Genomic DNA, 120868 nt, shown 5'->3' with positions numbered 1-120868 from the left:
TTGAAAAATATTTTTGGGAACATACAACCCTTTTCACACGTATCATTTTGGAATCAAATAATCCTGAAAAAAGGGAAAGAGATGAGTGAAATTCATTAACACAGTCTGAGAAAAAAAACGTGGTGGAATTAAGTGAAGAAATGTATTATGAGGAAAATAACTTACAAATAAAAATTGTGCTAAAGATTGTTTTTATACTCCAGTCCAAACTGTAAAGGTGAATACACATTCATATTAGTTAGTCATTGTTGTTGGTGCAATATTTCTCTCAGTTTGGACAATATGGCCTGTATGTAAACAGATGGGAACATTTGTGCTTCATTAGTACACCGTTTGACTAATTCAGTCAATAAGTGTGATTAATAGTGTTCCTTGATTTCCTGTGATTCATATTTTAATTACTAAAACAATCTTAAATCATGTGTTGTGGTGATGACTAATCTGTTTATTTTTTATTTATTTAGATAATTGTTTATTTGTAGCCATACATTGTGTAGCAATGTTACTACATTTGTTCTTAAAACACGTTTTGTCTTTAATTTAATGCCCCAGTCTTATTTTTGCATGACTGTTTAGTTTCAAAGATTGAGCTGTTTTTTGAGTAGATGTGTGTGCATATATATATATATATATATATATATATATATATATATATATATATATATATATATGTGTGTGTGTGTGTGTGTGTGTGTGTGGATTTATTTAAACAAAACAAAAAAAGCAGTTTCAGTGATTGATATTGTTGTAACCGGCTATTGCACTAAAACCAAATGAGAAAACATTATTTAATTAAGTATGTTTTCACAGACAAATATTTGAATTATCGAGAATAAAGACAACGTTTCTTGTACTGTAAAAAAAAAATGAATTTATTGAAGGCGACCTGTCGTCAGCAACGATAACACTCTTTTCTTTTAATAAAGTTTTTATACATCAACAAACTATTTACATGGAAAAAAACCGACTTGAATTGAACGACACGCAACACGCGCGTGTTAAAACTAACTCTGAAACGCAGGCAATATATGAACGAAAGGTGGCACAGAAAAATACATACAACTCGATCTACATCGAAATGGCTTTTAAAATGAGAATGTTTTGTCATGAGGCTCGGTCATTTTGTGTCACAAGATATATATGTCTCTTCTTATCCTGGCAAAAAAATAATACATTTCATTCAGGAACTTAAATCGATCGTTTATGAAAAAGGCATTTTATATAGGCCTTATGTCACGCCCAGTGATATTACTGGTATGTGTCGCACCTCTTATGGACTCATTGAGGGCCTATTCCTGTAATATGTGACTATTTAGAAGCCAATAATTGATTGAATGATTTATATATTTGGTGGTGCTAATAATGTCTCACATATAGCGCTCTAATCCTGACGCAAAGTTGGCTTGTCTCATGTAGGTGTTGTTGTAGGAGTTCATGGGGCCGGAGAGGCCCAGCAGCTGCTCCGTGTGCTCGGCGCAGGAGCCCGGGCGCAGGGCCGGCAGGGACATCCGGTTGCCGGAGCAGTACACCTGAGAGCTCCCCGGAGAGAACCCGGACTGGGTCATGGCTGGCATGTGCGGAGGAGAGCCCGAGGAGGAGTACGGGTACCCGGCTGCCAGGTTGGATGGGAGATTCCCGCTGTTTCGACTCAGCATGTTCGCCGAGGGGTTGATAGTCTGCGTCTGGAAGCACGCAGACGGGTCGTTGCCGGTGACCGAGCAGCTGGAGGCCATGGCGCCCAGGTCACCTCCCCCGTGCAGCCCCAAACCTAGCCCCAGCCCCAGCGCCTGGGAGTTGAGGTCCCCCCCGGGGCCGCTCTGCACCACCGTCTGCTGGCTGATGATGTTGTCGATGCTGAACATGCTGCGCGGCTGCCCTTGGCCGACCCCGGCGGAGGTCTGGTAGTGATGCAGCATGGTCGGATGCGGGGATGTGGCGTTCAGCTGAGAGCCGTAACCAGAGCCCATCCCGGCGTACAGGGTGTTCGGGTACGAGGGCCTGCCCATCGGGGTCGGGGTGAACGCGCTGGAGCTCTGCATGTAGCCGGGGTAGGTGCTCACATCCGTGCGCTTGAATCTCTTCCTCCTCCTCAGGAAGCTCCCGTTGTCAAACATGTCCTCGGCGGCGGGGTCCAAGGTCCAGTAGTTGCCCTTACCCGGCCGGCCGGGCTCCCGGGGGATCTTCACGAAGCAGTCGTTGAGGGTGAGGTTGTGGCGGATGGAGTTTTGCCACTTCTTGGAGTTCTCCCTGTAGAAAGGGAAGCGCTCCATGATGAACTTATAAATGCCCCCCAGGGTGAGCTTCCTCTCGGGAGAGTTGGCGATGGCCATGGCGATGAGCGCGATGTAGCTGTAGGGAGGCTTCCCCCTCTGGACGGGCCTCTTCCGCCGGCGGCTCCCGGTGGGCAGGTGCTCGTCCGTCTGTCCCGCAGCGGCTCCATCCTCCGTGTTCGGACTGCTCCCCCGGGGCTCCGACTTGATCAGCACGTTGTCCTTCGACCGGGCCTGCAGCATCAGCGGCGGCGGAGAGTCCAGGCTCGCGCTTGGAGACATGACGACGGGACTCGCCTCGGCGGACGAGTGCTGCGTCTCGGCGGTCATGTTGCACATGCCAGAGAAGTAAGAATAATTTGCCAGATTCATAAAAGAAACAATGTGACGACCTCGTTCTTGTCAAAAAATAAAATAAAAATAAATAATCAGATAAGAGGGGGGTGGGTGGGGGGGCGGGGTTTGGGGAAGGAGGGGGGGGGGAAGGAGGGGAGAAAAGAAAATGCCCGTAAAAGAAAGAAGTTAGCGGACTGATCCCAAGCTCTGGCCAGAAATAGCCCCCCGTGCTGCTCTGGTGTTTGGGTGCTGAGTGTCAGTCCAGGTGAGAGAGAGAGAGGCGTTGACAGTTTTATAAAGCGAGGCAGGAATGACGCCACTGGCTCGCCTGTGACGATGGGGGCAGGAGGACCAAACCCCAAACAACGTTTTAATAACCCCCCCCCCCACCCCCTGACAGTATTTGACAGTAGAATCACATGAACTCACAGTCATGGAGTATTTGTCTATGTTCTGTCCTATATGACAGTTTTAAGCAAGAGTTTATTATTTAGTTTAATTTTTAAGAAGCCTTTTGCCATATCCAGGGGAAGACAGCTCAGGAAAAAAGTGTTGGGGAGCCCATTAACTGTATCTGTGGTGAGTCAAACGGCATCGGAGCATCATCAGATCCTTTCCTTTCATGATCAAGGCCCTGACAGAGATTTACCGCGACCCCCTTCCATCTCTCCTCTCTCCCTGCTTTCACTGACAGCTCTGTGTATATCCAGGGCAGAAACAACACTCGCAGAGCTGCTCCGTGCTCCTCCAAGCCCAACAGCCAATCCACCAATTGAAAAATAATAACAAGCCACTGAAAACAAGCAATTGAGCTATCAAAGCTTTTGGGGAGGAAAAGTAAATATCCCCTCATTTCATTCTCATTTTTCGGAGAGCGATAATCAAACAGTGGCCCCAGCCGGGCCGGAGAGAAGAGGTGTTATCTTACGGATCTTTTAAGTAAAAACACAGTTCTGCACACAAGTGGTATGGAGACAACACCCTGCAAACACAATCATGCGGTGGTGCTTTTAGTTGAGGATTTAGGCAAATAGAGGGTTGAAGTTAATTACAAAAGGTAAGATACACAGGGAGGTGACCTGATGCCGGCGGTGCTGTGGACTGTTGTGAGTGATACGAGGTCCGGGCTGAGCCCAGCAGGGCGCGTTGATAGTGGCACCACGCTTTATGTACTTTTACTAACCTGAGGATGTGCAATACATGAAAGGTGCACCTGAATGAAGGCGTGGCACAACAGGGTAAGGTGGTCACTGACTGGCATGAGGATAAGGATGTGAATTATATGCGACGGCCTTCAAAATCACCAGATGTCCTCTTCATCAAATACCTTTTGGGAACCAGATGGCGAGACTGTGTTTTCCACCATCATCAATGAAAAAACCCACAAATGAGGGAATATCTTTTGAAAGAATGTGGTAGAGTGTACGCCAAAGTGCACGGGGGCTCTATATTAGTCGCCTCGCTAACAAACTTTAAGTTCGTATTTTTCTTTTAGTTTGTCATCCATTTGTAGCGATGCGTTGGGAACGGATTAAGAGAACAAAAGACGAGACAAAGACGAGACAAAGAGAGACGACGTTCACGGTCAACTGTCCCTCTGACAGGCCTGATATGAACAAATATGGTGGCAATAATCCAACCAAAGTCACTACCCCGTCACCCTCACACCGCCAGCACAAAGTTGCTGGACCCCCACCCCCTCCTCCCCCCACAGATGATAGGACCCCTCCCGACCCAGCCGCAGCTCAGACAACACTAAGCCCAGCTAGCTACTCACAGCCAGTGGCTAACAGCTTCAGACAGGCGTGGGAGCGGGGCTGTATCCAAGCAGGATCTGCCCCCAGAGCTGCCAGGTCAGGCAGGACAAACAGGGGCTCAGGCCAGGAAACGGGCCCTCTGCCTCGGGGCCTGCGGCCTCTTGCTAATCCCCTCTCCTTCTAAACCCACCCCACTACCCCACCAGAGCCTCCCCATACCTCGCTGCACCTCTGCGCTCCCTTACACACCCGTGTCACAGATGCTGAGCATCCATGTGCCAACATGCACGTTTTGGTTTTTCGCACACAGTGAACCCCTTGCTCCAGTTATAACTCTGCATTACGATACAAAGTGTAATGATGTTGTCGCCCCCGCGCAACACCACGATGCTGCTGCTGACCTGCGACTACATTAGGGTCTACGCATTAAATGGAAAGGATTGAAAATGACATTTTTCTGCCATTTCACTGCTCAAATCTGAGCTCAACTGGGTATCCTCGTATTCAACAGCTAAAAGAGAGTCGTATGCACATTATTATTTTTAATGGTGGATAAAGGGCAGTGTGAGAAGGGGTTCCCTAAAGTTGAGCAACACAGGAGCTGAGGCCCTGCTGATTCAGGTTCATATTGATGAGACACAATTGTAGCTTTGGATATTGTGGTTCCATCTCATTGTGATGCGTAGCTTCACTTAATGAGGTATAATTTGCCTATCTTGGAGGCAGTGGTTCCTGTTGGCTAACTGTAGCCTGAATCACACCTGGATGTGCGACCACTTGACCACAGAATGTAGATTTTCTAAACAATTTGTAGATTAATTTTGTTCACGTTGTGCACCTAAACATGAATAATGAGAAATTCAACTAATTGTTTTATCGGCTAGAAACATCTTCCAGACAGTGCTTTTAATTACATTTTTATATCATGTTTCACTTTTTGACACGTTTTGTTTTTGGCTTACTTCATATATTTCATGTCTAGGTTTTTAAAAAGAAATGTAGTCAAACTACAAGCTTAATCTTTAGTAAGTTATAAAGGTGTTTTAAAGAATCTCCTTTGAAATGAACACAGCTTTTCTTTTGACTTCTATGAGAGATTTAAACACAGCAAAACCTCACACTTTGGTTAGATGTGTGTGTCCCTGGAGCATGAAAATAAGACCAAACAACTGTTTCTGGCAGAAGCTCATCACCAAATGTGAGTTTCAATGCAGAACGAGTTGAATACGGGTGTGTAGTCACAATGGCAGAGCTCTGCAACGCGTCCCCGAACATATTCCCCAGTGTTCAGTCAGATGAACGCCTAAAGTCTCCGGTGGTCTCTAATGGTCGTCGGTCTGCAGGTTCTCTTCCTCTCTTTTAGGGCTCTCCGCCACCAAATAAATTCTTAGTCGACTAAGACAGTTGATTTAATCAACAGATCTGTAAGATCAAAACGGGCAATTAGTCGAGAAGTCGACTTACACGGGAGCGGCCGTACTTTTGTTGATGAAATCCTGAGAAATATAGAGTTGCTGAGTAAACACTTGGTATCCATTCATTCGCACAGTGGCTCCAGGGGATGGGTGATGGGGTGCATGAGAAAAAGAGGGGGAATAAAAGAGTGAGAGACAGAGAGAGAGAGAGAGAGAGAGAGAGGGGAACACACGAGAGAGCGCAACCTTTTTCTTGCTCAAGCTCATCAAGTACGGGCCAGGGCTCCTGAAAACGCAGGGATTACCAGGGTACTGGGTCTGTACTGGTCTGGGCCGCCTCTGCTCACTCCTGCACTGCACGCTACACTGCCCTGCTTAAGAACCGCACATGGTTCACACACACACACACACACACACACACACACAACCAGTCATGCTTGCTGTATGGTGCTCATCGCTCATTCTCAAAAGTTCACATGGATGCTTCACACAAATACTCGTAGACACACTGTCTTTTCATGAATTAACGGGTCCTCTGTTGGTCTCTAAACATATCCTGAAGCCACATATTCAGTCATTCTTTGCCTCAGTTTAATGGAACGTTACATTCAGAGGAGCACGCAGGCTCCATTTGGGATACAAAATATTTCTCCTGCAATTGCAAATGTCTCAAGGATCGTGAACCTTTGACCCGTAAGGATGTGATTGAAGATACACTGCATGTCCGTCATGTTTCTGCCTGAATAAACACATTGCTGCCCTCAAGACTCATGTAGGAAATCCCCCAGCCTCCAGCACCGCAGCTCAGGGACGCTGCAGGGTTCATCCACAAGAGTGAACACCAAGCTGAGGTCACATCGGGGGAAGACAAGCACCGTAATTAAACAATTAGGAAGTGGGCGACACATGCATGAGGTGGAAAACCAGGCTTTGGGTCATTCAGCTTCTTCCCTGCCACAGTCAGACTGATGGCACAACAGAACTATACTGAGAAATGCGCACTCCTTGAAAGTGTGAAAAAATGTGCAATACCACAATCAGTGCAATACCCCCATACAACCTTCCACCAACATCTGAACATGTGTAATATCCCCATATCACTGTCCCCTTCCCCCTCTTTCTTTCTTTTTACAAGCTAGGTACAGCACTAGCCTACTTACCTACTTATTATCTCTGCACTCTCCTTTCCCTTCTTATGTTTATTTTTGATAACCTGTTCCTGGTCACATTGTCCTTCCTGTTGTCCGAACTGTTAATACTGTAAATACTGCATACACTTTACCACTATGTACAGTGTTTTTTTAAATAGATTTTTCATTTTTCATATTTCTATTATTATTACGGTTACTATTATTATTATTATAGTGTGTTTGTTTTGTACCTCTGTTGACTCAGAGAACCCTGCAAAAATAATTCCGATGTGTCTGGACTGCTGGTCTAGGCACAGATGGCAAATAAAAAACCTTGAACCTTGATTTGATGGAGCTTGCGACGTTGCTTTGAGACCACGCTGCTCGTCATTGCAAAACTGCAGGTCGCGGTGAAAGAAAAAGACCACTCGCTCAGCTTGAGTCCACCTTTTACGTATGCCCGTTATTTGTGAGGTCTGATCTAAATTACATTGACTGCAATGGTTGAACATTTTGGGAAACACACGTATACACTTTCTAACGGAGAAACAGATGAGAAGATTGACTGATGAAGACCTGAAGACCACTGATGTGTTTGTCCAGCCAGCTTCGACTGAGAGCGTGGGCATATGCTATTCGTCTCCTCCAGCTTCATATTGAATAATCAGACATGAAAGGTATCTGTCCATATAACTCACACACAAAGCAAATAGGCCTAATTCTCAAAAGAGAGTGTTGATAAGTGTTGATTTTCCGTGAGATTTTCACATCCAGCTTCTGTATCAGTAGGACATACCCAGTGTGATACGCCCTGAGTGTTTGGATTTGGATATTTCAAAGGGATAAAACAGCAGCAGAGCCGCCCAGATAGTCTGAAGGTAGGGAGTAAACAGTGTCCTAATGCTCCCATGCGTACCGTGGTTAGCCAACAGAGAGAAGCTTAACTGCTTAATACTGGGAGCCACTGGCTGACCGGTTGGGTCCTTCTTTAGCTTTCAAGACAAGAGCAAACAGTCAAAATGATACACCCATCTGCTCAGGAAAGCTGCGACACAAAGGTTCTTAAATTCAACTCTTGAATGCTGAAAAAAAAAAAAAGGTATACCCACAAGCAAAAGCACAACAATCAGATTTAGAGCAGTGTGAGTTAGTTCAGATACTCAACCAAATGTGGCAAATACTGTCGATTGGCTTTCTTTACTGTATGAGGACTGTGTGTTTGAGGCATTCCTGGAAGGCTATGTGGACCAGACTGGCAGACTGGGCCGTGATGAGTAACAGCTTACCGCAAAGGGAAGAAGGGCTGGTGTGTGGGTTGTGTGTGTGTGTGTGTGTGTGTGTGTGTGTGTGTGTGTGTGTGTGTGTGTGTGTGTGTGTGTGTGCGTGTGTGTGTGTGTGTGTGTGTGTGTGTGTCTGCGTGCGTGCGTGTGTTCGGAGAGCGGACAACAACCCCTTTTTCACTTTGTTCAGAATATAACTTCAAGAGGTTTCATCTTGCGTCTCTATCGCCCAACAAATGTGTTCAACAGGGGAAGCGGAGTATCAGTGAGGTCACAGTGACAGAGACGAATCCTTCGTTGGACGTCAGAGTTTCGGAGCAAAGAGAAAGGCAAGAGAAGAGAGGTGGGCTCAGAGAAGAGACAAGGACTTTCATTCAGCGTCCCTGCCGTGCTGTCTTTCAACGTGCACTTCTCACTCTTTCACTTCAGCTCCTCGGCCCGGGACTGGATCTGGTCCTTAACTCCAGAGAGAAGTAAAAAGGAAACCACCATAACGCTGAAACAATTATGTTATTTAATCACACGTTTTACTGATTGAATCCAAAAGAGTCCATACTGCACGTGTGTTTCCATCATCAACGGCACTGGTTTTCCACCTCAAAGGCAGCTATTGGTGCTGGCATTGCCTGGTGGTGAGAGATGGACAGCCAGCAGGCGGACACGCAGTCTCAAGGCTTTATTACACAGAGACAGAGAGAGAGGAGAGCAATGATAAGGCCCGGCCTTTATACTGACTGAGAGGACACACACACACACATCACATGCTTGGAACACACACACATACAAATACAGGCATGTAATTGTGAGATATTTGTTTTAATGCCAAGCCCAAATTGTTCAACCTTTATCATGAAAATTCATTAAAGCAGAAAGGTCACAATAAAACTACCTGGATGTCATCCAGCATGCACACCGTATTAACATATAATTGACTACTGTTTAAAAACAAATATATATATATATATATATATATATATATATATATATATATATAAAATATGATTATGCGAAACCGTATGATGCAAAGTGAAATTCCCATGTAAATATTAAACTCTGCAGAATTGCCTAAAGTTTTTCAAGCCCTCTTACAAGCCAACAGCGCTCTTTCTCTCTCTACCCCCGGTGGTTTATCCATCCATGTCTGTGGATGTGACTTAGGATTGAGGTCGCTGGTCAGTGTTTACCAGCGAGTCCCACACCCACTCTCCTCACATTGTCCTTCCTGTTGTCCGAGGTCAGCTCAGACAGGTGGGATCAGCACCCATTATGTTCTTTAAGACGTGTGCACACAAACAACCAGTGAACTGCAGGTAAGAGAACGTGTTGAGCAGACGAAGCAGAGCAGGCAGACGTAATCTTTAACGACAGACTGAAGGCCGATTGTAACTTGAGAGGATTGTAGACCCTTACACCCATCTAGTGGTAGAACAACTGTGGCTATTAATATCCCCTGCCGTCAATGTCAAAGCAGATGTTGCATTCTTTCTCCAACATATCATGTTGACTGTTGCACTTATGGTGTCTGGACACAAACATGTTACGAGGACCATAAATGTAAGAGTTATATTAAAATTCTGGATCAGGTCATCGTCTCAAAGTTAGAACGAAAAAAATCTCGCCCTAAAGCAGCTTTATCGGATTAGTTTGGATGGTAACTTCATCTGAATAGAAACAGCTGTCTCCATAAGCTGGAAATCATAACTTCAAGACTTTTTGTCTGACTATTAACACTAAATTAATCCGTGGGATCAAATTCTTCAGGTTTGAGGTATTATATGCAAATTGTTTTAGCAATGTAGAGAGTTACATGCAAGTAACATCACCATGGATGCTGCCATGTTACATTGTTCCATTTACTGTCTGTCATAAGAGATATTACGCAAAGAATTATGAGAGCTCAAATACCACAATACGGGGTGTTTAAGAATGAAGCTGGTTGCTGCATGATTATAACAGTTGTCTTTGCGGTTGCTTACACATTTAAACTGAATGCTTCGATAAAAGCATCAGAACCTGAACTTTTCTAACCATGCCTTAAACAAATGCAGTAACACATGTTCTGCTTTGCACTTTGTTTGCAACTCTTACATCAGCGCTTCTTAGACTGGACACCCACGTTTATAAATGAATTCTCTTTTAATTTGGGAAAATGTTTTTTTTTATCAAGATGCAAGACATACCTGGAATATGCAAATGAGGAAGCAATGAGAGGAAGGGTGAGAGAAGGAGAGAGAGCGAGAGAGAGACAATGAGCAAGAGAATAAAGAGTATAATACAGTTTCAATTATTTAAACCACTAACTAATATAGCCAATCCATTAACCTGGGAATACATGTAATGATTATATGATAATTGAGAATAAACAAATGTGTTTGTTTCACCATTGCACTTGTGTTCATAGTCTACATATACAGCATGCTACAAATTTAAATTAAATAATAGTGTGTTATGCTTCGTCACATCAGTGTGCAGTTGGCTGGTGGAAGGAGCTATTTATTTGTTTGTTTTTGTGTGAAAAGTTGTGCTACAAAAGAATAATTTTGAATGAAGTGTTTGTTCTAGCAAGAGATGTAAGATATTTATGTACGTGTTTTGTGTGTGTTGAGGGTCGAAGCTCCAGAAATCGTGTTTTAGGAATTGCAACAAAAGCCCTGTTCTACATTCACTACGTAGCAGATGTGAGCAAACACTTTTCAATGGGGCTTTGAATCCGCCACAAATACGCAAAGAAGAAGAGCAGGAACCAATGTGTCACATCTTGTTTCGACCGGTAAAAGAAAACGGGTGCACCGGCGGTTCGCTTCAAAAACATTATGGCGTCGAGAAGAACGTCAACAATGCCAACTAACGCTAGTTTGAAAAGTGCCCCCACTGACACTAAAAGGTACATTTGTTTCTTTTCTTTTTGTATCGAGCGTCGTGTAATTCGTAGATTAGTGGCCGGTTTAAATGTAGGACGACGTAACGTAACGTAACGTAACGTTAGAGAGCAGGTCAGGCTAAGCTATTTGAGTTATGCTGTTTTATTGAGCAGAATAAAATGTATTTATTTTGCCACTTCCGGACCAGACAAGTAACAGTTAGTTAGCCAATGAGTCGGCTGGAAAAGCAGATGCACGTACAAGCTGTTATGCTCTTGTAAATTGAAACAATAAAGTCACTTATCGGTAGATACTGTGAGCTAACGTGTTAGCAAAGCTTTCCGTTTAGCTCGTTTTCTAAAACAAAGTTGGTTAATTCCTCTCATTCTTACCTTCTTTGGTTTGTTTTCAGCACAAAAAGTGGGAGCAATGCGAGTAAACTCAACACCACTGTAACTGGGAAGAAAAGTGTTAAACGTAAGTATTGGTACATGTTCACGTAAGGTAATAAACGCTAATTACTAGTTTCAGTAAAGTGCTGTCACTTATCAGACATGACACATAACGTTAGTTAGCCTTATGCCAATACATTTCCATACAAATACCAACGTTTATCTCCAATTATCACCTTTTATAAATCTTGAGTTGTGTTGATTAGAGTATCACATTGATGAGAAGTTGTCACAGCAGAAGTGTTCCAGTTTCTGTAACCAAATCTTCTTCTCTGTCCTCAATATGTCCCACAACTGATATTATATACTCATTGTGCCGTCATCTCCAAAGCGTTATAATATTCAATATCACAAACCTTGTTTAAACTGGCTTATTTTCTCGAGCATGTTGGTATTCTTGAAGAAAGTTTGTTTTCCTTTTTTTGAGAAACAATGTGTGGCTGACATCATGTCAATGATATAAGTTATGTTAAGATAAGTTTAACTAAGCTTCAGCACTTTCTTCTTTTTCTTTTTTCTTTGTTGATGTCTTTTCTTTAATCTTTAGCAAGTGTAACTGTTGTCAAGTCTCGATACATGCAGTCTGCTGAGAAGGCATCTCTAGCAAAGGTAATACCACCTTTTTCCCCCATATAACATTATGTGTTTCACTCGTTGGTAATCCAACTCCGTTAGGATATAGACATGCCAATCCATTTTTTCTGTTATACATGTGTATCTCATTGCACCGTAATAACCATTTACAGAGTAATTCACTGACCAACGAGTCTATTGCTGTTCCGCTGAGACCTTCTTCACCAAAACCCGGTGGTGTCAAACCGAGGGTGGGTACTCCACCAAGACGCTCCATGGCCCCACAGGCCCCAGCAACATGTAAGTAATGCCTAGGGTGATGACCTGTGCATGTGTACTACTCTCATAGTAGTACATTTCTCATTTTGATAATGTGAATTGAAATCAAATGACTATTGTAGTTGTAGTTATTGTAGTGTGTTCTAGTACCAATGATGTTAACTTCCAATCACTTAAACTGCTTTAAAGAGTTTTTAGATTTAGATGTAAATGCTGTTGATACTTAGATTGTGAATTAGTCTAGTTTTGTCAAACCCGGCATTGCAAAGATCTTCTTCATAGCTTATTTCCACTGAACTCTTGATTGTCAAAATTAGACCTATGGATAACTTTTTTATATGTTCATGTTATTTTCCTTACAGCAATGAAGTCACAAGAAACTGAGCTTTCGTTTCTTGGGAAAAGTATTCTGCAATCCACTTTCTCAGATGGACCCGGCTTTCGACCGAATTTTGATATTTCAGTCATTAACGGTAAAGTGATTTTAACTCTTAATTCTGGAAGTTATTTAAAAATGAGTGTCCAATAACAAGGTTTTTTTTCTCTTTTAAGAAAAAACAATTTTTGAAAATGCAGTTGAGCCAGAGAGAAATCCAGAGATTAATAAGCGGATCATTGAGATGCAAACATTCCTACTGGCCTACCTCACAGCTAAGGTGAGTGAGTCTTAACATATATGTGGATCTGAAATGCTGAAAACTGCTTTTAATGCATCTGCAGTGTACCATAAAATATAATCTTAGTAGTTTTCAGTGGCTCGTCCACTGTGTTCTGTGGGGAATAAACAGTCAGAGTCCCATGTTGTGATTGATCTGGCTCTATCACTTTGCTGTAGATGGAGAGCAATACTGCAAAGGCTGAGGCTGAAGCAGAGGCCAGGATCATGGAGGAGATGGAGGAAGAAGAGGCGCTGCATAACGAGGTCCAGGAGAAGAAACGTCGGTACCTCCTCACGGAGAAGGACAGGCTAGCGAATGAGCTGCTGGATTTACAGGTAAGGAAATCGCTTCCTTTGTAATTACCTCTTTTTAAATGTGGTCTTTCTTTTAAAAAGATAATTACCAAAATGTTGAAATAGCCAAATAAAATAAGACTATGAAATTCATTTTTTTGGTAATGTAAATATTGCCTCCTTACCAAGCACCAACGATATATAGGTTTGAAATGTTTCTTACGTAATATATATTTAAAATGTCAATCTGTATGGTGGAGTATCATAACACAAAAACTGACATTTATCACTGGAGACACATTGCTGCTCTTGCATACTCGTACACCATTAAGGCTTAACGGGTCACATCTGTGCTGATTGACAACAAGGTCAAAACAGCTGGTGAATAGATGGTCTAAAGTTTTTTTTTTTTTTAATTGTATGTTATAATGTAATGTGTGGGTGGGTGGTATATCTTACTAATATTGTAATTTTCCATCAGAATGCCGCACTGACTCCTGTTGTGGAAACTGCCAAGCAATTCACAAGTGACTACAAGTCTTTCGCCACAGCTGTTGACGCCACGCGACATGAGCTGCCCGTCAAGAATTTCTACATTGACGGGGACAGAAGGGAATTCTTAGGTTGTTGCTACTTTGTTTAAAAATAAGTTAAAGTTGCACACAAACAACACTGTTTTAACCATGAGTGAATTAAATTCTGCTAATCTGCTTCACTGTTTTGATCAGATTGTCCCCGTCAACATGAAATAACAATTTAAGATATGTATTCTTTAATTGGTGAATTCTATTTAGTGCAGGGACTTATCTGATATCACCTGTCTCCAGCCGTGTCTTGTCCACTTGAAACCTGTGAGATGAGCACAGACGAAACAAATACAAGAATCTCTAAAATAATGAATGATTACATGGATGAGGAATTGTCAGTAAATAATGTAAAACAAACAGTATTATTCTGACTTGGAAAGATATTAGTGTGCTGTAAGAACTTGTTGGTCAAAGTAAGAGGTTAGTTTTCAGCGTCCTCATAAAACAAATTAAAGTGTTAACAGATCATTTACTTATTTTCTGTGTGTGCTCCTGTATCCCCAAGTGGCATGTGTGTTTTCCAGGAACTTATGATAGATGTTATTGTAATCATATCTACTCATTTCAGATAAAGCTGAGGCTTGCCTGAAGGAGAGTGAGACGTTGCTGATGGAGTGCACAGATGGAGATCATAAGGGCAACAGCACTTCTCTGGAGTGCCTTCGGGACATGAAAACCACATCAAAGGCCATCCGTCAGCAGCTGTCAGGGTGGGCACATGTACAGAGAACCTGCTGGTGCTGTGAATGCATCATCTATTTGTCAACGTTTTTATCGATTATCTGCCAGAATCATGTATTTGTGGCAATTGTTTGTTGTATTCATTTAATCCCACATCATTGCAGTGGTGAACACCTGTTCCTTCCCAGAATATTTCACTTGATGTGCCATGACTGCTTTGTCATAACTGTTCAAGACCAAGTCTCCTTTAAAGAGATATTCAATTTGTAGTTATATGCTTTATAATGCTTTGTCAGAATGATTTAGTCCCAAGAAACGTATGAGCACATCTCTGGTGAACACCAATTAAAGCGTTTCCGGTGATTCTTTGTGGAGAAACTCAGTTTTATAGATCTCTCGATTTTAAATCATTGCATATCCGAGTGTTAGTCGACTGAGGATTAATTTAGTCGAAGACGGCTCTAGAAACCAAAAGGTGCATACAAAATGCACCCTGACATTGTACTCAAACATTGTTGTTTTCCATCTTATTAGTACATTCTCTGACCTGATGGAGTTGTCGTCGTTGGTCGGCCGCCATACAGTCCAGGCCCAGCAGGCCACGGAGGAAGAACAGCTCGGCACCGCGAGGACCAGCCAGCTCTTCTGTCCCAAACCGTGACGGATACCGCGCAGCATGGGAACACAGTACCTGCACTTTGGATGCCCACGTTTACATATATTTGTACCTTTTAGTGTCTTGTTTTTATGTATGCTATCCTGATTTCTTTCTGCTTTGCAGCTGTATTATGATGTATTGTAAATGATAAATAATGACTGATACTATTTCACTTTTTAATACTTTTATTGATGGAAAATTGCTAATAAAAGAAACAAGAGAAGCGACAACAGTTTACGTAAATACAAAACCAAAATTTGAATGGGGAAACAAATAGGCTCTGTGAGAAGGCGTGGACCAGTTTACATCCATGTTAGATTTATGGTTGCTATACAACAGACGTCGATCACAAATTAATTTACAGATTTGATGTAAGCAGTGTTGAGTTCAGTAGATTCTAGTCCAAGGAGCTTTATTCATAATCTTTAGTGGATAGGTTTTGATTTGTGATTGGACATTTGAAACACGCTGTTTAACTGTGATTGAGAAACATGAACCAACCTGAAGTCAAAACGCTCTTCAGCAGAGAGCCAATCAAAGGTAACGAGGCCCGTGATTGGCCAATAAAGGTATAGTATGACTGGATAGGTGTAACTGGATCTAATTGCAGCTGAAGAGCATGAATTCTCAGCCTCAACAGAATGCCATGGGATGCAATATTCCTGCCTGTTATTTTTGAACAGACAGCACCTCATTGGATAAACCCACATTCTTTGGTTTTGTCTTTTTAAGCGTTAAACAAATTATTGCATTTAAAATGCCTTTGTACCATACAGTACGTATAGATTATTCTCTGGAGGTGATTAGCATCTTGAACATGACCGTACACCGTATGTGACCCCACCGAAATCTCAGAGCGCTCATGCACTCAATACGAGATGTTTCTTGGCTTTAATTGGCCGGGTGGGATTACGCTGCCTTTGTCCGTTACTGGGAATCCCTTCCATGGTCATTTTGTACACACATGAAAGGGTATGCAATAATATGCCTTTTGTCAGTGTCGTATGTAGAAACCTTGTTGAAACCAACAGACTAAGGATTAAAAACTTGATGAGGGACAAGTGAAACTAATGAGGCAGAATGTATGTCCTATAGCAAGACTGGTGCTACCGTAGTGTGGGTCATTAAAAAAACTCTTTAAATGATTTAAAAGAGGTCGATCAAATACGTAAGTGTTATTTATTACTATGCTCAATTGATTTTTCACCCAATAGCTGAGTTGAGAGAGGGGGAGCTGTAAGGAGGTGGAACTGTAAATGAGTGGGCTGTGAGGTGGGAGAAGGCTGGAGAGAGGGAGAGGGAGCTGAAATAAAGGACATGTGAGGAAGGAGGACAAAAGAGGAGGCTGTAAGGACGGAGGTGAGAAGAGGGAAGGAGCTGGAAGGAGGGAGCTGTAAAGAGTGCTGTAAGGAGGGAGCTATAAGGGGAGGTGAAAGGAGGGAGGACGGAGCTGGAAGGAGGGAGCTATAAGAAGGGACCTAGGGGGAGGTGAAAGGAGGGAAGAGGAAGCTGTAAGATGGGATGTAAAAGGAGGGAGGAGGAAGGTGAGAGGAAAGATGGGAGAAGATGTCACTGTATGGAGGTAACATTTTTCAGTGCCAATACAAGAATTTCTAAATCTAACTTTTAGTCAGCTTTTGTTTTGTCACATTACTTACACACAAAAAAGCAAAAAGATTCAACTGTAAGTGGATTTTCGTTTAGCATCAAGGACCCAGCTCTGCATAAATGTTCTGCATGATCTAATATTTAAATCTCTTTATCTTTTATTAAATGTGCCTTTAATTGTTTGAATATAACCAAATGTTTTTACACCACCGGATGCCCATAGTACTCAGTTATGGAGCGTGGACAGTTACGTTGAATTTTGTCATTGAAACTAAAGTTTGGCATTATGTCCTCAACAGTGAAACAACATCTGCACTGAAACATTTATATTGGTAAATGTTGTATTGGAATGTAAAAGACAACAACTGAATAAAATAACATGTCACCCTTTTTCAGAGCCAATACAACTTTTTTCAATTAAAGTGTTTCACCACTAATGTTTCCAATTTCAGTAAATTATTTTGAATGCCAAATATTATTTTAGATGCCAACATTTAATGTCAGTGTCCTAGCTCCATACTCCAAGGTTCATTATAACCTTTTGAGGTTTCCATGAGGCCATTTTCTTTCCATGAGGCCAATTTCTGTCCAAACAAATGTCTGTTTCAATTCTGATCTTCCATGTCACTCCTTGGTTTGTCGCATTATTTCGCCAATCTAATAAAAAAGAGATTCATTTTTTTATTTTCTTCAAAGCTCCTTAAAGCTTCACCCTTCATACTCTCCCCTCCTTCCTCACATATCCCTCTTCGGAAATCCATCCTTACAACTTTCTCTTTCGTACTCTAACCCTTTACCCACCCCCTCAAAACTGCCTCCTTAATGCTTACTCCTCCCTAATCTCACCTCCCTCCTCACAGCTCCCGACTGAAAGCTCCCTCCTCCTTACTCTGACCTCTCTCCTCACAGCTCCCGACAACTCCTTCCTCTCACGTCACTCCCTCCTCTCAAGTCCTTCCTATCACCCCCTTCTTCACAGATTCTTCCTCAGAGCTCCCTAATCTCCCTTTCCTACTCTCGCCCACCTCTCCACAGCTCTGTTCTCCTTCCTGGCAGCCACCTCCTTCTGATCCTCTTCAACTCTTTCCCAGCAACTCCCTCATCACAGTTCCTTCCTCTCAGTCCCTATGACCTCCCTCCTGACTGCTCCCTGCTCACAGCTCCCTCCTTAGCCTGTGAAGCCTGACACATCAAATACTATTCAGAACATTCTGATTGTTTGATATTGAAGTGATTATTGGAACTTTAGTAAAATAATACTATATATTTTTGGGATCAGATTTGATACATCAGGCATATTCATCAATTGATTAATCACAACACCTTTTAGCCAATAGGCTCGTACATTGGGCATCTGGAATAACCCTTTGATCATGTACATACTGTGGAGGAAATCAACATTTTAATCTCCCTCTAGAGAAAAAACGCGATGTGAAACAATTAAATGTCTTTAAGCATTTATGAAACAGATACTTTGAATAATTAAATTGAATAGACAGAGCTCTTTCACCACAAATGGTTAGGAGGTCTGACCCAGAAGAACAGTTTAACAGAGTCTCAAACACATGTGTTCTCAAATCTGGAAACTATACTACGATTTGTATATTTGTATTCAAAGATCTGCTTCTTATTCCGGATGTGACGTCAAGTCAAAACAACAAAACGAACAATTGCTATTGGCTGAATCTGGAAAGCGACGCTCGCAGTTTTCTACGACCAATGAACCTCAGGAAAGTGTCTCGTCGCGTGTGAGTACAAATAGACACACAAAGCAACCTTTTCTAACTTCTCTCTTGTCACCTTGCTCCGTTTAACGTGTGTATTGTTCGATAATAGGGACGCAATTCGCGTGTCATCTGCCGTTGTTAGCTAGCTAGCTAGCTAGCTAGCGCCTAACTTTAGACAGCCTCGTAGTCGAGTCACCGGTAACGTTATAGCGGTAACCTCCCGTCTACTACCGGGACACACGGCGCTGGCGTGTCCTTTGTGGCTTAACAGCAAACAAAAACTGATTTAAAATAAAGCTAGAATGACCGCCATTATTAAAACGGTTAACGCTTTCTATTTCAGAGAGTTAGCTAGCTACATAAATGAGAAAAATGCAGCTAAATTCAAACACAAAGATTGATGGGTTGTGGTGCACGCGTAACATACTCTGTTTGCATACTGTACAATAAAGGACGCTTTTAAGCTCTATTATGTTAACCTACACAAATAACTCTATAAATCTACACATCAATGTAACTCCAGTCAGAGCAGAACTGAGGTAAACATAGCTGTCGTGTGTCAGTGGGTGAGATGGCGAAGAGAGCCACCGCAAGAGGAGAAGCCATTCTAGTGTATGGTCATTCTATCAGATTCCTATTTGACGACATTTTCAGCTAACAAACCAACCCGTTTCCCTCGAGCAGCTCTTACTCTCGGAGGAGGGATGGAGAAGAACAGAGACCGAGGACTGATGAACAATGGCGAGGCCAAGCGCAGGCGAGAGAGGGTGAGAATGATGAGAGACACCAGCAGCATGGGAATAAATCCGTGCCCGAGGGGACTTGCCAGACCATGTGCCCCGGCAGAGAGCTGGAGGCCCGGGAGCTGCAGCGCTGCCTTCACCGCTTTGAGTTGTTGGCAGGCACAGAAAGATTTCGAAAGCCCAGAGGGGACCCCTTCCGTGCCGTCAAAGAGTATTCCAGACCAGCAGCTGGGAAAGACTCGACAAACCCCACTGACCTTCGTCCACCTGCAGTGTTAATGAAAACTGTGTGTTATCTTATTGATGACATCGCTGCCTCCTCTCACCTGCAGCCTTGGACAGAGGCGAGTAATGTCTCTTACCCCAGTCACTCAGTTTTGACTGTTAGCGTTCGGTCAAGAAAAACTTGAACCACGTATTAAGGGAATAGGAGCTTTTGGCGTCATGTACACACACCTTTTGATGGCAGTTTGAAAGATGATTTACGTTTTACTTTACTGTAACACACACACACACAGTTGGCACAGCTTCACATAAGCATCCTCTAAAACGACATGCAGTATATGTCCAGACCTATTCTTTAAAGCAGTGGTTTTCAGCCAAATACCCCCTAATCAGAAACAAATATTTAATACACAGTGCTGGGCCACCAGTGTCTCATTTGATATATAGAATATATCAAATTCAGTTTATGAACTCACACTTATATTGTATTGAATATTTAATAAATGACAATTTGTAAAGGATTTTTGAATTCATTCTAATTTTAAATATATATTTTTGACCTTGCAGCAATGAGTAAATGTTTGGCATTTGGACACACAGAGCACCACTTATTTCCATGACACAAGCTGTGAGTTTTGGAAACAAACCAACAACATTTCCAGCATCTAGTGGACATAGAATTCACATAAATATCTTTTGCAGAAAAACTAAGTTGAGACATTACAATTCTGATATGGCTCATTTGCCAGAAGCCCAGTAAGAACACTGCAATGTTGAATAATGAATCCATGTAAAACCCTTTGCAACGTATAACAACATTATTGTAACTTGTTTTCCAGGTGTACAGCTTCGCCTTTGATCGTCTGCGCAGCGTGAAACAGGACATGATCATCCAGAGGATGTCTGGTTTGAAGTGTGTGGCCATTTTAGAGCGGACAGTGCGTTTCCTCACCTACGCCTCTTATCGTCTTTGTGGTGAGCCCCTGCGGCTCTACGACCCGCGCATTAACGACACACACCTACAGGAGAATCTGAGCTGGCTGTTGGATTGTTACGCAACTGGAACAGGACCGCATCCCAACCAGGAAGAGATGCAAGCTCTTGGTCTGCTGTACAACTTGGGTTCGTCACTGTGTTTAATACAAGTGTTACCCTTTTGGTGGTGTGGTTGCATGCATGTTTAAGCATCCTATAATTTTACACAGAGATCTGATGAAAAGGTTTGTCTTTTGAGCAGAATACGTTGTTGTCATTGCCAGCAAATGTAACCGCATTCAATGGGTTCCACACTAAATGAATGGATTTGGTTGACCTCATCCTCAAAGGCATGTGTACTGGAGTCAGAATGTTATCTGTAGCTCTCTCTACCTTCAACAGATTATTTTCTTCATGCTTGTTTGCTTTGACCTTTTGCTTTTCTCTCGCCTCCCCCAGGTTCAGCTCATGCGGCGCAGCACATCATGGAGCTCCCCGAGCGGCTCCGCAGCTCTCCTGCCGTCACACTCGCTCTTTCCATCAACCAAGCTTTTCTGCAGCGAAACCCCGTCCGGGTGCTCCGATTGGCCCGGAGGTTAAACTTCATACAGAGCTGTGCTCTGCACCGCCACTTTGTGACGTGCGGTCGAGACCTGCTGCTAATATACAGCCACGGATACAGCAGCCGCAACTGCCGCTTCCCTCTTGACGGACTGGCTCAGCTGTTATCGTTGGACGCGCCCCTTGCGGCCCAACTCTGTCAGGCGTATGGAGTGGTGGTTAACCAGGACAACCAATTGGTTTTCTCCAAAGCTGCTTTCACAGAGCCTGAACCGGGGAAACTGCACTGCAAACTGTATCACAGCATAGTGGCAGAAAAACTGAGAGACTTCAGTGTTGGGAGCATCATTCACGGCAGCGCTTAAGACAAATAAACTGTAAACAAAATGAAAGTGGTGCTTGATTGTTATGTATAAGGAATTGTCTCTTTGCTCCTCCACGAAGTGATGAGTGCCACTGGCAGGGATTTAAAATCTGGTCAAGATACTCCAGCAGTGTTTTCATCTTTCTACTCTTGTTATTGGACACGTGTTCAACATTAGGGTCAGGGCTTTTGTTGAGTTCATGGCCGAGCTCCACCTGAGAGAAGATGAAAAAGCCCCTCCGGACCCGAGAGGGAACTCGGGAAGAGTTCCCTCTCGGAGGGGCTTTTTAATCCAATCCTGCACTTGGTGCCTGATTCACTTAAATATGTGAATTACTTTTATACTCTTTATTACTCTTTACTGATGTTGTTGTTCAATATTATGTTTTATAGAATATTCTGTTTTTTATTAAGCATTTCAGAAAACCTGGAAAAACTACTGTGCAACATTGTTAATATTTCTTCCTCATCCATGAAGTACCTCAGAAGCATTTTAAATAAACATTTGTTACCTAAAACTGAAACGTTTGCTTCTTTATTTGAACTCGGGAGACTTGACTGCATCTAAGCCCATTTACCACTAGAGGGCAGCAGATATCTAGAGCATAACAAATAAATAAAAATGGACTAAAATGTTGCTAATCTTTCTTTAAGAGCTTGTTTTGTAGAGTCTTCTTCTATCTCGGGTTTCCAGTCGGCCATTCTCGTGGTGTGTTCCAACATAAAGGGAAACAAGTTGATAGCTGCTGAACCAGAAGAATGTGAAATGTGCAGGTAGTTTCTCGTGGTCTGACCCGCAGCTCCTCACACACGCTCCAGAGAGACAGAGAGACTTACGAGGGATCACCAGAGAAGGAACTATCGGGGAAGCAAGAGTTACACGGATTTAAAAAAAAAAGTATTTTGTACATGTCAAACCATTTCTTTACAGTGACATGTGTGCTCACTTGAAGTGGGAGGACGCTCACAATGTGCAATGCTGAAATATGAGAGAACGGAGCCGGGGCGGGTGAATGCACATGGGAGAGGACGGGCCGGGCTCTGAAGGGAAGAAACCAACAAAACAACAACAACAACAACAACAACAACACAAAAAAAAACAGATTTGCTTGGAACTGGATTCGGTGCAGTGGGATGATTACAACAACAAAAAAGAAAGAAGGTTGATCTTTGGTTCGAAGCTCTGCACACCTAACCATGCCAGCCGACCTCAATGGATAGATAGACGAAGAGAGAGAGGGAAAGGGAGGGAGAGAGAGAGAGAGAGAGCGAGAGAGAGAGAGCGAGCTGGAGACGCAGACTGTTCAATTTCGTGTAACTCCTCATTGGAGTCGGAGGACCCCAAAGTCCCCCCGGAGGGGAGAGCCGATATCCAGCCAGTCTCGGGTCCCGAGGGCAACATGTCGCGCTGGTCTTTGACAGCTTCGTGGTGGACTTTGTTCCTCTGCATCGTGAGCACAAGTCGTGCGCAAGAAAGACAGTAAGTAGCCCGGCGGTGTGCACTGTTTTCAACTCGACACGAGCGTTTCCGAAATGCAGAACTTTAAATTCAACTTGAACAAAGTGTGCGTGGGGTTTGCGATTCTGATCTTGGGCATCACATTGTAATAATCACTGTCCTAACCATGTGTTTTAGGTGAGGACTGAAGGTAACGTTGTATTATTATTATTATTATTATTATTATTATTATTGTAGCAGCTTACGATCTGTTCAGAGGGCCATTGGACCTGTCAGCAGTCACACAAAGGGATGCATAGAAAGGTGGCCTGCTCTGTGACGGCTGGAATATATGCAGCTTTTTTGGAGAGGTTTCCTCATGCTACATAAACATATTTCCAAATATTTAAATGCGCAGGTTTGACAGTGAGCTTATTTTATTCAGTTTATACATGACTTGTGTGTCTGATGTCGTCAGTGAGGCTGCTGTCAGCTGCTCGGTGGCTTCATTCTAACCTTGAGAGTTGAGTTCATGGTAAGGAGCTGGAAACAGTTCTTCCATGGGGGAGGGATTGAGTGCAGCTCGATGAATTGACAAACAAATACTGACAAATGCAGGCCGGATTTGCAAAGCTTTAAATGGCTGTCAAGTATTAAACAGCTCAGCTGAGGGTGAAATGTGGGCAACAAAAAAAAACTGTCTGTTTAAGACTTCACCTACAAAAGAGAGCACACATCCTTCTCAGGCACTGACCAGCTGAGGACAAAAGTTGGACAAAAACAATGAGAAGCTTGAGTACATTGAGCCATGTGACTGAAATAAGCGTGGTCTCCACCACCTGATCCGGGCTCATCCAAGAGCTGGTTAAACTCACTGTAGATCAAACGCTCCGAGTCAATTTCCTCGTATTATCTTCCTTCTCCTGAAGCCTTATTTTCCAGGGGGATTTTCTCATGACTTTCTCTCTCAGGAACTGCAGTTGCCTCCGGCTGTATTGCCGTGGTGCTGTAATGCCAACCACCTGATCCTTCTCTCAGGCATGCAATTGGGTTTTGCGCTCAAGGCTTTGCTCATTCCTAATTTGTGTGATCTTCAGTACAAGTTTCAGGGGGTGAGTTGGCCTATTTGCCTTAAAAATAGAGTCGGAATGACTTGTTCAGGGCGGAAACAAACGAGGAAATATTCAAGCTTGTATTGTTTCAGGTGCAAAGTCTGCATTTCGTAAGTTATCCTTAAACTGCTCCCCGTGCCCCTGAGATAACCCCTAACAGGCCACACTACTGATTTAGTTTACGGGACCACGCGCACAAGAGTCCCTAAAGCTGGCGCTTTGGGTCTAGAGAAGAGCCATACGAATAAAAAGTCTTTGCTACCTGAAAGATGGTGTCCCTCAGTGCCAGATGGCATATTCTTTCATCCAAATATAACCTAAATTGGCTTCCCCCCCCCCCGTTGATAAGCATCAAAGAATGACCTTTGCTCTGTGACCTCGGTGACGGGCTCCTTCCCTCAATTAAGTGTCAGAGTGACTGTGTGGAATCTGAGTCGTTATTTCTCAAAACAGACGCCAAGGTTCTTTCTGTCAGAGGTGCCAGACCACCCAACGAGAAAACTAGAGCAGAAAGCCCATTGGCCAACAGGTACTGTGTCCCTGGTAACCGTTGCAATTAAACCTGAGCTCGCTGCACAAATCCAATAGGAATGTCCCTGTTTGTAAGTGTGTTTTGTTGTGTATGCGTGCGTGTGGCGAAACGGAAATGTGAATGTATTCCTCGTTTTACCTGCAAGATAACAAGAGAATAACATTCACATAAACTCAGGAATCGTCATCCGAATGCACCTAAAAAGTGGAACGTGTGTTGCTCCGCAGCATATATACATGTATGTCCTCCTCATGTCTCTTTGTTCTCCTCTGGGGGTACTCTCACATCCTCTGCTCTCCTTCCATCTCACCTCCCTCCATCCCTTTCCTCTTCATCTCCACCCCCCTTTCTCCACCTCGCTCTCCCGCACCTTCTCTCAGGGGTTATTTGGTCGCAGCGCCCTCGGTGTTCCGGGCGGGCGTCGAGGAGAGCGTGAGCGTCACCATCTTCAATGCGAAGGCGGAGACACGCGTCCAGGTGCAGCTGACGGTGAAGGGACAGACGGTCGCCCACGGCCACGTCTCGTTGCTCGGTGAGAACAAAGCTGCACGGCTGCGCTGGCACAATGCATCGCCTTAGGTGGGAGAACCTGCACCAACAAGTCGAGCTATGAGACACCCCCCCCCACACCACCCCACCCCCCCCCTTTGTTGTGACTTACTCAAAGGATGTAGAGATCACACACAGGCACACGTGTAGATTGAGGAACACACGCAACGTGAGCCCGGTTGACCTCTGCCCTCACTGTGTGTGCTCCCGACCAGCTCTGGTTTTCATAGACATTGTCTTTGATTGGAGACATCAGTTCAGCCTATCCCACCGGCCACTTTGTGTATACAGTGTGTAATCTGTTTGACAGCCCCGTTGATAGATGGTGCTTGCTCTCCCTCGGTGTGGCATTGAGAGAGGCTGCAGCTGGATTCCCAGTCCAGTAGCGCTCATAGCTACTGGATATCAATTATACAGATGTTTATACAGATTTTCAAAGAACATAGCATATAAGAATGCAACAAAAAATAATATCTCGTTGTGTCTGTTCCAGATAAAGGCACCGTCAAGCTAAAGGTGAGTCTAACCACGTTGCACTGCATTTGTTCCCACAGCAGAGTTCCCCAGTGATATGCAATAATCAATATCAATATGATGTGCATATACAGTGGTATGCCCGCTGCCTGTGTATAATGCTGTTTCGCTGTGACAGCTGCACAGTAGTGAGAGCCCCTTGTCCGTTGTGTGCACATTCCTCCAGCAAACATGCAGATCACCACGAACATTATTTGTAATGCGACATCTGTCTCCGCTCATTCATAGGGAATAAGGTAACAGCCTCGATATAATATGCACCAGCTGTTGACGTGCATGTATGGTCCGCCGCCCCCGAAGGCTGGAATAGATCAATCTAGTATACACAACTCGATTCTTCCCCTCCCTGTAACCTCCACCCTCATTCTCGTGAAATACAGTCATGTGTGGTGTGCTGTGTTATAGCTTGGCCTCCTCCCCTGGTGTTTAAATGCAGTTACTTTGTGATGCGGTGGCTTATGTTCCATCAAAAAGTATAAAAAACAATGTTTAATCAAGGTGAATTATGTACAGCAGCTTACAGTAAACATTTCAATCCTTTTCCCCGCTGACCTCATTTACTTTTGGTAAATCCGTCCCTGATCCTCTTTGTGTGTGTTTGTGTGTGTGTGTGTGTGTGTGTGTGTGTGTGTGCGTGCCACCAGGTTCCCTCGGGGCTAAGAGGCCAGGCCCATCTGAAGGTGTGGGGGAACCGTCACCTCACCGAGGGAGGCTACATCTTCCACAACTACACCACCGTCACAGTGGAGAGCAAGGGCACGGCCGTCTTCATCCAGACTGACAAGCCCGTCTACAAACCCAAACATAAAGGTTCCCCCATAGTGCACCTGGTAGTTAGTCAGTTAATCACTGCACAGACACGCAGAACGCGAAGAGGAAGCATTTCTTTTTTAGGGTTTTGTTGTAGAATCAAACTCGGTTAATGAAAATCCGGGTTCAAACTGGAGGACAAATATTGGTGATCCCGATTGGAAGTACGGTGTATTCTGGTTGGGGTATAGCATTTGAATCCGTCACATTAATTCAGATTTTATAATTTAATCTGTGATGGCCCACAGATTCATTGATCCAAACAGAAACGCGAGTTCATGTTCACAATGCATGTTCGAAGGGTGCGAAACCTGCTGCGTTTGACACTATTGTGTTTCTTTTTCTCCCTTCAGTGTTCATCAACGTCTACACAGTCACCCCTGACCTGAGGCCAATAAATGACAAGGTAATTCAAAATGGATGTCACGTTGAGGGAAATACAGCGGTACCTAAAAGATCCCTGTTTACATTACACAATGAATACATTCAACCTTTATACCACATCACCTCGGCAATAGGACAACATGTTATTTTAGCACAAACATGCATCTCCAATCTCTGAATTGGTGGAGTTCAGAGGAGAAACCTGAGAGAAATGTACGGCGAGCTGTTTACAGGAGCCATTTCTCTTGGAATGTTAGCAATGGCTCCAAATATACTGTGCAACTGTGCAGACAGACGGGTTTATTGATGTTTGCAGCTATAAAGGCCCGCCGCTGGTACAGGGCAACACTCACTTTCACAGATGGATGACTGTTGGATCAGGAATGAGCGGGGAGAAGAAGCGTTGATCCTCCCTAGGCCTCACAGTTTGTGTCTTATTCATAATGTCTTATTCTTGCCTTTTTCTTTTTTTTTGCAGATTGAGGCGTATATTTTGGTGAGTGGAGGCTGGCGGGACCACCCAGGGGGACAGTGGCAATTTTAATTCCCAGCCTGGTCGGTGATTACAGAGCAGGAGTCAGGGCAGCTCACCGAGATAACAGGGTGCTCTTTGGAACTGTGCAAGGATAAACAACATGAAAGGAATCTCTTCCCTTCTCGTCTCTCGGTTTTGTCTTCATCAGTCAACACACACTGTGTTCTCCCCGTCTCACACTTACTGCCCTCACTCATTTATTGTCTGTCTTCCCAGACTGTGATTTTTTTTCTTCTTTTTCGTAGAGCAAATAACAAGCTGCTGCTTCACAAGAAGCTGAGGGAAGCCCGTGCATTACTTATAGCTAGCGCTGAGATGTTTATTTAATTAAATGTTTTACTACACTCTTACCTGCAGCCTATGTATAACCAGAGGAAACGGTGTACAAGTATTTTTTTTTTTACGGTGGACAAAATATGACACGTGTGTAATGACAATATGCAAATGAATGACTAACGTAAACACTTAAGTGTGAAATTCTAATTTGACAGGATCCAAGAGGATCCCGGATGGTCCAGTGGAAAAGTCTAAAATCCATCTGCTGTGGTGAGTCTTCTATAACGTCGTCGCACTTTCATCGTGCAGCATAAAGAATCACATTTCCATTACACATATTTAACATGTCATTTTTAGAACAGCTCTTTTAATGTCAGTATTTCCACATAAAGAAGAGGGTGATACAACTACACGGGGGTCCGGTTACGGTCCACCACTGTCCATCACACGGGCATTGCAGGTGTTAACGACATTTCTCTGTCCCGCAGGCGTCGTGAACATGAGTTTCCCTCTGTCCGACCAGCCGGTGTTTGGAGAGTGGTTTATCTTTGTGGAGGAGCAGGGCCACACCTATAACAAGTCGTTTGAAGTGCAGAAATATGGTGAGACCCCGCATGTACAAGAGAGGTCTTTGTAGAACAAATGGCCCTGTTGTTCTTTCTTGTGTTTTTATTTCTAGTGGTTATGTTCAGTGATAGTGTTTAAAAATGTGTCGTCTTTGAGGAGCAAAAGGACATTTTAAAAAAGGTCCACTGAGCGTTTCAGAAATAAAGACGCAAAATAAAGAAGCAAACGCAACCGATACACAGAATCGTGTAACTGAAGTCATATTCTGTCTCCTCCCTTCGCAGTGATGCCCAAGTTTGAGTTGGTAATTGATCCGCCGCACTACATTCGTGATCTGAGCTCATGCGAGCAAGCGACTGTCAGGGCCAAGTAAGTCACTTAAAATGACTCGCGGCACATGTGAACCCTTTTTGTTGCTACATGCTGTACTACATTCATCATGCTTGTTGACTGTTTCTGGATTCACTGACCGTGGCCGCCTTGTAGATGTAGAGGTCTGACGTGTCAATGTTGTACAGGTACACCTTCGGGAAACCAGTGACGGGGAAGTTGACAGTGAACATGACCGTGAACGGAGTGGGCTACTACCGGCACGAGATGGGCCACCCCGTCATCAAAACCATGGAGGTCAGTTTATTTAACCGCCAACAGGTGTCCTGATTCTGCGTGTGGATGCTCCTTTTGAAGGCTGGTATTGAAATAAGATTGTGTCACCTGGGGCTGAATTTAATGAACATTATCGTTTACATGCGTAAAACAGCATTGTTATTGTGTGCGATTCGGAAATGATATCACCACTCAACGCCGGATCCCTCCTCTCCTGTTCTCAGATCAAAGGCTCTGCAAACTTCAGCCTGTGCATCAAAGACATGATGCCCTTGGACGTGGCCGATCACTTCAGGGGCACCGTGAGCATCTGGGCGTCAGTGAGCAGCATAGACGGCAGCCGGCAAACCACTTTCGACGACTCGACGCCTGTCCATAAACAGCTCATCGACATCAAGTACTCGAAGGACACGCGCAAACAGTTCAAGCCCGGTCTGCCTTACAAAGGGAAGGTGAGACACAACTGCCGCGTGTGATAGACCCCCCCCCCCCTCTCTGTTGTTTGCTTTTTGTATTTTCCCACCGACTGTTTCGTTAACCCTCTCCTGGTAGATTGAGGTGACTTACCCTGACGGGAGCCCAGCTGACGGGGTGAGGGTGCGTGTCAAGGCAGAGCTGACCCCCAAGGACAATGTCTACACCAGCGAGCTGATCTCCAAGGATGGCCAGGCCACCTTTGAGATCCCCTCCATCCCTACTGCGGCCCAGTATGTCTGGCTAGAGGTCAGTGGCAGTCGGGTTAGGTGATATAAACAGGGTGAAAAGAGCAGGTCATTTTAAGCAAAACATTTCCTTTCTCTTTTGGCATAGACCAAGGTGACATCCATTGACGACACGACAGTAGGAGACCAGTACCTGCCCAGCTACCTGTCCATCAGTAGCTGGTACTCTCCCAGCAGGTGTCACATCCAGATTCAGAGCCCCGGTGCTCCACTCAAGGTCAGTGCTGCTTTCTTTTCCTTAAATTCCCAATGCGATTGTTATCTTCAGCATCGATGTGTTGTTGCTTCGCTTTCAAACTTCCTTTCAGCCCATTTTATCCAAAGGTAATAAATACAGTGTCCTCAATGACGTCAGTGTGTTTTGCACCTCTCTGCGTGCGTAGGTCGGCCAAGAAGCAGAAGTTGCATTCAAGTCCACCTGTCCCTGTAACTTCACCCTCCACTACGAGGTGGCGTCCAGGGGCAACATCATCCTCTCAGGCCAACAACCGGCCAACCTCACGGCCTCGCACCGAGGAAAAAGGGCGACAGTCACCTTCGACAAGAACATTCACACCACCCAGCTGCCTCCCTCGGCCTCTGGTGAGTGGGTTTTTATTCCCTTGGATTCCGATTGGTTTCTTTTTATTCTCAGCAGCATGTGCTAGAAGTTCAAACGTCTGAGCATTAAGCCGTAAGAGGTTTTTTCGTAGTTTCATGGTAATAGCGGTAACACTTTATGCGAGCATCACACCGGCATCTTAATCAAAAGATGTCTTTATCATCAGAATACCTAGTCTTTATGAAGACTGTGACCCCCCCCCCCCCTGCTTTCACAATGCCAGGTGCTGCTGCCTCCTCCTCCTCCTCCCAGGCCGAGATGGACAGCTGCGTGTCGTATCTGCGTTTTCCTGTTAGCCACAGCATGGCACCACTCAGCCGCCTGCTGGTCTACTACGTGAGGGAAAACGGCGAAGGCGTAACGGATAGTCTTCAAATCCCGATCCAGCCCGATTTTGAGAACCAGGTTTGCATCTTCTTGAAACACACGGCTTCATTGTACATTGGGAACATACTGTGAGGCTTAGTTCCCTGCGTTCCGCTGCCCCCTTCCACAAGAGGCTTTATTGAAAAGAAAAAGACAAGAAAATGTATCCACAAAAACATACAAAATACAGATGTGTCAAGGTATTCATTTGAGAACAATTGTGGTTCCTTTTCAGCCATTTCCTCTATTAAGAACATTAACATTGTGTTGCATTTACACTTCAGTTGGTAGACAGTTTCCTAGTTTTTCTCCTAACCGAGAAGACTGATTGTCCAAATGAGTTTTTGTGTGATGCATTGAGACAGTTACCGTTTACTGAGGCTCGTGTTTAGACTCCATGAATCAAGAAGGGAAGGAGCATGACCGTGTCGGCTTTTTAGAAGCTTTAAGTTGAACATATTGGGGTTTTTCCAAGGCGGTCTACACACAGAAAGGCTTTAAGTATCCTGAGAAATCCATTTTTTTATCTGTAATACCCTTTATTATTTAAAGACAAGCCTCACCCCAGAAAAAGCGTGTTCACCCCGCTGCAGTCTGGAAAGAGACACACACAAGTATCAGCTGCTAAACCACCAGACTTCAAAACAGCTTCCTTCCTCTGGCTGTGACACTCCTTAATTTATCCTCCACCCTGCATATATAATATGTTTTTGTTTTTTTTCTTCTTTCCTGTGTAGCAAAGTGGGACAAATAAAAACCTTGTCACCTTGTAATATTAACACACATTCATAAATTAAACCTATGATTACTGTGGGGTAGTTCCTTGCCCAAACGTTGATGTTGGATATGTCTTAGGTATTATAAAAATAGCTTTATTATTAATTAATTGAAACCTGGAAAAGTCTGTGTATATATTTCGGAGCTGAGGCCAAGTATCCATGCACCAGCTCTGTCCACAGTGTGATGTCTGTAAACAAACAGCTGTGTTGGCCTGGGAGAGCTCCCCAGTTCCTGCCTGCATTAGGTGGAGTTAACTCCCTGAAGTATTTACAGCTCCCTGGTATGCCATTACAACACTGTGTGTGTGTGTGTGTGTGTGTGTGTGTGTGTGTGTGTGTGTGTGTGTGTGTGTGTGTGTGTGTGTGTGTCGGAGGAGGGGGGAGGAGGGGTTTGTGAGGGCATGATGAGACAGAGGCCACGCAGAACGCAGGCAGATGAGTGGGGTCGTGACAGCAGAGGATGACAAGTTACAGAGTGGTGAAAGGAGGGCAGCGGAACCGATTAACTGGGCTAATTTGTGACTGCGCGCTGCTGAAAAAAAGTTTTTGAAGTGTGAAAGTTTATGGCCGACTCTCACCATCCTGCCCTCTTTCGGAGGTCTGTAGTTTTCCACTCTCTCTGTCCTGGTGTTTCCCACTACATCTTACAATTTCGACGCCATAGGATTTATCTTTCGCCGACTGCATATGATACAAAAACATTGCTAGCGAAGAACTATCAGGCGATTCTTTTCAATAAACCCTCTTGCGTAAGGGTCGGGGGAAAGCAGGGAAATAGGCCTTACAGTATGCTGCCTTCTAGTGCTGGAATATTTATGTCAATTCATTATTTGGCATTTTTCACTATTTTCTGATATGAATCTAAAAATATACCAGCAGATTAATCAATAACTTAAATAACTGTTAGTTGCATCCCTTCGGACAACTAGGTTAAGGTGTAATGCACAATATTGTGGTCTTAACAAACTGGTTGAATGCCTGCTGGTCCATAGTCATGTTACAGTTGAATTGTGCTGGTTGGTTTGCAGGTGTCTGTTTCCCTGTCCACCAACGAGTCGATGCCAGGAGACCCTGTGACGCTGCGCGTTCGCGGAGAAAAAGGCTCCTGTGTGTGCGTGGCCGCGGTGGATAAGAGCCTTTATCTCTTAAAGCCCGACTTCCAGCTCAGTCCAGACAAGGTCGGTCCTAATTTACAGGGATATCTTCATTATGTCCACCTTTAAGTGGGACTGAATCTTTTACGAAGTCTTACGCGTTGTTTCCTCTGGCCAGGTGTTTAAAGAGCTGGCCGATTTTGACGTTTCGGACGCCTTCGGCGTTCCCAAAGAAGACGGACACTTCTGGTGGCCCGGGCTGTCATCGAAGAGACGCAGGCGCTCCTCTGTGTTCCCGTGGCACTGGGACATCACCAAGGACGCACGCTTTGCTTTCTCAGTGAGAACACACACTTAGTTAAAGAGCCCACGGGGATCTACAGGTGTGAAAATAAATAGTAACCACTGTGTGTTTGTGTGCGTGTGTGTGTGCGTGTGTGTTTTTTCTCTCTCTCTATGTCTAACACAGGAAACTGGGCTGGTTGTGATGACAGATATGGTGAGTTTAAACCACCGGCAGAGCGGAGGCATGTACACAGACGAGGCCGTACCCGCCTTCCAGCCGCACACCTCCACCTTAGTGGCTGCCATGCACTCTCGACCCCCAACCAGGTGAATGACCGGCTTCAGAGGAGTCAAAGGCCGTCTGTGTGATTCCTAAAAAAAAAGAGTTCTTGACTGAAAAGCCTCATGGTTATTTAATAGCTAAAGCCCAGAGCCCTTCTCAGCTTCTCTCTGTTGGGATGACCACTAAGGGTTCTTGTGTTTGAGTTACTTATTCCACTCCTTAATACCGAATGGAAGAAAACAAGTTAGTGGTGATAATTTACTGTGATCTCTGATGGGACCACACACAGTAACTAAAGCATGTATATTTAAAAGCAAACCCACGAGAGAGCAGTGATTACTTAATGCCCCATAGAATTATATTCTAGTAATACGCATTTCAGTATTTGCGGTGCCCGGGATGACAAAGGTCTCCAAAATGAGTAATGAAAGAAGAAAAAGAACAACATGACAATAGAAATGAGTTTTGTGGGTTTGTCCATATTTTAGTTCTGCATTCCTTGATGCCACGAATACTCATCATCGTTGTGATGAACGTTAAACACGCGACGTGACTCAGAGACTGAATACATTTTCCATATTATGGTGTTGTTTCATTGTGAGCAGCTCAAACCTTTTATTGATGACAGCTTGTGTTTTGGTTGCAGAGCAGAGAAGCGTAGACGCACATTTTTCCCGGAAACTTGGGTGTGGCACTGCCTCAACATCAGGTATTTAAATCTTTGTATACATATTTCACTCTGTGTGTGTGTGTGTGTGTGTGTGTGTATTACATGCCCGGGGCTTGAAATATCAGATGCACCAGATTGTCTATACTTATATGAGATTTAGTCACAATCCAAAGGAAAAGAAGAGAGGAGCAAACATACAACAACCTATAAGGATGAAACAGTGAGGAGACAAAAGTAAAGAAACATTCATGAAGTATAAGAGGAGACAAGGACAGGTAGAATAAAGGATGTGTGATTAGAAGAATACAGATAGGAATAAGAAAGGAAAGAGGAACAGTGGAGGGGAAGCTGGGAGAGATGGAAGAAAGGAATGAGAGAGGAGAGGAAAGGTGCAAGAGGAGCCTGATGTTCCATCACTCCAGCAGCGTCCAGCATTTCCCCCCTCTGGGTGTGAATGTGCGTCATTTAAATTGGGCGATCTTGGAACAGACTTTCTCAACAGCTCCTTCCATTCATTTTCAGCCAATATAAATGAACTGCCCATAGATTTCCATATGCTTGATTCCTTTGGATGGGACTCCAGCTCTGCCTAATTTCCTGTGAAGTTCACAGCTCTGATTTCCCTTAAAAGTCCATTAAAGTGGATATTTGGGCAACTTTGATCAAAAGGAAAGGGTGTACATGGAGTTTTAACACGTTTATTTATTATGCCCTGCGACAGTTTGCCAACACCAACATTAAATGTGCGCTGCCAATAATGAGCTCAGTCCATTTCATCCATAGAAACAGATCAGGTCCACTCCTGACTGTCCCTCACACCTATCCATGTCAGAGAGTTTGCTGTAGCTACATGGGTGCAGGTGTTGGTGTTGACACAGGTGCTACCAACATAAAAGTGATCTCCATTGATTCATCAAGCTCGTCCTTGTAGTCTGCGCCTTTTTATTACGCAATCATGAAAGGATGCTGAAAAACTACGCTTGCCACTCAAGTTGTGTCTCAACATGTGTCACTTGCAGCTCTGAGACCGGCGAAGCCGAGCTGCGATTGGAAGTGCCGGATTCGATCACCACTTGGGTAACCCAAGCCGTCAGCCTGTCGGAGGAAAAGGGGCTGGGCTTGGCAAAGAAAGCGGAGCTTCGTACCTTCAAGCCCTTCTTTGTCGACTTCACCTTGCCTTACAGCTTAATCCGAGGGGAGCAGACCAAAGTTCCCCTCACTGTCTACAACTACCTGTCAGCCTGCGCTGAGGTAAGATGATGAATGAGGCGGCAGATGGACAGAAAGTTACGTTCCCACAGTGCAGCGTATGTGCGATAAGGCTCGTCAACAGTCGCCTTCACATAGTGCACACGTTGTCATCTTTATCTCATATTTATGAAGATGACGAGGGTACCACTTCTTTACGGGGTTAAGGTTTAAAGGGCCATACACGTGCTACAGCCCATTACCTTTGAATTGTGTGCATGTTACATTACTGTAACCATCCAACCAAGAGCTTTGAATTCTGTTTCCTCTTGAATGGTCTAAGAGGGTATTAAAAAGATTACACATATATATATTTTTCAGGCAGGCTGTTGGGGTTCATTACACTCCTATAAACTAAAAGTGAGATTGTGTGCTGTGTTTTGGTGAAGTTTCAGTCAGTACCATCAGACCTGTAGTCAGCACTGTAACTTCTGCTAGCTACATTTATTTTATAAACTTAAATGAATACATTATTTTCAGTTGGTTAATCCAGTGGGTCCCAAACAATTCAAGACCCCGGCAAATCCTTTTTTTGTCACGGTACCCCGAGCCAACCAATGCTAAAAACGTATGTAAAACATACTTAATGTAAAGGTAACACACAATAAATAAACAATCATATGATATCTGCTGGGGACTTCTACAATATTATACAAATAAAAGAGTGTAATACTTGTGCAGCAAGATTGGTGGATGCTTTGTGCTGTACAACAGAAAATAATGTGTGATAAAACTATAATAACGATACCTATATGCTATAGAGGGAGACAAAACAAATAAATAACAGAAACAAAAAGTGTTCTTTGATATTAATGACCTGTCTCAAGCAAGTGTTAAGTCCCAGCAAGTTGATTTTCGCAGTGTAATCACACAAGTAGACAGCAGAGACACGAAAGTAGGAAAGGGCCTTCTGAGGGCTTCACAAACAATATACCGCACGCTGCATCCTCAGTTTAAGACAAAGTGTGTCGTGAAGATCACAGAGGCGACGACACAAAGCATCTCGCAGGTGCTGGAAACCGATCCAAACACACACCGTGTGCTTCAAAAGCTGATTGGCTGAAACATGCAAACCACTCTGACGGCCTCGAAGGTTTTCTTTTGCGTCGGCGGAACCCGGCGTGACGTCAAAACAATGTGATGAGCGAGACGAGGCTTGTTGTGGAATAAATGTAGGTAACACCGAGGGACTTGGAAATGGTTGCCAAAAGAAGCCCTTGTTTGTCATGTGAAATGATGAGATTAGCCCAGAGGTATGGTGTGGCGCTCCCTTTGAATGGACCCCTTCGTTTTGCCTCGGCCTTAAATAGGTCCATCCTGCGCTCCGCAGATGACATCATGGTGTTTGCAGATGAGCCTGTGAAACAGCCTGTGCGTGTGCTGCCCTGATGTCATGTTAGATGAATATACAAACCAGAGTAGCCCCTCCTTTGATGTCCACCCCGGCAACATGTGATTCCTATATTTTCTGTTGAGTTATTTACGACTTGTGGCGTGTGGATGAAGAACAGTTAAGAGATCCCTCCGCATTACCGAGTCCTCTGTGAAAAGGGGGACGATGAGTGGAACGTAATCCTTCAGGGAGCTTGAGAAGCATGAGTCAGTCGGCATGGAAAATTCCCAACGTGATTTAAAAATTCTCCCTCGCTTTCGGGGCTTTGAGGAGAACACGCTATATGAGGGAGGGGCGTGCCGGCAGAGATGATATCATTGCGGCCTGTCAGAGGAGATCAATTGCCTCTGAGTTGTCCTCTTCCGCTTCTCTCCTCTCTCAGGTTCATGTGAAAGTCTCAGTTCCGAAAGGCATAAAGTTCGTCGGCCACCCTGGAAAGCACCACCTTACCAGGAAGAAGTGCGTTGCTCCTGGAGAGGCTACACCCACGTCCATCGTGTTGTCTTTCACGGAAATGGGGTCCGCAAACATCACAGGTAGTCACGTCAGTTTTATTAAGTACATTTTTACAAACCCGCAAGTTCAACTTCATCTGTACAGCATACAAGGAGACCTTTGACCCTTGATTCTGAAAAGGAACAACTCCCCTAAAAAAAACCTTTAATGTTGAAATAAATGTCTCTAATATATTCACTAATTCTAAATACTTTTACAGGCTGGGTTGTAGGGTTTTTAACATAACATTTTTCCATGCAAATTATTTTTAATAATGTCAAGACACTGCCAGTTGCAAGGCAAATATTAGAGTTAATTCAGGTAAATTGTGCATTCTGTCAATTGAAAATACTTGAGAAATGAATTTGCTCCCAGCTAGCATTTTCACTGTTTGTCAGTATAGTAGATGCAATTTATATTTATATTTGATATACTATACCTAAAGACCTTAAGTTAAGGTAAATTATTACAACAATATAGTATCAACTATTCTTAAATCCCACATTCCCTGTCGCATTTATCAGAAAAGGGGCGGGCTCAGCCTTTGTTTTGAAGGTATGCGTCAGAGTTTTGATGCGAATGTAAACAATACAGATTACATTGTGCTGTATCATTGAAAGAGCGTTACCTAAATTCTTAAGTGGCGTAGCACTTGAGAAAATATCAGCCTTTCACCGGGATGCCAGTGCCCTCAGTGTGGTGCCTTTCAAAAAGGCAAGTCTTTGACTTAAGAGAGCTGTGCCGGCCAAGGGGCCGAGCCGTGTGTGATCTGGTCACCCGCCCACAGTTACAAACAGTCCCCTCCGCAACGCATGTGAGAACAAAGCAGGCCGGCAGTGGGGGAGCAACCGGAGCTGTGCTGTGACACTCAGTGGCATGTTGATGAGTTTGCAGGTCACTGGCGGTCAATGGGCCCCCCATGGCCCCACTCCTAGTCCTCTGGCCCCTTGTGTTTCCCTCTCAGTACACACACACAAAGAGACGCCACTGGCACGGGGCCACGTTTCCAATGTGCTCCCCAGCAAGAGAACTGGGAGTCCTCTTACCGACATGTTTGTCCCGTGTAATGTATGTTGATGTCCGCAAATGACATTACAGATATGGTCATATCCAGGTATTACTGATTTTTTGACTTTTTGATGTCCAAATCTCTTGGCATTTGTCAACATTGATATGATATGTATATATAGAGCTATTTATATAGCTATAGAGCTGTGTTTAATTACCCCCCCCCCCATATATATTACTAAATATATTACTCTGAGAATAACTTTCTAATGATAATTATAAACAATTTAAAACTACGAAACAACTCAGGGCAGACAGGTTTAAAGGGCTTGTCCCTCAGCCCCAGTGCCCCCTTCCCTTCTTTTAGCATACTTAATAACAAACTGAATATAGAGTCAAATCTAGCGACTGACTTGGGCCGATGCTCCGTAGACATACAGCACAACCAAAGGTGTGACACTCTGTTCTCTGCTGCCCCGATAGCTCGTGCTATTGCCTACAGTGAACCAAGTTGCTGTGCAGATGGACTCCAGACAGGCAAAACGGGTAACGACGTGGACGATAGAAGGACCCCAATCGGCCTGGATTATGTCCGTAGGACTGTCCGGGTAGAGGTGAGAGACTGTTGATCAATGTCACTGGATAGAGAAGATTTGCTTTCATATATTTCAACATGAGGTTCGAATTGTCGAAACTTATTCATCCCACTTTTCCTCTCTTTCCTGTGACTGTGGTTCTCGTCATCACACTCTCCTTGTAGCCAGAAGGCCTTCCCAGAGAATACACCTACAGTGTCTTCTTCTGTCCCAATGGTTAGTGCTGAGATATCTCCCTAATTATATTTCTTGAAATGACTAATTCACTAAACCGAAGTGCATTCCATATTTACATTCTCAGAGAGAATCCACATTTCCACCCCAAACAAGTATGAGTATCAGTACGTGAAGAAGCCGGCCAAGATGAACCAGTTCCAAGTGGCAGTGAAGACCCACAACGATGCGCACTTCGCCCTCTCGGCCAGCCCCTACGACAGCGCGGAGATGCTCGAGATCGTACTCGGGGGTCGGCAAAACACTCGTTCTTGGATTTCCTTGGGCAAGATGGGCGAGCCGCTGATCAGTGCCGCCACACCAGGCGTCCTCTCCTGGGACGAGTTCCGCAGCTTCTGGATCAGCTGGAAGGGAGGCGTGGTCCAGGTAAGGCGATAAAGGAAGTCAATATAACTTCTATGTTTAAGTCTATTTTAAGTCTGGTTTAGTGGGATGGATTATCAGCAATTAATCAACTGTTGAAATATCCTGCACCAACAAGCGCAACAGATTTGTGTTCAGATAATAAGCGGATGCTCCAGCACAAAGAGTAGAGAGTAAAAAAAAAAAAGACTCAGCCGTCCATGAGGTCTGTGTGTCAGGAGGACTGGCGCCACTTTTACTGGCATGCTTTCTTGTAAGGTCACGCCTAATGGTCTAAAGTCACTGAGGACGGTGATCCATGACCTGGTGCTAGCATGGCACTCTCTGGCTGGCACCCAGCCCCATTAGCCTCAAAGCATTCACCACAGGCAGCAGTTAAAAGCCTGCGGAGAACAGCCCAATGGGATTCATGTATCTTCTTGGGGGTGATGCTATTTTGGGGTGGAATGAGCTGCGGGGCTCGGCCTCGCACGGTGTGGTTTAATGTGATTACGCCATGAAACTCTAGTACCGGAGAGGAAATGTGCTCTCCATTGGTCCGTTTTGTATGTTTGTGTTTGTGTGTGGGAGGTGAGTGAATCACACCAGCATCGCCAAGACTTGGCAGTGGGACATTATTAGTGTTAAGGTATGAGGGAGTCCAAAAGAAATAAGCATCAGTTGCTTTCCGAACACGGGTTCACTGATTTCTAATGTTTTCTCGTTGACTACTATCTTTTTGTGTACCATTCTTCAGCCTGTCTGCATTGTTCTCTCCAGGTGGGCCATGGTTTGCATCCATCCAATGAATCAGTCATCCTCCAGTGGACAGGCCAATTCTCTGGACAGGTTGGACTATTTTATTGCATTTATATACTAGTTGGAGGGATTTATCTACACAGATAATAACAAAAGTTAACAAAAACGATTGTTTTTCCTCCATCCAGGTGCGTCACATCGGCTTCTCAACAGGCTGGGGATCCGTTGGGGAGTTTAAGATCTGGCGGAAGGAAGACTCTGATGAGAACCACAACGAGGCCTTCACTCTGGGGGTGCCACACAACATGGTGCCTGGATCTGAGAGAGCCACCGCGTATATGATTGGTAAACTTCATTTTTTATCTGTGCATACATACCACTTATGTAAGAAACCTCTATCTACTACTTCCATTATACTACTCCCTATCTACATCTCTAAAGCCGTAAAGCTCAGATAAGTAAAGCCTACACGTGTGTTGTATGTGTGTGTTTGTGTATCAGGGGATGTGATGGGGCCAACTCTGAATAACCTGGACAAGCTGTTGCGCCTGCCCTTTGGTTGTGGGGAGCAGAACATGATCCACTTTGCCCCCAACGTCTTTGTCCTCAAGTACCTGCAGAAGACCCGGCAGCTCAGCCCTGCGGTTGAGAATGAAGCAACTGACTACCTGCTGCAAGGTAAATGAACTGCAACCTGGTTTACTAACATGTTGCACCCTTATGAAGGTGAGCTCCCCACTAAGCTTTAAAACTAACTATCTATACCTCCTCTTATATGTCTTTTTGTATGGATTTTTACATAATTTGTTCTCCTGATATGCTCACTGTAATGTTTTTTTTTAATAACATGTCCAGTAAAAAGTTTGAAGTATAAAGATATAGCTATCAGGAGTACCAAGAGCTCTTACACTACTTCTTTGGACAAACCTGAATTGGTTGATTCAATATTTGACACTGAGATGAAGGATTGCCTTCCGCACCACAGATTTCACCTGTCTGGCTCCACTGGTGACATAACCGATGACTTCTTTAGCCGCTGCATTTCCCAAACCCCGCAGAACTACCTACAGTTAGCCAACAGCTGTCTAAGCACAGGAAACAAATGCATCAATTAAGCTCTTAGAGGGTATAATAAATCTCAACAATTCAAATCCCTTCTGACTCGACTTTGGGGCAAAGTGACTTAATGCTTAGCAGAAGGAATTTTGTCTAATTGTTGAAGAGTTGAACATTGTTGTTCGGTTTTCTGGAAACTATTGGAGTGGAGTTTACCTTGGATAATGTTTTTTTGCTGGTGGAGCTGTGGATTTCTCGAACAGAGAAGCCTGGACTTTGGATCCTGGATCGGAACATGAAGCTGGTTGTTGTTACTCCGAGTTACCCAGAGCAATCTTTTCTCCACTTAACCCTCCTCGACCTTTTCTCGCATACCGTATCAGCGACAGGCGAAACCGCGGACGGATCGACAGTAAATGAGTTGTGACTGTGAGGAATTCTTAAAATGTGCACGGAGCCTCAGGATCCCAGAAGAATCCCAATGTAAGAATTCGGCTGCTGGGCTGTATAAAGAACAGGACCTAACGTACTATGATTTCCATACTAACCACAACATTTTTTAGTTTTTTATTCACTGCATAAAAGACCAAACAAACGGCCAAAGAAAATCTCAAAGTCAGAGAAATACCACATGTTGAAGTGGTGCTTTTGCTTGTCTTTACACCAGCTGTAAATCGTAGCCCAGAGTTCAGTCTCACCTCGTTGCTTCTCATTTTCTGCCCGAAACTTCAAAGATCACACGTTGGAAGAAGAACCCCTACTTAACACCCTGACACTTTCCTCGGACACTAAAAACAATCTACTATCCGTTCACTCTTCTCTGATGAAGTAACCCCACACACGGTATGTGAGGGTCCTACGAAAGGCTTTGTGAGCGGTTGCAGTGGGAAGAGACGTTTTAAACAAAGCCTCTGCAGTGATGTATAGAGAAAACGTCTGTAACGTCATTTTGAGGAACTATTCGTGCTGAAAGTGCTCTCCTACCACCTCCCCCCATTCTTTATTCTTCTCCAGGCTACCAGAGACAGCTGACCTACAAACGTCAGGATGGATCCTACAGTGCCTTTGGAGAAAGGGATTCCTCTGGCAGTATGTGGTAAGTCATTGTAGGTGTCGCTGTCAAGGTTTACACAACTCATACCAGCCAGTGCTTAGCTGTAGCCACATTCCTCAGCTCTAACCGGGACTTAGGTTGCTTGCCAAAGTTGTTAATCAGAATCTCAGTACTCAAATTAATCTATTCCTGTTGATGTGTTTAAATCACTGGTTAGTGTTTATTTCAGGTTTACACTCCCCGGCTCAGTCTGGCAGGCAGAGCCATCTCATGGTATTTATAAAACTGAAATCAATGCTCTCAATGGGGAGCTCCACTGGTTGCATTTTTGAGGCCCCACGCATACCTCTGCTTGATTTATGAGCTGAGGTGGGTATTATGATATTTAATGGAGCTAACGCTGTGAAACAGCAGGTTACTTAAATGACAGAGAATCATAAACAAACGGCATAATTGGATCCCTGAGGCAGGAAAAGCTGTCAAGATTTGTTTGCAGTTAATCAGGATTGATATCCATGACACTGGACTGAGTGGAAGGAGTGGACCCATGCTGCTTTGGCCCCGCAGACCAGCTTTTGGAGACATTGTTATAAGTTGTCTGTAGCCACTTCCCCAAATGGCTCTCTAGCTTTTTTGTTTTGTACATGGCCGAGCACACAGAAGCCTCCTAATGACTCACTGCCCTGGGTGTAAATGTCAACATTAAACTGCTATGGAAACCAAACTCATCCCGTGATGACTGTGAGAGGATGTGAGGATGTAACAAGCAGCGATTTGGAGTTTTCTTTGGCAAGTGTGGGTTGTGGTGGGGCACAACTTAGAGGGTGAACCTTCGGTTAACCTTCACCGGACACTTTATGAATCCATCAACAACATGTTTGCATCCAAAACTAGCCCAGCTTTTGTTTTGGTTCCAGAGTTCAAGGGTAGCGCGGTGCATTTACTGCATGCTTAAAAGCACCCGTAATGCAGTGTTTATGTATTCCAGCTTGTAAAAAATGTAGCCGAGTGGAAATGGACAGGATCTAATGAAACGATTGAACATAATGACACGGCTGGCAGTGATGGTTTGGTGTGCAGAGCTGGCCATCTCTGGTGCCAAGGCTGTTAACACTGCACAGAGGGGGCTCAAAGTTCACTGACTTCATTTCATTCAGATGCTGAGAGACACGGACGAGGAACGATGGGTCTGACAGTACGTCTTCAACCCCTGTCTCCTATTCATGCTGAACCGAATGAGAACTACCTGCTGTCTGAACACGGAAACACAGACCGACATTGTGGTCTGGTGCATAGGTTTTTAGTGCCAGACTTTCCATCGACTACATTATTTCCCCCACCACTGACCCCGGCTGAAGCCCATTTAACTAAACACAACCTTAGTTTCAACCTCGAGGAATAAAGTCACCTTTTTTAATGTTTCTTCTACAATCGACACAGCATCGTACTGTATACCTCGAACCCTCCTGCCCTTTGAAGCCTTCACCCTCAACTCTCTCACAACCCGATTTATAAATACTCGTCTAACGTGCGTTCTTTCATTTTAGATAACAGAGAAAGGTGAACACACTTTTCAGAAGCGCACTCCCTCCTTCTATAATTATTTGAGTGGGGCAGTTCTTTTTTTTCATTTTCTCTCACATTCTCAGTAGTTGGCTCTACGTGTTGAGGCTGGCATGGCATTTGTGTCTGCCCAAAGACTGATCTGACAGCGTTCGTAGGGTTGGGGGGGGCTGAATACCAGAGATAGAAAGAACTGATATTCTCTGCTGTATTAACCCGATATCTATTTCCAGGCCTGTGTCAAACTGGCAAGCCAATGTCTTTATTTTGCTATAGCTTAGAGCCTTTGTAGGGGTGTGTATTAAATAAATAAATGAAGCCATGTATGATCACCAAATGTTCTGTATTAAGTATTATAGTCACAAAGCAATACTCCACAGACTGCCTGCTAAAGTAATCCTTTTAATTGAAAACATAGACATAACCATGAAAATATAATGGAGACTTGAGCAACCACAGGCACAGAGTTGCGAACAGTTTACTGATGCCTTGATTTAATTTCCCAGTTTGGTTACAATAGCAGCAGCAGCAGCAGCTTCACCAGCCTCAGGGCAGCTGTACCCCTAAACCCCGTCGGTGCCATCCAGTTTAATCTCCATTTACGTGATAGACCGCTGGATGTTTTCCAAAACAGCGCACCGGCAACACAGTTGAAGGCAACCACACTTGAACAGGCGTGGGGAACCAATTCCCGTAGTCCAACTCATAACATTCCCCATTAAGCTTATGAACCTCGGCTTTATCATGGGGCACACCCATGTATTGTCTTCTGTTTGCCTTCAGATCTACCCTTTGAAGTATGGAGCTGGATAAGGGTAGCTCAGAGAGGGAATTTGGAAGTTAAACAACAGAGGAAAGAATAAGGAACGGGGAGAATCGGGAGATGGTGACCCCAGCAATGGGGAGAGTGCTGGAAGTGAGCATGTCTAGTGCTTCCTTCCTTCCCCAAACTACATCATATTTACACTCTCCAGTACCTTTCCCTGGCACTAACCTTTAAAGCCAGTGACACAATATTACTTAACATTATAAAAATTCCAACAGGCTTGCGGCTTCATCCTTAGTTTTGCCTCCAGGGAGGAATAACATCCAGGTTCCAGACGGGGAAGATTTAGTGTTTCGCTTTAAGAGAGTTAAGAAGTTCTTTTTTACCTTCTCATCCCCCCTGGTACTAGAAACTATATTTACTTTCATGGGAGGCAGCTTTCCTCATCCTATAAGTCCGTTGTGGTCAGGGGTGCTGTAATGGAATGACTTGCTGTCGCTGGGGAGTTGTCGGCCAAAGACTTCAGCTTTCGACCACGATCGGGAGGTCTGTTGTTTATGGACGAGTGTGTGTTTATTAGCTCAGCCGTGTCCCACAGGCCTGACCTTGGCCTCTCCACGTGGTCCCCCTGGTCCTTCTCCACCCTCGGCCCACTAAAACCACGACTCATAAACTTCCAGTTGCACTCCCAGGCCAGCCAGATTCACAACCATCGTCCCTGGGATCCGTGTTTGTGTAAGTCGCCGAATGCTTTTGGGGAAACTCCAACATACATGCAGGGAGATATACTCGATTGGGCTGTGTGAGATTTCACATACTCAAGAGCACAGCTGCCACATCCTGTAGTGGTGATCAAACCCCACCGCACCCTTCTACCGCCCCTCCTCACTTCTTTTCCATTTCCTCAGATACGTCTATACATATCAGCCCTATCTTTGACAAAAGCATCCCTCTATCTACAGTCTTCTCTACCAGCCCCTGTTGACAGATTGAAAGAGTGTGACTGGTTGGGAAACTTCTCACTCTGTTGAAAAAGTGATTGCAGTCAAACACTTCATAGTTTTGGGGGAATTTGTCAGCACATTTGTCAGCGTCTGAAGATCTATCTCCTCTCTTATCTCCTTCCCCTCAGCTGTCTTTAACGGTCTCACCCCTCCACCTCCATCTCTTCTCCCTCTAGGTTGACGGCATTTGTGCTGAAGTCCTTTGCTCAGTCTCGGGGTTTCATCTTCATTGACCCCGAGGAGCTTCGCGCCGCCAAGTCCTGGCTGATCAAACATCAGCGAGATGATGGCTCCTTCCCCGCCATGGGACGCATCCTCAACAAAGACCTGCAGGTAGGCGTGTGTCTTGGTGGGGTTGAAAGGAAAGGAACAGCGTTGGCATTTTCAAATTCAATTCCAGCCCCGTATGCTACATGATTTAATGGAATTTGGTAAAATATCCCATAGACTTCTGTGAGTTCCACAAAATAGAGGTGCTTATGCTAATGTTTGCTTTGGTCCACAGGGAGGGATCCATGGGAAGATCTCACTTACAGCGTATGTGGTAGCAGCTCTCCTGGAGACCGGGATAACCACAGAGGTAAGCAGCCCAACAGAAAAGCATATCACCTGCAGTCACTCTATCACGGCCACTTATCAGTGTTGAGCTTCACAGTGTTTAATGTACTTTTAACAAGAACTGTAAAAAAAAAAAAAAGGACCCAATTAAGATGTTCCACTTTGCCTGATCTGGTCCCCTACAGCAGATGCAGGGGTGTAAAAATGGATTCACGATGTCAGCCGGTTAAACTGTCCCACATACTCTTCCTACCAGCCGGCTGTGAGGCTTCTCACAGGTCGTGTGTGGACGTATCTCTGCATTCCTGATATTTTGTGAAGATGGATATGCTGGCAGTCAGCCTTCTCATATTTGTCATGCCCCAGTGCCGCTAATCTAATATCTAATCACATTTTGGACTACATCAAAAGATTTGGTCCGACGAGCAGAGACAATTAAGCTCCGTGAAAGACACCTCGGTTGCATTCCTGTCTTGTTTCTTCATTTTTTGACTTGTTGCCCTACTTTTCTCTTTCTCTTTTGTTATTGCCTTGCGTAGCATTAATCACTAAAAGACATGAGAAAGGGGAAGAGTTACAACATAATTCTGGTGAAATCCTCCTCAGCATGTATTGAATACTCTGGCAAAATGAAAGCCTCTGTGCCTCTGATCGTTTTTGTCTTTGTTCTCCATTTGTCCAAATAGTTTACTCTTTATTTAGCATTTCCTCCTGCTATCTTCCCTCCCTCCATCTATCTCTCCTTCTCTTCTATCTATCCCAAAGGGATAGAGTCTGATAACAACTGATACAAACTGGAAAAGTATCCTTCACATCAAAGCAGAACCTTCACCCCCCCTTCAATTTCACTTAATTAAAAGATGACTGCTGCAATTACAGTGAGTGGCTCTGGAGGCCTATCATCTCAGGGATGAGAGGGAAGGTCACATCTGCATGAGATGAAAGTCAACTATTTAATGGCCAAAATGAATGTTTATTCAATAACTGCATCTGAGTGGAGGAGGCGGTTGTGAGTTTGAGCGGAGAGGTGATGATGGTGACGATGATGCGTGTGTGTCTACGTGCGTACTCTCGTACCTGCTGGTGTGTGCACGTAGAGGGCATACTTTTTGACAGTTATGATGTAGGAAATCAATGTACTTTTCCCATTCTTGACAATTTTAAAGATGAACACTTCACAAACGGTGACTACAAACCACCATTCACAATGTTCTGAGAGTCACTCCTTTATTTCACGTGTCTTGCATTGCAGGACAGCTCCCATCAACACCACGGTCAAAAATCTGAAATAATGTATTTATATATGTTGGTACCTCCATAATAGAGCAGAATTTAAGTTACGTATTGAATGCCGAATCACTTTTACATTTACAGCTTTGAACAACAATGTATCTCCAGTTGGAGAAGAAACGTACATCAATGTTCATCTGCTTGCAAATATGCTACAAAATGGACTAAATTCAGAACATTCTGACAAAAAATGACACTGTTAAAAAAGTAAACCTCGGCCATTTCTTCTAAGCTATTGTTCACTTATGTTCACTTATGTCCTGTCTGATCCAGGAAGAGAAAGTGGCAGTGACCAAAGCCAAGGATTTCCTGGAGAGCAACACCTACTCTGCAGACGACCCGTACACCACGGCCCTGTCTGCGTACGCCTTGGCTCTGCTGCGCAGCCCGTACGCCCCTCTGGCCTTGCGCCGCCTCAACCACATGGCCATCATACAAGGTACCGCCTCCCTGTGAGAAACACAGTCAGCAAGTCACTGACCAGAAGAAAATATATAGTTGATGACTTTGCATCTTTGCGACAGCATCACCGTTACACCAATACAGGTTTACAGTGAAAGCCTCCTGCCCTGAGGCTACTTACAGCAGATATAGGACAGAAGTGAGTGAAAGAAGAAGCTGCTGCAGCAGCAGGAGTTGAATCCGCCGCTCCCTTTCCCCTCTGCTACTTATCTCAATGTTGGTTTTCCTGTGGCCATTTCCTTTCTTTTCCTCTCGACTAAAACTGGCTGCACGTGTTAGCAGATTTGACAGAAAAGAAAACACTCTTTCCTGATCACGATGATTTTATTCCCCACGTACATAATGAAGGCACAGGGCTTGGTTGCGTAACTGCTGAAAGATTTCAAAAGAGAATTTGGATTTTGATACAATGAGTCATATGATACTGGATGCCGTCCCTGCGCTCTCTTTGTCTTTATCTCACTGTGTTTGTCCTCGTAGATGGACTCACCCACTGGAGTCTGACCGGCAGCACAATGACAGATGAGGACACTTTCATGGGCTTCAGCGATGGCCTCTCTCAGTCAGGTATACTTATTTCTACCTACCTGAGACCTTAATATTAGCTATTCCTGCATCCTGCCATCCCCTTGTCCAACCACACAGATCTGATATTGTCTGATTCTCCCAAATAAAATGCAGAATCCCAATAAGCATCTGATTCTCGTCTGTTCCCAGTGGTGTCAGCAGAGGTGGAGATGACAGCATACGGACTTCTGACCTACACCCTCCTGGGGGATGTGGCTTCTGCCCTGCCTGTGGTCAAATGGCTCTCCCAGCAGAGGAATGCCCTGGGTGGCTTCTCTTCCACACAGGTAGACCTTTTGTCGTTTGGCTCAGCGGCTTGTAACGCCATCATTCCAAGATCTAAACAAATAAAAATAAAGAATCCTAATTAAAGAAATGACAATGAAAGTAAGAAGAATAAATTCAGTTGACTCTTTTTTGATAACGCAGCAGTTAGTGTTTAAGTACTGTCTTTGGTAAAGGTGATGTCACTGAAAATGAGCTGTTGCTTCTAAAGATAAAATCTAATGTATTGATCCCAAAACAACCCCTGTGCAGGACACGTGTGTAGCTCTGCAGGCTCTGTCAGAGTATGCCATCCTGTCCTATGTAGGAGGGGTCAACCTCACAATCTCACTGGCCTCCACCAACCTCGACTTCCAGGAGACCTTTGAACTCAACAGGGACAACCAGAAGCTCCTTCAGAGTGCCAAGGTAACCACATCCAATGGAAACAGTGAATCCTCGATGTTTTTCTTGTGCAGATGAAGCACGACAATCGATCCGCTACGCTGCGGTTTTTAGATTTATCGCTTTATTTTAGAAAAAACACTCGGCGCGCAAATGCAACAGAGAAACTTTTCCCTCTTTATTGTAGCGATTGACGAGCAACTACTTACCAGAGACACTCTCTGGCATCAAACATTAATCTCTCTCTCTATGTCCGTCTGTTTAGTGGCCAGGACCCTTTTACACTGCCAAACCAAACCAGGCTTAACTGCACTGGGTTTCCCAGAAGCACCTTGTCGGTCTGTTGATTTTAAAATGGTGTTTTATTGGCCTGTTTGCCCACGCATTACACATTTAACAGTGTGGGCACGCACCTCCTTGACCAGGGCACTGTGGCATCAGGTCAGGTCAGTGTGCGCGTGTGTGTGTGTGTGTGTGTTAAGTGCTCCAACAGACACCCAGAGTGGTTCAGGTGAGAGTGCAGTACGTTCTCTCTGCTGGGCATGTTCCTCTACTGTGATTAGTGGTGTCAGCTTAATTGGGGGCAATTAAGGCCTGCTGGTTAGTAGCCAGGGAACCACTAGTGGCAGTGCAGCAGCCTACAGCATTCATTCACTTGATAAATGACTCATTCACCTCTCCCTCCCCCCTCTGACTCTCTTTGTTTCTCTTCTTTCTCCTGTCTCTCTCTCACTCTCTCTCTCTTTGCAGATCCCCAGTATCCCCACAGGCCTCTTTGTCAGCGCTAAAGGGGAAGGCTGCTGTCTCTTGCAGGTATTGTGGTACACGAAACACGCTCACAAGAATCGAAACATTTGCCGTCTTGAACGTTGTCCAAAGAGGGAACCGTAATGCTCGGCTTACTTCATCAGCTCACAAGGATCTGCCGGTACAGTGGTCCCATAATGCCTAAATTCCTCCCTTAAATGGGAGTAATCTGGTAGAGTTTAGCCAGTTGTTTTGGAATGTGTTGATCGTTCCTGTTGATTACTGTGGACAGGATGCTGTTTACTTCCTACCTGGTCACAGACAAACAAAAAGCTCTTTCATGAACCCAATCATTCTCCTCCCTATTTGTTGGATGGCATTCTGTCCTCTCTTCTTATTATCTGTGTTTAAGCTGGGGTTTTTTCCGGCTTTAAAACCAAACAAGGCACGACTGAAAGAGCAAAAGGTGATCAAAAGTGTTTACAATCCCAATTTCAAAAACCTGCATGTGAGATATGACGGAGCCAGCTACAGCAGCGGATGTTGTGCTCCACTGGGCAGCAACCTGAAACGTCTTCCAACTCGTTCTCCTCAACACGCCTCTCACCCTCTCTACTTTCCCTCCATCCGCACCTCTCCGTGCATCAACACGGCCCTCTGACAGCCCCTCAGGCCAGCAGCACCTGGGCTCTAATGAAATACTAGAGTGGGGCAATCAAAGAGACCTGCCTGTGTGTGCGTGTGTGTGTGTGTGTGTGTGTTTTTGTATGTTGTCCTTTGCCCTTTATTATTTAGTAGCTTTGCAAAGTTTTTAAATCAAAGCATTGAGTTGAGATAGCGGTCTACTGATAGCATGCCTTGTGCCAAGTGAATATCATTTGTGGTTTCCACTTTAAAGCGCTGCCTTTTTTTTCCGACTTTGTAGTCTTTTCAAGGCCAGAGGTCTTTAATATTTGAACTCCATTAAGTAGCTTGTTTCCAAAAGATGATGCCAAAAGTATTGTTTTCCTTGGCCAACAAATGAAAACCTGCAGATATTATGACAAACTATCACCTGATTTGATGCACAGTATGTCTGCTTGCGATTGCTCATATCCTCATATGAAAAAGTTAAGCTGCGACCTATAGGGTGGATAATAGAAGTGTACTAGCTCAAAACCTATTATCCTAAATACAAAGGGAAATATTAACTTAAAGACTAACTCTATAGCCATGCTCGTGGCCCTGTGAGGCTATATTTAGGCAACCTCTGGGCACCAAATTGCATGGCAATCCGTGGTCGAGAGTTGTTGAGACATTTCACTAAAGTCAAAATCTTCAACACAGTAAGGTCAGTAGGATTCATCCTCTAGGGACTGTAACTGTCTGGCATTTCATGGCAATTTAAGCAGTTGTTGCAATAATTCAGCAGACCAAAACGGTAAACCAACAGACCAACCAACAGACCAACTGGGCCATCCTTAGGCTAAAGTAACTTCCCAATACAGGGATTGCAAAACACAAAACAACTCCTTTCAAAGTTATATTTGTAATGTGGTGTTTTTTTTAAACAGCAAATTGCATTACCAGGATTACAAAGCCTGTCCATCTTTTTTTTTCTTCCTTTCCAGCATATAAAGTCTTAATTTCATACCCATCCTTCTTAAAAACCCTTCCACTGCTCTTTGTGTGTCTGTAGATTGATGTGTCTTACAACCTACCTGACCCAGTGTCCAAGCCAGCCTTCCAGCTCAAGGTTGACTTGAAAGAGCCTTTTCAGGAGCGACGCCTGCATCCCCCCTCCTCCTCCTCCTCCTCCTCCTCCTCGTCTTCCCGTCAACCTTCCTCTCGCACCCGGAGCCGCGCTGACAACCGCTCTGAGCTTAACAGGAAGCGTCGGTCGCCCATTGATGACGACGACCCAGCCGCCCACCAGGACAAAATGGACATCCACATCTCTTTAGAAGTTTGTGCCAGGTAAAACGCAACAACTACACACAGGGAAAGAAGCTGGCGTCGCACACAAATGCACAACTCTGCTTCTAATCATTTCCCTCCTGACCCCAAACTCTCTGTGTAGGTGGCTCCACTCAGGATCGTCCAACATGGCCGTCATAGATGTTCCCATGATTTCCGGTTTCCGAGCAGATGTTGAAAGTCTCGAGAGGGTACGTAATCACATTAATATTCACGTGGCTCACAGATTGTTCGACGGGCAGTGGAAGTAGTCGGGTAAGTGCCCAAAGTGAGAGGCAGGTGGAAAGAGAGACAGACGCGTCCACATCTGGAGGCCATTTGACGAAAAAGCAGTATGTCATGGAATTCATCAGACTCCTCCGGCTTCCTTTGCTGACTCCTTTGCAAACCGCGGGCTCACGTGTACACTGACACAGGATGCTCCTTTAACATACAGCACAGATACGTTACATGTGGACATTTTTACTGTGGTACATCGGTGGGTGTTGCGTGAATATTTATCGGAGGAGAAAGCGTCGAGCGATTACCTGACATGATCTCCATCGTCAAATGGCCAGAACAGCTCCTGAAGACTTCCTTCAGAGGAGGCAGGCCCTTCTTAGTGCTGCGTGTTACGCACGTGTGTGTCCATGTGCTTGTATGTGTCATAGGCAAGGGGAAGATCATTACGGTGAGGGTCCTTTTTTATGGTGTTCTTTGGGGGTTTTGGGATAAGAGAAAGACCAGCCGGCTCAGATCCCGTAGAGTTACAACGTCTCTAGGGTGAAAGGTCATTGGGCCTCTCTGGGCCAAACACACACACACACACGCACAAACAACAGAGGGAAGAGACCAGATAAACTATAATAACCAAGAGGACTGCAGGAGTAGCAGATGTAAGGATGGATGGGTGATTTGAGGAATGGTTCTGCTGATGGAGAGCGAGAGAAGGAGATGATTCATTTAAGGGCTGAATCCAGGTCAGAGTTATAGGGTCTCAGTCTGCAGGCTTCCACCTCTAAAAGAGCCACCTCTCTGGCTACCTGGGGAGATGTTAAACACGCACGCACATGCATACATACACACGTGTACTCCTGTGAGTGTGTCAGTTGAGGCTGACCCAAGTTGTAGTGGCTAACAAGCTCAGTTTACACCACTGCTGGCCTCCCTTGGAGTTTTACTGCTGCCTGCCCGACTGCCACTTACATTCCTCAATTTATGGTGGCAAGCTTGGCTTCTACAGTCATGTCTAGTTGCTTTCATGGACGCCGTAGTCATGAATGATGTTGGATGACTGACTGGGAGCTACTGCAGCCATTGCCTCTCATCACCCAATATAATGAGCGTTGTCTAACGATCCAGACCACACTGTGGGTATAACATTTGAGCTAAGGGAGTTCACTGGCAATGTGTAGTTGCTTGATAGACACAAACAATACTTTCCTAAACAGAGAGACCAGTTGAGGTAGTGTGTGTGTGTGTGTGTGTGTGTGTGTGTGTGTGTGTGTGTGTGTGTGTGTGTGTGTCGCGCTGGCGCCAGCTCAGGCTGAGCACCTCATAAACCCCCGCTGTCCAAAGGCTGCCACCTTTGACAGAATGAAAAATCGGCCCTTGGGGGGAATTGACTCTATGCACACACTCAAATTAGCAGTAAACATCTTCCCTATTCCTCATTAATGCACTCATATTTACTAGATATGGTCATGCATGTCTGACTCAATTATACATTCATCCACAAGGTTCACAAAAATACCGGAGACTCTCTAAAGTACTAAACACTGATTAGGCCATCTCAGAGGAAAGCGATGATTTCTTGCTGTTTATTTAAACTAATGAAGGCCTAAAGCCAATTCCATGATTGGCAACCTGTACATTTTCCACCCCGCAGTCATGTGATGGGCAAGTACATATGGCTTGAATTCCACTCGCGGCCCCGGGAGAGCACATTAAAATGCAAGCTGCAAGCGCTACCTTCGTCAACCCAGATATATCTCCTCTCAGTGAATCATAACCCCTGGTTAGCATGAGACGGAGCTGTCCAGTCCGCTGTGGTGCTGATTACTATTGTCCATGTCTATGACTACTAGTTGTCCATTAATGTTGGAATCAAGTGTCCAGCTGGCTTAACTATAAGCCATGTGTTCTTTGTCCATTAATGGTCCTTTTGTACTCTTAATCACCTCCAGGCTGAAGTCTTTTCAGCATCAGCCGCAGCGTTTACTGGATCCAGATAGGCATAATGCATGAGAGAGAGATATACATTTGGCTCATTTTCAATGTGTATGCATTAATGGTGCATTCTTGGGAAATAAAGAGGATGTTGCCGTGTGACAAAGTTTAGGTGGTTAAAATGGTAAGGTTACTAGGTTACAGGGTAATACTAGAAGCACCTGAGAGGAGGGCTAAGTATTTAAAAAGATATGTTCCACTAAACCAAGGACATAAACACACACATACCCAACAAAATGTCTGAACAAATTCCAGCAATAAACTAGGTCAGAATCTTCAAGTCTGAATCTGCGCGGATATTCTTGAATCCAGTTGTGTGTGTTTTTTTTAACATTTTCTTGTGTCTTACTCAACAGCTGCTGATGGACAAGCGAGTGGGTCTGAAGAGATATGAGCTGAATGGAAGAAAAGTGTTGTTCTACTTTGATGAGGTGAGTTTAATCCGAGTTCCTCCGTGTCGTGTCTTTCAGAGCTCATTTCAAAGAATAGTGGAGATGGTGGATGAAGAGATGGTTACTCGCCAGGGTTTGTGTCTGTGTAAAAGTGTCTCTGGGTGATTTTTTTTAATAATAATAATATTTTCTTTCTGTGTTTGTCACCCCTTCTTAGATCCCCAGCCAGTGTATGACATGTGTGGCTTTTCAAGCTATCAGGGAGTACATTGTGGGCAAGACGGCACCTGTTCCGGTCAAGATCTATGACTACTATGAACCAGGTGTGCATCTCATGAATATTTTAAGCGCTGCTTTTTTGTTGTTGTTGCCATTTTCACCTTTATTTGACAGTGTAGAAATGGGGATGACATGCAACAAAGGTCACAAGGTCGTAATCAACTGGGCCTCGACGTCACTCTTATATGGAATGTGCTTTAAAGATTTAAAAAGCAGAGAAACTTAGAAACTCACCAAGCTACGAGGCGGCTTCTTTTTTATGGAAATTTGATATTCTTCTCTCAAGTTTATGACCTAGTTATGGTGAGCGTCATCATTGTTTTATGTGTGTGGATGTGTGAACGTGCTGGTGTGGGTCTGTGCTTTTCATGCAGCCTTTGAGGCCACCCGGTTTTACAACGTTAGCGAGAGCAGTCCGCTGGCACGCGAGCTGTGTGATGGACCCACTTGCAATGAGGTGGAAAGTTCGACCAATCAGTGGATAGGTGAGACTCATGCTACGCTTCTAATGGTTCACAAAGACAACCCACTTTCATCAGCCTTCTGAAAACACTTTTGTTTTCTTCCCCTGCAGGTTTTGTGCAGGCGAACCAGTGCAACAATGTGTTCGGCTGTCTGCAGGAGGAGCAGTTTGAACGTTGCACTTGCTACAGGGACTGTGGTTACGACGACGAGCCGGTCTGTGGGTCGGACGGCCAGCTCTACCAGAACCAGTGTCAGATGGAGGTGTTTGCCTGTCGAAATGGGACACGCATCAAGCAGGTTCCGCTGTCCCAGTGTCCTCACAGTAAGTCACCTGGACTTCGGCCTTACGACTACCGAGGCTCCATAATTCACTCGTGCTGCTACAGAACATGGTTCAAGTCCTCTCAACCTCCACCCACATCTCAGATGTGTTCAAGGTTTTAAATAGGTCTTTTCTGGTTGGAGAAACAGTCGACCAATCGGGCGTCACCTTCCGACAGAGTTCGCTAACTTCTTGGTAGCTACATTTGTTGAAAGTAGCGGATAAGATGGACTCATCAGTTGTAAGCCCACGTACAGAACTCTTAAATCTACACATGTCTTTGATCAACGTGAACGATGTTAACTGCTCCCAGCATCCATTGTGGCCGCTGCTGATTGGTTAGGACAAAACAAAACAAAACAAGAAATTGGCTAACATGAACAAAACGTCGGGCTGAATGAATGAAGGGAAACACACAAAAGGCAATTGAGCCTGATTATCATGCTAATGCTACTTGACTTGGATGGAAATAATTGCTCAGATGTCTGCGTTTCACTTTATTTTGAAACTTTTGTGCACCCAAGAGCAGCTCCTATCAACCGTGCACTGTTACAATAGGTGGGCTGTAACTCACAGACACTGACAGTATGTGCTAGAACTTTTCCTCCCTTTGGAAGAAACAAGTATGTGTCTGTTTGAGTTATTGGATACAGTCAGTTGGCTATAACTAAAGTCTGTGTGTGTGTGTGTGTGTGTGTGTGCGCGCGTATTTGTGTGTGTGGTAATGTGCACGAATCTCTGTGTGTCGGTTTGCACGTGCATGTGTGTGTGTGTGTGTGTGTGTGTGTGTGTGTGCGTGTGTGCGTGTGTGTGTGCGATCTAAGCTGTAGAAACAGCTGTTCAGGTGTTGAGCTGATTACTGGAGGAGTTTTCTGAGGAGAGCTACCCGTCGTGCCCCCCTTCCCCCCACCACCCCCACACACCCTCTTTTGCTCTCTGCTGTATTACAGGGCTCTCTCCAAATGACAGAGTGCTTTTGTCCAGCCCTTTGAAATCCTTGTCACATTCCTTTCCGACGCGCAGCCCAACAACAAAGGAGCCTTCATGTTGTGGAGCAGATTGGGAAAAAGGCATAGACAAAACTTTGGTGGGAAAAGCCCTCAGTTTGTGCCAAGTGGTTCATGCTGTAGATTATCAAAAGGATTTTTTGTTTAGAGCTCCCTGACGTTGTTTGTTTGTGTATGGTTGTGCGGGGGAGATTCCTGCCGCCATTCCCCTGTTGTGAAAAGGAAAAAGATACAATTTGTTTCCACACACGGTCCCCCCCGGCCATAGTTTGGCCCCCGCTATTTTTGGAAAGATTTTAATGCAGCCTTCTGTTGAGACTGAGTGTACATCATTGTTTTGCCAAGAAGTGTTGCTCAGTGGACTGGATAATGCATCTGGGCAGTATTTAGATTATGCAACACTGAAACTCTGTTGAATTCATTACGAGTGTTTTAAGTGCTGTGGAGGCCACAAAAATGTGAATAATCTAACGTGTGTGTGTTTGTATGTGTTTGCATTTCCAGCGGAGACCAGGGTGGAGGACCGGCAACCAATCACCAACCAGGAAACTGAGCAGCCCTCGGCGCCTGTACACACAGGTACCTTCATCTACCACACCTCCCTCCATATACACTGCTTTGCATCCACCTCTCTTTCGCTCCAACCTTCCCTTCATCTGCCTGCTAAGCTGTCCCCGGCAGCAGGGGCAGCTCTATATCTTTTCTACACTACCTTTTACTTCTTCCCTCGTCTGATGTCTGAAGGTTACAGCTTTGATTGATCTAGGAATGTAACGTGATTTTGCATCCATTAAAAGTCAATCTGGGCTTATGTTAGCTGAATATAAATGTCGAGGGTCGAGATTTCAGGCATTTCTTTGGTAAATTGCGTGTGTTTTTTTTGTAAGGTGGAGAAAGGGAGTTCACAAGGGCAGAAGGAAGAAAGAGTGAGAGACAAAGAGATGAAAGGTTTTTGGGGCGGGATGTAAAACTGAGAGTGTGTGGGGGGGGGGGGGGGGGTTAAAGAGGGATGAGCGGCAGACGAGATGAAAGAAGAAAGAGAAAAAACAAACAAAAAAGAGCAAGCTGGAGAGAGAAATGATGAGAAGAAAGTCGAGGGAAGCAACTCCGTAGGTGGTGTGTGTTGCAGCACATTCCCCCCCGACACCACACCGTGTCTACAATCGGTGTGATAAATAGGTGGATAGGTTTCACACTGCAGGCTTGATTGTTGCTCTGCCATGAGCTTAGATCAGCTGCCACTTCCCGAGAGGCAGCCAGAGAATTCCTGATAGGATGTTTGGCTGCGTGCGGCGGGGAGGATGTAGCTGTGTTGTATTTGGCAACACAAACATGAAAAAGGCACTGCAAGTCATTCACACGTTGCAGACGTGTACATGCTGTACATGCATGCTGTACATGCATGTACAGCATGCATGTACATGTACAGCATTACATGTGGTGAATATGTGTTGCTCTGTGAATGTTGTTTACAGTTGTGTACAGGTGTGTGTGTGTGGGTGTGTCTCTGCGTGTACGTGTGTGCGTGTGTGTTGTGTGTGTGATGTGGCACGGCCTGCACTGACTTGTTTCCCAGCCTGCAGCTCCCGGTAGCTGCAGCTCACAAAGCTGCTCTCAGCCAAAGGTCTCTGTAGTACAAAAGCTAACGCTTCACACTCACCACAGGAATGCTGTTATGCACTCACACACACACATATGTATACATATATATATGTAGACACACATAGTGCACGCTTATACAGGCAAATACAGACACACAGACACACAAACACGCACACACACACACACACACACACCTTGATTTTGATAACTCAGGGGTGATTAGATTGAATAAGTACTGTAAGAACACTGTCAGTGTAAACCATTATAATGTTGACGACATGCCCGCTAAGTGCACTGAGAGTGTGATGGGTGAAGGCGGGCTGGTGCCAAGGAGCCGACAGTTTCCACTGGAACGGTGGAGGAAGCTGAAGCTCTGGAATTAGCTTCCCTGTGCAGACTTGTCTTATTAGTGAACTTGTACCAGAAGACAACATACATAATAACGGACACACAGGCTTTCATGTTCCTTCATGTGAATGCGTTTTAGTCACTTTTAAATTCCCTCTTGAAGAATCAAATGTTTACATATTCTTTGTGTGTGTGTGTACGTGTGTTCAGACCTCTACATAAAGTCCAGTGTGTCCCACTTACACTTACTTTGAAGATGGGAAATGTAATTAAAGTGGACTCATAGTTCATTGTCAGAGTAAACATTTAATAAACCTATACTCTCATCCAAAAGAGTGAGTCTGTAGTAGCATGCTATGCAAAGATACAACATTTTGAGCAGGGAGGGCCCTCTACTGTCTGCGATGGGGTATTGCAGCAAGACCTTCAGATGTACAGGATGTTAAAAGTGTCTTGTGGTTCTGTTCACATCCGGTGTTGATCACCAGAAAGGTTCTTGTTCTTGTTCTTGTCCTCCTCCTCCTCCTTTACTGCATTGCTATGTTTCTTTGCGCGCAACAACCACCTGCAGATCAGTGGAATAGTACAAAACTCCAAAGCGTACCTTTACGTCTCCATGACGCCCAGTTATTCATACATTTATGATACACTACATTCAGATATTGGGATGAACCATTCAATAGCCTCTCTACCAACTCATATTTGGTTTAATGTGCCCCCCCCCCCCCTGATCTCCCCAGGTGAAGAGGAGCAGGGGTCCATGGCAGAGGTGTCCTACTACTCCTATGAATACGACCCCGATTCTGAGCCCTTCCCTGCTGACGCAGAGGGAGGCGACCTCTTCCACCTCCCTGAAGGTGGGGAGGTTGTAAAACAGAAGGTGCTCCTGCCAGCAGATACCCAGCTTCCCACACTGGACACAAAAAACACCCCTGAGCGATGGTAGGAGCTGCTCCAACGATTGTCTGTTTTCTTTTTTTTTTAACGTTTGGCAATGTTTGTAGTGTGTTTAGCCTCGAGCTGAAAGGATATACTGGTGTTAATCTATTTCTGTATGTTTCTTTTTGTCAAAAGACCAAAACCAACAATGCATCGGTCTCTCAATACTTGCCTGAGTTCCTCACCCTGTCGGTCGCGTTCAGCCCCAACCTAAATATATAAAAAATAGGGTCAAATACAATTTCTTTGTAAGTTATTGACTGTTTTAATACATCACAGGAGTAAATACAATAGTGCATTTATTGGGGACTATTTTCAGCCATGGATAAACTACACTGCCTGTCTGAACTCGGTCAGGAGTACACTTTAATTTAACAGCAGCCAGACATTAATCCAGTATACTCCACTCTTTACATAGAAAATGTGTTGTTTGCTGCTTTATTAGTTCTCTGAATGTCATATAGAGAACCTTGAAAGACCTTTTGCTTTTAGGCCAGTGATGTAACCGCTCCATAGGTCCTACTAGATTTATAGTGTTAGGTGAAATGAGTGTTAAACGTGTATAGCCTTAAAATTAAAGTTTGTTTGGTTTTCTTGTCGTCCACAGAAACGCCCACAGAGTGAAGCCATGCCCACCTCCAAATTGTACATTATTTGTGAATATGCTAGTGAATGGAAAGAGAAGAGAGACTTGGGACCTGCTCGGCCTGAAGGGAAGAGACGATGGAGTCTGGAGAACGAGAGTGTGTTTTCGCCGTCAGATCGTTTTGAATGGGGACCGTGTGGATGCATTTCTACATTTGTGTGTGTGGTTGGATGCGATTTATGTCCTCCAGACTTTTATTCTTCTTCCTCCAGACTACTGGTCACCAATAGGCACCATAGCGTCTTTGTTATTCACTGTACTGCCTTTATAATCACTAGAAGAAATAATCAAGTATTTATGTTTGTAATTACACCTGACTTTAAGCAAAATATTTTCTTATATTTTCTATCTGTGGTATTTATTTGTAGCTAGAGGTCATATCATTTTTTTTATTTTTTTTTGTCATTGCCCGCCCTATACGGTCTACTTTCTTCCCTTGTGGTTCTTTGAGTTCAAACAAAAGATACATGCTGTCAAAGGCTTTTATTTCTCCTTTCATAGCAAGCTTTAACCCAATTATTGAAATGTTTGATGAAATTTCTGTGCTGGTACCCTGCTGGAAAAAGACATATGCTAACCATATGCTTTATAGAAACATAAGCTCAAATGTTTTTCATAAAAATAAAAATACACCCTCTTTTGGGCTTTTTGCCTTTATTAGACAGTACCGGAAAGATTGACCGGAAACAAAGAAAGAGAAAGGGACTGACATGTAACACACACCAGCTGAAACGTTTCTGAAACTGTCGCACCGAGACACCAACATCATCTACTCTCAAGTCGCCTTTCACCTTACCTACCTTGAGATATGATTGTACAGTTCATAAGCTATTTTTTGTTTTTGTTAAATTTTGATTCGTGAAGCAATCAACTTAAAAAAATCAACAATGAAGTTTTGAAATTTCTGTAAATGTACCAAATTTGATTCAATGTAGCCCCTATTCATATCAAAACTTGTGCTTTTTAAAACAAACGAGAATAAAATGTGTATACAATCCGAGGTCTTGTTGCCTTGCTACACTCTCAAATACCTTTGATTATCTCCTGTTACCTTTTAGCACATCTCTGCAGATGGAGGTGCAGTTCATTTCCATTTGAGAGTCTAGTTAAAGTCTGGAGAACATTTCCTGTCAGCTGTATCGAGACCCTGCTGTTCCTCTGCGTTGATAACTGACCCCGCGACCCCTGGCGAGCTTTTTTTGTTGTTGTGTCTGTGCCGTCCACGTCTCTCGGTTTGGATGTGCACCCCACTAACATGCTATTTGTGAAACAGCCAACAACAGATTCGGGTTACCCGAGCAGCGGCCCGGAGAGAGTTAGAGCCCGTTAAAGTTTAATGTTTGTTTTCTGCACATGTCACTTGTCGACCCTCTCAGTTACTGTGGCCTCTGGCAACGGGGGGGGGGGGCTGTAAACGTGTCCGTCACATCCCAACTACAAATCATCACTGGTGGAGATCAAAGAGGGCTAAACTGTTACCAGTCAGGTAACTGGTTTGCCCTTTAAGATGAAGAAGAGAAACCAGAGGGTCGCCTGACAAAGGAAGGGAGTCGGCCTGTAACTGCTCCAGGTGTGCTGCCCGTTCAGGTTCAACTGGAGGCAAAAGTTATGGAAGTTCACAAACACTGGACCCTTCTCCGATGCTCTGAGCAGATGCTGTAGGCTTTACCCCCCCCCCCCCCCCCCCCCCCCCCCCAAGTCCAGAAGGAAAAACGTTCCTGCAGCGACAACACGCCAGCAGTGCGGGGGACCAGGCCGTAGCAAACTATCCACAGCAGTCTCCGTGGCAACTGCATGCATGGCTGAAGAGTGATATTGCTTCTCCACACTGCGATGAGCAGAAAGAGTGAAAGGAGAAAGGAGGGAGAGGGGGATCTTGGTTTCATGGTTTGCAGGGGGAGCTAGCATTACATGAGAGTGAATCGGAGTGATGACATTGTTCCTGAGTACCAGCTGAGTGCACCTATACATCAACCTCTGTGGAGGAAGGGCTATTGATGCGTCTCAGCCACCACAGGTGGACAAAGGGACAAACAGGCAGATGGATAAAAACCCTATCCGTTGTAGAGTCTGCTCTGCTGTTGGCACTTTAATATCTATCATGCATCTCAGGTTTCCTGATCGTTTCAGAGGAAATTAGCGATCGATTCTGGACCATCAACTCGGGCATAGCGCCGCTCGATCCTGGAGAACATCTGAAGAAAGACCACCAGGAGTGAGGCGCTCCTCAAACGACTGAATTTCCAAGTATGCAGTCTGCCACATTGCTGGCTAAAAAGGGGAATTATCTGTGGTAAGGTGCAAATCACATTGCTATTTGACAGGTTTTTTTTTTTTTTTTACTTATAGAATTGTCAATCGATATTTCTTCAGCCAGCTGACATGCTGTATGAATGTTTTGATAGTATCTTTACCACTGAGGGACTGCTGAAGTATCCGTCACCCCTACAAAGAGTCAAATGGAGAACAAATACCCATTAATAGCGGGGAGAGAAAAAGGTAAGTTAAAAAAAATTAAATATAGAAATACTGATGATGAAAATCCATTTGTATAACCCTAAAGCGACTTGAGCAGACGAGAGGATTTCTCAGTGTGCAGACTTGTCAGGACTCGCTCCTCTCTGTGAAAAAATGCTCCCGCTTGCTCTTCACGTGCACATGTTTAATGTTTAATGGCGTATAATGTGTGTGTACGTACGTCTGTTAATTCCCCACGTCTCTAGGACCAGGGCCCGGGCGCTATGGGCTTCCTCCCACCATTGGATTCATGGGCCATGACTTCACCAAGCAAACTAGCCCCGCTTATTCTTTCCATGGCAGGATGAGTGACACTAGTGAGTTTTTCCTGTTTTTTTTTACTTTTAGGTTATCATAAAGCTTCATAGCTGCAGAGAAAACATGTATTATTCATGTAATAAAACACTTTGAAACTGTCCAACAGCCATACATATTTTCAAGAATACACAGAAACATTACAATACATTTTTTGTCAGCAATATTTCTTAATGTGATCATCTTTTCAGAAGGATTTAACATCCTTAAATTCGCCACATGACCCAAGTCAAACGATATCTCCTCAGTGATGTAATGTTAAATTAAAGCCTGTAGGGGGAGACAACGCTTCATAAATCTGTAGTTATTCTAGTTCATGTTTGGACCATTGCATGATCTAACCAAACTGACAGAGCAGATAGTATATATTGTTTACTTTCCCTGCAGTGTATTGTGTAGACTCAAGCCCAGGGCCACAGTATCACATTGATGCAAAAATGACTCGTTTCGGAAGGGATGGCACACCTGCATACTCGATGTTGGGCCGAGTGAAAACACAGAGTAAGTTCCACTTCATAATAGGCAAATACGTGTCATTTTGAGTGCACATTTCAAATATGTTGTAATACTGCATCTTAAACCAAGACCAAACTCACTGCTCCATTATTGTGAAAGGTTGAACCGTTGTACAAAAACATTTGTTTTTGACACAACTTCTACAGATCCAGTGTCAGCTGTTACAACTGAAAATCTGAACAACAATGAGTATGCACTCGACCATATGTCGTTGAGTTGACGGTTTGTATTATTCAACTGTTTTCTGTTCACCAGAGGAGCTATTCCAGACACCTGGACCGGGTGCATACAGCCCTGAGAAAACCCCACCATGCAACCTCCAGCGCAGACCACCGTCTTACACAATGGGCTCTCGTTCACAATACCGGGGTGTCGACTCAGTACCGGCTCCTAACAAGTACTGTCTCCCTCCGCTCATGGGCCCTCAAGTCCCAAACAAGCAAGCCAGCGCAAGTTACACCATGTCAGGTAGTTACAGCACAGGGGGACCCTCTGTGGATTTAGCCCAGACGCCAGGGCCTTGCAGGTACAACAGTACGGACCCAAGTGTTTATCTACCCAGAAAGCCGGCCTTTTCCATGCTGGGACGTCACGGCTTACCCAGAGATGGCACCAACAAACCCGGTCCTGGAACTTATGATCCAGAGAAAGTGACAGTTCACAAGGCTCGGGCACCAGCCTACTCCCTGGGCATCAGACACTCGGAATTTGTTACTCCACTAGTTGTCGATGTTTCTGACTGACCATAAATCACACAGAAAACATAATTCTGTGATCTGGTAGAAAAATAAGATATTCATCAGCAAACATAGGTAATGTGAAGAAGTACATTTAATGTGTGTTCTTTCAGCAACAAAGAACATGTTGAATCAACAATGACTCAGTCAACATTTATAACATCTCGAAATAATATTATGTACACAACACAAACAGACGTTTAAAGAACAGGAAAAACATAGAAAGCTCTTTTGAGAAAATAATTGGCTTGAGGAAAAAAGGAAAAGAAAAGAAAGAACTATGCCTGCCCGATACTCGGTAAACCAATCAATCATAAAAAATGGCATCAAAAGACATTTAAAAAAATGCATTAAAATGTACAATTGACAGGCAAACTTTCACCTTTATATTGTTTATAAGGTTATTATTCACAGTGGAATTTAAGCCATTTGCCTCTTATTACCTCTTAAAATTGAGGGAGTTTGAAAGGACAAAAGACACAATACAACTAAGGATTTTCTACACAATACATTAGAACATATGTAGATAGTATGTAGGAGAGATGTATGGTTCATATACAATACTAATCAGCAAAGATGATAGCAGGCAGTTTACAGGTTTCCATTTAATCCTTTGGGAGAGGTCTTCTGAAAAGCAGTATGTGTGGCTCTGGAGGGTAAAGCAAAGAAGAAGTATCCATCAGCGTCATCTGCAGTTCAGTGGTTACACTCTACCGTGTACACAGCTGTGCTCCATGTGCATATAACTTTCATGGCAGTCTAATGACACATGCCTGAAGCTTTTAAAAAGGATAGGTTCAGATCATTTTCACAACTAACTTATTACAATACTCACATGCTGATGTACATTTGTTGTAAAACACGAGTTACCAGTTCTTGTAATCATTCCTGTTCTCCATCCTGGTCATAAAGAGATCCCTTTGTGGCAGACCACAACCAAGATATTGTGGCCTAAATACACTTCTGGGCAAAAAATGCCCTCTACAGCTGAGCTAAAGCTAAAAAGGAGGCTTTCACCAAAGAAGGGTGTACTTTCCAACAGTCTTAAAGAGTTTCTTTGCTGAGTAGCAAGGAAGTAACACAAAGGGGACTTGTGTTCTAAAAATACTGTAATATTGGAAACACCCAATTGATTATGCAAATGTAACTGCTGAAACAAGTGTATTGTGTGTAAGACAGGATCTCTTCACAACCAGCCTGGACCGAAAGGTTGACTGCAATAGCATCAGCTCTTCCAATATGCATGCGGGCTTGTGAGCCCACTTAAAGCAAACATAATAATAATTATCCCAATAATCCAATGTCACTGACCTGGTTTGTGTATCATGTAGTGAATCCAGCCCTGGCTCTGTTGCACCCCGAGTCCCCTCCACTCTTCTTCCGTCATCAGATGGGAGGATGGCACCAACTTAGACAGCTGCTTTGGAAGCACCACATGTCTATGGGGTGATAAAGAAAACAGAAAACAATTATCCATTAGGAATCAGGTCGATGCCTCAATTGAGGCATACTGTTCACACAAATCACATCACTTTATGATCAAAAGGTTCAAACCAAACCGGTTATACCATCGACCTCAGCGTTAACGTAACCTAAGTCAGCACAGCGAGTGTTAGCTGTGACGTGGATCAAGAGTTGTTTTGTTAGCTTAACCGTTAGCTATTTACAAACAATGACGTGACTCTAATGCTACACTGAATTAACTTAGTCTACGTAACGCTACGTTACTGTATTTCACTTAACGACCCAGTCCAAAATAAATCACCTTAACGTTACGTTAAGCAGTGTAACGTTAGCTAGCCTACCCAGTCTTACCGTAATGTTGACGTTAAGCTAAATGACGTCAACGTTTCTGAACACAACATAACGGACTTTTGAAAACAACGTTAAACTAATGCCCCCCAACACACGTCAGTTAATCATACCTGTATTCAAACTCCTCGTCGTTATACTTGTCAGAATAGTAAATCTGTTTCTTCGACATTTTCCTTCGATGGTAGCAGTCAAAGCTGAACTCCAGAAAGCTGTTTCGGGTGATGTGAAGTAGCTATCTCACTAACTCAGCGGTGTTTGCGAGCTGCTGTCATCTGCCGCTGTTTTCAGAGGACAATTCAAAACCCAACGGTTACCCGCATTTCCCTGATTGGTCAAGGCAGCAGCACCTGGACTTCCCATTGAGCAAAGATAATCTATGATTTGAAGATGACTCACTCGGATGTGAAAGCGCGACTCTTCAACGAGGAAGCACTATTTGCGGCAGTGCGTGTATTTCCCTGTTAGATTATTTAAAATACATTCACGCTATTGTCTTAACTTTTAGTTCTGTGCCATATAGCTCAAACAATCTTAGATATTTGAAAGGAGGATATAGTATGTATGTTGAAATGTATATGGACTTTTCTGTCAAGTACAAAAGGATTCAATGGATGCTCTTCATCCCCGCATTCTCTCTGGCCACCTTGGGAGTCCTCCTTCCCTCGTCTCTGGGGAAACAAGTTTTTTGCCCGGGGTGCTGGAGCGCGTGCTGGTGCCATGGCTCGAGCTCTGCAGCCTGTAGGTTGGAGGTGCCTGGGGTAACGTGTCAAAGGCACCCGGTGGTGGAGAAAACAACTACCAGCATTCACATGTTCGTGTGTAACTACATAACATTTCGGGGTTAGAGTTAAATATGGACCCTAAGCTTTACAGACAGTATACAAAGCAAATACATAATTGCTTTATATATTTAATCTACAATAAGGTTGCGAATGATGGTTTTATAATATTGAGCTGGAAATCCCTCTAACATTAACCCTAATAAATACAGTGTTTCTAAATATAGCCCATCAATTGTAATTGGCTTTAAATTGTCATTATTTATGTTTTTTCCAAGTTTCACTTTTTTCTTAATTTTGCCATCCAAATTGTTAATTAATTAATAAAATCTTTTATTTTATTGTAACTTTAATTTGGTTGCATTCGTGGATGACTAAGACTACATAAACGCTGTTTCTTTACCTCTGGCTCTTAATTTTGTAATGTATTCAGTTGTTTGTTAGGTAGCCTATAGATTGTTATCTTTAGGGTACCAATTTGGATCCTGTTGTATTTGTCATGTCCTTTTCTAAACTCGATTTGTATCATTTGCTATGGACATAGATCACTCTTTAAATTCATATGTGACATAGGCCTACTTACACTGACTTATTTGTTTTTATTCTTTATATTTGAGTAATTACTGTTGTGGCACCATAATAGGCAGAGGAGTCAACCTATTATATTTTCCCATAGGCCTTGCATAAATATATACTAACTTTCCCAGTAAATGTTTTGCAAGTAGATGACAAATAAACTCTCTTGTTTTAACCAAATAAAGTGGTTTGAGGATTTTCTTGTTGGAAGTAAGTAACAAAGTTTTTCTTAGATGTAATCACTATTGTCAAGGTAATGGCTGCTAATGAGTGGTGGTGTATTCACAGCATGGTTTGTTGTATCACTTGTATATTCAAACTACCAAAGCCCGGAAGTACATATGTTAACTCTTCACATACAGAAAATGATAGTATAGTTGCCTGATTGAAACAGTAGTGTTACATCAATATATATTGTTATTTATGCCAATTAAACTGATTACCATCTTCAAATGGTTGCTCTTGCATTTATTTCTTTAAAGCATGTTTATTCAATTTGGTTTGAAGTAATAATTACTTTTGAGCAGAGTATGTCGCCAGAGTATGTCGCCAGAGCAGTTTTTTGTTTTTGTCACAGCAATGGGGACAGGACATATCGAGGAAGGCCAGCTACTTGTGCATCTGTCAACATGCAGTGAATCCATCTGGTTTATCAGTAACTTCTTATACTCTTTAGCAACAAACAGGAGGTGATTGGCTGTGTGGAAGAAGGTGGGCGGCAGTGGTTGTGGCGTCGTCGCGTTTCTGATGGTGATTCGTTTGTCTCAGCGGGTTTCTCAGCGAGTGTGGTTCGTTGTAATAATGGTTTCCTGATAATTGGATTGAAATTATTCTCTTATTCATAGCTGCAGCTCATTTGTGCTGTTTGCTTTTCTCTGATAAAAGTCATTGGAAGTTCACTGGGCTGCATTCGTTCCATCTTCTTTCTCCTGAGAGCCTGACATTCTGGTAAGTGTCCTAATGCCCTTCTACATAACTCGTATGTGTTGTGTCAATAGCACTCAGTTTAGTGCACAATTTAAACATAACGAGCTGTTCCTTGTCTGGGGCCCCTTTTTTTTGCGTAACAGGTGACCCTGACTGTTGGGTTATTTCACAACCGGTGCAGACATTGCTCTCACCATGTGTGCATGATGTGACCGGCCTCTTATTGACCTCTGTGTACGGTATGAATATGATTGTGAGTGGAATAGTGAGTTAGAAATCAGAATGGAAGTGATTTGAATGGGATAGCCGATTGCTCCCTGGGGAGGCGGAGGACACACACACACACACACACACACAAAGGATACACTCTAACTAATGAGATGACACTTATTCCAGTACATTTACGATCCATATTCTAATTATTATGTATATTTTATATTTCAATAACACATACGACTACAGAACGTTGCACATTTTTAGCTCTCTCCTCATGGAAAACATTCCTAGTCTGATTATGGCTGATGCTTACTGTAAAATATATACTGACACAGGTTATCCATTTGCAGAATCTCTCTTACAGTGTATAGAAAAAAAGATAATGTGTTGAGTGTGTGTGTGTGTGCGTGTGTGTGTGTGTGTGTGTGTGTGTGTGTGTGTGAGGGAGGTTGACTGCGGTTCAGGCAGATGTGTTTTAGCTAATACAGTCTGAGAGCAGCTGGGCAGGGCAGGGCTAATAGACCCAATGACATCATCAGAGAGAGAGAGAGGGAGAGAGAGGGAGAGGGAGCTGGAGAGAGAGAGGGAGAGGGAGAGAGCGAGAGGGTGAGGGAGAGGGAGAGGGAGACTGGGAGAATACGAGCCAGCCTGCCTAAGGCAGTGAAAGGAAGCGGGCCAGCTCAGACAGAGAGGAGAGTGGCATGAGATCGGGACAGTGTGTGTGAACGGGAGAGGACAGACAGCGTTCAGTTGACAAGGATATAGGACTCCACCTGGAAGATTTATCTCTAGTCTTCCCCCCTACTTCCATTACACCTCTCCCCCTCCCCTCCCCCTCCCCCCTTTCCCCTACCCCTCTCCTCATTCTCTGGCAGACATCCCACCCCACCTCAGCTCCTGCTTCAGGCGGCTCCTCCGGGCATGCTCCTAAAGCCAAAGTATGGCCGCTTTCGCAACGAGTCTGTGACCTCCTCCGACGACCTGATGCAGAGCTTAGCCATGAGCGGCAAAGTTGTGGCCACACCGGTGGTCTCCTCCTCCGCCACGAGACTTCCTCTGCCTCCGCTACCTCCTCTGCCTCCGCTGCCTCCTCTGCCTCCTCTGCCTCCACTGCCTCCTCTGGATCACACTGCCAGATCGACCCTGGCCGACTCCCCTTGCCTGGATGGGGAGCAGGACGCCACCACAACCTTCTGCATGCTCATCCCCAAGATGCCCCAGTGGAAGTTCTCCAACTCCCTGCTCAGCCGGAGCCCGTCCAACTCCAGCTCTAGCAAGGACTCAGGGAAGGCGGCTACTTCCCAGAACTCTTCCTCACATAGCTCTTCATCACACAGGCACAGCAGTGCGGCCTCAGCCAGCGGCCCGGTGGCCAGTCTCGCAGCGGTGCTTAACTCATGTGACCCTGTGTGTGTCACCCCCTGTTCCCTGCAGGCCATTCGAGGGCAGCGAGCAGTGGCAGCGGCGAACTCGGCCAATCCAGGGGGCCACGGATTTGGGGCCACGGAGGCCATGGCGAGCCCTGGGGGTTCCAGCAGCTCCAGGTCAGGAATGAACCGCAGGACGAGGGTGGAAGGCATGTGGCTTGAGGGAGAGGACTTTACCCAGAAGGGTGGCTTCATACACAAACCCTCTCAAGGCTGGCTGCACCCTGACAAGAAGATAGCAGGACCAGGAGCGTCTTATATTGTCAGGGTGAGTCAGTGGGCACCTTTTTTTTTGTTCTTCAAATGCATGCTGTATATACATTGTAAAGGTACACCTCTTTAAACATTCACTTAATTCAGGATTTGTTCTGAAAGTGTGCACAACAAAAAGAAATAACTTGTTTTTTTTTCCTCTGATGCTCACATATTAATTACTCACAGGAATCAGTGAACCACAAAATATTAATGGCCCCATTTAAAGGTTTCTCCATCTGGGTGGGAAACAAAAGGACACCACGGTGCCAGGCAGTTTGTTATGCAGCTCATGTGGCGCGGGCCGGGGAATACATAATCCAGATAGATGGCTCGGTGTGACTGCGACAGGATAGCACGCATGGCGTCAGGGTGGAGAAAGATGAACCATTAAAAACATGTGCACAGACTGTAGCAAAGATCCCTATTTTATTGCGGTGCTTACCAAAAGGTTGTATGCATCATATGATCGACTTAAAACAAATAACCATCTTTATTTATAGTGCATGTAATCTCTGCACCCACTGTAAGCTTGTGGGAGTGGTGTTCTTTGTGTGGTTTTGGGATTGTTTACATTCATGTGTGCAAGGACACCTTAAGATTGCATTCACAAAATGTCAGTTACAATATCTGAGCGAATGCAAGTCTTTATTGTCGCTAGTATTACTATTCTATGCTTGAGTGGCGTTTTAAAATCGCACACAAACTCCTATTTATTTATTAAAAGCAAGCTCACGCATCAAGAAATGGATGCTTGGCTGTCCCACCAGAGAGATTCGGATGATTGTAAACATAACGGTGGAGGTGTGAGGAGATGCCTTTACCAGTACTTGTGATTCGTGTTTACAAAGGGTCGCCATCCCAAGCAGACTGCTTGACGTCAATGTCAATGATCTCCCCTTAGCGATCCCCCGCGCCTGTCCACCTCCGCCCCTCTTGCACCGCTCCACCCCCCTCTCCTCAAACTAATGACATGGCTCTTGATTAGCCCCGTCTGGGGCTCAAGCACGCCTTCTAATGCCATTATACATGCACCATTCATTCCCATATTCAATTACATTTAATCACAGTCATTTGCATCATGTGATGTGGATGTGGGTGAGGATGGTTGGCTCGGTATGGGAGGGTCTTATCGTCATGCAAAGCTTTTCCTGAATTCACAACAAGTGCTGCTCCAATGTTTCATTAATATCTCGGTTAATTGTCAGACCGAGCTTTGCGGTGCGCTTGTTGTTTGAAATGGCCCATGTGAAGCTAATGTCGGAGACGCATTTCACAGCAGAACTACACGTGGTAAATATATGCAGGGAGGAGCACTTGCTGCATGTATTAGTGTCAATGTGACAGTAGATTTCTGCTGCCCTGTGCCATTTCTATTCAGCTCTCCCTCCCGGTTTCACTGCCTCTCTCTCTCTCTCACAGTCACTCCTCGTAGTATTGGTTTTCCTCCTTTGCACTCTCTCTTTGTCCACACAGCCAATGTGGAGCTCCGGGTCTGGCCTGCATCTGCCGTCTTTGACAGCCCGGACGCTGCAGCGAGCAAGCGTCAAACAAAGCACTGCAGCTGCTTAGCCTTCATTGAGAGAGAAACATGAAAACCAGACTGCTATAATGTTATGCTGTTCCCTCAGCATGTATCAGTACCGTTACGAATGCCTCTAATACAAAGTGTTGTTGCTGCACCAGAAAGGTCCGTCCTTGGTGCGAGCGAGTACATTTTGCGGTCAGAAGCTTTCGGTGCACAAAAGCATGAGAGAAGGAACTTTGTTGTTGATGAACAATGTATTTTGCCAACATGAATTGCAAACGAGACCGGACGGCATGAACTGAAAACGTAATAATTCATCGTCTACACTATCCAGATACTGTTGGGCAACATCCTGCTGTCCTCAGTATCTGGCCATCATCTGGCCTTCCACCGTGACACAACATACATGCTTTTAATGCTCGCCTGTGCCATAAGTGGTTAAAAGAGAATTTATGACATAATTAATTGGGACATTAGTTGCATTTTCTAGAGGAATAAACTATAAAACGGCTATTACCTCAAAGTAAGCAGCCACACGATGCGTTTCATCAGCAGATGAGTGCGTGACAATGGAGCCATTGGCGGAGAGAGGGGATGAAAGAGAGAGAGACAATTTTCCTGATGTTAGACTTCCCCTCGTCTCCAAATCTGGTTAGAGAGCTCATTAAGCTCTCAGGCTCAAAGGTTGCTCTCTCTCTCTCTCGCCCTCTCTCTCTCTGTGTTTGTTTGTATGGTCTGCCGTGTGGTCTGTCTAACGTCTGTTGCAGTCACCAGCGATCCTGGAAACTGCACTAAATATGGCTTTGACTGAGCCAAAGTGGTGTTGCAGAGGATGTAAATTATGTAGCACCATATTAGTTTCATAAAGAGTTGATGAATCACACAAGCTAATAAATATACTGCGTAAGAGTTTTACGTCACAAATGTCCGTATGAGAGTTGAGATACGGGAAGTCTTTTAAAACAGGCGAAACACGGCTACTGCTGCTCCCTCTCACATTCAATGGTACCGCCAACTGTGCTATTACTTTTGATTTAAATGGTAATTCATTGGTTTGTCTTAATCACGGCTGTGAATGTGCCACAGTCAGAAAAGGGTTTTCATTATACTCTATACATATTCACTGTTGATGACAGGCAAACTGAAATAGAAATATGAATTGCACATTTCACTCACGTTGTCATTGAATGTAAACCTCACAGATATTCAAGACATCCTCACGAGGATGGATTTTACACACAAACACACTCACACCCTCGGCCTCCCCCAGAGGCTTAAGAAGCAGCAGTTTGCCCGTGATTTGGAGCTCTTAGTGCTGCTAATCTAGTCAAGGTGCTATCATCACCCCAACCTGACAGCCATTAGGAAGCTGCTCAGCTGGCTGTGACTCGCCGGCGTACAACGGTAATGGCCTTATATGTGGGTTAGATTAGGATGCATTGTGGGAAATAGTCATGCTTACCAATCAAGGATATATATTGTTATATATATATTGTATACTGCATATCTTTTAAGAAGAATTTAAGGTCCATTTTGACACATTTTACTCCAAATGCAACATTTGCTATGTCTAGAGTTGATATATTTTAAACATATGGATGCTTATTTATTATGCAAGTTTTCAGAAAGCCGGTGAACTCAGTAGTTTTCCATAGTGAGTTTTGTTTTTATTCACATGACACATTTATAATTATTATTTCCCAAACTTGTTTTTCTGTTGGTTTCTTTTTGCAGTACATGGGCTGCATTGAAGTATTGAAGTCAATGCGCTCCCTGGACTTCAACACGCGGACTCAGGTGACAAGGTATGCTGGTAACCATCTACATTAGTAGTGATGAGTCGGAGAATTTCAACCAATATGAGAATTTCATCCAATATGCATAGGATTAACTGAAGGCATTATGATAGCAAATTGCTACCAGCGGCTACCAGCAGTATGAGTCAGTTTGTGGCTGTTATTTGGAGTTAATGTGGTTTGATTTTAATGTACTTATTATGTAAATACCGCCAAATGTTAATAGATATGGTTACACATATAGCTAACTTTGTGGAAATGTCGAGGAACTTTTAATTTAAATGAACACAATTTTGAAGTATACTTGACCAAACCCTGCTCAATCATTTGCCATGGAAATGAAAGGCCAATGCAAATGTAAACAATGTAAAGCAAAGCTTAAGTCACAAAGTGTTGTACAGTGGCAGCAATACAACATTGTGTATCTCAGTTAATGTGTATGTGCTCAGTGATGGTGTCTGTAGAAAAGTATACCTCAGGGTCTTAGTGTGTCTGTGTTGTGTTGTTATGCCATACATGTGATGTTATTGTTATAAAAGGGCTCTTTGCAATCCTCGGCCTCATGGGAGAAACACACTCCCCCCCCCCCCCCCCCCCCCCCCCCCTCTGTCTCTCGCCCCTCTCTCTCCTCCACAATCGATCGGCAGTAATCGGAGCCCACCATGCATCCAAGGCTTAAGTGCAGGGGGGAGGAGGCTGCAGTGGATGGAGTGGTAGAGAGAGATATATTATTGATGATGTTTACTAATGACTGTGGAAAGCTGCAGTGGTCCCCATGAACGCACCCTGCTGGATAATGTCTGTGGTTGTAACTTCTTGAGGAGGAGGAATAGCCAAACACTAGAAAAGGGAGAAACCAAACTAAGCATAAGATGAATAAGCCAGGTTTTGTAATAGTCTGGATGATTGCATGACGTAATTTTGGTAATTATAGTTTTAGTGCATTGATGACAAATAGGTTTTATTTTTGCATCCTTGCGGTTGTCGACTATAGAGTCGTTCCCTCAGTTGAATCCACTGCAGCCTTTTGCAATCAGTTGCATGCGCAAGACATTTTATGAATGGCGGCTTTAAAACTGACTTCCAAATGTCCCGGTGACGCTAACAGCATGAGTGAGGTCTCTGATTCCTCCCATAAGGCCAGATATCAATGATTGATCATCTTCATCAACCAAACTGACTTTACTCGATATTTTACTCGATGTTAATGGTTGCTGGGTGCAATTCAAAAGCAGCGTTTGTCTGAGCCTTTGCCGTCTTGTACACAAGTTAATTTAGTCCTGGAAGATCACAACAAAACATTCAGTGGTTGCCAGTATTTCAAAAATGTACTTCAGCTGCTGGATTTGAAGAAGGTCTTTTTTTCCCAACAGCACTCTCCGTGTCACGGTGTTAAACACCAGCGATAATGAGGCCCTGCATTTTATTGCAAGTAAGATAACAAGGCTACATAGAAAAACCACAACAGCCCATTTCTCCTCCTCCTCCTCCTCCTCCTCCTCCTCCTCCTCCTCCTCCTCCTGCCTTTGCCCTCTCATCAGCACGAGTCATCTGAACATTGTGGTGTTTTTCAAAAATCCCTGAGAAGACCTTTACTCGCGATGGGGCCCGGGACGCTGCTTTTTAAATATTTACGAGCCACTTGATAGGGGCAGCTGGGTTCTTGACTGCCGTCCCCTGGCAGCAAGAGAGCGAGCGATGCAGCCTCAAGTCCACATTGCGTCACACAACACACAGCGGACCGAGGCTTTAAACACCCATCGGGCGAACCCGTCCCAGGAGTCACAATGCAGAGTTTTTAATAAACCTGCGGAGAGAGTTGCATTGCGGAAAATAAATGTCAGTAACGACGCCCTCAAGAAGGAGTAGAAGCCACTTTATTATTATATTATTATATATAAATATGGTGTTTCTTCTTTCCTAATTCGACAGCGAGTTAAACACGGGCTTTAAAAAAAAATCGCTGTCGATGGCAGTCTAAACATCAGCGGTAGGAACTAGTTCAGTGCTCGCGAACAGACCGGCTGGAAATCTTGTCTTGAGATTTGAACTGTGATGGGTCTGTGACCTATGACCTTAGCCCGAGGGAGGGAACCCAAAGCTTCTGTTCCTGTTATATCCATCATTGTGACGCAGCAGTTTTTTGTGGGCCTGAACACTGACTCAGCATATGTGACGTTTAATCTCCGTTTACACTCCTCGTATTGCTGTCACTGGATTGGTCATATTTGGGTGAACAGGAATCCACCGGATTTTTAGCTTTAGGGTCGTTGTAGCTTTTAGATCAGTGGCCAGTGTGTCCCACTATAATCTAACCTTTGACCTCTCTTCATTCCCCCGATTAGGGAAGCCATTAACAGGCTGTGTGACACTGTGCCAGGCGGAAAGGGAGCGTGGAGGAAGAAGGTTAATAGAAAACTCAGACTATGCATGTTTCATTACACAACTGTTACTAAATATTAGATTGTTTCATCCCTGCTGGAGAAGTTGATGTTCACACACAGGTTAGTACAGTAATAAACAAGTAATTTGTCTCTCATAACGAATGCAGCAAATACAGGATGACAGTTCTGTTTTCTGAATAAAAGTAAGTTTTTTAATATGTGACTGTAAACTTTTCTATTTTTTTACTCCTCATGTTCAGGCCCAGAACAAAAATCTTGTGTCCGTTATGGGGAAGAGTAACCTGAGATTTGCAGGCATGAGTATTGCAGTCAATATTTCCATAGATGGCCTTGGTCTGCTTATTCCTACAACACGACAGGTACGATGCTTAAACCACCATAAATCCATCTGTACACATGTTGGACTGATATATTTACTAAAATAAGGGGAGACACTACATGTGAGGGTAAAGATATAACTTTATAAACTGCTCCATTTGAGTACTTACATTAAGACAATCATTTGTATTCTATTACACGTATCTTATGTTTAAATATGCAAATGAGGCAACATGGGATGAAGCCACATTCAAAATTCTTGTTTCATTTTGTTGACTGATTAGAGTCAAAGATTTTCATTGAGACAATTTTAGATATCCAATAATGAGAGAATAGCATTCAACGATGTGTATTGTACAGTTTCATACATTTTACAATTCACTCCAGGTGAATAGGGTAAATATTTTAACTATTCTTTGTATTACAAGTTTTCTGATATTGTATGTTTAAATATGCAGATTAGACATTATCTAATGCCAACTTTCAGTGAATTACAGAGAAATCTAAAAAAAAAAAAAAAGTGTAGTCAAATAAACACAGTTTTGCCCAGTCATGTCTGGCCTTAATCACTGTATAAGTATTGTCTATCGCTGAAAATAAATTACATTTTTTAAAACATTTTTACACATTATGAATTAATTCAGTTATTCGATTTGAGTGATGATATTTGTCAGTTGACCGTCAGTTCAAGATCACGTTTTCTCATTTCCTAATAGTTCCTATCTCGCTGCCCGTCTGCACATTAATCACTGGGCCTCCGTTGTGTCCGCTGGTCTCTTTCAGGTGATAGCGCACCATCCCATGCAGTCCATCTCATTCGCCTCTGGAGGAGACACAGTGAGTGCAGCGTTTGGCTCCCGACTCTCCTCCTCCTCCTCCTCCTCCTCCTCCTCCACAACGACGTTGTTGTTGGGATGAACATTTCGTCCGACTGCACACATGACTGCATTCTATTTAACTGCTTTACAATCTCATGACCCGAAGAATCAATGAGGGATTTAAGTTAGTTATAGATGTATTAATTTTATTGGCTCTAATTTGATTTATCTGCCTTTTCTGTTGCAGGACACGCCTGATTATGTGGCGTATGTGGCCAAAGACCCAGTGAATCAGAGAGGTATGTTCCAAAAGGCCTCAGTTTCATAACCATATTTATACAATAAGGGATTGTATCTCAATCGTGGATTACAGTGGGAAGCTCACTTTTATATGTGTTTTATGACTCCACAATTATATAGTATTGAATTAAAAAGTGACATCATAGTATATCCGCCATTTAGAAGCTATTCCTGATATGAAAGTAGACTTTAATACAACGTTGTCTATAGTTCTTAATTTTTAATAGAAATTACTAATATCTCTACTAACTCTCTCCTGAAAGTGTGTGTCAGCGAGTATTCTCTTGTTTCGTTTCCTTCAGCATGTCACATCCTGGAGTGTGCAGACGGTTTGGCGCAGGGTGTCATCAGTACCATCGGCCAAGCCTTCGAGCTGCAGTTCAAACAGTACCTACACAGCCCTCCCAAAACCATGGCGTCCATGGAGAGGTAACGTGCTGCAGCCACAATCAGGATGACTGTCCTTCAAATCTGTGGAGCGGCGACGCGACCGTAAATCATTGATTTCTAAAATAACAGGTGCTCAGAAATATCTCCATGTTGTTAAGTTCCTCCAGCAAAATAAAAATAATTAATACTACTGCACTGCGAATCAATACTAAATCAATAATACAACTGTCATATACGTTAAAGCTTTAGAATTGTTGACACTTTAATGTCAATGAAAAATCGTATGCTATTTTAGGAAGATTTACCCGCGGGGAAGTGAAAGTGGAGGTTATTTTAACATGAATACTGACATAAAAGAGCTCAGTCACATTTTCCTCCACAGACAGCTGATCTAGTGTACAAATCTCACATTTCTTTGTTATTTATGACAAGGAGACATGATAGTTTGTTCTCGTATTACCTCGAAGGCCGTCTCATAATATTCCATCCATCCATCCATTATCACCCGCTTATCCGGGGTCGGGTCGCGGTGGCAGCAGGTTCAGCAGGCCGACCCAGGCCTCCCTCTCACCCGCAGCACTTTCCAGCTCATTCTGGGGGATCCCGAGGCGTTCCAAGGCCAGCCGGGAGATATAATCCCTCCAGCGTGTCCTCGGTCTTCCCCGGGGCCTCCTACCAGTTGGACGTGCCCGGAAAACCTCTAATGGGAGGCGTCCAGGAGGCATCCTGACTAGATGCCCGAACCACCTCAGCTGACTCCTTTCGACACGAAGGAGCAGCGACTCGACTCCAAGCTCCCCCCTGATGTCCGAGCTCCTTACCCTATCTCTAAGGCTGAGCCCGGCCACCCTACGGAGGAAGCTCATTTCGGCCGCTTGTATCCGAGTCTCATAATATTGATCCGCACAAATCTCCTCAGCTCTTGAAGCAAATCCAGAGTGTTGCAGTGAGGTTTGAGATGAATGTCTTCCTGATGCCAGCAGCAGCTCGGGCGACCCATAGAAATCTCTATCAGATGTGGAGATGTCATTTAATCAGACTGAATCCATTTGAAAACTCAGATCTCCTTATCATTATTATTACTATTAATGTCACTATAAAAAGTAAAAATACAATAATGATTTCAACATCAACCCTTTTCCCGAAGGCCCTTTTCTATCATTGAGTAAACTGACAACCCCAGACCAAGTGACACATTTCATATTCCATCTGATCAGACTGGACAATAACCCAAATACGGAATGCAAACTCTGCAGGACGTTTGTGTAAAAGGTGATTTGGATGAACTTTGAGACGATTCTAGAACAGAAACAGAATAACACTCTTAAGGCCTCGCGTGAAGCTTTGCCGAGCCCTCGTCGGGGTCGGGACCCCCAGTTTGGGAACCGGTGTTTTACATGATGGATAGAAGTTGTGGGATTAATTATGTGGTTATAATAATCAAATGTATCTTGTCACTTTTTCAGGTCTGCCAGGACAGAAGAGGTGATGTGGGGGGAGGAGGAGGACTTCTCTGAACATAATTACTACAACAGCATCCCGGGGAAGGAGCCTCCCGTCGGGGGACTGGTGGACTCTAGACTCAGGCCAACTGGAGCTCTGCCGGGTCACATCCACACACAACCACAGAGCACAACAGCGGCACAGGTGAACCTCCATGGCGTGATTGTTTCTGGATGTAACCTTGGCATCTAACCATATCAGATCAAATCAAAGCTCCATCTGCTCATTATCAATGTGGAACCTTCACCAGACAATGACAGCCGATCTCTCAGAAAGCTCCCTCATAGACTGGTGACTGATAGGTCCTCTTGCTCCTTCCCCGTATTGCTTACGGCGAATTAAAGAGTTGGAGCATGACAATATAGTCCATAACTGTCTTCCTGATGTGCCTGCACCGTAATTGCCGAAGATAGATGTGATTACATAAAAAGCCTTGGCTCCTGTGTTGGCCCCCATCTCTCTCTCTCTCTCTCTCTCTCTCTCCCTGTCAGCTTGTTCAAACGATGGTGACATGCTGGAGCTAACGTTTCAAATAGAGTGCTTCAAAACGACATTATGTGCGGGACGAGAGTTGAGAGAGTTGTCCATCCAGGTGGAGAGCTACATGTGTATTGAGGATGTGTTCCTCTGGTGTGTGTGTGTGTGTGTGTGTGTGTGTGTGTGTGTGTGTGTGTGTGTGTGTGTGTGTGTGTGTGTGTGTGTTTGCAGATGGGCTCCCCAGCGAGGAGGGAGCAGGCGTCTTATCCCCCCGGCCAGCTGTGCTATGAACTGCACTGGGACACTGAGACGAGCGGCAGCTCAGGTGAGACCCCTGGTGGCAGTAGGCGGGTATGACACCCTGGAAACACATTTGTGATGAAATGGTCCTGTTCTTATCTCTCTGAAAATGTTTGACATTGTTTGACATTTTCAGAGAGATATTACGGTACATGTCCAGTCATCACTGCACTGGGCCCTGAATGAAAGTTGCTTCACACACAGAGAGAGAGACTGGGAGTGTTTCTCAATATCAGGCTGGTAGAGTTAGAATTCTTGGGATCATTAATCAGGATATGGCCTTCTTGACAAAAGACTTTGTTCAATGACTCGTCGTTCAATTTATTTATTTTAACATCTTTAACTGGAGAGTCCTCAAGGTCCCCCATATTATTATTGTGAGATGTCTTTTTTTGGTGAAGGGGCGACTGCCTTGTCATTAGTTGCTACTTACAATTGTTCTATGATTATGACATTAGCAATACACATCCGCTTAAGTACATAGAGCAACTGCATGGTAATCTATTCATACAACGTGTACCTGACAAAGTTAAATCATTCAAGATGTGATTCTATCACTAGAGGTAGCCAAAGAATTAGAAACAACAATGTTTCCCACACATACACACACACACACACACACACACACACACACACACACACACAAACACAAACACAAACACACACACACACAATAAAAAAATGTATTGAGAGCAGTTGTCTTTCTCAGGTCTGACATCCGATGGTTACCTGTGTGCTGACGGCCAGCCTCCAGGCAGCAGAGATTACGAGGAACATCAATACGTTAACACCCAAAGTCTGGAAAACCTGGATTATTTGGCGCAGGGGCCCAATGGACACAGAGGGCCCAGGGCAGCCGATAGTCCAAAAAAGGACCTCTTCGACATGAGTAAGTCCGGAGGGTTAGTGGGACACATCCGAGCACGTTTGAAAAATACTGTAGAGTGAACACCATTTGTCTTTTTGAAACATCGTTGTCCCTTTAGGGCCTTTCGAGGACGCCCTGAAGCTCCACGAGGCCTGTGGAGGAGCTGCTGGGTCTGCAGCTGGAGTGGGAGGTGTCCGGGTCCTGGAGGACCAGTGGCCCAGCCCTCCACGCCGTCGAGCCCCCGTGGCCCCAAACGAGGAGCAGCTCCGCAGGGAGGCGTGGTACCACAGCCGAATGAGCAGGCGAGACGCAGAGAAACTCCTTGTCCGAGATGGAGACTTCCTGGTCCGGGAGAGCACTACCAACCCGGGACAGTATGTGCTAACCGGCATGCACTGTGGGCTGCCCAAACACCTCCTGCTAGTGGACCCGGAGGGAGTGGTGAGTAAAAGTAAAAGCAGCGTACCAAAAAATACAAAAGTTCACACTATATATCCTGCTTGGAAGGTTTGTGTGTTATGTAGTAAACACAATAACTTCTGTTCTTTGCTGTCCTCTGTGCAGGTCCGGACCAAAGACATGTTATTTGAGAGCATAAGCCACCTTATCTCATACCACCTTCAGAACGAGCTGCCTATTGTAGCAGCAGAGAGTGAGCTCCACCTCAAACAGGTGGTCAGGAGGAAACAGTGAGCCGCCTAGCCCCTCATGGGAAGGTAAGCATGCAGTGAACTACGTATGCACCAGATGACTAAAGTCATTCCATGCAGGCCCTTTTCACAGCATCCAGAATACAGCTGGTTGGAGGGGTGATCAATAGGAATGTAACTACAGTAGAGAAATGGACAGATAATCTAGTGTCAGGCATGTGACTCTTTTATAAATAAATAAATGACTGTATTAACTTTCAATCTGTGACAAAAAATAATCAGCCTTCTTTCTCTTCTATGTTTCACAGCTGAATTCTTGCTTTCCCATGCAAACATACAAACAAATATGGAAATAATTGACTCCGGATGGATATCCATGTGCAACAAAGGATATCAGTGATGCTTTCTTTCGATGAACAATTCGGAGACGGAGACAGAGACGGAGACGGAGGCATCTGACATCACACTTTCTTTGCCTTTTTGCCCACCAGGATCAACCCAACTATCCCTCGCCTGTCACAAACTCCTCCGCATGCAGCTGTTAAGAATCCACCGTTTGACTCATTTCAGGCAAAAAATGTGTCAAACGATGTCAAAATATGAAAAGCGACGACTGTTTGAAGACGAACTTCAGGGAAATCAAAATAAAGGATTTGATGGACAGTGAAGTCCTTCGTGTGCTTCCAGTGACCCGTGGCTTGTTATCATGACCAGTCAGTCAGCCGCAGGTCACTCACAGAACAAATAATGGACATCGCCAGAACAAAACTGTCTCATAATCTGGTTCAGACCACTGTTCAAATATAACCTAAATATGTCAGGCTACTCTGTGGCAAAACAATGAACATAGTGTCAATGCAAGAAATGAAAATAATGTGAGACAATTGAAGAAACGTCTGTTTCACTGGAACGTAAAGACTATTTACCCGACGGCACAATGGAAACACACAGAGCATGAGTCAGCGCTGGATTTATGAAGGATATGCTTCTGCCTTTTTGTTTTGTTTCTCCGTGATAATCGTGTCACCAAATCCCATTAGAAAGAAAATGTAATGATACTATCTTCATATAGACAGTCAAGTGGACATATAATACATTATCTTGAAAGTGTTATCACATTTACCATAGATATCAGTCATTTGTGTTTGTAAGGACTCTTCATAATTTGTTAAAGACATGCTCGTTGTGTAACATTATTATCCGATTATTGGTTGGATTTCAAGTTTGTATCACGCTCTGGGTTTAAAACTGCATACAAGTATATCCACGCCTGTACTTCTACAGACCCTCCAACTTCAGTGCCTTATTAACTACAGAGACAGGCATTCGTGTCAGAGTGTATATGATGCAAAAAACTAGTTTTCTTGCCATGCCAATGAATGGCTGAACCAACTCCAGGATGATCAAGCTCTTATACTTGTGAACAGTCGTGTGAGACCCTCTGGTTTTGGGCTACATGTTTAATACCGTCTTATTGTGTCACAACTGCTGTCACGACTGCTGTCTCTTATGCATTTTATTTTTTCATAACTTCTCGTTATTAGACGTGAGCCAGAAAACGGTGATTGATATAAAAGTAAAGGGGGTTTGGACTTGAAATTAAATCCTTTATTTGTCAGAAAATTTGTATCAATTGTCCCAACCCCACATCTGTGTCTTTACTTGTCGATGACCTGCTTGTGTATTTCTGCTCCTCCACAGTAAGCCTTGCCAATCTAATACTTTAAAATCTCACTCGAGGTGGCGTCACATTCTTTTTGCATCTCTCTCCGTGTCATTAGCAACATATCTTTAAGGCCCTTCTTCTTGGCTGCAGCCTCACGAATGCACAGAGACGAGGCGAGCCACGAGGCTTTTGGTGAGGTCCAAATGATTAATGTGATTATTTCAGATCTCCCCTTTTGCTTTCTCAGGAATTTCTTGGATCTGTTCTTTGATTAATGGCTTTTTGTCAATAAAACTAATTGAAAAGAGGGAACCATTCAATCCATGCTAGTTCGTCATTTGTGAGTAGTCATATCTGCCAGCTAATGTAGCAGCTCCACAGTAAAGCCCGGCTGTCCCAGCTGTCCATGCACACGTTGCCCCAGCCGAATTAAGACTCCAGATTTCCATCACCCCAAAATAGATGCGAGGGACAGTGTAGAAGCTGTTGCTTTGGAAACCAATTGTTTGCTCAATCTACAGTATCTGTGCATGCAAGCGAGGTACAAAGAACATGATCAACAGCATAGTGATTTATTTTTATTTTTTTATTATAATAATAGTGTACAAAATCAAAAGGCTTCTCACAATCAATACATATCTTCTACATTCTACGCTCTCTACTCACATTCATTGTCTGCTACCACACACCCCTGACTTATAGGCTGCTGTCATTTAACTTATCCAGCCATGAAGGCACTCCACAGTTCCATTTGTTCCACTGGTTGCTGATCAGTCGAGCCTTGCGGCTGTTGTTTAGGTTACTGTATTGTACACATGCAGCTGTGTCTGAACACAGATCAGTTGTATTTGGCTTCCCAGAAGGTTTCTGTGATGCTGGTGCCCACAGGTTGCTCAGCTGGAGCTGCTACATGCCGACCTCCCAAGGGACTGGAGGTGGGCCGAGACGTTATGAGGCTCAGTGTCCCTGCTGTGACATCCTCAGGATTTGGAGTAGCAGACCCTGCACCTCTTCATCCATTCGGCCCTGCTGGGCAACACACACACAAGTGTGAGAAAAGGAAGATCCTACATTGTATTGCACATTGGTGAGAGAGGGCAAGTAGGGGGGCTAACACGACCACTGAAAAGAGTTGCCACCCCCACTATGGCGAGCAGTCATCAAGACACCAATCCTGCCGACTAGGCGTTCAACTCACCTGTACAGCTGCTAGTAAATGCGTACGGTACACAGTCACCACCTGTTTGTGCTTTCTCTCCCAATCCTGCAAAAAAAAAGGTCACAGAAAATGTTTTTGTCCCGTGAAGACTTAAGTGTCTGTTCTGTTGTTTTTATAGATGGTGCTCGATATATTCTGAAGAAGGCAGACTCCACACATCCCTCACGTCAGCGCGCTCCTCACCTGGAGCTGCTGGGTGAGTATTGCGATCCTATTCTGCAGCGCCACCTGCTGCCCGGGGTTACCATGATGCGTAGATGAGGAGGAGGAGGAGGAGTAGGAGGTGATGCCCAGAGGAGGTGACAGAGCTCCCAGGGCCTCCTTCAACCGAAACATCTCCTTGGACAGCTCTGTTATCTGCACAAAGAAAGAGGCATAAGCGTGGCCACTTCAAAAAGGGGCTTTAACAGCAGTTGTTTGGCCAGTTGAACTCTCACCTTGCGGTCCTTCTCTTTGACCAGGCCCTGGGATTCCTGGATGCCCTTGTGGAGCTCCTGGATGTGGCTGGATTGGGCCTGGAGGTCGGCTAGCTGCTGCTGCACCGTGGCCAGCTGGGACTCGGCGACCTGCCGCTCACTCTTGTTAAACAGAGCCTCCCTCTGCACCTGGAAGACCTAGACCAGCAAAACCACCAGTGGCACCATGTCACTTCAGCAAGGCTGATCCAGGAGCACTGGAGTTTGGTATTTAAAAAGGGGAATTACAGTTGCTGCCGTAATTAATACCTCTCATAATGACATATATACATATACTTGCAGAAAACAAAAGACCTCAAGGAAATAGACCTGTATGTTGTGTTCACCTGTGCCCGTGGTAGAAAAGCTTCTTTGTCTTTAACATTTACATCGTAAACATCTCGTGCTATACCTTGTTTTGTGTCCTGGAACATACCCTCTTTTTCCGGTTTTCATCTTGAGTCAAAATTAAACATATTTTTCCTCAACATCATTATTCCCCCAAACCACTTTTGTCTGAGTTTTTACTCAAAGGAATTTCCAGTTTCCCATGGTAACGTCTTTCTCTTTGATCTTCGTACACCCACACGCCAGAGTGCACGTAAATACAATAAACCAAGCTACAGTAAATATATACACATTAGCTGTGGTTGCTTTGTTTCAGGGAAGTGTGACTTTGTGACAATACTTCCTCAATTATCAGCACACATGTACTTCCCAGTGTGTGTGTGTGTAAGCACCTACCAACACTAAATCCTATTGTATTATTGTTACAAACAGCAGTTTTTGTGATTGAATCCAACCTACTTTTGGCAAGACTCCATTTATGAAGTGCATACAAGCTGCTTTAATGTATTTCTCCAAGTGAAAATGTGGTCCCTTATTAACCTTAGTGTTTGACAACTTGAGTCGGAGAGTCAATTACCCAGTTTACAAAGTAAGAGTTTTTATTGAAACGACTTTATGGCGTGTCATTAGTAGCCCATACTGTCCGGACAACACCCCCTAATTGCTTCAGTAGGCACATATACAGAAGGATCAATGAAACAGAGGGTCGTACTGAATAGAGAAAATAATACGCATATCAATAATGTAGAGGCAGGAAAAAGGCCTTCATGGAACACAGCTCACTTTGTGGCGGACACAATAACATCTAAAGTGGCTTGAGATTGAACAAGGCACACACACACACACACACACACATGCATACATACACACACACACACACTCACACAGGCATACATACACACACACACACACCTCAGTGCAGGTCTTCTCGTGTTTGCGAGTGAGATCGTTGAAACGGGCGGCGACGCCGTTGATCTCCGCCTGCAGAGAGAGCCGCAGGGCTTCGTGGTCCTCTTTGGAGATCAGACCCTGTTCTGCAGCCTGCTGGGACTTCAGCTCCCTCAGCTCCATCTCCTTCTCGAGAAGAGCCTCCTGGGCTGCTGCTGCACTGCCCTCACTGGCCTGTAGGGAGTGCTGGAGCTCTGCCTAAGAGGCAGGACGCACACAGGTTACCTGATTCATTCTCATGTACAGGACCAGGAACATACTTAGAAAGTCAGTGCGAAATACTCTTATGGCTAAAGTTAAATAAATCATGTCACAACCCGTTGGATTACCAGAAATATACATGCTATGCTCTGAACCCTGTTTGGATTAGATCCTTCTAGTTCTACACTGTGTCCTTGTTAAACACAATAGAAACCGCTAAAACAGTAACTAACAAATAAGATGCTTTAACTTTTTGTGTCACTTTCAAAAACCTTGTTCTAAACAGTGAATTACTTAATTTGTGAAAACTGTGACCGTGACTTTTAACTGGTTGTGAAATAGTCTCAGACTGGTGCTCGGAAATATTCCCACTTTCGTCCACAAGGACCGCCAAAAACAACACAAATTGAAAGTTCCGTGTAGTAGCTTTAAAATAGTATTTTGACACATTTTGCCTTTAATAAATGACTGCCATATTACGATTTTGTTATACCTTGTACGCCTGCATAGCCCCACTATTTCTAAATCATTTTGGCTGAACTGCATCTGTGTCATCATCACATTAGTTGTGATTCCTGCTGACCTTGGCTTTCTCGTGCTCCTCTTTGGGTATGGCATCCTGCATGGCTTGCAGTGTGGCCTCTAGTCCGGCAGCCTGCTCCTCAGCCTGACCACGAAGGGTCTTCTCCTCTTGGAGCTCTTGCAGAGTCAGAGCTAGCTGCTCTGATACGGCAGACAGCGCCTCCCTATGTTTTGAGAAGGGCACTGCGTCTTTCAGCTGCAGGGCGTCCTGTGCCCGGCACTCCCGCTCAGCACACAGACAGTCCAGAGCCTGGGCTGCTTCCTGCCTTGCGACCTCCAGCTCTTCTCTCACTGCTGACATGGTGCGTCTGGAGTGCTCTGATTGGATGATCGTTCACAAAATGGAGAGATAAGTCAATAATTGTGCATTTTACTTTGCTTAAAGTAGAATAAACTACACAGCACACCTGATATGCCCGAGGGCACTGAGCTCTCTGAATGCTCCTCCTCTTCTTCCTCGTCCTCCTCTTCATCCTCTCCGCGTGGAGGAGGCCGGAGTCTCTCCAGATCCAGGAGTGCATTGTTGAGCCTTCTAGCCACGTCCACCCTCTCCCTGGCCAGCTGCTCACACTGAAGCCCCAGAGTCACCTGCACCTCCTCCAACTCCGAGCGGGGCACGCACTTTCTCAGCTCGTCCTCCAGCTCTCCCAAACGCTCCTGTAGACGACGGACCTGATCTCCATCTCCTGCTGCTCCTCCATCTTTCCCCGATGTCCTGCCCTCTGCCAGGGCTGCCTCCAACTCAGCAACTTTGTGACGGAGGCACTTCACTGCCTTTTCACCCTCGCCGTCTTTCTCCCCTTCTTCTTTCGTGGACTCTCTCTGGGACGGAGCAGCACGGAGTTCCTCTACTTTCTCCGTCAGCTGTTTGATTGTGTCACTGTCCCGGCTGCTCTGACCGCCTGCTTGGGCCAGTCTCTTAGCTAGCTCCTCCTCTAGCTCTGTCACCCTCGCTCTCAGCTGCTGCGGCTCATGGTTCGGACCCTCCTCCGCAGCCCCAGCACCTGCTGCGGCAGTATCCCCTTCGCCACACTCCACAGAGAGAACCCCGAGGCGCATCTGCTCTTTCAACTCCTTCAGCTCAGACTGGGAGGAGGCCAACTGCTCCTTCAGCCCTCGCAGCTTCTTCTTAAGAGCCTCCACGCTCTCTGCATCTGCACCTCCTCCTTGAGACTTCTCATCACTGCAGAACAAGACAAAGAATGTTAATCTTTACTGCACAAACTCAAACAATAAAAACACGTCTAACATCACAGCATAAACCCATGCTGGGGGCTATTGCCAGTACTGATCGACATGTAAATCTACTGGCTTAATCGTTGAATGAAATGGCAATCACAATTTCACAAAGCAGACAAACGCTTGATTTGTCTGATGAACAGTTAAAAAAAAAAATCAAAGGATAGTCAATTTCAACAGATAAAGACAGAAAACTATCAAATGCTCCCATTTGAGAAGTCGAAACAAACAAGTTGTTGGTCTTTTTGCTTGACAAATGATTTATTGATTACCCAGCTAATCATTTAACCATTAATCTACATCGTACAGAATATAACTGTATTATTGAAGTGTACAACTGCAACCTGATGATACAAATACACATATATTCCTCAGTAGGAGGTCCAGATACCATCAAATAAATTATGTCATGAGTGCACCTTTTGCCCCTAGGCCTCCTCAGCCTACAGTACGCTGCAGGTAAGATCTAAATGCTCAGCACTTTTTGTCACAAAAACAACCTCAAAAGATAGTGTTGAGACTTTAGAAATGACATCAGCAAAAGTGAGAACATCTCAGAATAAATGTCCTGATCTGATATTCTAGAGCTCTAGCAGATGTGTTCTGTGATGGCCACCGAAGTGTGTATGAATTAATCGATCATACCAGTCTTCTGCCACGCTGGAGGCCTCGTCTGAAGCCTGGGCCTGAGAGAGGCGCTCCTGAAGGACTTCAAACTCCTTCCTCAGGGTCTCATACTGGACAATGGGGACAAAGTCCGAGCTGGAGCTCTGCATGTCTGTGTCGTCCTTCTCAAACATCTCCAGCATCTGTGCACCACACAGGAGGACATTATAGAAAGGTATAGAGGTTGTCACCTTTCAGTAACTGTTCATCAGTCAATGTTGAGATATGTTCCGTAAGCTAAGAATCATTTACATGAAGTGCCCTGAGAGTACACATTTTAGTAAAGCCGGTGATGTTAGGCTTGTAAGTCGGTGAGCATCATCGACTGCAGGCCCTCGTTACCTAAAAGAGTACTCCAGGGATTTAGTATTGTACTTGAGATATAAAAAATAATACAAATCTTCTAATGCAGCAGCATACTTTATATCCTATTTATAAATATGGGTTTCTGTCATAAATGCATAAATCATTTATAAATTGAAGGCCATGCAGACATAAGCCTGGTTACATCACTTCAAGTTATTTTCTCACACCTGACAAAAGCTCTTCCAGAGCCACATAAGACATTTGTGACCTTTATGTGTAGAACTGCTCTTTAATTAACTTAATAAAATATGAGGTATGGAATCCCTTCACCATTTAAATCACAGCAGGAGGTTTTGGTTCTAGTTTAATCGTTCTCTTTGCGCTCATATCAGACCTCAGATTTCCCACTTTCCTATCTGGCTCTTTTTCACACAGCAGGACAAAACTGAAGATCTTGGCCTAGATCGTTTCTACACACACACACACACACACACACACACACGCACGCACACACACACACTTCAAACACACGTCTGCGCTTCAACCAGCATGACCCAGTTAGTAAAGGATGTCTACAAACTGGCCCCCATGTCTGCATCCGATGCTGCTCTCTTCTATTTTTACCTGTATGGACACAACTGCCTCACTGCACGAGTGCGGTGTCATGAAGTTAAAGTGGTCATGACTAATGTTAGAGTCAGGGGCAGCAGCAGGGGGAAGCACTTAATAATCACTTCCCTATCAAGGTTTCTTCTTTAAAGATGCCTGGGACTGTGTGTGTGTGTGTGTCTGTCTGTCTGTCTGTCTGTGTGTGTGTGTGTGTGTGTGTGTGTGTCTGTGTGTGTGTATCTGTATGTCTGTCTGTCTGTGTGTCTGTGTGTGTGTATCTGTATGTCTGTCTGTGTGTGTGTCTGTGTGTGTGTGTATCTGTATGTCTGTCTGTCTGTCTGTGTGTCTGTGTGTGTGTATCTGTATGTCTGTCTGTGTGTGTATCTGTATGTCTGTCTGTGTGTGTGTGTGTATCGGTCTGTCTGTGTGTGTCTGTCTGTCTGTGTGTGTGTGTGTGTATCTGTATGTCTGTCTGTCTGTGTGTGTGTGTGTGTCTATCTGTATGTCTGTCTGTCTGTCTTTCTGTGTGTCTGTGTGTGTGTATCTGTATGTCTGCCTGTGTGTGTGTCTGTGTGTGTGTGTGCGTGTGTATCTGTCTGTCTGTCTGTCTGTGTGTCTGTGTGTGTGTGTATCTGTCTGTCTGTCTGTCTGTCTGTGTGTGTGTGTGTGTGTGTGTGTGTGTGTGTATGTGTGTGTGTGTGTGTGTGTGTCTGTCTATTAGCTGAAGAAAAATCTTGTTTCTTTTTTTTTAAAAGGGAGATTATTTTTGTGGGCTTTTAAGTGGGGCATATGCGTGATTGGTTGTATGTGCGTTCATACGTGTGCAATTTGTACTCTCTGTGCCCTCACCTGCACTTTGAGAGCTAGCTCAGAGTTTTGTGAGGCAAGTTCCTCTATTTGTTTGCGCAGCTCAGCAACAGCCCCTGGGTCTCCGGGGAGAGGGGAGGGGTTGGCCGAGTCTGCGTCTCCTCGAGAAGTGGCCTCATCCTGAGCAGGGGAGGCTCTGGAGCGCTTGGAGAGCAGCTTCTCTAGAGGGAACGTTAAAGAGAACCAACAACAATAATCAATCCGTGTACTTCCTAATGGGATACACACAGGAATGCCCATAAGGAAAGGGAAGTACATGCAGGTTCTGGGAAGTACATGTAAACACATACCTGGGAAGTCAAACATTTCATCCATGTCCTCAGAGTCACTGGCCCCAATGCCATGGCCTCCCTTCAGCTCATCAAGCAGCTTGTCTCTCTCTGCCTCAGTCTCCCTTAGACGCTGCTTCAGCTGGGACAACTAGAGTGCAGACACACATGTACAAATAGTGGTTATATTAACAAGCTACCCTCAGTCTACACAAATACAGTTGTTTCTCTGATACAGATGGGTCCAGAGGGTGTGTGTAGTACCTCCTCCAAGGCAGAGAGGGCGCTCTGTTGCTGCAGCTCAAAGGCCTTGATCTTCTGGAGCAGACGGCCTCTCTCCAGACGCAGTCGTCGAATCTCCTCAAACACCTCTTCGTCCTCCGCCTTACACAGACAACCACAAGAAATGTGAACGCGGATAAAGTCTGCGTTTCATGTTACATGAAACATGAAAATCCACACTGCTAACCTGGGCTGATTGCTGTGTTTCTGTAGGCCGGGGAGATGGAGAAGGAGATTGGGGCTCAGGGGACCGGGCAGGTGGAGCAGGACTCCGCGGCTGTGGAGAAGGTGGCAAACCCTGGATCTTTGTGATGGGAAACAGAATAAAATGAATCTTTGGATTTCATCAACAACATAAGACTCTTGAGTTAATCTCTCGATAAGCAATATTGTACTACAGAGATATTGAAGGGATTATTCAAAACTAGCACCTATTATTGACACGTGTTTGCTAGTATATGTCAACATTGTTTATTTTTAAAAGGGTGCTAACTGACGTCAAAGGTGAATGTATTACATATATACACACTTACAATACCGTGAGGCTAGCCTCTACTTCTTTTGGGGGGGGGGGGGGGGGGGGGGGGGGAGAGAACAAGTGTTTTCCATCAAATGAGATGTTTCTCACAGTACCTGGAGAGGCGAGCGGGGCGGCGGAGGAGCTTTCCGTTTGCGGGGCGTAGTGCCCCCTTGCATTGATGAGGCGCCCGAGGGGACTTGGGTGGGCTGCGTGGGGGTGGAAGGGTTGATCACATACAAGCAGAGGTCAAGCTCAGCAAAAAAAAAAAAAAAAAAACTGGGAAAACCGAGGAAACCAAGAGAAGACAAAGAGAAGCGAAGGCCAACGAAAACAAAAGCGGCACGCACACAAGAAAATGACCTCATATTGGAAAACATGCACAATATGATGGGCCCAAGTGGGCCATGATGTCATTTGATGGAGGGAGTGATCAAACACGCAGCTGTGCAACATTACCTCTTCGCCCTCAGGAGCTTTGCACGCGGAGGGAAAGAAACACACAGCGAGATACTTCAACCTCAGAAGCAATCAGCCAACAGCTCGAGGCACATCTGAATATGTGCACATACACAAGTCACACAGACTCCCACCCCCTGTCTCTTTTCTAACGTGTAGTTTGTGTTAGTATCATCCATGTCTCGTGTAGCAAATCCACCAAAATGTCCAATTATAGAATAAAACTAATGCGGTCTAATGATCTCCTTCATCTGCTTTTCAAACCAGCCACACATCTGTTTTCCATATGCCAGCAATGTCTTTGTTGGGACATAAAAGCGGGAAATGCTTTTCGCTTTTCTCTCTCTCTCTTTTTAAATCCCACCCATCTGTCCTCCTGATCCACTTCCTCCTCCTACAGTTTCCCTGGAGGAGCAGAGTCACAGCCACAAACTGGATCTGATGATCTGTTCGATGTTGCTGCCACTTCATTCTTTTTTCACGATAATATGATCATAAAAGAGAGTGAACCCATCAAACGAGCCATTGTGAGACCTACATCCTTACATCTCCAGGTGACAAAAAGACCCCAGGCCTCATACTGTACCTGGCGGCACTCCGTCCTGCAGCATTTGCGTGACGCGCTGGTTGCCCGTTGTTACGCTGTAGTCGGTAGCTTTGTGTCCGAGGGCGTCAGCCAGCTGCGTGTCGGCCCCGCCTCTCAGCAGAGCTTCTACGGTCTCGTCGCCGTCGCTCTCACACGCCAGCATCAGCGCAGACCTGGGATTCCAAAACGAAACGTCTCCGTAAACTAGTAAACTAACGATGCCAGCAAATTGTATACATCAATTTTAGACCCATAGGCCATTCGGAACTGATAAATCATCAGCTTATGTGTTATTAGTAACACTTAAACCCGCTGAACTCTATTTTCAATTTGGTCGAGGATTCAAGAGATACCAGGAGGAATTGTGATTCGGGAGGAATTGCAGGAAAAGGGCATTTAATTTTTTTTCCCCATTAGATAATAATGTGGCCTGAACAAATGTCTCTAATAATCCTCTCCAAGCAGATATCCAAAGCTAAACTGAAAGCTCTTGGTCCCTGCTCGAGGTCTTGACCCTCATCCTTGCAAATCCACCCCAAGCTCTGGAGACTTCTATGGGAATCCATCCTGTAGCCTGACCCAGACAACCCCACTGCTGTGAGAATAATCCTGCAGAGGGTTTTTTTTGGGTTCTGGCCCCACTAAGAAGGCTGTTTCGTGCCGCAGTCGGTCTCAGCAGGCCGTCATTCCATCTGTCAAAGCTTCAGCAGCAGCTACCAGAGAGCAATCCAGATCCAATCGTCCCTCTTGCCTCATCAAACCCCAGAGGGGCATGGAAGAGAGTGGTCGTCCCGCAACCACAAGGTAGCCGGTTCGATCCCCGCTCTCCCCCATAGTTGCATGTTGAAGTGTCCTTGAGCAAGACACTGAACCTCCAGTTGTTTCCCAGGCGCTTCACTGCAGCCAACTGCTCCTTAATAATTAAGGACGGGTTATATTATTATTATTATTATTATTATTATTAACGGTCCAGTACCTTCCCTGGTTGTCTTGTATATTTGCATTGGCACCTCGACCCAACAGAAAGACACACAGCTCTACTCTGCTCATCTGAGCCGCTAAGATCAAAGGGGTCGCCCCGTCCTGACAGAGAGAGAGAGATACACACGATTATTCAAACATAATGCAGCAGCAACACATTTTATTTTTGAGTAAATAAAAAGTTATTACTGATTAGCATTTATTTATTCATCTCACATAACAAAAAAGGCAGGCCAAACGTTGTAATCAAACCCTTCAACCTACCCCATCCTGGACATCCAGACTGGCTTTAAAGTCCCAGAGGGTCTCACAGCAGGACAAGCAGCCGCTGACGGCTGCAGGAAATAATCACAATTATGGTCAATATCAGATGTTTACATACAGTAACGTACCGGCCTTCGAGAAATTAAATCTTAGAGCACGACTCTGTTCTTTTACACCTGCTTACTTGTAATACTTAAAACATGTCGGATGGGATCTATGAGAGGTATTTGTTGTATGTAAAGTGATTGTTTTGTAACTAAACTGTCATATTGTAGTTCTGTAACTGGTACCTGCATGATGAAGCGGTGTCCTCCCAATGTTGTCGGTGCAGTCCACTGCTAATCTCTCCTGTCGAATAGAAAGAAAGAAAATAGCAATAAGCAGTAAAAGACAAACCATCTGTAATCAGTGCCGTCTTAAAATTCGTGCTTGCATTATTCCATTTGATAGTTTACAGTATTCGTCGGTTAACCCGACACACATTCTGGGTTTTACCTGTAAGAGCCTCTTCAAACACTCCGATTGGCCGCTTTTGGCTGCGAGGTGAAGCGCGCTGAAGCCTGCGACCGGTTATGAAACAGACATTTATAAATAATTCATGACAATTCACGAGATAAAACTTGTATTTGATAGTACCCCACCAGCGCCATCAGTGACGTTGACGTCTGCTCCGTGAGAGATGACGACCTCCAGACAGTCCAGCCGGCCTCGGGAAGCACAGAGGTGGAACCTGCCAGAAGGACAAAGGGAAATAGATAAATATATATATATATATATATATATATATATATATATATATATATATATATATATATATATATTTATATATACATATTTATGTCATAAGTATGTTTAGAGATGAGAAATGAGAATCGCTTTCCATTTCAAATTCCAAGTGCCGATTCCACTTTAGTTTTAGTGCAAGAGAAAGTAGGCAATACATCTTCACCGTTTACCAAAAGAAGAACCAAGGGGGAAAACATATAAAGGATTTGATTAATAAGCAGAATTCATAGTGGAATGAATGCAAAGCTTTCAGTGCCCACACTAAACACCCTACTGGTAGCTTTTTCCAAGGGAAATTACTTTGCTGCTGCACTAGAAATGGTGTGTTTTTCTCATTGCCAGGAGCAACAACAGCAGTTATTAAACATAACCACGACACTAATGAGTGGAACTCAAAAGGAACATAAGCGTACGGGATTCACTTCTAATACATTAAAAAGGTAAACACCAGGTGCCCCGACTTACGCTGACTTGCCCTCGGCATCCAGTTTGGTGGGACAGAGGCCTTTTTTGACGATGAGAGCGGAGACTCTGTCGGGCTCATTCTGCTCCACAGCCTGCAGGAGCCTCTCATCACTCTTGCTCCAGTCCTGACTCTGAGGGGGGACCAAGCCAGAGAACAGGTCACCACCCAACGGAAACTGATACCACACTGCATATCTCATGGCAAACAAAACAATAGACGACTGGGCAGCCGAAAATAAACATGCAATTAGAATGATGCCCAGAAATACCAGTTTTATAAGTAACAACACGCTACTTTTAAGACAGAACTACTACAAAATAAAGGGATATTTCCTTTCCCATCCGTGTGATTAGTGGATAGAGAGAGAGGGGATACCTACTGGCAGTGGCAGCAGGCTGAAACAAGGACAGAACCGCTTCATCAGACTAAAAACAGGCTGCTGAGGATCCATACTGTTTAGCAGGGCTTCACACACACACACACATACACATGCACACACAGCTAAATACAGCTACAGAGTACCAAGCCACCGCTGTGTGTCCTGCCTGACAATACACACTGTCGCCGGACTACACAACACAGGTGCATTCGATACTGCAGAGAACTCTGCCGCCCATAACTTTTCTCCCAGATACCCTTCAGAGGTCACAGCAACGTCATAAATCTACATACCGGAGAATTAATGCAATCCTCAAAATCCCACCTGCAATGAAATTGAATAGCTGCAACACAAAAACTCTGACACACACACACACACAGTATCACTGCTATATGCTGCTCCCTGTCCGCATCCAAAACACTGTACCATCATCCAGCCTGAGCTGCTAGCAGGCACATTGCCGGTCTGTCCACTGCACCTCACACACTGCCACCTCCTTCCTTTCCTCACTGTCCTCCTTTCACTAACCTAATAATTACTCTGCAGCCTACTTCTCTGTATCGAGAGTCCTCCTTCTCTCCATTACTTTTTTTTTCTGTCAGGTCCTGCACGGTATACCCCCCTGGTAGCGTCGCACTGGAGAGCTGTTTCTCTGCAATTACAGAGCAGGGCCTGCGTGATGTGAGGACTCAGCAAAAAGAGGAGAAACAAGCCGGCTCTCTTCTGCCAAGTTTGGATGGTCATTTACGTGGCAGAGGGCACAAAACCAGGCAGACAAACAATTGGAAATCTAGTCTCTTAGGCTATGGAGGGTACATGTCTCTCAGGCCACGGGGAGGTTTGTTTGTGAGGAGATATCTTCTTAACTACACTGAGTGGCTATAAAGTGGAACTACTCATCCAAAGGGATCATCCTTGTCACCATTGTGGTGGTAATCACTAACACAAACAGGGGGGTAGAGTCTCTCCATAAGGCAACGGACACTAACAGGCTGTAATGGTGCTAAAAGGACCAGATCCAAATAATAAGACCACATTGTAGAGCCAGCGGTTGCTCGGCCTCTAACAGTGCCCCAGTGCTTCAAGGTCACTGAACCCCCCCAGTGTGTCATCTCGCCACAAGGAGCAGGCCATGGAAGTAGAATCCTAAAAATAAAGTACATTAGGGAACAAAAATTGCACATTACGAAACCCCTATTAGAGTAGTTATCATTAGAGTAACACAGGGATGACAGCAGGAAAGTGGGGTTCCTATGTGTGTGTGTGTGTGCGCGCACACAAGTGAATAATTGAAGGCTACTTGAGATCTCTGGTTATGGCAGCAGTCTGCCCTGCCCTGCTCTCCTGCTGCTGCTCAGTGACACTGAATCCTAGTGCCCCCCCCCATTCTCTCGCGCACACACGCACACACACACACACACACACACACACACACACACACACACACACACACACAAAGAAGCAACCTGGGATCTATATGAATGATCGGGAGCAGGTGAACGCTGTCATGTTAGGTTAAAACACATGTTGTTGTTATATCTCTAAATGGATTGTAGCAAACAGGTGTGCTACTTTTAAATACATCCAACTATAACGCTCCACATGGGCCAACAGATGTCTCTTACCTCAGTCTTTTTAAACTTTGCCTTCAGACTCTTCATAATGGTTTGATGGCCTCTGTCTCAACAGTAATGCTGCAATAAACAAGGCACAGAAACAGAGTGTTATTGTTATAAGTGGTTTAAATTGATTTATCCATCACAGTCATCAACAGTTGTCCCAGCTCTACATTGCTACATGATGGTGCTCCAACATTTTAGGAATATATACTCTATTATAACCCTAATGCAGGTAATGTTGTCAACACACGTGAATAAACTGACCTGCAAATCTTGGTGAGGACAGTCCAGCTCCAGGTGAGTTTTGTGTCTGTCCCATCAGCGGCGCTCAGCAACACACCGTCGTCACTGCTGCCTGGCGGACGGGCACCCGCCCCAATCGTAAATCAACCAATCGGCATTGCGGAAAACACCGGATCAACGTTTGATTGGCGATAATGGACGATATGTCCTGTCGCGTGCAGCACAGCCAGCACAACGGGTTTTTTTTAAAAAGCCGCTTCCTGAAATGCAATGTTGTTATTGTGAATGTTGTTATTGTGAGTTTAACAGCCGCAGTAAACTGAGTTTCATTCCGTCATTTCCAACTGTGTCGGTAGCTCGAGCTCACGCTCCAACGCGGGGGGCGGGGTTATAGGAAAGTTCATTATTTTGGACATTTTCAACCAATCATTGAAACGATATAGTGAACGTAACCAATTGCAACACTGGAGGAGCTGAACCCGGAAGCACGTACCTTTGTACTGTAATGAAGAGCGAGGTGAGTGAAAAAATAACAAAATACTTCGATGCAGAGTTTACGTAAGTATTAAGCTACAATTGTGGGTGCTACTGGGCTTAAATAATTAATAAATACAACAGATTAAAACATTTTAAAAACCACGTTGCCTGATTCTGGTTAGTGAATATATATACGAATTAAGCTAAGCTATTTTTACTTGATACTTAACGTTAATTTTCTTTCCAAAACTTTTATTTATTTTTTACTAATTTCTCAAACTATCAAGTAAAATTAGACTTTCCTCTGTTCTAAAACAAAATAGAAACGATACATGTCATACACGCCGGCCACCACATGGGGGCAGTAAATGCACAGCAGATTCCTTCAACTGTAAAGCCTCTTTTCTAACTCCTACATTTAACGGAAAGGCTCATTACGGTCATATACAAATTGAATGCATGACTTTAAATGATAACTTTTATTGACGTGTGTCAGGTTGTACATGAATGTCTCTCATGCTCTACGGCATGTTTGTGTAGATCATGACGCTGTTCAGCGGGGAAAAACAACAACTGAAAGCGTGAAGTTTAGAGAAAATGTTCCACCCATATTTAGCCCTTCATAATGAGGAGGGAGTCTTATTAATTATCTCAAATAATCCACTGCGCCTTGTTGTTTCTGTTTGATTCAATTCAATTCTTGGCTCCTATGAGACATGGAAAACACAAGACTTAATACCTGTCTGTCTGCCTGTTTGTGATAATCTCTCACTGTGGGAGAGATCCTGATTTCCCATTTTCTGTTTTCCTCTCTCCTCTGTGCTCTCCATGTATCTTCCTCTCGCTGAGTCTGACAGCGTGCCCGTCTCTCTGCCTCTGACTTTGCATCTCTCGCTGCAGTTTCAATCTTTTGTTCCATACAGTTCTGTTTCTTGCCACAGCTGGGATGGAAACAATATGTTACTGGGTTAGAAGAGGTGGTAAAACAGAGGGGATTGTGCAGATGAAAAACAGGAATGCATAGCTGTGGGGAGGGGGGAAAGAGAAGAAAGGTTACATTCATGATGAGAGATAAAAATACAAAGGTAGAAAAGAAAGGGCGGGTGTCCCTGAAGAATCTGAATATGGTATTTCTTTGACATCTGAAGAAAAAGATCTTAACCTGTGGGAAGATGTTATTATCACTCTTGTATCAAAGTCCCATGTTGTGCAAACAAGATCTGTATCATTCCCAGAAGATAAGACTTGTAACCCATCTTATTGATCTTCCCACATGTTGATGACCGGTTCTCACTATGTACGAATCGTGTTCCCACAATGATTAGTTTGACCACAATCTCTTGTTCTGTTGACGTTATTAAACAAAAAGAGTATATGTTTAGTGCAGTAAGGACACATTAAATGGGTCGATGAGTCCGGGAGGGGAACTTCTTTTCCACTGAAATAAATTTGACATGACTTTTTATATCTGCTGAGGTCGTGAAATCGATCCTGTCTATCAATGATTACAATTGGACTACCAGGACCTGCGAGATGTTTGCAATCACAAACGCTGGAGGTCCCCCCCCCCCCCCCCCCCCCCCCCCCCTTGGGGTCTGAAGTCGGTGCTTGGTGAACACTGGAGCAGGTATGGCAGGCTGGAGGAGGACGACGGGAAGGTCTTGATGGGGGTAACGGTTGTGGTGGGAGTGGATTGTAGCTCCATGACCTCATCCTGTCTCCCCGCCCCTGGGAGAAAGTGAGCTCATGAGTGTCGTAAAGAAGGAGGCTTTTACGGTCTTTTAACAGACGTAGATGGCCTTGCTGTATAGCACACAATCCAATTTACCAGCCCGGGCTAGACGGTTAACGGGACCTGTGAGAGGATACACACACACACACACACACACACACACACACACACACACACACACACACACACACACACACACACACACACACACACACACACACACACACACACACACACACACACACACAGGAGGAAACACAACGAATGCAAACACACACTCGACCCAAAATGCCTCAGTTTCAAAGAGTGGACAGTGGACATGTCATCTTGTTTTTGGAATAGTGTATTTTGTGTCTACACATCTGTCTAAACTTCACTGTTCAGAACTCCACACCATGTTGTAAAGGAAGCAGATAACAGTCGTGTTCACCCTCCAGGCTACGGCTTTCTTTTAGGGGAAAACTGCACAAATCCTTTTTGAGAAACCGTGAAGCTAAAACGGGACGTTCTCCAGTGATGTCATGCGAATCAATAATGCACGTTTGGAGCACATTTCGTGCAAGCAGATTTTTATATATATTCATATCTCCCAGTTTCTGTTCTTCATTTGTTTCCCCCTGGCAGTTGTAGTGGTTTAGAAAGAGGACGTTCCTCTTGTTGCAGGCGGTATGATGTGCAGATATTTCAATGAATGAACGCTCGGCTGACTCCGTGAGGGAACAGCAGGATGTTCCATGGGGCTGAAGCGCCTCCCCTTTAACCGCTCGGCTGAGTTGCTCTCCAGGCTGGAGTCGCTCGCTTCACTCGCACGTTGGCCGTGGGTCGTTGGAGGAACTCCGGTGGATTTTGGTGCTTTTTGTTTTTGTCCCAGAAAAGCTTCCGTTTTCTTGTCTCTTTTTTTGTTGTTGGTGGAATTAAAAAAAAAAAAAAAAAAGAAGAAAACCTCGAGCAAGGTGGGGGAAGAAGGTTCCGTCACTTTTCTGTGCCGCTTTTATTGCGATCGACATGAAGAAACGCGGAATAAAGCGTTCAAAGTGGCTGAAGGACTGAGGCTGGTGAGTCAGTGCGCTTTGGCAGCGCAGCGCTCTCGAGTAAATACACCCGGTGCTTTGGGGACTGTTTGGATTGAAAGTAAAAAAATCTATTATTTCCATTTTGCGTTTACGGCTCTTCAAAGAAGTATGTGCTAAAACTAAACATGTTGTGTTTTTAATGTTGGTTAAATTAGAAAATGAAACCGAATAATACGATGTTTTAAATTTGAAACACGATTAAAAAAAAAATCCTCATTGCGTTGATATTCACTTTGAGTCATTAAAAAAATATATATATATATTTGCATGTTAACGTCGGACTTTATTGCAGGGGTGTGACATGTAATCGCAGCCTTTGGGCAAAGTCCAGATGCCAGATGTTATTGCTCCCTGCGTAAAGCCCGGCTGTTGGTGTAGTTTTAATGTCACATTGAGTGCATGTAAACGCACACTTGACTGTCTGCTCTCAGTTGAAAGGTGTCTGGCACAGATATTATCAAAGGGATTAAAGTTATTTGTGTGTGATGTTCTTTATATATTTCAATTGTCTTGTAAAAATCTGGAAAAACACACAGCACAACTCCAATTCCGATAGCTCGCAGAATCTCATCAGAAATAAGGCCAAGCAATAACCCCCCCCATGTCTGTCCCCTGCAGCCTCCTGCTCTCACTCCACCAAGCACCAGCAGAGCTGCGATGGCCAAGTGGCTGAAGGACTACCTGAGCTTTGGCAGCAGGAAGGTGCCTCCGCAGCCGCCCACTCCCGACTACACCGAGAGCGAGATCCTTAAAGCCTACCGGCTCCAGAGGGACATGGACTTCGAGGATCCCTATGAGGACTCAGAAAACAGGTCCAGAGGCGAGTCTGGGACCTCTGACCCCACCACACCTGTGTATGGGTCTCCCATGAAGTCATCCACTGTGGACGTGAAATCTCCCAAACACAGACTGATCAAAGTGGACTCCCAGGAGCTGGGGCGCACCAAGATCCTCCTCAGTACTGTCTCTTTAGAGGACCAGCAAGAGCCTGTAAGAGCCTCGGATTATTTGTGTGCGTGTGTGTGTGTGTGCGGAGGTGTATGCGAAAAGCAAGAGATGACAAATTCAGCTTTTTATGAGGAAGTGCGAGGGAGGGGTGAAGGGAAGGCAAGTACGTGATGAAGGATGGAAAAAACACTCTCCCGCTTCTCTCTCATCTCATTTTTGCTTTATTGATCAGACTCCGTAAGCAAGTGACTAGTAATGTATGTCTCAAATATGCAACGTTTACATAAATCACATTACATCCCATGCGCCACATAAATTCTCTACCCGAGATGGAAGAAAGAATTATTGATGGCTCGAGCGGACCATTGAATCGGAGAGGGCCACAGTCCCTTGAGTTTATGTCCTTCCATAAATAATAAATGGGGTTTAGTTTCGCACGCTGAGATAGACCCCCACATGAGCACATGTGAGGGGCCATATACAGTGATGGTGATATGTCAAGGGCCACGGGGAGGTATGATTTATACTGCGGTGCTGTTTGTGTCATCAGGACCGCAGTGCCTTTCTGGCTATGTTCGGTGCCGTAGAGAACATCCACGACTACAGGGAAGAACAAAGGCAAACAGATGTTGAGACAGAGCGACTAGAGCGGAAGGTTTTTTTTTTTTTTTTACAAGGGAATGGTCCTCACGTTATGTCGGCTCACATATGCTGAGTAAGTTGAGGAGTATTTGAGGGTTTCCATAGCTGCAGTTAAATCCATGACTTGGCTCACGGAAAATGCTACAAGTGCGAAAGTCCCGAAGTGGATTGAAGTAATAGTCTTAAATCGAGTCGATAGCTCCCCCCCCCCCTCCCCCCCACTCTCCTCCTGCTCTCATTAATTTCCCAGGCTCTGTGGGAACAACCGCACTCTAATTTACATTGCAGATTCCTGTGCATCGATAGATAACCTGTTACGGAATCAACAGGGGATTAAAATGTAATTTGGTGAGGGCGCGAGCCCTGTGACGGTGAGTTCCTTTGGCAGGGAGAAAGACATGGGAAGAGAGCCCTTTGCCAAAATGTGTATGCGTTTGTAGGTATATGCATGTGTGTGTGTGTGTGTGTGTGTGAGACCATATGGCTGCCTGTGTAGCTGTGCTAGCTGATCACTGGTTTCCTCCTGTGCAACCAGCTCCCTCTTTACTCTCCGTGTTCTCTTCCCACGACCAAAAAACACACAACCTTCAGACAGGACGGTTCCTGGCTGCATTGCTTGTAGCTTAAAGGTAGCAACTAACATGCAATATAGTTCCTCTTTAGGGATCTACATTGTATACTAGCTACTACAGCTTTGCTATGGTTTTGCGATGTAGCACACTAAACATGTAAATTGGTGTCTGGATGATACCAGAAAGCGTTTTTTGTCTGTAACCAAACACATAGTTAACGCTCCATTCAGTGGGGATGTGATTGCTTGTTAAGAGCGCCGCGCTGCGCTCTCCATCTCTGGTCTTGATGAGCTATTGTCTCGGATGCTTTAATTCAAGTGTTTTTTAAAAGTGTGATTGACCACTTTTATATAAAACGCCGGCTGAAAGTCCAAAATCTATGATTTCAAATGTCGCGTCTGCAAGACAAAATTACAAATTTGCATTCATTGTATGAATGTAAAAAAAATAGTGTGTGTTTTGTCCTTCAGGTGGTGCCGTCTGCTCCATTGGCCGGCGAAACGGATTACTCTGACCCATTCGACGCTCGCATGGACCACAGGCCAGAACCAGATCTCAGACCTGTTCCCTGTGAGAACAACGGCTACATGGAGCCCTATGAGGCCCAGAGGGTCCTAACAGGTCAGTGGACTCACCAGTCAGTGTATTTATCAGTATGATAATATTTCAGTGACCCACATTGTTATCGTAGAGATACGATGTTTTAGTTCCATTCCCTTCCCTGCTTCCTTTTTGTATCATGGTTGTCTCTGCTAGTTAACGTGTTGGAAACCCATCCAATAATTAAATAATGAATGAATCAGAATTGCCTTCATAATATGAGAGTAAGTGAACATCCTGAAGGGTTAAATTCAGACTTCTTACCTGACATAAAAATCAGTCTTCTATTATATTGCATTTCTGGCGCACCATCTCGTATATAAATGTGTCATGAAGCAGCATCATCATTGATCTTAAACCTGTCACCTTGCAGATGATCAATGACTTAATCAGCCTTTATCGCCTCTCTTTGTCTTTTTATAGTGAAGTATTTCTGCTTTTGCAGAATAATGCTTCCTTATTTCCATATTTTCCTTTGTTCTAGAACCACTGGCGTTAAATGGGGTATTTCTCAGTAATTACAGTCTAATGACTCAATTTGTTGGTGGACAGTTCTACGTTAGTTAGACCTGTCCACTCCACTGTGCTTTAAGCCCGTCTCACGCTCTCAGCCTCATGAAATGTCCCTTAAGAGGTGTCTATCCAGTCTCGGACCCTCCCTCCTCCCTTGCGATTTTCTCCCACACCATCTAGCTGACATCTATCGTTTTCCATTTGTCTCTCCTCCCATAACATCTCTGTCTGGCCCTTTCCCCTCGCACTCTCCCTCGCCCTGTCCCAGTAATTTAGTGTAAAAAGCCTCCCCCACCTCTTTCTCCAGCTCACTTCATCTCGAGGGCTCTCCCCGGCCCTGAGGGGAGTCTGGCTTTTCTATCTCCAATCTGTCCTGTCGCGAAAACTACGTCCGGTACTGTCGGTGGCTTTTTGGTGATCATGACGAAGTTCACAACATCAGGCTTGAGGTGAATCCCTTCAGGTGCCTAATTGAGAGACCTTGAAAATACATCTTTTCTCGTTGCAGCTGGGGAGATTAGATTCTCAGCGGTGATTGCAGAGCGTGTGGCAAAGCATTGTCTCAGCGCTTTCATTGACTTTGATTTGAGCCCATCACTCCGGGGGCTGGCAGTCAGTCTGCCTGCTTTTGTCTGTCTGTCTCTGCCCGCTTTTGCTCATCAAAAAACACAGCAGAGCGCCAAAGGCTGACTTGAGATTGAAATAATAATTATCTCTCTCATAGACAGTAAAAAAAAAAGCACACAGGTGTCTTTTGAGGACAAAGTTTCTGGGGGAAAAAATGTCTTCAGTGCTTCTAGTTTAGTTCAGAAGGATAAAAGATGGGTCTCTGTTTCCAGCTCTGACGTTCATCTGTATCCTTAAACACTTCCTGTCGTCATTCTACTTCACCTTTCTGCCAATTTGGTATTTTCTCTCCTCCCCTTCCTCTGTTTTTCTCCGTGTTTCCTACGGATTTCTCATTTTATTTCCGCCTGTTTTTATCTCTCTGCCTTCATCTTCTCCATCTCCAGGCTGTCGCTGACACCGCGGGTTCCCAGCGCAGGTAGAGCAGCATTCAGCCCCGCTGTGCTTCTGTCTCAATGACTTAACATCAAACGCTGGCAGACCTTCCCCCTCCCTAACCTCCCTCCCATGTCCTTCCCCCCCCTTGCTTCCTCACTGCTTCCTTTTACTCTTCCCTCCTCCTGTTCCTCGCCCCACCACCTCCTCTATCCCTCCTCCCTGGCCTTGCTCCTCCTCCTCTCTCCATTTCCCCTCCACCTTCTTCTTCACAACCTCAGGGCCTTTCCCCGTGCCACTTGGTCGCCATGGTGACTACAGGGCCGCCCAATAGCGGTGTCTTGTCGTGTGAAGGTTAAAGTTGTCCCATGCCTTTCACCAGGGAACCCTTCCATTTAGTCCTGTTCCCTTCTCATGTGAGTGCACCTCCTTCGCAAGGCTGCCGGCTGTGTGCACAAAAGATGCCGACTCCTTATTTTTCCCCCCAATTTTATCCTCTTTTGTACCACCTGTATTTCTTTTAAAAGGGTAAGTTTTTTTAGGTCAACATATCAAAGCGGCATCGCTGATTGGAGGCTCCTTTTGATGCGTTTAGAAATCAGATTTCATCCTCTTGTGCGTCAGTAATCTTAAAAGCCCTTTTATCTCGTGGCCATATTTGACTCCACACAACAGTTGCGGGTGCTGAGAAACATTTCTTGGTTGGAACCCACTGAGAAAATGGTGAAAATGTTAATGAGGGAACATGGAGCCGTGCTAGATTGCTGCTGGGATTCAGGATGGACGAGAGAAAGGAGTAGTTTGTCTAACGTGTTGCAACTCAGCATCTAGCCCGAGGCCATATTAAGCCCCCCTATGAGATTCTAAGCCCACGGCAAGCTGTGCAAACATAATTTTTCTCTCTCCCCTAATTCAAGTCATGTCAAAGCTCAACAGGCTTAATGCTTTTCTTTTTTTATTAAAGAATAATGTCACTTCACCGCTACTGGCCAATATTATCTCTCAACTTTGCCTGTTGTTTCTTGCAGACTGATAGCGCATCCAAGAAGATTTCTGTATTTAATTTCTTTTGCATGTGTCCGGTTGTGAATGTGTGTGTTTTTTTTATTTTTGCCTACGCATCAACAGAGCTGCAGCGCGGTCCAGGAGCAGGGCGGTCACGGGGCGGGGTGCAGCTCTACGATACCCCCTATGAAGATGAGCGAGGCCAGCGCTCGTGTCTGTTGTACGGAGAACCTCAGGAGGAGAGCAAGGAGAGCAGCAGGCTGCCGCAAGACGACGAGAGACCGGCGGATGAGTACGACCAACCCTGGGAGTGGAAAAAGGATCACATCTCCAAAGCTTTTGCAGGTAACTGTAGAGATTATGACGATATGATAGTCAATAAATATCAGGGTGGAGCTTAGTCTGGAAAAAGCCATCTAATTGTAGCTCCGGTTATGTAGGTTGTACAAGAGATGATCGATAAGCTGTCCTTCAATTAAAGTTTCCGGTACCTGATGGGAGGACTACTCCATGAACTGGACTGTCACTGGTCTTTGCTTGAGATTTGGAAAGCATCGCAGCTGTTGTGAGAAATGTCAAAATTATACAGGAAATCAATCTATGAATATATTTTAGACACGGTTTAGACCATGGAGCTGCTGAATCATGCTTCATTGCATATTTAAATCAATATTCAGAGCGTCCCGGAATGAAAGCTTTTAGCAAAAATTGAGGTTGTAATATTTAGGATAGCAAAGCAGTTTGCAGGAAAAGCATTTTTAACTGAACACCCAGTTTAATGCCTCCAATATTGGCAATCATCCATTGAATTGTAAGTGTCTTTTAGCCAAACATTAAATCTCCACCACCTACTGCACAGACGGTTGTACGACTCCCGGAGCTTCTGGCTGTCAAGCATGGACCATATCTCTCAAAATGTTCAGTAGAATTTGTGAAAGTGGTTAAGACGAGGCTCAAAAAGGGCTTTTTTTTTTTAAAGGTCAAAGCCAGGAGCACATGGAGAGCCAGGCTGCTATTACTACATAGTGAAATACTCATCTAACTGTCCTGACCTTTTAATGCTGAGCCCCCCACCCCCCTCCCCTATCAATCCTTTTTTTTTTTTTTGGTTCAGAAAACAGAGTGCTGTGACCTTCACTGTCTCAGCTGAAATGATAATATCGCTCTGTTTTCTTTTACTGCATTTAAACATTGATGTATTGTTATATCATATACGACGGACCACAGTCACAAGACCAACCTTCTGAGATGGTCATTAGAATTGTCAGATGTTTGTGTGTCATGTATGCATGAGGGAGATACAGTAGACGTCATAGAGAGAAGGTTGGCACGAAGCCTTTATTTTCATAATTCTCATATTGTCAGAAGGATTTCTAAAATAATTGGCGCAGTGCATGATTATTATTTTTCAATGGGGCATCCCCATTACGATCCTGGAGGAGGAGGAGAAGAAGAAGAAGAGAGAAGTAGAAATAAGAGAAACAGCGCTGGACTGATGGGTCATTTAGGGGTGTAAGGCATGCAAGGCCAAGTCGGCTTAATTGAGCTGCATCTCCAAGTCATCAAGGTCAAGGTGATGGGACAATAAATCAAGCTCCCCCCCAGTTAATTACATGCCTACATGGGCATGACCAATCCAGAGCTAATAAGAGAGTCATGGTTAGCACACTATTGTCTGAACACACACACACACACACACACACTCAAAAAGACATTCACACCGTGTTCAGGCTCTAATCGCGTTAAGCAGAGGAGCAGCAGAGAGACTCCGTAACTCATTTGAGAGCGGAGATGATTTCAAGAGGAGGTGCACGACAGTTAGTTTAAAAGAAATGACACTCGGCACTCGTTCCTGCTTCATCTCCAGCTTTTCCTCTCTGTGCCTCTGTACAGCAAGTGCTCACAGCGCCGTTAGAGAGCACAGTGGAGGGAAACGCTTGTGAGTTTTCTGACCCCTTGTTTTTTCCATTTGGGAGTCAGCACTCTGCTGTCTGTCTGAGCAGGCCAGAGCACTGGAGTGTAAACACACACAAACAGTATTTTCCATTCTCACATTTAATCCATATTCCCAGACCCACTCAGCGTTGCTAGGCACGGCCCACATGCGAGGGAAGGGTCGAGATGAGGAGGACGGGGATGGAGCAGTACAAGAGCGAAGGAAGAGATATATATATATATATATATATATATATATATATATATATATATCTATATCTATCTCTTCCTTCGCTTTTGTACTGCTCCATGAGAGCAATGGACAGAAGGAGAAAAGGGAGAAATGAAAAAGGGACGTCCAAGGTTATGGTGTGTTTGGTGGAAGCTCAATGGATGTTTGTGGAGGCCCGGTGTTGCAGAGGGGAGGGGCGTTGAGGAGAATTAATGGTTGGGGGCGCTGTGGCGAAGGGAGAGGAGAGGGAGTCAGGGCCACTGTGGCAGGGTGCAATCCGTCATCCGCTAACGCATCTCTCACACATATATATATATATATATATATATGCCAACGCAGCAGCGCTGACGGGGCTGTCCCTGTGGCCCTCCCTCCCTGTGGATGTGACACACTCACTCAGATAACAGGGGGCAAGGGGGGGGGCTCGCAATATGCCAGCAGCCCCTCATCATCATCATCACCTTCACACACACACACACACACACACACACACACGTGGATTGTCAACTAGGTTTTCCAGCTCTGATTATCAGGCCCTCTAATTCAAGGGTGAGAAGAGGTTGTGTGCATGTTGGCACAAATGTGTGTGTGTGTGTGGGGGGGGGACTACTGGTGCATATTGTATGTGGATTTGCGTGCATGAATCTCTGTAATTATGATTTTCACAGCTTATCCATGCTTAAATGTAATCGCCTGGGTGAGTATTGCATTTTTTTTACGGCTATTTTTCAAAAAGTATCAGAAATAAGCTTGCCTCCAAAGCATTTAATTTATTTTCCAATGTCCACTTCAGCCAGCTACGCGAGTGTGATGCTAGCGGTGCCTGAGGGGTCGGACTGTCGGGCTTCTCTCAGTTCGGTGGATTTTAATTGCAACGTTGGAAAGCCAGTCACCACCGTCCAACTCAAATTACAGCAGCCATTAATTCTTGGAAGTCAATAGACAGTCCAGCAAAGAGATATTATAGCTCTGCAACCATTCATCACTAATTAGTGAGCTAATGAAGGGCACAATGTAATTATCTCCCCGATGGCCACCGCTAATGAGCAGATTAATGTACGTTTCAGGTATTTCATGTTTGTGAGTTTCATAGTGCGCTAACGCAGCTTTGAGCCGTTTCGATGCAGGTGATGTCGGTCAAAACATGGAGGAGTGTGCACATGATTATGAGAGTCGCAAATCAGCTGGAAATCTGGATGAGGACGGATGAATGAATAACATTTCCACCCCGAGAAATTACGATCACGGTGCCATTGAGAAAAGCACTTATCCTCCACTTGTTCCAGTGCAGCTGCTCATTAGGCAACAGCAACAGACCGGGGCTGTGCAGGGAAGCTGCCCGGTATGAATGTGTGTGTCATAAAAGCAAACGGCTTGTGTTTTTCTTTTTAAATTGGTCCAGACAAACTATTTGCAGCACAAAAACACGTTAAAGTGGGTATCCTTGTGATCCCCTCCCCCCATTGTAACTGATTTATTCCAAACAAATGGCTGTTGAGGAAACTGCCATATAGTTTTTAGCCCTGCTGGTGGCGCCGCTATAAGGATGGCGATGTCGGTTGTTAGGTAGTCTCAAAGATGACTGGATGGATTGCCAGACACACACTCACGGTGCCCAGAGGATGAATCCTACTGGCTTTGGGGACCCCCTGACTCATTTTGTGCCTCCCATGAGGTTGTTGTTTTGTGGTTTTGAGTAAAATGTTCTGACATCTATTTGATGACATTTAGATGTCAGGAATCAGGATGAATTGTAATGACTTCAAATTTGTAGTTTTTTTTTTTTTATTTGTCCTTGTACGACAGGGTTTGCGCAACCAAAATTACGATTGTAGTCCCAATTTACTACATAGGGAAAAAAGAAAGAAAATAAATAATTTTCTATTTGGAGGGTGGAGGAGGAATTAAGGAGTCTCGCAGCCGGAGGAAAGAACCTTGTTTTGAAGTCTGGTGGTTCCAGACGGCAGCAGGGTGAACAGGTTGTGGCTGTGTGGGTTTTGTCTCTTGATGTCCCTTTTGTAGCTCTTTGCAGGCTCCTCTTCTCACCAATATCACTGATGCTCAGGAGAAGGGTGCCAATGATGATGATCTGGTCGGTTTTAATCACCTGCTGTAGAGCCCTCCTGTCCTGTGCCGGACACATGCCATGCCAGTTTGTAATGTTTACAGTCGGGATGCTTTCTATTGCTCCTCCTGTAAAAGTTGACAAGATCTTGAAATGGGATGGCTTCAGACTCCTAGACCAATCAGCAACTGAGAAGCAAAACTGAGGATTTTTGTAACATTTAGCAAATTTGTTATAGTAGTAGCAAAGAATATTAATTGATTTGATTTTGAAGAAATTGAGAAAATGTCATCCAGACCATTAGATTGCTTAATCTAATCAAGTTGGCTCTATGCTGAAGGGTGCTTTTAAAGTGATACAGAAGGTTGGTTTAGCAACGCTTGCTAAGAGGCCGTGACTGATGGTGCAACTGTATGTGTTGTGGCTGGTTGTCGAGATACATGTGCTCCGACAGCGTGTGCGTGTGCGTGTGCGTGTGTGTGTGTGTGTGTGTGTGTCATTTCTTGTGTGATGCTGCTCCTTGTTGCTCTAAGCAGACCCTGTGGACATCTGACCAGCCTCTTCATCAATTTACCGTTACAGTGGAAGGACTCTTGTCTGTCTGTCTCTCTCTCTCTCCTCTTGCTCCCTTATCTCTTTGTCACATCCCCTCTCACCTGCCCCCTTCCTTCTCCCATTAGTTGCATTTCTTTCTCCCTTCAGCGTGAACCTTTACTGACATTAATGAAAAGGCACGTCCTTCGTGATTCCCTCTCGCTTCCCAATATGAGCGATGGGTGGAGAGGTGATGGAAGTAGAGTAGGGCAAGAGATGAGAGGAGCGAGGGAATATGGAAAGAGATAATGCCCCACTTAGAGGAAGATAGGTGGAAGAAGTGCGACGAAGAAAGAGGGCTTTCATTTATTGAAGGCCTGGAAAATAGAGACACGGTTGTCAAGAAATGTGTGATGCTTGAAATTAAATCTAAATGGTGTTGAGGCATATTATGAAAAGGAAACTTGCATGAATTTTGTGTTTTTTCTTCTTCTTCTTCTTCGTCTTCTTCACTGGCATGAGGTGTTAATTGTCTGTCTGGGGACCATTTTGCCCAGCAGAAGGTCTTTGTGCGTGGAGAAAAGATGTGATGCCAGGGCTGTTTGAAAAACAGATGTCTTCATTAATGGACCTAATGAAGCTGTTCCATTGTGTTTGTCTGCGCCTCCTTTTATCACGGGGACATCTGAAAAAAAACAGCTGGTGTGCTTGAAAAGTCAGTTATCTGTCACTCACGGCGAGGTCTGGTCATTCCCTCCCCCTCAGATGATTTGGGGTAATTGCTAGCAGGTAGTCGAGGCACCAGCTCATGTGGGATTTTGGCAGACCAAAGATGACTGAATTGCTGTTGCCTGTTTCTCCTACTGGGATACAATGGGAAACATAACTGATGGGGCGGGGGGAAAACAGCATATTTAATGAATACAGTGGTATAGATTTTAAGCACAAGACATAAACGTAGGCTGTGTGTGTGTGTGTGTGTGTGTGTGTGTGTGTGTGTGTGTGTGTGTGTGTGTGTGTGTGTGTGTGTGTGTGTGTGTGTGTGTGTGTGTGTGTGTGTGTGTGTGTGTGTGTGTGTCAGCCTTTTGTTATCAGAGTGAGTAGTTGAGGCCAGGTTTGTGTGTTTGTTCAGCCTTTTGCAGTAGAGAGAGCTGCCAATTGTCCCAGTTAGCATATTAGAGCCTGCAGGTTTAGGAAGGGTTACGTTGGTTACCCTAAATCTAGCCCTGCATATCCAGACCTATCTCCACACTGCCAGCGCTGGAGAAAGGTCTGGCTGAACCACAGACTGTATATGAGAAGTTGTCACCGTGACGACACCCATTGGTTTGTGGACTACAGTTTTGATGCCTCGAGTCAACGTCTTGATTTCTTGCAACCAGATGTGACACGAGAGGGTGGAGCTAAATACAACTGAGCGCTGAACAAGACATTTTTTTTTGGACAAAAATTAACTTTCACGGTCTGAAAACACACTTGGAAATGGTTTAAATTGTAAGACGAAAAACATGTACACCTTATGACCCTTTTTACATTATTGTGATTATCTTGATATTTGAGGTGGAATAAGCAATTCTGGATTGTTGATAGTTGTGCCCAACGCTCAAACAAATACTATTAATTTGCCATCCCTTTCACACTCACTGCCTCTCTTATTACATCGTGACCTTTCCCCTGTTGCTGATTGGCTGGAACATTGTTGTGTGAACATTGTTGTGTGGCTCAGTCTGAGTTAGTTGATGTGTACATTGTATTAATTTCCTCTCAGACACACAGAAAGGACAGCTAGTGGACTGTGAGGAGATATACGCTGAATTTGACAAAATTGCTGACTTTTTAAGGATTTTATCTAGTGGTTTTATTTCTACTTATCCAATCAGGTCGTGATTGGAATTTAAATTGATTGTTGTATGACAAGAGAACTTCCAACACCCTCGGCCCAAATGACGGCCGTTTAAAACTCTGCTAGTTGAATGATCTGTTTATATCAATTTGTGATGAGACAACCAAGATAAATTAAATGAGTGCCAGAAAACAAGCCCAAAAAAAAGCAATTGGGTCAAGCCAGGGGAAATTATTTTAAATCATCTAAACACAAAAAAAATACAACTTATAAGATTCGATATTCAACAACACGAAACGGAATGATTCCTTAAGAGGGACAACAGCCACCTAAAAACCAAAGAAAAGGAATCCGTAACACCGCTACCTGAACTCATCTCTCATTCAGATGGCTGAGCACATCTTTTGATCTGTAATAAATTGTCTTGGCTGTCTCTATTTTCTCTCTCTCTCTCTCATTTCTTGTTACCCTCGGCTTTCTATTGTGTGCGTCTCGTTTACACCCTTCTCTCTTCACAATGATTGACTCTCTGTTTTGCTTTAAAATTAGAGGTGTGAAATGTGACGTGGTGGCGAGCGGACAGGCAGCGCTCTGCTGTTTCGAGGTGTCAGGTGTGTGTGTGTGTGTGTGTGTGTGTGTGTGTGTGTGTGTGTGTGTGTGTGTGTGTGTGTGTGTGTGTGTGCTATTGAGGGGTGCAAGGCCACACTTTAATCCTGGCTTCAGCGGAGGTGCGGGTTGCTCCAGATGGGGCCATTGTACATGCGCCATGCATCAATAATTCACGGCGAGCCAGAGAAAGTGGCGGAGTGTGTCTGCCTGCTCAATAATTAACCAGGGAGGGAGAGGGGCATGTATGTACAGCTTGGGCCTCTCTCCAAACGCCCATTCAAATGGCCTTTGATGTCGCCGGCCTGGGGGGTCTTTGGATTTGTCGGCTCATTAAGACGTCACACCGCTTTTTCCTTTTTTTAAAATTTGTTTTGTAATCCGTTGTCGCTGTGAGCAGGAGCTGAAGGTACGGCGTGGAACTGGCAAATCGCATAATGTGTGTGTGTGTGTGTGTGTGTGTGTGTGTGTGTGTAAGGCTGCGGTAATGACTGTTAAAGGGTTTGGTTCGCCCACCACGGTAGATAATGAGCTATTTTCAGTTTTGTGAACCTTCTGCTGCTGGTGAATGGAGCATTATTCTGCCCCCACACTCCTCAGTTCCTCTGTCTCACTGCTCTGTGGGTTGCAGTGCACATAACGTCACGTCTTGTTTTCATTGCATCTCCTGCTACTCGACAGTTTCTGAAAGTGGGTTTGTTCAAATGACCATAAATAATGCAAACTCTGTCTTCTCATGTCCTCACTGTTATCTGCTTTGCTTTTTTTCAGTCATATCACATTATGTACATATAGGGTCTAAATATTAAGCCATAGACAGGAGCTAGAGTGTCTTTTCTTCACAATATAGTTAATTACACACTTCTCGGTCATGTAATCGCACATGCACCCTCTCAACAGGGCTTCCCTATCTTCCGCCTCTTCCACATCTCACTTCTTGCCCACTCTCTCCTCCTCGCATTCAAATCTTGCACCTGATTTCAGTCTCTCATCTTTAATCATCACCACTTCTTCCACATGTCTTCCTTTTTTAGTTAATTTTGTTCGAGCCCATCTGCTGTTTTCTCACTCTGTCGCTCCCTTTTTCTCTCGCCTCCTCCCCGCTTCCCTTCCCTCTATTAGAAATGAGGGAGTTGTCGGAGTTGCCCTGGCCCGCCCCGGTGGGTCAGCTAGAGGAGCAGCCCCCAGTCAGAGAGCCAGGTGACCTCCCACCCTGAACACAACCCTCCCCCCTTCCCGCCTCCTTTTGTCACCGCCATCACACGCGTATGCAGTCACCCTGGCCTTCATGACCCAGCTGTTGTCCCACATCTGCTCTACCTCCATCCGAAAAACCTGCAGTCTCTTTGCATTTGTCCCTGCCCGTTGCGTTTATTGTGTCTTCAGTTTCTTTTTTTTTTGGTGGAGGGGGAGTGTGTGGGCGGGGGAGGTTTAAAGCTCTCCCTTCTTAAATTACCACATTCCCCTCTTGCATCAACCACGCATGAAACGCTCCCTCTAAATTAAGACGTCTGCCGCGTTCATTTCAAGGTACTTAGAAGTGCTACGGTACACTTAATGTTTAATTACAAGTTCTATAGATTGAAGTTCACCAAAATCAGACGCAGAAGGGGTAAATAACACTTTGGTCTGTACACGTAATTTGCTCCAGAATAGAATCGGTATCGTCAACACCGAGTAATCTGCAGCGGAGCCAAGTGGAAGACAAAGACTTGCAACAGAGCCAAGCAGGGAAGATGCCAACTTCCTGTCTCTTATCTGCCCTCTGTGACTCATAAGAATGTGGATGACGGTAATTGTGATGATGCTGATAGTTTTGCAGCCTGTCAGACCGGGAATCTGCTGTCCTCTAGGTTGACCCATCCACGAGGGCGGTCTCTCTGCTGCATGCGTGGTTTTGCAATACCCGGAAGTCTGGTGTTTACCCAAATCTGGCTGTGAGGTTTAATCCCTTTTGATCATTGTCACGGTGTAAATACTCTGACTCACCCTTTCTGTCCCTCTCTGCCAACAGTGCAGTTTGAGGGCGCAGAGTGGGAGCGCTCCTCGTCGACCACAGAGCGGTTGCGTCCACCGGGTCCGAGGTCCAGCCCGCTCGCAGGAGGGGGGATGAAGTTTCGAATGCCGCAGGAATGCCTCGCCATGGTGGGGGAGAGAGTGGACCCCACTCTGCCTCTGGAGAAGCAGGTGTATGTATGCAGTCTTTTGTTAAACCCACAGGTGCTACATCAACACATATCAGTTGCTATGTGTCTATATATACACCACACACTCCAGTTCAGGGTTAATCACATTAACTGTTGCCATCCATTTAATTTAAGATGATTATAATAGCAAAACACGGTTGTGTTACACATGGGTTAATCCAAGTACTGTCAGGAATAGGACACATCACAGAAATATAAGATGAAACGAGGCATGGTTGCCATGCACATACATGTATCTCATATGGTTATAGAACGTGTTTTGAACATTTGAGGAGGAACAGGGTTGTACATCCCACAAATAAAAATAAAGAAATCAATTTTATTCCACCGCTTTGATCTATTAAGGGCGTACACACATTAAACTATGTGTGCTGCTAAGAAGCATCCATGAGAACTTACAGAAGTGTGAAAGGTTAGAATGAGAACTAATTAAGTCAGAACATTAAAAATAAGCATTTACTTTGGTCTTGTAATTTCAGACATCATTGGTGTAATTCATGTGCTCTTTCTGTGCACATAAAAGGCCGTTTTACTAATGAAATCCAAGCACATGACACCCCTTAAGCACACATGCACATGCGCACACACAGGACGCACACAGTGTTGTGCTCACAAACAGATTCACTTGAGGATGGCAGTTGATTATTATGCCCCATTACTCGCTGATGTTCTCCTAAAGGCTGTTTTTGAGCTTTTGCGTTTCCTTCAGCTCTGCTTTGAACGGAGAAACCGCATCACTGCCGACCTGTAGCATTCAGTACACCTCACCAATATCATTATTTTACCTACCGGTTGGGTTTATCCCAAACAGTTATGTATATTATTATATCATGTTTTGTTATGCGCGTATTTACAGCCACATTATAGGCAAGGCTCTATGGATGGCTATGTCTGTCCTTCGGTTGGTCGGTCGGTCAGTCCACACTTTGGTCTGGACTGAAGTATCTTTTAAAATGACTGGATACATTGATATGATATTATTTAAAAGACATTCCTGATTCCCTTAGTCTTCCTTTAGCACCACCACAAGGTTGACATTTGTAGTTTTTAGTGAAATTTCAGAAGCTATGGAAGAGATTGCCATAAAGTTTGTCAGAGATGCTCATTCACTTCTCAGGATGAATTGTAGGTAATTTGGTGATCCCACAACTTGTCATGTAGTGGCAAAACCAACGTTGTTTCTGGCACAGCTGTACTCCGTTTTTAGTGTTTGTTAGCATGCTTAGCATCTGTATGTTAGCATTGTTATTGTGAGCATATTAGCATACTGTTGTGAGCATTTAGCTGCCGCAAGCGTCAAAGAGACGCTAGCATGGTTTTGTTGATGGAAAGACGGTTAGCAAAGTGTGGCAGCATGGTGTTATGACTAACTAGCAATGTACTGCCGTGAAAAGTGAGACGAGAGAAGTCGTTTCTTTTATTATTTATTTTCTTGAATATTTATCTCTAGCAACATTTATACTACTGCTAATTACTAATGAAGTACTCCCTTTTACCATATTTAACTGAATCTATGTGTGTTGTGTTCATCAGATGGTACCACGGTTCGTTGTCGCGTTCGGAGTCAGAGTCGCTGCTGACGCTGTGTAAAGAATGTAGCTACCTGGTGAGGAATAGTCAGAACAACCGCTCTGACTACTCCCTGTCCCTTCGGTAAGACACACACACACACACACACACACACACCTACACTGACTGACCTACCACAACAAGCAAAGTAAACAACTGCACCTTCAGGATCACTCTCCAATAAACAGTGTTGCAATTTAATTTCAAAGAAGTGTGTGTTTGAAGCCACCTGAGCTACCGATCTCATATTGCAGTCTCCACATCCCTCCATCTGTCTCCCCTGCTCTCCCTCCCTCCCTCCCTTCCTTCCACCATCACCCCCACTCAAGATCACTGCCGCACTGATTCCTCTCCCGATGCTCATTTGCAGGGCACAATACTGCTTATCTGGTCAAATCTCTCCCTTGTAATTACTATCATGATCCATCGTCTCGGCCTCACCGCCCTCCCATCATCCCTCTGTCCTCACCCCATCCTTGGCCCCTCTCTGGGGCCTTCCTATGTGGCCCCAGAGGGCCTTCTAAGTGGTAATCAGGCAGGTAGAACACACTTGAGTGCACACATCATCCTCCCCGTAATCACTAATGAATATGAATTACCTTTTGTGGGCCACACAAGAAGGGAATCCGGGAGGGGGGTGACATATAAACAAGCTCATGCATTACTCATTTACATGAGTAGATTGGGTTTGACACACACACACGCACACACATTTGATCATGCAACAAGGTCACTATTGGCAATGGTTCCCCAGCTGGCGCATGCGAGGTTTGGAAGTAGTGATTTCTTATGAAATGGTCAAATCTATTGGTCAGAATGTGGGAGTGTCCTTCATTGCCCAATCTGTTCAGAGTCACTGCCGCTTAGATCTCTAATCGGCTTAAAGGGAAACGTACAGCCTTTGTCTTAGTTTTGACCATCTAACCAGTAATAATAGTTCATTGCTGATATTGAGGAACAGAACAACACTATAAAAAGGGTCATAGATGACAATAAACAAGAGCAATCTGAGGATCATACAGGTTTTAAACGAAGAGAAGACGGTAAAAAAAAGAAGAAATTCATCATTCAATCCCATTCAAAGACTTTGACCTACTTTCACTTTCCTTACATTCCACTGTCGTACAAAAAAATGGAGGACACGGGGTAGATTGTGTCAAATACCCTTGGGTGTTATCTTGTGTCAGGTATTTTGCATCAGGGCCATTTTACTGGACTCTATACTCGAACGCTCTTACATTCGGTTTGACGTGTGTGCCTGGGGAAAAGACTGAAAGCTTGTGTATGCATTCAAAAACATTCAAACACCTAGCAAAGACTGTCAGCCAGGTGAGTGATGTACACTTTAATCCTTTTGGGTTTCACCCTCAAACCCAGTGGTTGAGATGTTATGGTTATAAACCAACGGCTTGTTTGTTTGACCCTCATCTGCGAATACTTTGGAGACTAGGTTGGAAAGAAACAGTCGGTTGGTCCTTATCAGGCTGTTGTGACTGGCTTGCTGGTTGTTTGCTGACGCTACCTTTGTGACGTCAATGTGCCCTCCAGCAAGGACAGCTGGTGTAATAACAACAGCTAAGCTATGTGAAAATAGTGCAGCATCCTTGGAAAGAGTGAACCTCGCCTCCCGTGAGATTCGATGACGGCCTTTCGATGGAGACGAGATGAAGAACCACTCCAAAGACAAACAGGCCTGCCAAAATGAAACCAGCTTGAATATTTATGGCGGAGCACTCGTACGTTCTAATGTATCATGAGATGCAAAGAGTCCTCAAAACAAACGGGACCGGGTGAATGCATGCCGTCAACTCCGAGCGCTGACGTAATGAAGCATCTGGCTCTTGAGGCCAGTGGGACAAATCCTACACTGCCTGTTGTTTGGCTGTTTGTAGTCACAGTGAGAGCTTTTTGGGGGGTTTCACTGCTCTTCAACATCTAATTTAGTCGACTAGAACAATGACAATTATGGTGAACGACTTCAACCCTCCTCTTTCCCTCTGCATCTATAATTAGACGGACGTCATGACTGTCTGGCTCTTAAAGGGGAAGTCCTGTCGTGGCTGAATGTCACGTAAAGGGAGGACGCCGGTGAGGTTCTCTCGGCCGAGCCACTTTCCCAGTCCAGCGTTCGTCTTTCCCACCACGCGCTATTACGCCGCTCATTCATCCGTCATAAAGTCCCGTCCTTCCTAATTTGAGACATGGTGTCAAATCTTGGTTAGAATCAACCATGTCCTCCCTCTTTTCTCTCCTACACACCTCTCTCACTTTCATATTCCACTCTCTTTCCTCTTTTGTCTCCTTCCTTTCTAAACCCTTTCTCCCTGTCCTCTCCCCACAGGAGCTGCCAGGGTTTCATGCACATCAAGTTCACCCAGTATAAAGACGGCAAGTACGTGCTGGGACAGAACAGCCCTCCCTTTGACACCATCCCAGAAGTCATCAACTTCTACACCACACACAAACTCCCGATCCGAGGCGCCGAGCATCTGTCCTTGCTGTTCCCCGTGCTGGTGCAGACGCTCTGACACTCCTCCTCCTCCTGGGCCACTGGGACGTCGTTGTGATCGGACACGTAAAGCTTGATTGTTTGATGGGATCTTCCCAGCCGAGTGCCCGCTCTCACTTCTTGCTGGAACGGACTAAAAGAAGAGAGAACCGGATTACTTTTGATGACTCGACACGCCCGGGGGGCTGATGCCCTCACCCACCACTGCTGTTGTAATTGTGCCACGTGTCTCTAACATCCAGGGGTTCGATTGACATGAAATGCAACACCTGAACAGGCAGTATTTGCCATAACTCTCTCTCTCTCTGTCTCTCTCTCTCTCTCTCTCTCCTCTCTTCTCTCGTCTCTCTTTCTTTCTTTGTCTTTCACAGCTGACTGAAATGCAGAGCTGCAGCTGGGAGCAAGTCTGAATGTACTGATGCCCCAGTTTCTGGGAGATTTAGATTTAATTACTGTTGTTCCAAAAACAAAAACATCTCATCGACACTGGTTTAAAAAAATATATATATATATTGCTGGTGACAATCTCACTAGTCATATTTAGCTGATTGTTCATGTTTGTATGAATCAATTGAGTAAATTGCACTGTATGAGATGAGGAAAATCTTTTTTTCATCCTCGGGTTTAGGAGACCCTGTTGTAAATGTTGGAAAATTCACATTTTCCATGAAAGAACAAAAACAAATGCTATTTTCAGAAATATAATGTTTTTACCAACAGCAGTTATATTTCGGATGCTTTTCTACACAAAGCTACACCTGCTGATCTTCAGCCAGTCTGTCCTGCACTGTCATGCTGCTGTACGTTGAGGGTTTGCTTGACACCTCTCCATGTTCGTTGATGGTTGTTCCTCGATACCTGTGTTGACCTCGCTGACCTGGATCTCTTGTTTGCAACCTGTCACTGCTGTCATTGTCTTCTCACATACTTAAGTGTAAGATTGTAGGCTGAAGCAAAGAGATGCAGAAACACTGAACACTCTAAAACAAACTCTCCAACCTTGTGACTTTTGGCCGCGTTCTCACACTTTTCTTGTATTTGAGCGCAGCTCTTTCAGTCGGCCAAGTCCTTACAGGCTGGTTGGTGAGTTGTACGCTTGCCATCTGGAATGGGTTCCCATGTCTGCTGCCTGGTTGCAGCATTGTGTGGCAAAAATTGATTTTTAAAGGAGTGCCAACTTCCACCAAACACTTTATGACCATTAAAAATGGGGGGGAAATGATTTGCATAATTTTGTTCTTAATCTAAAAATGTTCTGGGTTGTTTTTTCATTATTCTTATGGCAAGTTTCTGTCGCTAATAAAAAGATGACAGGATGTATAATGTACCCGCTGTGTTAAAGCATCTCATCTGTATGCAGAGTGTTGACTCTACATGTAGATCAGTGGTTCCAAACCTGGGGGCTGGGACCCCCAAGGAGGACTTCAGAGATGAGTTGTCTGAAAAACAAAATCATGCTCCACACAATCGTGTTTTTTTTTTTTTCAGACTGGTGTCGGGCTTTTAATCATTTCTTGTGAAGCACTATTTTTTTTTTTGTGTTCCCCCCTCCTTCACACCTCAAAAAGAATCAATCGGAAACAATTTTGAGAAGGGAAAATCTCCATTGGTCTTGTGTTTGATGCAAAAAGAAACGACTTCCAACATTTTTAATGCAACACACTCATTAGACTCACCCAGAAAGACGGAAGAGGGGCACAAAGGACTTGGCGAGATCGCGTGCGCCACACACTCCTAGTGCACGCACATTTGCTTTCCCTCATCCATTGACAGCAGGGTTGGGAGGGAGAGGGTGAGGACTGGGGGTGAGGGGGGGGGGGGCCCTCATTATTTGGGCCGCGCTGCAGTGAAAAGCACGGGGATTG

General features: G+C 44.6%; 9 protein-coding genes across 11 annotated transcripts; 6 read left to right on the top strand and 3 right to left on the bottom strand.

The window, feature by feature from the left end:
* Nucleotides 1–1367: 1367 nt before the first annotated feature.
* foxe3 (forkhead box E3) lies at nucleotides 1368–2642 on the bottom strand. The gene has a single exon (XM_034531296.1). It carries the CDS (start codon nucleotides 2640–2642, stop codon nucleotides 1368–1370), a length of 1275 nt encoding a protein of 424 aa, XP_034387187.1.
* An 8322-nt stretch (nucleotides 2643–10964) lies between these two features.
* Nucleotides 10965–16641, top strand: haus8 (HAUS augmin like complex subunit 8). The gene is made up of 10 exons (XM_034531771.1): nucleotides 10965–11072; nucleotides 11462–11526; nucleotides 12049–12110; nucleotides 12248–12374; nucleotides 12716–12826; nucleotides 12906–13009; nucleotides 13189–13347; nucleotides 13787–13928; nucleotides 14461–14602; nucleotides 15108–16641. The coding sequence occupies exons 1-10, from the start codon at nucleotides 11002–11004 to the stop codon at nucleotides 15232–15234; spliced, it is 1110 nt and encodes a 369-aa protein (XP_034387662.1). The 5' UTR covers nucleotides 10965–11001; the 3' UTR covers nucleotides 15235–16641.
* Nucleotides 16642–18474: 1833 nt separating this feature from the next.
* sac3d1 (SAC3 domain containing 1) lies at nucleotides 18475–21956 on the top strand. Its single transcript, XM_034531737.1, has 4 exons — nucleotides 18475–18587; nucleotides 19251–19653; nucleotides 20374–20656; nucleotides 20969–21956. Exons 1-4 carry the CDS (start codon nucleotides 18559–18561, stop codon nucleotides 21433–21435), a joined length of 1182 nt encoding a protein of 393 aa, XP_034387628.1. The 5' UTR covers nucleotides 18475–18558; the 3' UTR covers nucleotides 21436–21956.
* Nucleotides 21957–22361: 405 nt separating this feature from the next.
* Nucleotides 22362–60547, top strand: cpamd8 (C3 and PZP like alpha-2-macroglobulin domain containing 8). The gene is made up of 44 exons (XM_034531540.1): nucleotides 22362–22914; nucleotides 24897–25048; nucleotides 25559–25581; nucleotides 26244–26409; nucleotides 26763–26815; nucleotides 27272–27289; nucleotides 27820–27874; nucleotides 28093–28206; nucleotides 28456–28540; nucleotides 28690–28798; nucleotides 29002–29229; nucleotides 29330–29500; nucleotides 29588–29716; nucleotides 29883–30081; nucleotides 30324–30505; nucleotides 32274–32423; nucleotides 32518–32679; nucleotides 32809–32951; nucleotides 33554–33616; nucleotides 34597–34828; nucleotides 36601–36754; nucleotides 38205–38335; nucleotides 38482–38533; nucleotides 38619–38917; nucleotides 39674–39742; nucleotides 39841–39997; nucleotides 40154–40330; nucleotides 41723–41804; nucleotides 45272–45428; nucleotides 45601–45675; nucleotides 47217–47382; nucleotides 47886–47972; nucleotides 48123–48259; nucleotides 48510–48665; nucleotides 49392–49454; nucleotides 51067–51344; nucleotides 51448–51535; nucleotides 53909–53983; nucleotides 54162–54267; nucleotides 54598–54708; nucleotides 54798–55010; nucleotides 56522–56596; nucleotides 58708–58909; nucleotides 59514–60547. Coding segments are annotated over exons 1-44 (6012 nt in total). The 5' UTR covers nucleotides 22362–22447; the 3' UTR covers nucleotides 59515–60547.
* A 1464-nt stretch (nucleotides 60548–62011) lies between these two features.
* Nucleotides 62012–63643, top strand: odf3l2b (outer dense fiber of sperm tails 3-like 2b). The gene is made up of 4 exons (XM_034530786.1): nucleotides 62012–62051; nucleotides 62276–62386; nucleotides 62772–62885; nucleotides 63156–63643. Exons 1-4 carry the CDS (start codon nucleotides 62012–62014, stop codon nucleotides 63641–63643), a joined length of 753 nt encoding a protein of 250 aa, XP_034386677.1.
* Nucleotides 63644–63713: 70 nt separating this feature from the next.
* On the bottom strand, nucleotides 63714–65744 carry cks2 (CDC28 protein kinase regulatory subunit 2). Its single transcript, XM_034530785.1, has 3 exons — nucleotides 65563–65744; nucleotides 64949–65076; nucleotides 63714–64286 (listed from the first exon to the last, which is right to left on the bottom strand). Exons 1-3 carry the CDS (start codon nucleotides 65619–65621, stop codon nucleotides 64243–64245), a joined length of 231 nt encoding a protein of 76 aa, XP_034386676.1. The 5' UTR covers nucleotides 65622–65744; the 3' UTR covers nucleotides 63714–64242.
* Nucleotides 65745–68871: 3127 nt separating this feature from the next.
* Nucleotides 68872–81387, top strand: shc2 (SHC (Src homology 2 domain containing) transforming protein 2). Its single transcript, XM_034531056.1, has 13 exons — nucleotides 68872–69645; nucleotides 72892–72962; nucleotides 75299–75359; nucleotides 75598–75717; nucleotides 76460–76513; nucleotides 76742–76793; nucleotides 77097–77223; nucleotides 78651–78831; nucleotides 79396–79489; nucleotides 80174–80353; nucleotides 80451–80773; nucleotides 80897–81048; nucleotides 81291–81387. Exons 1-12 carry the CDS (start codon nucleotides 68872–68874, stop codon nucleotides 81023–81025), a joined length of 2166 nt encoding a protein of 721 aa, XP_034386947.1. The 3' UTR covers nucleotides 81026–81048; nucleotides 81291–81387.
* Nucleotides 81388–83502: 2115 nt separating this feature from the next.
* ankrd24 (ankyrin repeat domain 24) lies at nucleotides 83503–97062 on the bottom strand. The gene is made up of 23 exons (XM_034531223.1): nucleotides 96961–97062; nucleotides 96703–96771; nucleotides 94698–94828; nucleotides 94088–94176; nucleotides 93942–94006; nucleotides 93737–93794; nucleotides 93447–93517; nucleotides 93178–93284; nucleotides 92202–92374; nucleotides 91616–91632; nucleotides 91273–91365; nucleotides 90827–90937; nucleotides 90622–90741; nucleotides 90379–90508; nucleotides 90071–90249; nucleotides 88286–88449; nucleotides 86809–87584; nucleotides 86403–86719; nucleotides 85583–85804; nucleotides 84305–84481; nucleotides 84051–84224; nucleotides 83847–83912; nucleotides 83503–83674 (listed from the first exon to the last, which is right to left on the bottom strand). The coding sequence occupies exons 2-23, from the start codon at nucleotides 96736–96738 to the stop codon at nucleotides 83606–83608; spliced, it is 3345 nt and encodes a 1114-aa protein (XP_034387114.1). The 5' UTR covers nucleotides 96739–96771; nucleotides 96961–97062; the 3' UTR covers nucleotides 83503–83605.
* Nucleotides 97063–97189: 127 nt separating this feature from the next.
* shdb (Src homology 2 domain containing transforming protein D, b) lies at nucleotides 97190–120329 on the top strand. 3 transcript variants are annotated; one of them, XM_034531595.1, is made up of 7 exons: nucleotides 97190–97456; nucleotides 100840–101211; nucleotides 102854–103004; nucleotides 105627–105848; nucleotides 114733–114907; nucleotides 116459–116578; nucleotides 118836–120329. In XM_034531595.1, exons 1-7 carry the CDS (start codon nucleotides 97445–97447, stop codon nucleotides 119020–119022), a joined length of 1239 nt encoding a protein of 412 aa, XP_034387486.1. In that variant the 5' UTR covers nucleotides 97190–97444; the 3' UTR covers nucleotides 119023–120329. The 3 variants fall into 3 exon arrangements, with proteins under 3 accessions (XP_034387486.1, XP_034387487.1, XP_034387485.1); XM_034531596.1 differs by having other exon boundaries at nucleotides 97429–97497; nucleotides 118836–119522; XM_034531594.1 differs by lacking the exon at nucleotides 97190–97456 and adding an exon at nucleotides 99906–100203 and having other exon boundaries at nucleotides 118836–120328.
* Nucleotides 120330–120868: the final 539 nt, after the last annotated feature.

This window comes from Cyclopterus lumpus, chromosome 4, assembly GCF_009769545.1.
Source record: "Cyclopterus lumpus isolate fCycLum1 chromosome 4, fCycLum1.pri, whole genome shotgun sequence".
NCBI classification, from domain to species: domain Eukaryota; kingdom Metazoa; phylum Chordata; class Actinopteri; order Perciformes; family Cyclopteridae; genus Cyclopterus; species Cyclopterus lumpus.
This window is presented reverse-complemented; position numbering and strand designations above follow the sequence as displayed.

Excerpts from the sequence above, each read along its gene's own strand:
- shdb (XM_034531595.1), top strand. Across the intron at positions 105,849-114,732 it reads CATCTCCAAAGCTTTTGCAG|TGCAGTTTGAGGGCGCAGAG; the intron begins GTAACTGTAGAG and ends CTCTGCCAACAG. Across the intron at positions 116,579-118,835 it reads GACTACTCCCTGTCCCTTCG|GAGCTGCCAGGGTTTCATGC; the intron begins GTAAGACACACA and ends CTCTCCCCACAG.
- cpamd8 (XM_034531540.1), top strand. The coding sequence starts at position 22,448 with ATGCACATGGGAGAGGACGGGCCGGGCTCTGAAGGGAAGAAACCAACA. Across the intron at positions 28,541-28,689 it reads CAAGCGACTGTCAGGGCCAA|GTACACCTTCGGGAAACCAG; the intron begins GTAAGTCACTTA and ends AATGTTGTACAG. Across the intron at positions 55,011-56,521 it reads GCTGTCCCAGTGTCCTCACA|CGGAGACCAGGGTGGAGGAC; the intron begins GTAAGTCACCTG and ends TTGCATTTCCAG.
- haus8 (XM_034531771.1), top strand. The coding sequence starts at position 11,002 with ATGGCGTCGAGAAGAACGTCAACAATGCCAACTAACGCTAGTTTGAAA. Across the intron at positions 13,010-13,188 it reads TGGCCTACCTCACAGCTAAG|ATGGAGAGCAATACTGCAAA; the intron begins GTGAGTGAGTCT and ends ACTTTGCTGTAG. Across the intron at positions 14,603-15,107 it reads ATCCGTCAGCAGCTGTCAGG|TACATTCTCTGACCTGATGG; the intron begins GTGGGCACATGT and ends CCATCTTATTAG.
- odf3l2b (XM_034530786.1), top strand. The coding sequence starts at position 62,012 with ATGGAGAACAAATACCCATTAATAGCGGGGAGAGAAAAAG. Across the intron at positions 62,387-62,771 it reads TGGCAGGATGAGTGACACTA|TGTATTGTGTAGACTCAAGC; the intron begins GTGAGTTTTTCC and ends CTTTCCCTGCAG. Across the intron at positions 62,886-63,155 it reads GGGCCGAGTGAAAACACAGA|AGGAGCTATTCCAGACACCT; the intron begins GTAAGTTCCACT and ends TCTGTTCACCAG.
- foxe3 (XM_034531296.1), bottom strand. The coding sequence starts at position 2,642 with ATGAATCTGGCAAATTATTCTTACTTCTCTGGCATGTGCAACATGACC.
- shc2 (XM_034531056.1), top strand. The coding sequence starts at position 68,872 with ATGCTCCTAAAGCCAAAGTATGGCCGCTTTCGCAACGAGTCTGTGACC. Across the intron at positions 77,224-78,650 it reads ACCATGGCGTCCATGGAGAG|GTCTGCCAGGACAGAAGAGG; the intron begins GTAACGTGCTGC and ends TCACTTTTTCAG. Across the intron at positions 80,354-80,450 it reads AAAGGACCTCTTCGACATGA|GGCCTTTCGAGGACGCCCTG; the intron begins GTAAGTCCGGAG and ends TTGTCCCTTTAG.
- cks2 (XM_034530785.1), bottom strand. The coding sequence starts at position 65,621 with ATGTCGAAGAAACAGATTTACTATTCTGACAAGTATAACGACGAGGAG. Across the intron at positions 65,077-65,562 it reads GACGAGGAGTTTGAATACAG|ACATGTGGTGCTTCCAAAGC; the intron begins GTATGATTAACT and ends ATCACCCCATAG. Across the intron at positions 64,287-64,948 it reads CTACATGATACACAAACCAG|AGCCACACATACTGCTTTTC; the intron begins GTCAGTGACATT and ends TTTACCCTCCAG.
- ankrd24 (XM_034531223.1), bottom strand. The coding sequence starts at position 96,738 with ATGAAGAGTCTGAAGGCAAAGTTTAAAAAGACTGAG. Across the intron at positions 94,177-94,697 it reads GATGCCGAGGGCAAGTCAGC|GTTCCACCTCTGTGCTTCCC; the intron begins GTAAGTCGGGGC and ends TCCTTCTGGCAG. Across the intron at positions 90,509-90,621 it reads CCCTCTCTGCCTTGGAGGAG|TTGTCCCAGCTGAAGCAGCG; the intron begins GTACTACACACA and ends TCTGCACTCTAG.
- sac3d1 (XM_034531737.1), top strand. The coding sequence starts at position 18,559 with ATGAACCTCAGGAAAGTGTCTCGTCGCGT. Across the intron at positions 18,588-19,250 it reads AGGAAAGTGTCTCGTCGCGT|CTCTTACTCTCGGAGGAGGG; the intron begins GTGAGTACAAAT and ends TCCCTCGAGCAG. Across the intron at positions 20,657-20,968 it reads TGGTCTGCTGTACAACTTGG|GTTCAGCTCATGCGGCGCAG; the intron begins GTTCGTCACTGT and ends CGCCTCCCCCAG.